Source organism: Typha latifolia, chromosome 10, assembly GCF_019914945.1.
Source record: "Typha latifolia isolate L0001 chromosome 10, TyphaL0001v2, whole genome shotgun sequence".
In the NCBI taxonomy this organism is placed as follows: domain Eukaryota; kingdom Viridiplantae; phylum Streptophyta; class Magnoliopsida; order Poales; family Typhaceae; genus Typha; species Typha latifolia.
Window position 1 is genome coordinate 6,761,679 of NC_133095.1, and position 144,179 is coordinate 6,905,857.

Below are 144,179 nucleotides of genomic sequence, written 5' to 3' on the forward strand. Positions count from 1 at the left end.
TCTCCAAGATAGAGCCAAATCCAAGTCTTATCCGTACTCACGAAAGTCCAATTCTATCAAACTTCGTTGGTGCGTTCAAACGCGGCCCGGTTGCGTTCGAACGCGGCCCGATTGCGTTCGAATGGCATGTCATGATCTCAGGTGCGTTCGAACGGGCCCGAGTGCGTTCGAACGCGACAACTTGAATTTTTCAAGTTGCGTTCGAACACGTTTGTGAACGCAGCTCTCGGTCTATGTGAATGCAGTACCCGCGTTCGAACGCGTTTGTGAACGTGGCTCTCTGTCTGTGTGAACGCAATACCCGCGTTCGAACGCGTTTGTGAATGCGGTGTGAACTCGACGGCTTTTCTCCAATAATCTTGCAATTTTTCAAACCATAGATATTCTAGACTTGTGTAAAGCTCATATACATGAAAAAATATACTTAGAATATTTTGTACATAATTGCTAACAAATAAACCTAACAATCTCCCCCTTTGGTAATTTGTGACAAAACACCTAGGTTACAAGATATTACACATACTTCAGATTGAGCAATCAACAAGACAAGAATATTTTGCACATCAATCCCTCCAAATAAACATATACCAATCTAAGATCAAGTGAAAATAACTTGAAATGAATAAACAGTCCAAACACAAGTTATCAATGGAGCATAAGTTCAAAAGTATTTAAACAGACAAAGTTCACAATTTCTCCAAGCAAAGTTATAAGCAAGATTAGAAAGACAAAAAGACTCGAATAAACTCCCCCTATTTCCATGCTCCCCTCACACCTAGACACCTAGACACTCTCCCTCTTTTTGCCACAAATGCCAAAAACTAGGAACTCGGAGGAAACTGACGATGAAGAATCGTTAACACAAAGTCAAGTACAGTCCCCTGACGAGCTTGCTCAGCTCGTAAATCATTCACTACTGAATGGAGATCTTGCACTTGAGCACTAAGCTGATCGAAACGGTCAGAGTACTGTGGTAACTCCCCCTCAGAGTGAGATGTGTCACCGTCAGAGCTATCATCAGAACTGTCGAGGTGCGATGAGCGACCAGCGACGGAAGAGGACGGCTTGAGAGGAGACAACTGGTCATGAGCTTGACTTCGCTTAAGTGTAATTCGATCCAACGGTTTGTGCGAAGTAAGGGAAGGTTCTGAAGCATCCACACCCACCCCACTCTGAGTGCACAAATTTGAAATAAAGATGCCAAATGGTAACCCCTCACGAGGTGCTTCTTTCTGGGCAGCTGTGAGAATAGAGTCATAGATTACCGCAGCCAAATCAACAGAGGCTCCAGTTAACATTGCATGAAGAAGGAATGCATGATCCAGACTAATACTGGAATGTCGAGTCTTGGGGGTGATGTTGTATAGACAAAACAGGTGAAGCATGCGAGCTACTGGTGTCAAATTCGCATGCGGTATCATGTTTCCCTTCCAACGTTCCCCTTTTATCAGTACAGTGCCAGCATATTCATCGACATCAGGAAGTGGAGCAGACGTGGGGTACTGGAACTCACCATCAGGAAGATGAAGTTCAGCGCGAATAACATCTGAGTCCAAGTATATAGACACCCCACGAACAGAGAACGAATAACAGCGTTCTAAAACTGTGGCATTAAAAAAAAATTCTCGAACAACTTCCACATAAGCAATCCCGCTCATCCGACACACCGATAACCATCCTGGCTCAGTAAATATATGTTCTATCCCCAAAGAAGAAAAATCAGAAATGACCACGGGTCGTTCACATATAACAGGACGGGTCCCAAAATTATGTTTGTATCGCCCGACAGCCGTTGAAGTAGAAAACTTTGGAGCCGAAGTAGATGAGGAAGGCGGCCTAGGTTTCTTAGAAATTGCAGCTTTTCTAGGCATTCTTGAGAAAGAAACAAGATGCAAGATTCAATACATGCCCAAAGCAACCAAAAAAATAGCAAGAAATCAAAAAAATTCAAGAAACCATGAAGGCCCTAAATGAAATCCATCTTTCACTTGAAAACTCTAAGATATCACGTTCAATCACACAAGAAACATCAAGATAGTAACTTTAACGTGATCAAAACTCGAAAACGCACGAAATCAATTAAGATCAAAAGACTTAATTGAATAAAAAAAATAGGAAAATTGATGGATGATCATACCTCGAAAAAGTGAATAAAAACTCAGAAATTCGGCCGAAAGACGCTAGATCCGGAGGAGAACTACCCTCTAAAATGGTTTGTAGTGAGAAATTTGATGAAAAATACAAAGATCTTGAAGATTTGAGAGGGAGAAAATGAAGGGTTTCTAGGGTTTGGAAGATGGAAGATGAAAACTCTTGGGTTCGGACGCAATATATAAAGAATCCTCGAGTGCGTTTGAACGCACCAGTCACCGCGTTCGAACTCAAAAATTTGCGTTCGAACGCCTTTTTTTTTTTAATATGACAAAAACTCTCAACAAATCTGAAACTAAAACTAAAAAAAATTTCAGAGTAAAGAAAACCTAAAAAGAAACAAAAAGAAATAATTAAAAATAAAACATGCAAACCAAAACACGCAAACCAAAACAAAAAGAAAATCAATCCAAAGCACAAATTCCTAAAGAAGTACGAAGATACTCAAATTTCTGTAAATCCAAAGGTTTTGTAAATAGATCACCCAATTGTTTCTCCGTCTTAACATGTTCCAGTGCTATTATTTTGTCTTCAACTAACTCGCGTATAAAATGATGTCGGATATCAATATGTTTTGTACGCGAGTGTTGAACAGGATTTTTTGATATATTAATAGCACTCATGTTGTCACAATAAAGCACCATAGTATCTTGTTCAATGCCGTAATCTTTGACCATCTATTTCATCCATAGTAACTGAGAACAACAACTTCCCGCTGCAATGTACTCGGCCTCTGTAGTAGATAAAGATATCGAGTTTTGTTTCTTACTGTGCCAAGCAACCAGATTGTTTCCAATATAAAAACATCCACCAGAGGTACTTTTTCTATCATCACATGAATCTGCCCAAACAGAATCCGTGTATCCAGATATGACAGCTCCCGAGTCATAAGTAAACATGATACCTAAGTCAACTGTGCCACCGACATATTTTATGATACGTTTCACAGCATACAAATGTGTCTCCTTAGGTTCAGACTGAAACCTAGCACACACACCGATGCTAAATGCAATGTCAGCTCTACTAGCAATTAAATACAAAAGACTACCAATCATGCTCCTATACAGTGCCTGATCAACAATTTTTCCTAAAATATCCTTACCTAGTTTGGTAGTTGTACTCATAGGATTTCTAGCATGTTTTGCATTTTCTAAACCGAATTTAGTCACAAGATCCTTAGCATACTTGGTTTGAGCGATAAATATCCCTCTTTCCAACTGAGTAATTTGAAGTCCCAAAAAGAACTTCAACTCACCCATCATGCTCATCTCAAAATGACTATGCATAAGATCTGCAAACTCATTAGCTAATGATCGACTCGTTGCCCCGAAGACAATGTCATCCACATAAATTTATCCACAACTAAACTCTTGTTTGACCGTCTAATGAACAATGTCTTGTCCACTCCCCCTCGAGTGAACCCCGCATCCACTAAAAAAGTGGTCAACTTCTCATACCAAGCTCTTGGAGCTTGTTTTAGCCCGTAGAGGGCCTTTTTTAGTTTAAACACACGAGAAGGAAATTTTAGATCTTCGAACCCTTTCGGTTGTTCTACATAAACATCTTCATTCAGAGTACCATTCAAGAAAGCACTTTTCACATCCATTTGAAACAATTTAAATTTTAAGTGACAAACAATAGCAAGCAGTATACGAATAGATTCTAATCTAGCAACATGAGCAAATGTCTCATCAAAATCTATACCCTCAACCTGAGTATATCCCTGTGCTACGAGTCTAGCTTTGTTTTGAACTATATTGCCATGTTCATCACTTTTATTCTTGTAAATCCATTTTGTTCCAATGACGTTCACATTCTTAGGTCTAGGAACTAAATACCAAACATCATTCCTAGAAAATTGTTCTAATTCATCATGCATAGCATTAATCCAAGAATCGTCTAACAATGCTTCCTTCACATTTTTAGGTTCAAAAGAAGATGTATAATAATAAATGATACCTCACTTTGGATTTGTCGTCTTGTCTTAATTGGTTCATTCACGTCTCCGATCACTTGTGATAGTGGATGATCTGATTTCACTCTAGCAGATGGTTCTGGTACGTTGCAGTCTTCTTTGTTCATTTCAACATTGTCCTCGTCCTGATTCTCAATTTCCAAATCAAGCTCATTTCCTATTTCTTCATCATATGTATCTGTAGAGACAGAAATAGAAGTAGCTTCAGTTAAATCAGTAGTGGATTCATCTATCATAATATTAGCAGATTCCATAACAGTAGAAGTGTCAAGATTAAATACTCTGTAGGCTCTGCTATTATTCAAATACCCTAAGAAGATGCCTTCGTTACTTCTAGTGTCAAATTTAGTCAAATATTCTCGATCACGCAAGATATAGCATTTACTACCAAAAACTCGAAAATATTTAACACTAGGTTTCTTACCTTTTCAGATTTCATATGCAGTCATTTTTGTACCTGGTTTTAGATAAACACGATTTATCACATGTACCGCTGTATTGACCGCCTCTGCCCAAAACCTTTGAGGAACATTTTTAGCGTGAAGCATAACCCTAGCCATTTTCTACATAACTCGGTTCTTTCTTTCCATAATCCCGTTCTATTGTGGAGTTATAGGAGCTGAAAATTCATGTTGAATACCAAGAGAATCACAAAATATGGAAAAATTTTCATTTTCAAATTCTCTACCATGATCAGAACGAATCCTAACTAGGGTAATAGATTTTTCATTATACAATTTTAAGCATAGTGATTTAAAAACTTCAAAGGTTTCAGACTTCTCACGTAGAAAGGCAACCCAAGTATATCTAGAGTAATCATCGACCATTAAGAATATATAACGTTTACCTCCAAGACTTTCCAATTTTGTTGGACCCATCAAATCCATGTGAACTAATTGGAGCACATGGTCGGTGGTAGTTGCATTTAACTGTTTGTGTGAAATCCTAGTTTGTTTTCCAATTTGACACGAACCGCACACTCTTTTTGACATTTCTTTCATCTTAGGTATTCCTCTTACCACTTCTTGTTTGGATAAAGTAAATAATTTCTTGTGATTCACATGTCCAAGACGTTGATGCCAAATATCTGCATGTCAAAAGAGGCACTATTACATTTCAGTTTATGTGACATTCCAACAACATAGCAATTATCAGATGTTCTAGATCCATAACATATAACATTACCACCATGATCTAGAATAGTATAATCATTTTTGGAGAATTTTACCTCATAATCTTCATCACAAAATTAGCTGATACTCAGAAGATTTGTTTCAAAGCCCTTAACATAAAGAACATTTTCAAGAATAGGAACCCCCGGAGAACTTACCTTTCCTTTACCTATTACCTTGGATGAATTACCATCTCCGAATGTCACAACTCCCCCTTCATGTTTTTCAAGATTAGAAAATAACGACTTGTCACCCGACATATGTCTTGAACAGCCACTGTCTAAATACCACAAATCAGAATTTAAAGCTTTCAAAGCTGTATGCACAACATAATATTTCAAATCACTTTTCTTGATCCATATGGCCTTTGTTTTTATCCCATAATTAAAAGCAGTTCTAGGTTTTTGCAAAGATTTGCAATGAGGTCGAATATGCCCTAGAATGCCGCAATGATAGCATGTCGGAACAAACCAGTTTCTACTCACCTTTTGTCGAGGAGTGTGACTAAAGTTTACTTTTGGTGCCATTGACGATTCACCAGTTTGTAGATTCACCTTCAATTTAGAAGCATTCATCTAGGATTGCTTTGTAAATGCAGTTGATGACTTCAGATATTCTTCCTTTTGTATACCTGCAAAAACGAAGACAGTTTTTTTATTATTTGAATTACTAGTGTACCCAACACCATACCTGTCTTTTCCAGAGATCTGAGCCTTTAGGATCTCGTCAAGTTTGTTCTTCCCTTTTAGAAATGTCACTTCCTTATTCAATCGCTCTAATTCAATTTCATCAGCTTTCATTTTATTTTTTGCATTGTCAAGTTGTTCAGAAAGGTCTTTGACACGTTCAAGTTCCAATTTGTACTTCTCCTCAAATTGAATTCTTTCAAGTTCGATTACCTTGAGTCGTTGATGTAGTCTAAGATTGTTTTTCTTGAGTTTAAATGACTCCAGGTACAGGTCATAATATGCCTTTTGTATTTCAGATTCATCTTCTTCAGCTGGTAACATATCCTGATCATCTGTACTATCAGTATCAACAACGGAATCAATATTGAGTAGAGAAGAGGCAAAAGCAACAAAGTTTTCTTCATCTTTTTCAAAATCATCATCAGATTCATCTAAGTCATCTCAAGTAACTTTCATAACTTTACCCTTCTTCTTAAGGCGATTAGGGCATTCTTGTGCTGTGTCCAAAACCAGAACATTCAAAACATCGAACTTTATTCTCAGAATTCTTATTTTTCTGTTTGACACCGTTGTTGCTCACACATGTGTTCGAACTCGCAGTATTCTTCTTTTTCATAAATGCTTTGCTTTTCTCAAGTTTTTCAGCATTCAACTTATTTGGCTTTCGAAAAAATTTATTAAACTTTTTGACGAACATGGCCAACATCTCAACATCTAAATCACCTTCATCATCAGACTCCTCTATACTTTGTTCAACTGTGGATAGGGCAATCCCTTTGGACTTCCTCTGTTTTGAAAGGCTGGACTCAAATGTTTATAGATTTCCTACCAATTATTCAACTTTTATAGAATCGATGTCCTTACTTTCCTCAATAGTTGTAACTTTCGCCTGAAACCTCTCTAGAAGAGACCTAAACGGACAATTCTGTTTTCAAAAATTTTCTCTCCTAGGTTGAAACTGGAGTTAACTATATCACTCAGCTTTGCATAAAACTCATCAAATGTCTCATTCTCCTCCATACGTAGAGTTTCAAACCTAGTAGTCAACCTCTAAAGTTTAGAAAGTTTTACAGCCATAGTTCCTTTGTGAGTAGTTTCTAAGATCGTCCAAGCTTCTTTTGCTATTTCACAAGTAGAAATTCTTCTAAATTCTTCCGAAGAAACACAACTAAAAATTGCATTTATTGCCTTGCTATTCCATCCAACTTTTTCATAGTCTGACATATCCCATGACTCTATTGGTTTATCAGCAAGTTTATCATCCACCATGTACATTGGTGGACTCCAACCGTTCACAACGGCAAACCATACTCGTTCATCTATAGACTTCAAGTAAGCTCTCATCCTAACTTTCCAATATCCATAATTTGATCCATCTAGGATAGGAGGTCTAATAGATGATGGTCCATCTCTATGAAAATCCATGTCTATCTGATCTCTCTCAAAGGTGAGAGAACCCGCTCTAATACCAATTAAAAAAACCCTAGACACAAGTATGTATCTAAATACTAGGCAATGATATCACTCGTTCGCTTAAGTAAAAGTCCGTAGAAATATTAGGAACGAAAGCAGAGATGAATGCCAAGATTTTAACGTGGAAAAATCCAAACGGGAAAAAACCACGTATCCAAACTCAGATCAAAACCAATCACTAGAATAGTAGCAGTTACAAGACTGACTCACAAAACAACCCGTCGATCCAAACGACTTTGTTTCTCTTAGTCTTGCTCGCTAGAACCCACGATTCACTACTTCTCGTGATTGAAGTCCAACCTCAGTAACCCTCGAGATTGATCTTTCGTCTAGATAGCCCTTAAGACGAAAGATTAAGTTTTGTAGATGAGAGGAATCTTGATAGTTAAAGAACCGATGTAGCCTCAGGAAGTCTCCTTCAATAATGCTTCTTCAACCCCACTCAAGATAGGGCATCACAATCCTTATATATGATCTCCAAGATAGAGCCAAATCCAAGTCTTATCCGTACTCACGAAAGTCCAATTCTATCAAACTTCGTTGGTGCGTTCGAACGTGGCTCGGGTGCATTCGAACGTGGCCCGGGTGCGTTCGAACGGCATGTCTTGATCTCTGGTGCATTCGAACGGGCCCGAGTGCATTCGAACGTGACAACTTAAAATTTTCAGGTTGCATTTGAACGCGTTTGTGAACGCAGCTCTCGGTCTGTGTGAACGCAGTACCTGCGTTCGAACACGTTTGTGAATGCGGCTCTCTGTCTGTGTGAACGCAGTACCCACGTTCGAACGCGTTTGTGAACGCGGCTCTCTATCTGTGTGAACGTAGTACCCGCGTTCAAACGCGTTTGTGAACGCGGTGTGAACTCGACGGCTTTTCTCCAATAATCTTGCAATTCTTCAACCCAAAGATATTCTAGACTTATGTAAAGCTCATATACATGAAAAAATACACTTAGAATATTTTGTACATAATTACCAACAAATAAAAACCTAATAATACACATGAGAAGAAAATTTACAATCTTCAAATCCCTTAGGTTGTTCAACATATACGTCTTTATTTAAAACACAATTCAGAAAAGCACTTTTAACATCCATATGGAATAATTTAAATTTTAAGTGACATGCAATAGCAAGTAGTATATGTATAGACTCTAGTGTAGCTACAAGTGCAAAAGTCTCATCAAAATCAATTCCCTCAACCTAAGTGTATCCCTGAGCCACTAGTCTATCTTTGTTTCTAACTATATTGCTAAGTTCATCTCTTTTGTTCTTATAGATTCATTTTGTTCCAATAATATTTACATTATTAGGTTCAGAAACTAAATATCAAATATCATTTCTACTAAACTGCTCTAGTTCCTCATGCATGGCATTTATCCAAAAATCATCTAAAAGAGATTCTTTCATATTTTTTGGTTCAAAAGAAGAAGTATCACACATAAAAGATACCTCGTTTTGGATTTGTCTTCTTATTTTCATTGGTTCAGTTACATCTCTGATTACTTGAGGCAGTGGATGGTTTAATTTGACTCTATCGGATGGTTCTAATCCTCCATCATCTCCTTTTTACCGTTTCCACTCTTTCTTCAATTACGTTCAAGGTGGTTGGAGTAATCTCAGTTTCTATGTCATTATCAACTGTACTTCTAGAGTTAATGTCTCTAACAACTCAACCCAAAAAAAAATAAAATAAAATAAAATAAAATTTTACATGGCACGACGTGATCGGCCACAGTGTGGCCGACCTCGTGCCATGTTACGTTGGCGCGTGCTGGTAGTGCGTTCTGGTGGGCCTGTCGCTGCCGCAGCCACAACGCCGACGCCCCACTGCCTCTCTCTCTACAAATCTCTCTCAGATGCCTCTCTCTATCATTCTCTCTCTCTCCCTCTCTCTCTCTTATGCCGCTGTCCTTGGAACCCACCGCTGCCACCTCTATCGAGCGCTGGTGAGCTCCTCTCCCTCTCTCTGTCTCTATCTCTGTCTCTCTGTCTCTCTTTCTCTCACTCTTGTTTTTCGTGCTGGGCTGAGCCCAACACTATGGCAGTGGATTTTATTTATTTATTTATTTATTTATAATCTATGTATTTATTTTTAGTTAATATAACTAGATTATTTAGACATTAATTGTCTTAATTAATATATACAAATATTCTTTAACATAATTTTTCTTAATAAAATAGTAAAATTAATGATTAATTATGTTATGAATTGTTACATATAAATATTGGTATTATTTAATATATATATATATATATATGTTATGTTAGATTAATAAATAGTTTTCTTAATTATAATCTTGAGATTTACAGATATATATATATACTAATATTCATAATATATACATTTTAAGTAATTTTTAACAATTTATTATATACTACTGTGTGTAGAATAAGATACTAGTCTTATTTATTAATTTATTAATTTATTTATTATTTTGTATAATTAAGTAAAGACTATAGAGTTCCTGATTAATCAAGATAGAGTAAGAATTATTAAAATTAATTATAAATAGATCTTGTTTATATTTCTATCTTATTTATAGTTATTTAGCCTTTTATTTTATTTTATAATTATATATTTAGAATATTTTAATAAAAAAGAAACATACCTCTTCTCCTTATATTATAACTAGTATCTTATGATAATTATAGTATTTGAATCATATCTATAACATAGATTTAGTTATGTAATCAAAAATAAAACAACTGATTCTAAACCTAATAAATCTTTATATTTTATTTGAATTAATTCTAATTGGATAAACGGCTAACATCATACTACTTAAATATTTTCAGATCTCGAACCCCTTATGTGAGACCCCGTGGACCTTATTAGCGATGAGTGACGGTTGACTGATGAAGGTGAGGGATACGTGTGTTGAGTCTTCTAATCTGAGGTTACTAGTCTTATCCCCTAGACGTCTTTCTCAAATTAGGATATATTATATAATTATGTATATGCATGTTTTGGCCTCCAACATGATTATATGATCTTATCTAGAGATGATTTAAGTCAAGCATATTTCATCATTCATGTGAGTAGACTAATCTTAGATATGAGTATGTTGATGATATATAGAGATGATTAGATATGACTATACTGTTATGATTTTATGCGAGATGATCTATAGCCTGAGTATGCATGTGATAGACTAGCATTAGTATGCATGTGATACGTATACCATTGAAGATTTCATCGCATCATATATTTCTTTTGTCTCCTCTTCCACCTAAATTTCTGATATATATTACTTGTTATAGTATTGGATAAAATGCATATGATCTGTCATTTAGAATGAAAGTATAAAATCTGATTGATAGGATAATTGATAGAAAGCGTGAGGATACTCGATGTAGTCGCGATCTTGTAGCCTTACATCCGAGGTCATTAGTCTGTGTGTGCGGCAAACATTCAGACACATATCATTTGCTAGGGCATAGTTAGAAGGGTGCTCGGTGTAATGCCCACGCGCCCACACGGCATGCGCGGCACACGCGACAGGTCGGGCGGGCCTTTTCACGCACAAATACGCTCCTATGCCCATATAATCATGACATCATCATACAAAACCTGCTAATATATCCATGCTTACATAATCCATCACCAAATAAATCATACTATTAATCGAATAAATTTGTTAACATATGAATATCCAAGTCCACAATAATATACATTAGACCACTACAAAATCTGACAGGGCCTACACAAACCATGATAAACCATCAATATATAGCTAAAATAACTGATATATGAGTACACTATAATCTGACATATATTATACAAATCTTCATTTGATACCATAAATTACAAATAAAACAAACAATAATACAACTCAATTTCTATACAAATTATTATCTATACCATCTCGCACCTATAGCTCACCTCATCATTCTTAAATATCTTCTTAGGATATCTCAAGTTGCTATCACGTACCACATATCTAAGAGGCTTAAAAAAGAAATAAAGAGAGTCGTGAGCAAAAGGCTATGTGAATAAACTTTACCCAGAATCAGTGATTTCAAATAGATAGTAAATCATGTACTAGATAATATGAATCATACAAGAGCATCATATCATGAATAAATATATAAATGTATCCTCAATAATATATAAATTAAATATAGATGTCATGTCATAACTGATCAAAGTATATAATTCTCGACAATGTATAAATAAACCTCCATATCATTCCATCATTATACCTTTTTCTCAAATATGACACATATGATGCATACCAATCATGACCATGCTATGATATCAAATGCAACAAGATATGATATATATTGACCACTCGATTAATCAGGTATATTAGATGATAATAAAATTGTATGCATTTTTTAACATCTCAATCATCAATGTCATCTCTGAATGTTATCATCATACTAGACCATTATGCATAGTTAACATTCGGTACCCTGTCTCATAATTCAACCCGAAGTCTCAGAGCATACCGTACCAACCATTAAGGGTATCTCAATCATATAATCATACCCTGCCAACCGTTAAGGATATTATCATCATCTAGACCCAAGTACCTAACTAGCTGATAGAAACCACGAGGATAACTTGCCACATATGCCCTAGCGAACGACATGTGTCCGAATGTCTACTACGCGCACAGACTACTGACCTCGGACGTAAGGTCATAGGATCGCGACTATGTCGTGCGATCAATCATCTCTAAGCACACCCTAACCCTTGCGCCCACTTGGGTATCCTAATGCTTTCTACCAACTATCCTATCAATCAGATTTCATGCTCTCCTTCTAAATAACAGATCATATGCATTTTATCCAATACTATAACAAGTCATACATATCATGAATTTAGGTAGAAGAGGAGTTAAAAGAAATGTATGATGCAATAAAATCTCTAATGGTACATGTATCACATGCATACTCATGCTAGTCTATTATATGTATACTCATGCTACAAATCATCTCGACATAAAGTCATAACAGTATAGTCATCTCTAATCATCTCTATATATCATCAACATACTCATATCCAAGATCAATCTACTAACATGAATGATAAAATATGCTCGACTGAAATTATCTTTAGATAAGATCATATAATCATGCTCAAGAACAAAACATGCATATACATAATTATATAATATATCCTAATTTGAGAAAAGCGTCTAGGGGATAAGACTACTCACCATCTGATCAGAATATACAAAACACGTATCACTCATGTCCGCCAACCGAGGGTCAACTCATTGCTAACCAGATCCATAGGGTCTCACATAAGAGGTTTGGGATCTAAAAATATTTAGGTAACATAAAATTAGCCGTTTATCTAATTAAAATATGTTCATATAAAATATGATGATTTATTAGGTTTTAGAACTTCTACTTATTTTTATAAATCTAAATATAGATAAGAGTAGTAGATTTATGCTTAATGCCAAGAGAGTCACAAAAGATAGAATAATTTTTGTTATCAAATTCTCTACCATGATTAGACTGAATTCTAAGAGTAGTAGATTTTTCATTTTGCAGTTTTAAGCATAGTAATTTAAAAACTTCAAAGGTTTCTGATTTTTCACGGCAACCCAAGAAAATCTAGAGTAATCATCTACCATTAAAAATATATACCATTTACCTCAAAGATTTTCAGTCTTTGTGGGTCCCATAAGATCCATATGAACTAGTTGTAATACTCGATCGGTAGTAGCAGCATTCAATTTCTTGTGTGAGATTTTTATTTGTTTCCCAATTTGATATTGACCCACACGTTTTTTTAAGTTCTCTTTCATCTTATGTATTCCCCTAATTGCCTTAAGTTTGGACAGATTGTATAATTCATTATGGTTCACATGCCCTAAACGTTGATGCCGAAGATCTGCAATATCCAAAGTAGCACTATTATATTTTAAATTACTTAAATTTCCAACCACATAACAATTATCTGATATTCTAAATCTGCAACATATTATATTACCTTCATGATATAGAATAGTACAATCATTTTTTTGAAAATTTTATCTTACAATTTTCATCACAGAACTAGTTGATATTTAGGAGATTAGCTTTTAAATCTTCAACATATAAAACATTGTCAAGAACAAGCACCCCTAGAGTCTTTACCTTTTCTTTACTGATTACTTTGGTTGATTTACTATCTCCAAAAGTCACAACTCCTTCATAATCTTCAAATTTAGTAAACATGAATTTATCACCAAACATATATCTTGAACAACCACTATCTAAATACCACATATTAGAGTTTATAGCATTTAAGGCTTTATGAACAACATAACATTTCAAATTATTTTTCTTAACCCAAGTAGACTTAGTTTTCATACCATAAATAAAAGCACGTCTAGGTTTCTTTAAAAATTTACAATTTGGTCTAATATGCCTTAGAATGCCACAATAACACATGGGTATGAAACCTTTTTTACTTACCTTTTCTTGAGGGTTGTGTCTCAAGTTTACCTTATTCACCTTTGAAGTCTCACCATGATATCGATTTAGATTTGACTTTGGAGCTTTCATCCAGGTTTGCTTTAAAGGTTTGGATGATAGTTTCACATTATCTCCCTTTTGAATACCTGTAGAAACAAAAACAGTCTTTTTATTACTTGAATTACTAGTGTATCTAAATTCATACCTATCTTTCTAAAAATTTGAGCTTTTAGAATCTCATTTAATTTGTTTTTCCCTTTTAGAAAGGTTACTTCCTTCAGCAACCTTTCTTGTTCAATTTCTAAAGTTTTTGCATTTTCCAATGCCTCGTTCAATTGCTATGTGAGAGTTTCAAAATGTTCAAGTTCCACTTGGTATTTTTCTTCAAATTTAATTCTTTCTGCTTCTATCACCTTAAGTCTTTGGAGTAGCTTTAGATTACTTTTCTTCAATTTGAATGACTCCAAATACAATTCATTGTATGTTTTTTATATCTCAGAATCTTCTTCTTCTAGAGGTAACACTTTCTGCTCATATGTACTATCAAAATCAACAATAGAGTTAGTACAAGAGTGAGGAGGCACTAAAGGCTACATAGTTCTCTTGTTCTTTTTCGGAATCATCATCCGAATTATTCGTGTCATCAAAAGCGACTTTCATAGCCTTACCTTTCCTCTTGAGCCGATTTGGATATTCCTGTGTAATATGACCAAAACTAGAACATTCATAGCATCATATTTTGCTTTCTTGAATTTTGTTTTTCTGTTTGGAGTTATTATTACCACTTCCCAAATTTGTAATCATAGAATTTTTCTTTTTCTCAAGGTTTTTATTTTTCTCAAACTTCTGACTATTGAACTTATTAGGCTTTTTAAAAGATTTAGTGAACTTTTTAACAAACATAGCCAGCATCTCAGGATCTAATTCACTCTCTTCATCCGACTCTTCTAAATCTTCTATAACAGTAGTTAAGTCATACATTTAGACTTTTTAGGTTTAAAAAGAGTGAATTCAAACATTGGAAGATTCCTAACCAATTGTTCAACCTTTATAGAATCAATGTCTTTACTTTTCTCAATGGCTGTGACTTTAGCTTGAAACCTTTAGGGAGAGACCTAAGAATTTTGCGAACAATTTTATGTTCATGAATTTTCTCTCCTAAGTTAAAACTAGAGTTGACTATGTCACTAAGTTTTGCATAGAAGTCATCAAAAGTTTCATTTTCCTCCAAGCGAAGAGTTTCAAAATTTGTCGTCAATCTTTGAAGTTTTGAGAGCTTAACAGCAATGGTTCCCTCATGTGTAGTCTTGAAGATCATCCAAGCATCTTTAGCAATTTCATATGTAGAAATTATTCGAAGTTCATCAAAAGAAATACAACTGAAAATAACATTTATTGCTTTGCTATTCCAGCCGACCTTTTCATAATCTGACTTATCCCAAGTCTTAGTGGGTTTTTTAACTAACCTATCATTCACCACGTGCATAGGAACACTCCAGCCGTCTAAAACACTAAGCCAAACACGCTCATCTATCAATTTCATGTAAGCTCTCATCCTAGCATCCTAGCTTTCCAATAAATATAGTTCACTCCATCAAGAATAGGTCTAATAGAAGATTGTCCATCTCTGTGGAAATCCATGCCTAGTGGATATTTTTCTAAAGTAAGAGAACATGCTCTGATACTAATTGAAAAATACTTAGATACACGTGTATATCTAAACCCTAGGCAATAATTCTAACTCTTTGCTTATGTATATATGTAGGATAAATATCAGAAAAGTAAAGCAATAATGAACACTAAGATTTTTACGTTGAAAAATCCAAACGGAAAAAAAACTATGGATCTAAACTAGGATTAAAACTAATTACTAATAACTGTAGCAATTTACAAGACTGACTTATAAAACAACCTGTCGATCCCCACAATTTTATTTTACTCAATCTTGATTGCTAGTGCTCGTGATTTACTGCTTCCCATAATTGATCTCTAATCTCAATAACCCTCGAGATTGATCTATCATCTAGAGGACCCTTAAGACGAAAGTCTTGATGCGTAAATGATGAGATGGACCTTATTGGTGAAGATCCGTATTTATCTCTAAGAACTTTCTTTTTAAATCAATCACCAACACTACTAGGGTTAGGGCATCCCTACCAATATATAGATTAATAAGATAAGGTCAAATTCAAGTCTAAACAGAACTCTCGTAACTCCAGAAATTGCATGTTAAGTAGGTGCATTCGAACACAGCCTGTGTGCATTTGAACGCAATCACTTAATTGCCCAGCGAGTTCGAACATGCAAATTCACCTCTCTATATGTGCAAATGCAGTTGTAAACTTTCCAAGCTTCGTTTGAACAACCAAAACACCTCCTCTATATATGCGAACGCGATTGCAAACTTTCGAGGGTGTGTTCGAACGTGGTGCGAACGTCTTGTGAACGCAATGAGTTATCTTCTCCAAATCTTGAAAATCTTTGGTCCTAATGTTACCAAAATTTGTAGATATGCTCATATATATGTAAAAAATTACTTAGAATATTTTATACATATTTGCCAACATTATAAACCTAACATAGTATATGACATAATTACTAACTAATCTACTTATCACTTTAAGTGACCCACTATCTCACGTGTATTGAACTTGATCGAGTTGAGTTAATTATAGTTTCCTAATCTATTGAGAATATTCCTATTTTGATAAAAGAAAATTTCTATATATTCGTGATAGGGCAGGATACATTAAGGATAAAGAGTTGTAATAATAAAAAAATCTAGCCCCTCTCTCACCTATAAATAGAGGGCTCATATCTAATCAATAGTACTTGCATCCAGTAATGTAGGTAAAAGGGAGGAAGCTTAGTAATTCCTAACGCGTGGAGATAAGAATTAGTGTGGATCAACATCCTATCTACTATATCAACACGTAAGTCTTGGATTCTGATTAAAGTATTTTATCTAACACATCAATGTAAACAAGCTCAGCAAGAGTAATATTTCTCACACCACCAATCCCAAGCAGAGGTAATACAGACAAAGCTTTCTCAAAACCATCATCTCATGATGGCAGTCAGAGTTTGATCACTTCCGCTCTTTCTTTCTCTGCCAAATACTCTTCTTATTCCATAATAAATTATACAAATTCGATTAACATCATCGACGTCATCTACTTTTTGATATAAATCAATGTAGAAATTTCAAATGTTAGCAATTATATCTTTTCACCAAAATCTTATATAATATATTTTGGCTTCTTATAGATATATCATAATTTTCGAAGGCCAGTAAAGCTTCACAAACCTCCCACGCTTTGGCTTCCAAAGTGCATATGAACTTGCACAAAATTTGTAAATGCAATAAGAGGGATCAATTAGGGTGCCAGGCAACAAAGCTCACGCCACCATAATAGAGTTTTTTGTTACTTCATTTTGGTATTCAAACCGGTTTTGGAAGTTTGAAACTCTTGAATTCAAATATAGAGTTTCAGTCAATTTAGTAAAAGTTACTAAACACTTTGTTACATTTTGTTTTATTTTCTTACACTTTTTAAATTATAATCTTTCAGTTCTGGATTTTCTTCAATTGCTGAAATTACAAATTTTATGTTTGTAAGCGCAATCTTTTTATAATGGCAAATTATGGATAAAATCATATATCATCAAGTTGTACAAATTATATTCAATTGTATAGTCAGTCAAGTCATGCAGTTTATGAAAAATAAGATAATACAAAGAAATTAAGGAAATTCACATAGAAATTAGACTTCAGCATTGCAATTTCAGGACCCATCTGGGCGAGGTCAATAGCATCCAGGCATTGAAATGCAATCATTTAAGAAGACTTAAATAGTATCCGGACAACATACGTAAATTTGAGAAGAAAAATTCTTATTCATGTTCAGACTTAGAATTTCTTTTGGTAGATTCTTCTACTAGTACAAAGTAAAGTCTTTCCCTACTTGTATTTAGATAAATTAATGGTAGAGGGTAGCATCCATTCAAGCGAGAACTTAATATAATTCTATTCTCATCTTAAAAGAGTTCTATAGGGTTTGGAGTTGGATTTCTATTTGTTGTGAAAAGAGCCACAGCATATGTTTAAGTGCTATTCTTCATCAGAAATTGATTATGGAGCACCAGAGGAGCTGAATAGAATCTATATCGACTAGCATCACTCACCGCCAAGGAGTTTGAATGTACTGCAGACTAGATAAATTTTGAGCAAGAGACAATGACTTCAACACTATAACTGATATAGATCGATCTAATTTTGATTTAATTTTTCTTTCAACAAACTGAGAGATTTTTTACGTTAAAAAAATCATGGTTGTGTATATTGACATGTTTATTGTTTTTATTCTTTCTTAGCTTTTCATTTTATACTCTTATATAATTTTCACTTTTCGACCAAAGTTTAGTTTTTCTTAATCAGTTTCTTTAAACATAGTTTGATATGGTTCTCCTAAATCAAATCATTTTAATTTTTAACTTGGGTTATTTACAATAAAAACCCACTTAGTTTTCAATTTGGTGAGCTAGGGTCTTTTTCGGTTTTCCTTGCAATTGAGGTTTTTTTTTTATTTTTCTTTCAATTTTACCCTTACTGTCATTTAGTGTATCATTAAATAGTGATGGGACACTACATAGAAAGATATGGCATCGTACTCATCTTCTCCTTTATCAATATCTTCTACTTCATATGCTGGTGTTAATTCTTCTTCTTCTTCTTTTGCTGCTGCTCCTTTTTCTATGTCCTTCTTTTTGTACTTAAACTATAAACTTCTAATTCAGCATAGTTTTAAAAAAATATTTAAAAGATAATAATTTAATGTCCAAATATTATGAAATTAATTGAATAAAATTGGTGACATCATGATCTACAACTTTTGTATTCAGAATTTCTTCAGATTATGAATCTATCTATGGTGAAATAAATAATTCCTAATTTAAATATAAAATTATGATTTACCGTTAGAATTTCATATTTAAATGCAGAATGTCATACTTAAACACGAATTTTAGTTCTGCACAATTTCGAAAAACTATTCAAAATATAATTATATAATATCCAATAATTATGAAACTAATTTTATAAAATTGGTGACATCATAATCTACAACTTTTGTATTAGGAGTTTCTTTAGATTATGAATCTATCTACATCGGAATGAATAATTCTTAGTTTAATTACGAAATTCTAGGTTTATGTGCAGAATTCTATATTTAAGTATAAAATTCTATGTTACAATTTATATAGAAACAAATGAAAATCATGTAGAGTCATGCTTTTTGTTATTTAACTAATCCTAATTATTTCACCACTATCTCAAAATAATCTTTTACTTTATTAATTAAAGAGCGATTATAGAGACTTGTATAGAAAAAAAAGAGTGATTAACGAATGAAAAAAGAAAAGCAATAACAGAAATGAAGAAGTAGACTAAGAAGAATAATATATATTAAAAATTTCGCATATATAATAACAACTTTTATTGATTTTTAACAACTTTCGTTGTTCTTACTATATATTACAGATTTTACATACTTTACAATTACAATTTACATAAAAATAAATAATAATACATGTCATGCTTTTGGTTATTTAACTAATCATAATTATCTTTTGCCCTTTCTGTTAGTTAAATAACAAAAAATATGACTCCATAATAGTGAAATATGTAATTTCTATAGTGTATAGAAAGTGTATAGAAAAAATAACAAAAGTTGTTATTATATTTGCAAAGTTGTTAATATATTTTCTTCTTTTTATTTTCTATTGTTGCTTCTTCTTCTTAATCTACTTCACTACTACAGTTGTTAAAAGACAACAAATGTGTATAAAAAAACAAAAGTTGTTATAAGACAATGAAATATAAATTCTCACCACTATCTCTAATTAATCTCTTACTTTATTAATTAAAGAGTAATTAGAGAGACGTGTATAGATAAAAAAAATTAAGGCATAAAAAAAGAAGAAAAACAGAGAAAGAAGAAGAAAAAGAAGCAATAGCAGAAAAGAAGTAGTTGAAGAAGAAAAAATATATATTAACGACTTTCATTAAATCTTAACAACTTTCATTATTTTTTTCTATACATTGCATAATTGAAATACTTCACCATCATCTCACAACTATCTCTGATTAATCTCTTACTGTATTAATTAAAGAGCGATTAGATAAACTTGTATAGAAAAAATAATAATTAAGAGATAAAAGAAGAAGAAGAAAAAATAATAATAGAAAAAAAGAAGTAGAAAAAAAATATTAACAACTTTCGCAAATATAAATAACAACTTTTATTAATGTTTAACAACTTTCATTATTTTTTCTATACATTGTAGAATTTACATATTTTACAATTACAATTTACATAAAAAAAAAATAATCATATAGAGTCATACTTTTGGTTATTTAACTAATCATAATTAAACTAAGAATTATTCATTTTGACCCAGATAGATTCATAATCTGAAGAAACTCTGAATAAAAAGATGTAGATCATGGTATCACTGATTTTATCCAATTAGTTTCATAATTTTTGGACATCAGATAATTATCTTTTGAATACTTTTCTAAAATTGTGCAGAATTAAAATTCTATGTTTAAGTACAAAATTCTGATTATAATTCATAATTTCATATTTAGACTAGGAATTATTTAGTTCGCCATAATATATATTCATAATCTGAAGAAACTATGAATACAAAAGTTGTAGATCATGATGTCATCGATTTTATCCAATTAATTTCATAATATTTGGACATCAAATAATTATCTTCTGAATATTTTTTTAAAACTGTGCTAAACTAATATTTTGTAGTTTAAATACGAAATTCTGCATTTAAGAATGAAATTGTGACTGTAATTCATAATTTCATATTTAAACTAGGAATTATTCGTTTCTCCATAGATAGATTCATAATCTATTTGAAACTCTAAATACAAAATTTGTAGATCATGATATCAACGATTTTATTCAATTGATTTCATAATATTCCAACGCCAAATAATTATCTTCTAAATTTGAAAATTGCACTAAATTAAAATTTTGTAGCTTATGTACGAAAAGAAGAAGACGAAGATAGTAAAAAGAACGGCAACAGTAAAAGAAGAAGAAAAAGAATTAATACCATTATATGAAGTAGAAGATGAAAAAGAAGAAAAGTACGGGGCCATTTCTCTCTCTCTTATAGTGTCCCGTCAATATTTAATGATGCAGTAAGAGTAAAGTTGAAAGAAAAATCGAAAAAAACTCTGGCTCACCAAATTGAAAACCAAGTGAGTTTTCTACGCAAATAACCTTTTAACTTTGAATTTGACTTAAGATTTTATTTTTCATATCTCTGTGATATTTCAATTGATATCAGAATATTTGAATTCACATTTCTTCAATGTTAATTAATTAGTATTTCTTAGGTTGAACATATACTGCCTGATGCTCAACTAGATAAATTCTCAGCTCTTACCAAATCATATGCTCTTATGCATCAACTAAAAAAGAATAGACCAATAAAGGAGGAAAAGAAAAGGAGTCTAGGAGAACTTTGAAATAAATGGATCAAGTGGTAGCTTCGGCTGCTGGAACTTGGGACCTTTCTCTTTCACTATTCATCCACACTCCATCCTTGTCGCAAGGTAAGGATGTTAGCTTTTCGCAATTGTGTACCTCTAAGTAAGTCAGATGTGGAAATATTGCTTGTATTTCCGGCCATCCAACTTCCAAATCACACAAGAACTTGAGACGCAGCACCTCCACATTCCATATCTGCGAGTGTAGTCCTCCATGTTTTCCAAGGCTAGTCAGCATTCCCCCCCTGATGTATAACTTCTTTAGTCTCCCTAGTTTAGCAGGGACCAGCCAATTTGGCACCATTTTACTCGGGAAGCATCGGAGGTCAAGCTTTTCGAGACTTGGGGGAAGGGAGAGGGACGTTATCGTCATCGATGCCATCCTGGTTAGCCTTGAAATTACTTTTTTAGATGGTAACATCGCCCATGTAATCGTCAGAGAGCGAAGGGCTCCACAATTTCCCAGCTCATTCAGCTCGTCTTCCGTCACCGTCACCTGGCTTCCAATACTTATGCTCAGTTTCCTCAGCTTCTCCAGTTTCGCTAACTCGGTAAGTCGGCATGCTTTCTTGCTTGTAGAATCGCCAATGACGAATCCTTTTAGCACTTGGAGTTCCAAGAGCGAGCCAATTCCCTTTGGCATGCCTTCTAGCAAGTAACACCCTGATACATCCAAGTGGGTCAACTTCTTAAATGAAGTGATTTTCTCCGTCAATCTCTCCAAATTGTGACATGCTCGGAGGTCCAAGATCCTGAGATTTGAGATCTCACCAATCGATGTAGGAAGCTTGGTAATTCTGGAAATTCCTTGAAAGCAGAGGTACCTTAAGTGCTTGAACATTTGCAGTCCTTCCAAGAATTGGGTGCTCTCGACTTCGATATGATGCTTCGCCGAGTTCTGCCACCGGCCTAGATGGAGCACATTGATCTTCCTCATTCCGGAGAACCAGCTCTTCTCGAATTTCAGGTACTGCTCATTAATATTGAAGAGCGTCAGCAAATCAGCAGGGTTGTTGCGGCCTTTCATTAGCCTTTCTTGCGAAGCCCCTTCTCTGGTGAGAGCTAAGCAAGCACGACGAGTTGCTGAGAAATCTGATGTCGGGTTGCCTTCTGCATCAAAATCGAAGAACTGCCCTCTCTTCGCTACGAAGATCACCATTCGTCGCGTCCAAGGATGCATTCTGTAGTAGTTGGTCGTAGGACGCCGCTTTTGGTAGATGGGTTCGATCAGGCCATTGGCGATCAGCCTATTAAAGCAAGTCTCTCCGGTCTCCTCCGCCGTTTGGCTTCTTGTCGGCGTTAGTAGGCCCTCGCCGATCCACCAGTAGATCAATGTCCTCTTATTGATGATTGAGTTTTCTGGGAAGATAGAAAAGCAAAGCAAGCATAGTTTCAACTGGAGATCAAGGTTCTCGTAGCTCACCTGGAGATTGGACATGCTCGAGCTCACCAAAATTTTCTTCTCGATCTCAAGCTTCCTCCACTCATCCGATGGCTGTAAAGCCACCGACGATGGAGGATTAGATAATGATGTTGGCATGACCGGTTCAATACGTGGCAGATTGAGTGGCAAAGTCATGCGATCTTTTAAGCTTGTAATCTCCTTGTCGATGGTTTGAAGTTGTAAATTGATAGTTTGAAGACTGCAGTTTTCCTCCAGGATGTCTTCCACGTTTCGAGCGAGAACGCCGAAATCATTGATCACACCCTTCTCCCATCTCGTTGCTCTTAGTAAGACGTCTTCAACAACCCGGACGTTTTTCTCAATTGCCTGAAACAATGGATTGATCTCACAGAAGGCAGCATCGTCCTTGAAATGGAGAGCCAGGTCCTTTGCTTTTGTTAACTGCTTCATGAATGGAGAAACAACGTCAGCTATGCCTTCCTCTACCATTCTCGTTGGTACGCTGACTCCGGTAACGAGATCGAGGATGCAATGATTTAGCTGGAGAATGGCTAGATTCCCAGTAGAATATGTAGGACAAGTTTTGGTGTTCTCTTTTAGCATGTTGCCTTTGTCGTGCTGGAAATCTCCTAGAAAGGCAGCCATTTGTTTTTAGCAAGACAGCTTTTGGAAGTTGATCACCGACAGTCATAATTTTGAGGACAAAATACACCATATCTTAAATGGCTTGTTCACTAACATAAAGGAAGTCACTTTCGGTTTACTTTTTTGGGCTCACTGATCACTCAGGGAGCGCGTAGTCTACATGGCGTAGAAGACTCCAAGTCGTCCAATTGATCTTTCGTCTTCCTATTGAAGCCGCTTTCTTCGTCGCGTTCACACTCTGACTCTGTTTCTCAGCAACTTTCCTCTTCTCTTCCTTCTCCTTTCGTCTTTTTCTCTTTCTTTTTTTCCCTCTTTTATGAAGCAATCAAACTAATTATGTGTTATTGCCATCCCAGTCAAATTTCGCAGAAGTTTCAAATGCCAAGAATCTGCATGCGACAAACTCCCTCTGTCCATCAATTCGACAAATGCTCCTTCGTCGTTCCTTCAATAAGATGATGACCAACCTGATTTAAGTTCTTATGCCATGTGTAGTGCTGCAGAAGAAAGACGCAACAAAAAGCGCAAAAGAGAAAAATGCAACTCTTTCCTTATAGAATAAGGAAAGTATGGAGTGATTGGGATATCCGAGCATTCATTTTGTGCAGCTTATTCCTGCAGATCATCCTCATCTTCTCCGGGAACCTTAGGAAGCGCAACACTTCTCGGTGGGTTAGCCTGACACTTTGGTCGGCCTACTTACTCGCCGACTGGGTCGCCACATTTGCCCTCGGCATCCTCTCAAATAACCAAGACAATACTTCCTCTGGTCCTCACAAAGAAAATGGCGATCTCCAAGCTTTTTGGGCACCGTTTCTTCTCTTACATCTCGGGGGCCCCGACACCATCACTGCCTTCTCTCTAGAGGACAATGAGCTATGGATGAGGCACCTACTTGGGCTAGTTTTTCAGGTTGCAGTTGCCTTCTATGTCTTTGTTGGATCTTTGCCCAACACTAAGCTCCTGGCCCCTGCACTTCTGATGTTTGTCGCTGGTATTACTAAGTATGCTGAAAAGTCTTGGGCTCTCATGTCTGCAAGCATGGACTTCTTGAGAAACTCCATGGTCACTCCTCCCGACCCTGGTCCCAACTATGCCAAATTCATGGAGGAGTATGCGTCAATGTCGACTGCAGGACTACAAGCAGAGATAGAAGTGGAGAAGGAGCCTGAATCCCAACCACGCTCTCTGGACACAGTCGTGGAGGATGTTAGTATGGTGACAGTCCTGACGAAATCTCATCAATTCTTTCAGACCTTCAAGCGCCTTATCGTGGACCTCATCCTTAGCTTCCACGACCGCAACGAGAGCCAGTCCTTCTTCCTGAAGTGCTCTGCTTTCCAAGCTTTCAAGGTTATCGAGATAGAACTTTCCTTTGTTTATGAAATGCTTTATACTAAATCTACCGCTATTCACACCACTCTAGGACCTTTTCTTCGCTGCATCACTTTCTCTTCTACCCTGTCTTCCCTCATTCTCTTCTGGATCACCAGGAAACATAGCTACGTGGAGCTCGATGTAGTCATTACGTATCTGTTGTTGGGAGGGGCTCTTTCTCTTGAGGCCTACTCTGTTGGTCTACTTGTCTTCTCTGACTGGGCCTTTCTCCGGCTTAAAGATCTCAAAAGATTCCGGCTATCGAACATGATATTCTCAATCATGTCTTTCTTCCATCCACAGAATAGACCAAGATGGTCTAATTCCATGGCACAATACAATTTGATAACCTTTTGCCTTGAAGATCAACCGTCTGCGTACAAAAGTTTCATGGACTTAATTTCCATGAAAGATCTCTGGGATAAATTTTGGCACACCAAGAGTTCTCCTGTCACTGATGAGCTGAAAGAGTTCATCTTTGAGGACCTCAAGGGCAAGTCTAGCAGTGCAGACGATTCCAAAGGTTATAAGCGTTTTAGCTCTTGCAGAGGGAAGTGGTCTCTTCAGAAGAAGGGATACCTTAAGGAACTTGGCTGGAGTGTCGAGGTGGAGTTTGACGAAAGCATTCTTCTCTGGCATATCGCATCCGATCTGTGTTACTACTATGATTGCACAAATCATCCAGAGAGCAACACTTTGGACCGCAGGATTAGCAAAGTAGTGTCAAATTACATGTTGTATCTTCTTGTAGTTCACCCATTTATGCTTACTGCTGGGATTGGACAGATTCGATACGGAGACACCTGCGCAGAGGCTAAGAACTTCTTTCAACGTGTGGAAACAAATCCAGATGAGACGCAGGCATGTGAGATGCTTCTCTGGGTTGAGACTAAAGTTCCACCAATTCAAGTTAAAGGGGATAGAAGCAAATCAGTGTTATTTGATGCATGCATACTTGCAAAAGATTTGCTAGAGTTAAAGGTAGAGAAGAGATGGAAGGTAATGAGTGCTGTTTGGGTAGAGATGTTATGTTATTCTGCAACTCATTGCAGAGGATACTACCATGCAAAACAACTCACTGCTGGAGGAGAGCTACTTACATTGGTATGGTTCCTGATGGCTCATCTTGGAATAGGGGAGCAATACAGGATAGAAGAAGGCCATGCTAGAGCTAAATTAATTGTAGAGAAGTAAATATGGAACCATTAATTAAATTAGTTTATATGCCACTTCACATGTTCTTATGCTGGATAAAGGGCTCATTTTAACGCTCTCTTCTTTGGAGAAGAAAGGGGTTTATTTATCTTGACATGCGAATCGACAAAAAATGTCATTCATCTCATTTAAGGGTTATAATGCAATCAATCTTCATTGCCTTCTTAAAGGTTTAGTTTATCTTTCTTTTTCCGATTCCGAGATTGTTACCGACTTCCTCAGGGCAGCAAATTTGCCTCAATTTGTTTATCTAGTTAGCATCAACAAATTAAGTCGAGATATTTTTATTTTTTATTTTTAAGTGTTGTCAAGGTTACTCTTAGTATAATCGGAATAATCGGACTCTATGCTAGTGTGATTTGATCCAAGAAAACATTATCGTCACGTGTATGAGTACATCTAAATTCAAAATAAGGACAATAATGGTAAGACGTAGTACTCATCCTTGGACTATTCAAAGCTAATATGACAAGGATAAACTAAATACTTATTGATTCTTATTGTCTTGTGGCTTTTAATTAAGCCTCTTATTGCTGCTTATAGAAATGCTTCAAGTGCATTTGCAGTGAACTAGTAACTAACTTTCTACTCAAATTCAAAAACGAATGGAAATTAACTTTTCTTTTTATCGAGCTCATCTTGCAACAACAAATGAGCTATATATACAGCTTCGAGAGTTTGTTACAACTAACTTGGATCTAATGTCTAAATAACTAAGCTTAATTAACTGAGTAAACTCACTTAATACATCTTAATACCTCCCTCAAGGTGGCTTGTAAATATCTTTAACAATCATCTTGGACAAGAAAGGAAAGAACATATTAGGGGGGAAGAGGTTTAGTAAAGATATCAGTAAGTTGATTTTGAGACCGAATTGGCAAGAGTTTTATAAATCTAGAAGAAACTTTGTCAGAAATAAAATGGCAATCAATCTCTATATGCTTTGTCGTCTCATGAAAGATGGGATTAGAAGCAATATGAATGGCAGCCTGATTATCACCAAATAAAAAAGTTAGGGAGGGCACTTCCACTTCAAAATCTTTAACAAACTGTTGAAGCCAAACATTTCACTAGCAATGGAAGAGAAAGCTCTATACTCAACTTCTATTGAAGAGCAAGATAACGTTGTTTGCTACTTAGCCTTCTAGGAAATTAAAGAATCTCCAATGAATATAACAAAACCGGTGACAAATCTTCAAGTATCAAGACATGAGCCCTAATTAGCATCATAAAATGCTCGAAGTTGTGATGATGAGGAAGATGAGAAGAAAAGCCCTTGACCAGGATTGTTCTTCAAGTATCGGAGGAGATGATGAACAACTTGAAGATGAGGTAATCTAGGCTAAAATAAGAATTGAGTCAACTTGTGAACAACAAAATTTATATTTGTTCTGGACAAGGTCAAATAGAGAAGACGACCAACTTGTCTTTTGTAGTGAGATATGTCAGTGAGTGGATCTCCATTAGTGGTGCTTAGCTGCATTTTAGAATCTATAGGAACAATAGTAGGTTTACAGGCTAAGGGGAGATCGTATCAATAGTATCGTCATCGATCACCTCATCAAATCCTGTAGTTGGCCCCATATCTAATCCAATCCTCTAAACTAATCGCTTATCAAGAAATGTGTATTAATTAGGATGTGTACACTGCTTCTTGATCAGTTTATTCACCCAAAAAGTCTTCGGTGCGGTGGTTCCCTAGTATGCGTGCAATGATATCTCCACATAGCCGTCCTCCCCTACATACTCTCCAAGGGCCTCGCCTTAAGCTCAACCCTTCTCTCCCCCTCAGAAACCTCAAATTTTGTGTCCTCAATGCCATCTATGAGCATAACGCTCCCTATCTGTTTGACGCATCAATTGTCAGGTGTGCATCATTCATCTTATCTGAAGGACAAGCCTTTCGTTCTTCATTCCTCCACTTAAGCTAGTGTGAAGGAACGGATAGTAGTTTGCATGCCTTCCTTCACAGAAGTATTGCTGCTAATAATGGATTGATACAAATGGAGCGCCATCTCTTGAAAGTGGATAGTTGCCATCTGAACCTTCATCTCCTTCGCTATCCCTTGGCAATCAAAATTTTTCCACTTGAAACAACCAGTCCATAGCATCGCCTCCCTCGAACTTTGGGAAGTCAAAATGCATAGTTCGACCTGGAATCCCATCATCAGCACTTGAAGCAACCCATTGTTTAGGTCTGAAACCTTTGTTGTTGTGGTTTAGACCTATGGTAGCCTCTCACACATTCAAACTTGTCTCCAAATGGATCAAGGTCCTCCAACAAATCATCATCACCCACAAACTGCTCCACTTGGGCTCGTCGATTGGGTTCCTCTACAATCGGCTCATGAGTAGACGTCGGCACATGTCAAAACTCAGTGGGAAGGGGCAGCAAGAGTTCTTCGTTGATATGGTGCTGAACCTAGATCAAAGGAGCCACAGTAGGTGGAGGAGCGGTCCATGGAGGGACCCTCGATTCCAGTCATCAGCGAGGTGTAGACGCAGCTAATCGGTTCAACATCATCGCCTTTAACTCGGTTTGCTCATTTTGTAGGTTGTCTATCCACTAAATCGTCATCTCGAGCATCACATTAGTGCGCCTTAGGGCCACTGCAAAGACACCTACGGTCGGTTCTACCTGGCTAAGGCTAATCGCGGCAACCCAAATTGCTTAGTGTTTATGGTTGGTTATAGCATGGCAGTTCCTCCTTCGGGGTAGGGTTATCTTTAGTTCTTCTCATTGAGGCCATGGACCTTGTATCCACCATTATTGGAGGTAAGAGGTTCAACCTTGGCTCGATACCAAATGGCACGATCTTTCCTCGAGTGACTAACCAGTTTTGGATACAAATTAGGGCAAAATTTTTTAGAGATATTTTGGATGATCTACATAATATATTGTAGCTCTAGAAAATAACTTTTCAACAAATCAAATATCTCGACATTTGGATGTCTAGATTGCGAGATACTATCAGATCACTAATTAGAGGTTGAGATGAACAGACCTATGAGATAATGTTTTGAACTGGTTTTGGGGATCCATGGATGGAGGCACAAACTCCTAAGTATGGGATGGTGGTGGTAGGCCAACGGTGATAGGGTGGCACTGGTAGGGTAGGTGGTGGTGGAATGATAGGGACGATGGTGGTGTAAGGCTGTAGGGGATAGTTTAGGGAAGAAAGGAGGATGAAGAAAGTGGACCATTCCTTAGGGTCAAGGAGGGGTGGTTGGATAAGGAGATAGGCAACTTGTCGGCCAAGGGTGGTGGTCGTCCAAGCTTGGTGATGGTCGAACAATAGAGGAGAAGGGAGAGAGTGAGGACAAGTGATGTGAACCGGGTTAGATTAGATCATATCAAGTGGACAAGTGATGCCATCTCCATTACCATCTTCCCCTAACCACCTCCTCCCATCATCGCCGCTGTAACCACCTTCTCTCATCTTTCCCCTCCTCTTCTTATTCTTCTTCATCATCTTCTTCCTCCTCTTATTCTTTTTCTTCTTCAACACCCTCCTCTTCTACCTATCCTTGCTTCGATGGAGGGTTCACCGGAGAAGATGGAGTGAGCCGAATATTTCGACCAACTCCAATTTGGGGATTAAAACCTCTAGTTTAGGCATGATGAGGTGGTAAAGCTGATGGGGAAAATAGGAGAGAGGAATAGAATGAAGAAACTAGGATAATTTATTTTATAAATTATTTAGTATATATAATAATAGAATATTTCTTTGTTTGTACCGTACAAATTAATATAGAGTGTTAAATGAGAACTATAGAAAAAAATGAGGGATCTGGTTTCAAAATTATCAAATATAGAGTGTGAGTCATAAAATAGGTAAAATATAAAGTATGATTTATAAAATGTAATGAACATTTAAAAATAAAATAATATTAATAATTTTCTTTAAATTACTAATTTATGGGCTTATGTGCTTGTAAGCGGTCTTACAAGTATATAAGTCCACTTGCGGGCCTACATGCATATATATAAACTCGCAAACGTTAGGGAATCATAAGATCGTCTCCTCCAAATTCATCTACTATGTGCTTAGCGTTTACTAGTCAAGCTAGCTAACAAAGTATATATATATATATACAAATGCATAGTGATATTGCTTTCAGGGAACATAGAGGGCTACGCCAAGGTTGCCCTTTCTCACCTTACTTATTCATCTTCGATTCAAATGTCCCCTCCTTTATGTTGGAAGATGGGATAACAAGCAAAACCTTGGCTGGCATAAGAATCTCCGGAGCAACTCCTCCTCTCACCCATTTGATGTTTGCTGATGATCTATTACTCTTTAGAAAAGCTAGTTCAAGTGAGGCCTCATATCTCAAAAGAATTATAAACAAATACTGCTCCTACTCAGGTCAAGCTTTAAATTTCAACAAATCTACTATCCTCTTCAGTGAAGGCATTGAAAGTACTAACTACAAGGAGGTTATGAAAAGACTGCAAGGCAGCTTGAGATAGGTGATTTATATCTGGGCAACCCGCTCATCAGCACCAGGTCAAGAGTTGCTATCCTAAATTTTATCAAGGAGAAGTTTCAGAGCAAGCTCTCGGGTTGGAAAGCTAGATGTCTATCTCATGCCGGAAGACTAGCTCTCATTAAATTAACTTTGAGTTTGATACCTATATATTTCATGGCCAAACCATCATCAAGCCGCTCACCTCTCTGGTGAGGAACTTCTGGTGGGGGTTCAAAGAGCCTAAGAGACATCTATCTAAGAAGTTGGGATGTCATTTGCAGGCCTACTAACAATGGTGGGCTTGGAATTAGATAGTTGGATTTGGTTAATCAAGTTCTGGTGCTCAAACTAGCATGGAGACTAATTCAGGACAAGAATAGCATCTGAGCTATAATTATAAAAGCAAGGTACTTCCCTCACAACAGCTTTTAGGATGCTACCCCTTACTAGGGAGCATCACAGACTTGGCGCTCTATTCTCTAGGTGCACAGCTCTCTCTGCTGAAACTCAAGATGGCTGGTTAGCGATAGGGCAGATATTCACAGCACAAATGACAGCTGGATCCCAATGCATGATCTATCAAACCTTACTCTACCTATGGGGATAACTCATGTTAAGGATCTCATCAAAGAAGACCAATGGGATGTCCGGCTAATTATTAGTATCTTCTCCAACGAAGTTGCAAATACCATCCTTAACACTTATGTAGGGATAGAGGTTCCACCCCGGCTAGATAGGCTAATTCGGATGTTGTCCATGAGGAGACTTCTCAACAAAGCCAGCATTCAAAATCATTTCTACCGACTGCTGGACTGCTTCAACTTCGAACCCTCCAGGCAAATTGCTCTAGAAACTTATATGGAAGAATAATCTGATCATCCAAAGGGTTAAAATCTTCTTATGGCGCTACATTGTAAGGGCTCTTCTAGTTAAAGAGATTCTCACTTGAAGGATTCTAGCTCTTAATGACAAGGTCTGTACGTTTTGCAAGAAAGAGTCTGAATCGATGGACCATCTATTCCTAAAGTGCAACTTTGCTAGGGCAGCGTCGTTCAAAGTGCTGGGTCTCCACCTCAGCCAAGCTTCTCAGACCCTGCATGGATGGATTATGGATTCAAGTGCCAACCTTTCCACGAAGAACATGGCGCTTCTTCTCACTACTCTTTGGGCCATTTGGAAAATCAAAACAATTTAATATTCAGGAACACCCTTGCCCTCTCGGAAGATGTACTCAACCTCTTACATCAGAAGATAATGCAAAGCTAAACTTTTTAGCTATGCGCTCTACTCTAGACCTGGTAGGTGCACTGATATGTGCAATAGTAGGAACCTTCTCTACTAGGTGGATGCGGCGTGGAAGGGTGACTCATGTGGTGGTCTCGGACTTCTACTCTGCTGCTACCCTAAGATTTTCTGCATGGCAAAATGTGTTTTCCTCCAGCATTGTAGTGGCAATTTGTATGGTGAAGCCATGGTAGTCTTAAAGGGGCTTAAAGAGTTCCTTAGAAGATGCCCTAATAGGACGGCTTGGTTATTCAACGACTCAAGCGTGATGGTCAAAGCAGTCAACAAGATCCAGCTCAAGGTTGATCGGACGATCTCCAATCTGATCTAGGATTGCATCAGCATCCTCTCAACTCACCCTAACTTTAGGGTTTCTCACTAGTAGGGTTAACAACTTTTCGGCGCACAACCTTGCAAATATAGCTTACCGTGATAGGCTTTGCAATGTATGGTTTGATTCGCCTCAAGATCATGATGTAACACCGAGCGATTAATGTATTCGGTCCATGGACCTTTTTCAAAAAAGGAAAAGAAAAGAAAAGCATATAAATTATTGAACAAGTTCACTTCGATTAGCTAAGCCAGGACTAGAAAGCAGATACACACCAATCTGTAATGAAAATTCATTTGGGAAATCGTAGGATGATCCATAAGAAATTCCTCGCTTAAGCTCGACGAGGTCAAGCTACTATCAAAGTTTTCTTATTTGCTAGCTCGAATCACCCGACGATGAGGAAGAAGCACATAAAATCTCCCCAATAGTCTTTGCAGCCAATGGCAGGCCACTACAGCAGTCCAATATTTCCATCTTCATGGCCCCCAGAGAAGGGTCATCAAACGTATGACCATTTCTCGAGGATGCATCCATGAATATTGCCCAACAACTTTCTCTATCTAGTGTAGGTTGTAGTTGGTACAAGTGTTCTCTTCCCACCATCTTCACCACTACCTCTTCCAATCTGCTTGTGACGATGACTCCTCCACCGCTCCCCTTTGGCAATCCAAAGGCGAGACGGTCAGAACACTCGTCATATCTTGGCAGCCCGAGGCCCAAATCCTCATACCATTCGTCGATGTTCCACAGATCGTCGAACACAATGAGGTATCTCTTACCTTTTAATTCTTGGTGGAGGATAAACATCAACTCCGTGAGGTCATCGCCGATCGTCTTAATCCTAGAAATTGATGAGATGACCTCCTCGTCAACCCCAAGGGACAATAGCATCCTCTCCACAATCTCTTTTCTTAGACCCTTCTCTTTGCTGCTGCTCGTCTGGGAGATGCACACCCAGAGCCTTGGACAAAAGTGTCTCCTCACAAACTGGCTATTAAAGATCAATTGTGCTAAGGCCGTTTTTCCAACTCCGCCCATCCCCACAATTCCAATGCCTTTGAACGATCCATTTGTGTTCTGCTCCAAGAGAATCCTCTCCATCTCCACCAAATGATCTCCAAAACCATGGACCTTGCATCCCTCCACTGCATGAGAAGTCCAACGATCGAACTCCGCTGCCTCCCATTTGCCAATGTCACGACGCAACGGACCGCTACAATTAACAGGATTTGGTTCCACTCTTGCATCAGTTATTTTTCGGATCTTTCGTTTGATAGTTAGTAATCTCTTCTTAGTTTTGAAAAGAAATAACTTATCAGGCAAAGAATTGCCATCTCTGTGCTTCTTGGACAGCAGTTGACACTCGAGCAGCATGTCGTTGAGATCGTAGAGAGATTCTCGGAGCAAGTCAGTGGTACCTAGAGATGTGGAGGAACTCACTTTCTTCTCCAGTTCATCCTTTATCTCTTGGAAATGGAGAGTAAAAGGAATTGCCTTGTTGTCCTCCTCTGCAAGAGCATCCACAAACTTCCCCATGAGGAACTGTACAATTTCCACAGCCATTTGTTTTCTCTTACCCTTTTTTTCTTCCTCCTGGGCCAGCTCTCTTCAAGTAAATCTGGAGAATAAGATGGCAAAGAGGGTTAGAGGGAGATAATAGAAGCCGATGAAGCAATCTGAGAAGAAGAGGAAAGCATACATGGGAAGGAGACACTCAAACACCAGAAGAGCCCAGGAAACAAACAGGAAGGAAAGAGACGACAACACGACGGAGAAAGCACACATGGGACGGTAGTCTCATATAGAAAATTCTGTCCACAGATGGCTCTGTTTGCAACAAACTTCAAAGGGATTTCAATTGATTTCATTTGTGGGCCCGGTGGATGAAAAAAGTCAGCCCAAGGACTAATTGAGGTGCTTGCTTGATTCGCAAGACTACATCCTGGGTTCGATGAATCCAGCGATTTATCTGCAATTCAATTATTCATCTACATCCTCGTGTATACCTTCGATTCTTAGAAGGTTCCTCATTTTAATTTTCCAATCTTTTTCCAGTGTTATTTCTGATTGGTACTCTTCAATTCTGGGAAGGCTCCTCATTGTTCCCACCACTGTTTCCTTTCCTCTTCTTATCTCTTTCGGATCCCTGAATACCCTCCGTCTTGTTCCTATTCCCGCAACTATTCCATTACAACTTACAACAACCTCCTTTTGCTTCCTTAGAATCTTGTCCTTCTTTTCCCTAATAACAGAGGGCGATGGACAACATCGAAGTAGGCCATGATCGGGACATGTTACCGGGAGAGAAACTCCAAGCCATCCAACAACTCCAGAGAGCACTGGTGAACCCAGAAGTTGGTACGGTGGTCATCTATGGCATTGGTGGCTCAGGCAAGACATGGACTGCGAAGAAGGCATACAATACAGCCATGACATCTCATTTATTTGATACATATATCTGGATCCCTCTATCTAGCAGTTGCAGTGTCAGACGTGCCATGGAGAAGATTTCGACACGCCTCTCGATTGCCGTCGGAGCTGACCTCAGCGAAGAAAGCATGAGAGCAAAGATCAGTGAAAGTCTGGAAGGGCGAAATTTCTTGTTGGTGCTTGATAATGCTTTGTTTAAAGAGGACGGCGTGTTGGACCGCATGGGAGTTCCGCGCCGTAATAGATTGAATGCTTCAAAGGTCGTTGCAACAACGAGAACTAGTAGATCATTGAATATAATGGAGCCGGATATGGTTATCACACCAACTAGTCTTGGACGGAAGGACTCATGGGACTTGTTCTGTGAGATGGCCGGGGAAAGCATCAGTTCCAAGGTTGGGCCGGCTTTGGTCGAAGGTTGCAACGGGATGCCATTGCCGATCATCTTGTTGGCGGGGGCCTTTCGGAACGTGCCATCTGGTCCAGCAATGACGAAGGCGCAGGAGAGCGCTATGATATCGATAGTAACTGCGGGTCCGTTTTATGGGATGTACCGGGCTGTGAGATTTGGTTACTCTATGCTCCCCAGTGACAGGGTAAGGGACTGTTTCTCCTTTTGCTTGCTCTTTCCTGAGGATATAGGAATCCCCAGTAACGATTTGATCCGCTACTGGATAATGGATGGCCTAATCGATGGAGACAATGATATGGAAAAGTCTAAGATGGGTCGGGACATCCTTGTTGTGCTCTTAGATCACGGTATGCTGTATTGGGAGGATGACGATCATGTCCGGGTGCATGATGTCGTCAGAGAGGTGGCATTAGACATGAGAATTGCCTGCAAATTGCCTATGTTTCAATCTTCTGCAAGAGATGATCTCCACGGGGAAGTGGCTTTGGAGCTGCATAACTTGTCGATTGCTGTAGGGGTGTCATGTAGCAGAAGATCGTTGATGGAGAGTACAATCAAGGAACTTTGTGGAAGTCCCAAATGCCTTTTTATATCGACCTTGCTTCTCAGGGGAAACCATTATCTGAAGGTAATCCAAGATAGTTACTTTCAGCACATGCAAATGCTCAGTGTGCTCGACCTCTCATTTACCCGAATCAGATTGCTGCCATCGTCAATCTCCAATTTGGTTCGTCTACGGTTGTTGATTCTCAAAGGTTGTGATTGCTTACAGGAGATCCGGCATATCAGGCCGCTAGTCAAGCTTGAGATCCTCGACGCCTCAGGCTCAGCTTCCCTTAAGAAGATAGAATCTGGATCATTCGACCTTCTGAAGATGCTTAAAACCCTCGACTTGTCTGGCACTTCCATTGAGTATTTACCATCTACCAGTGGACTTCGTGACTTGCGTCGCCTTTTACTAGACGGATGTCGATCCCTGAAGTCAGACTGGCGTCTACAAGTACCTCCCAAACTCAAGATTCTTGATCTATCCAATACGACTTTCGCCAACTTCGCCTATGGAATTAACACAGCGGGTGCTTTTCAGAATTTGCAATTAGGTAACAACGATGATGCAATTAATTGGGAGGCCATGCAATGGATACAGGTTGGATTGACCTGGGACCAACGGGCTTCATCTAGCTTCACATTTAACCGAGATGAGAATGATACAACAGCACGCATATCCGTGAGTAATGCCAGCTTTTTCAAATCCTTGAATAAAGATTCTCCACTGTGGAAAAATGGCCTTCAGAAGTTCCATTTTGTCATATGCCCCTTAGAGGAAGAAAGCATGGACCTCGATATTCTAGTGCACAGCATGCAATATGTGTTCAGAGATACATATTTGAAGACAAAGCATTTCTCTCACTCTACCAGTCATAGTCGCTTCTTGGAGATTCATAGTTCAGATAGTTATCCTGCCGGAGTTGAGGGAATCCTTGCTCGCGCTGAAGTCATATCTTTGAAGAACCTTGCGTTTCTAACCCAACTGTCAGATTTGAATCTCCAGGAGATGAGACCAATGAGGGAGTGCTGGATAGATAGATGTAACAGAATGGAGAATGTTTTCAGTGGGAACGAGATAGAGCTCATTGCTGCAATGGGTAGCTTGCAGAACCTATGGATCTCCAATCTAGAAAAATTGACGTCTTTCTGTGGTGGGGCGATGGAGAGACTGTCGAACCTGAGTTGCCTCAGACACTTGCATCTGGATTGCTGTCCAAACCTCACCTGCCTCTTTCCTGCAACTCTGCGCCTTCAAGAACTCGAAACGCTACAGATCAAGTTCTGTGATAATCTGCAGTGCGTGTTTGACAACTCGGTCTTGGGAGAAGATGCCCTACCAAGGTTACAGACGGTGCGCTTGTGGGAATTGCCGGAGCTGACTAGTGTTTGTGGAGGAGTGTTGCCATCTATCAAGAATCTCGAAGTGAAGAACTGCTTGAAACTGAAGAAAATTCCAGTGGGTGTAGATAACAAGAGCCCACTCGCCGTGATCAGAGGAGAAAGGGTATGGTGGAACAACGTTACCTGGGAAGATGAAAGGATCAAGTCTCTTTTAATCTTCAGGAATTGGGGGCGGCGCTTCTAACAGTATTCAATAGTGAAGAAGAATGGAGGGAGGACAGGGACCCATCTTTACCTGTGATACGTTTGTTTATTGTCTATATGTTTCTTTTCTTTTTGTCGTTGTCTTGACAAAATATTTATCTAATCAATTGTGTCTTTGATAATCAGTAGAAATCTTGTCTCAAGCTTAATTGGACTTTATTCGTCTCAGATGAAGTAAAGCTGGGATGAGATTAAGCTATTCTTTATGGAATATATGATTTTTGATTTAGAAAATCTTCCTCTTTTTAAGGAAATATGCCTCTTTAATATTTCTAACCGCAAATCATATCAAAAAACATTTTCCCTTTTGCATGCAAACCCAATTTAAATTTCTCCTTTCACAACTGCCTAATAATTTTCCAAAATTATAGGATTACCCTAAGCTTGAATATTTGAAAAAGAAAGGTCTTGAACTTGTTGATAAAAGAAAGATCATTACGTGCTCAAAAAACAAATAAGACAGAAGATAATTCTGAGAGCCAATTTCGAGATTTTTGCTTGAGGCTAAATAGTGATTTTTGAAGGCGACGAACTCTGGTCTCCCCATTTTTGTTTTGTTTTGTTTTATTTTTGTTCCAGTAAAAAGCCTATGGGCATTTCATTGATTGTCGTAAATAAGGCCTTCTAGTCCCTTAGATACTTTCTTAGATAAGCTTGCAGATAAATGGATGGATATCCGAGACTAGGGATTAGTCATATATTTATAGGGTAACGAGTAGGTATCATAGCTCATCAATAAACTGAGAAATAAAGCATTTATCTTATTAGATCTTTATCTAATATTATCTTTATATGATTAAATCAATCTCTTGGTTGTGATTAGCGTGGACCACTTAAAAAGATAAAGTCTAACAATCTTTCACTTAGTCTAACATAATCATAATACATCTCTTAATTACTTTGACTCAGAAAAGTGAGACAACCAACATTGAACCATGAAGGTTATTGTGTATAATAATACTTACACAATATCATTCTATAGTCACGATGTTAGTACTAACACGTTTACTTCTAGTTAAAATTCATATATTACTTATTCCTGCTCATTTAATTAATACAAGTGTTCTCCTGATGCATCAAATAGCCTTCCATATATAATAACTAAATATATCATGACAATTTATGATTCAGCCGTAGATGTACAAAACATGAAAACTTCTAACTCTCTTTAAACAAAGATGTAACTTTAATCCTAGTACTCTTAATTAATCTTTGCTTTCTTGATGGAGATATTATGTATCATAGATTTAATATCCATTTACCACATTTTTTTAATCACTCATCTTGCATCATAACCATATTGCAAGTTATAGAATTTGCTTTATAATCGACTTCTATTGATTAATCAATAGGTAGGGAAGCGGAAGCAATCCCTAACCCAACACAAGAACAAGTAGAATAGTAATGGACGGTATTAACCAAATATTAACAAGGTTAATAGTAACACCAATTTGGGAAAAACTCAATTACAATATTAGAAGTAGAGAGCAATAATCATCCAAGATAATCACAGGCAAGAATTTTAAATATGCAAACCACAAAGTAGAGAAAATAAGAGATAAGATTTACCTAGTTCGACGATGTGCCTACATCCACGGGCGATACAAATCTTCAATCCACTAGTAGAGATGTAAAATATAATTATTTTTAAGCCTCCAATCTCCTCCAAATATAATAGGTACATTCTCTTCCAAAAGCTCCTTGATTAGTATACCCTAAACCCATCTTAATGATATTTATAGGAGTGACTTAAGAAAGAAAAACTCCATGAGGTATTCGAACAGCTACCCAAATGCATTTGAATGCCCTTTTGCAAGTCTCTATAAATGCGATTGATTTCCAAGCATTCAAACGCCCCTATCGAACTCCATAGGAGCCAAAAAACCAACAATTCTCCACCTTTGTGAAAATTCCAAAACTTCAACAAAAAATTTATTTTTACTACTACAAAGAGATTGAAGAAACTCCAAATAAATGCATCGCCTGCAAATTTGCATTCTAAAATGCCAAATCCAAGCAATCAATCAAATGTGATACTAATCAAGTCCAAACATTTTGGAATTTGACCTTTATCACCATTTTTGTCAACATATCTACACTCCTAATCTTACAAAGAGAAATATTATATTCCTCTAAAATTTGACTTAGAAAGTGAAATTGGACGTCGATATAGTTCATCCTAGCATGATGAGCTTAGTTTTTTACCAAACAAATTGCACTTTGACTATCACAATACACCTCTATCTAATCCTAGTAAACACCCAAATCATCAGTCAAACCAATAAACCAAATAGCTTCCTTTATAGGCTCTGTCACTGCCATATATTTTGCATCTGTAGTTGATAGAGCATCAGTTAATTGTAAGGTAGATTTTTCAGCATTTTACCTGGAAATACATCATATTATCGATCTAAAGTTTTAGGACTGTCCTTAAACTCCACCATACTGATCGTTATATTATTAATGTGAGCATACTATATAACAACAAAGACCAAAACTTTATATTCAGCTTATCCTTAAAATTTTATTTTTAATCTTATGTAAGTAATTAAGTTTCTCATAAAATCTCTTTCGATAGTAAGAGTAATATCAAATTGTAGATTTTTCTACTAAGATCTTCTGATATAATATATTTCTTAATGATAAACATAACCTTATAATTTACATTAGATCATTCTAAATTATCTATTAGTATTTTACATACACATGTATTGTTATTTACTAAATATCTCTACACTCATATGTATAGAGACAATATGTACTACATTTTCAATGTTCTCTTTTCGATCTTACTCTACATATTAATATTTATCATAATAATTAATAATCTTTCAAGATATAAAGATTCTAGTTAGTCCCACTATTTTGCACTGCAGATAAAAGATATAACTTATGAAATAGAGATGTGGTGCACTAAAGATCAAACAAGTTGAAACACTGATATAAACCAAATTTAATTATTCAATATTCTCTATAAAAACTTGCTCTCAAAAGTTGTATATGATTTAAAGATATGAATTTTCACATTCTTACACTATAATTTGCAAAGTGTATAAACCATATAATATAAAACTTCCCTACACAATTTGGCCTTATGCGCTTTAGTTGAGACTAAAAAGACTTTTGTGTCTATATAAAACATAAAAATAAATTATCATACTAGAGTTAAATTTCTTCTCCTTTCCTTTTGTATTGAGATGAGAACACGCGTATATATTTTAATTATCTCATCATAATAATAAGATAATTAGTCATAAGAGAATCAACTTTACTAATCTCTTTAATTTAATTTCACTCTCTTTTGAGATAAACTATTCATCCTCATTTATACCGACAGTCATAAAATACAGGTTATACCGACAAACAATAAGTTCACAAATTATACTTATTGACTTTTGAAAGAAAAATATAAGTGTCTATGGAGTATAGACAATCAACAACCATCCAAATGTGGTCATACCAAAATAAAGTTGTTATTAGATATTCTAAAATCTTTAATATAAAAATAAAACATCTAACACATTCAAAATTTGAGGTATCGATATTGTATTTCACCTTCATCATGGTTTGACCTGAAAAAGGAAAATAAAATTCATAGATTAAGTAAAAAAAATTGTACAATAAACCTACAGTTAATGTATAAAATTTTATAAGTAAAAAGGCCAGGCTATCATTATCTTTGCAATGGCATCTCCAATTGATCTAATATTGATATAGCATCTTACTAAGAGCTAATTTGGTGCGACAACTACTTCAATATAAACTTCCCAAAATTATTGTTCTAGTCTCTCCCCTCTGACTAATGTTGAGGGACTACTCCATATGTTATTGGTCGAATAAGGTCTTCTAATTGATATTAAAACAACTTCTTCACCGCCCTATATATTATTTATATTATTATTACAATAAAGGTATAAATAAAATTAAGAACTTAAACACTAATATTTATAGATTTACCATGTTTGATGCTTCGCGATCTTTTCTGCTTTCTTAACTAGAAGCACCTATCAAAATTTAAAATTTACATAATTTGAACAACAATTTGTTGCTATACGAAGAAAATAAAAATAAAAAGGTATCAACACATAAATATATGATAAAACATATGTCAATTAGACAAACAATAAGCAATAAGTTATTGAAAGATATCTAAATCTATAAAATATATATTTAAAATAAAAAAAAGAGTAATAACTCATTAATCTTACCACGTGATATGAAGAATTAGTATAGCTTGACTTCAATGATGCAGTTCTTCTGTGCCCGTTGCATTATACATAGCATTTAACTCATGAAAAGCCTGCCATTATGGAAATATCTAATAAGAGTCATTTTAAAAGAAATATAAATTATAAAAAAAATAATAGTATAATATATGTTCACCATTAGGTGCATTCCTCTGCTCTTCATTCATAATTATTTATAGTTCTTTTGAATTCACTTGCATTATTCTGACTGCACGCTATTCTTGCAGGTAGTGCATGCCACAGTCATAAAGCAAATCGAGATGTCAAAAACATACCACATTAGCATTGACTAATAATTTTGCGTTCTAATATATGTTTGACTTTTCTGAATATGTTAACACTTGCATCCAAAGAATCAAATCTGGAAGTACTTTTTTTCTTTGATGGTTACTACCAACACATGGACATTTAAGTGAATTAAATCACCATAACCTGTTCATGTTAAAAGTCTTTAGCTGATTAGTTTCATCTGTTTTTGTGACTTGTGCTCTCAATGATGTTGAAATTCTTCCATCTATGTGTTATATTCTAGATGACTAATGAATCTTATTCTTAATAACTTTCCATATAATTATAAAAGACTGTATGCTATGTTTTGCACAAATTGGTCACTAACTAGCTTTCTTCTGTTTATTTGTTGCAGAGAAGGAAGTTATTTTCATAGTTATGGAGAATGAGAAGTTGTACATGAATGAGATGCAAAGGGTTATGTTACGGTCCGCGTAGGTCAAGCCAGAGCAAGAAACATGGGAATGTCGGTTTCAAACTGAGAAGACCCGGAATTGCAAATGTTTGCACCTCGTTGCATATAGCACCCTTCATGTTAAGCTAAAGATTTTGCAAGAAAATACATGTTTATACCATCCAGACTTGGGTTCGGTCCAAGCCCAGGCTATTGAGGACCTTATAGATTTCCTCCTTAGTAGGAGCAGCGACAAGAGAGCTGTGATCTTGACAACAGATCCTAGGGACCAAACAGAATTAGGGCCGAAGTGCTTTAGAAGGGAGGGAGGGAGGGTTACAGCTAGTGAAGGTGTGTTTGAAGTAATCAAAACTCCATCCTAATCTTAGGAAGGTCTTGAGTCCATTCGGCTAAGAATGGGACTAGAGATTTGAAATCTCATCCTCAACAGCCTTGTGCTTAACACGGGGATTCCCTACCTACAGGTAAGACTACTTCTCCATGCGAAAATGCTTTCACCTACTCCACTAGTAGCATTGGTGTTTGAGCAAGATGGGGGTCGTGATCACAAGAAATAGTCGGGAGATGAAGCACTTTCACCTTGGGGAAATAGTTGCACCAAGTGGAGCTGGCTAGGCCCTTATTGAGGCTATCTTGAATAAGGTGCTTGGGCGAGCACTGGTTGGACCAAGTATACACGGGCCCAACAAATCCATGGTCGATTAGGCTCATAGAGTTGATCCACACTATATGCGGTTCAAATGGGATTGCAGATCTTCATAAAATCTATTACTCCTGAAATTTATTTGGAGATCTTTTTGTCTTATTTCTAAGAGATACTTTCTTTATCTCTAATAAAATCTATGGAGAATCTTCGAAGAGATATTTATCTTATCTCTAAGATATTTCATAACTTTTTAAAAAAATATTTATATTTTATCTCTAAGAGGTATATAAAGAGGTTTAAATATAACCTTAGAAAGTCAGCTATCATTATCTTGAGATTATCCTTTGGAGGTTATTGGAGATCATTTCTCATATTGAATCGCTCTCAACTCAACACATATTTATTAGATCTAGAGAACTACATTTCGAGAGTTACTGAGATGAAAGAATCAACCTCAAGGGTCATTAAGATTTGAAAACCTATCATGAAAAACAGTATATCACGGGGTCTAGTAAGAAGGTTGTAATACATATTGAGTCATGATCGGTGAGTCATTTGTAAGCCTTTTTGTTAACTATTATAGATTTTAATAATTAATTTTGATCCGAGTTTGGATTTGTAAGTTTTTTACCCAGTTTGAAAAAGTTTTGCTTAAAAATTTATGCTTGAGTTTGTTTTTTTTTTCATATTTTTATTGAAGCATGTGATAAATCTCATCTCATATAGCATTTATTACATTTTTCACAGTGGAAGTAGGATTTTTGATGTGGATAAAGAAAGACTCAATCATGACATTACGATCAAGTAGATGTGTAAATGATTTACTCCGAGGTTGATGTCGAACCATATCACATCGAATAAGAATGACACATTGATTTACCCTTTAGACCCTAACCCTTAATGGTGGCCTAAATGTAGCTTTGAAAGGAGAGAAAGAACTAGGATAGAGAGATGATCAATATATCTAGTATATAATAGAGATAAATGTTTTATCCTTATAAGATAAGGATCCATAAGAGATGACCCTTTAGGGGCATCCTAATTTGATAAGAATTAGACTACCCTAATCTGCTTAAAATAATAGCTTCGCCTTCGTTCCCATCTCTACCAAGCCCAATCACTTCAATGTCCACTCCACTACTTCCAATGACGCCTCCTCCCACGTCCACAAGGACCTCATCCACGGCTTCCCTCAGAAGACAGTGTGGTCTTTCTTTATTGAGTTATCGAGTCGAGCTTGATAAAACTTTATTGAGCCTAAGACGAGCATACAAGAGCCAATCTTATCAAGCTCATTTCAAGCTCGAGCTAAAATTGACTTTAGAAAAAATCCTCATCAAGTTGAGCCAAGATGAGTAGCTCACTTGAGTCGCTCATTTACCACAAATATGAGCTAGGAGTGTTAAGATCTAGTGTAAATAATCCAAAATCACCGTTCTAGACTTGTAAGCTTAAGCTTTTAAAATAATATTGTTGAGATAACAACTAACAACTGGTTAACTCAAATTATCCACCTCATTTTTTTAATGCATAGAGATGAAATTGAGGTGATAAATAAAAGTCGCACATCAAATATTATGCAAGACATTAATCCTCAATCATATCGCTAATTACCTTTAGCTTTTGTACATCAAATAACTCGTCAAACACTCGAAATCCGAGCTCTACCTGGTAACTCAACAATTCGTGCATCATTCAACCATCATATTTATATATAATTTAATATTTGAAACCATGACGAGCATAGAAAGTACGTAATTCTAGCCTCTTAAACCTTGAATAATTGATTTGATACTTGCGAATTACTGTACTAAATTGTAAGAACAATGTATTACTAAAATATAGTTTACCTCTTATATTTTGTTCAAATCCAAAGTCTCTTGAATTTTTATTTGTGTCATGACCCCCATAACCTCCTTGCAATTGTAATCTATGTGCAATCATTATTTTTTTTCCATCTAAAACTAATGGTGAAAATAGTTGAAAACTGTCAAACTTTTGATCAGTTTATCTGTTATATATAAATATATTTTTTTGTTGAAATATTTGCAAAGATTAAAACTAAAATAAGAAAGATCGAGATGAAGAAATGCTAGAGAAAGAAGGATTTTCACAAAATAATATTTTTCTAATTAGTTGTTGTAAAATAAAAAGGTTACTTTTGGCTTTTTATATTAAATTTAAAGTACTTCCAACTATTTTCGTTCTCCACAGCTCGTCTGTAGGGCTGATGGCCACGACCTTCTCAATGCTAGTGTCAGAAAGGTAAAAAGTAATTCTTATGTATGTAAATTCCACTGAAACTTGAAGTTGTCCCAACGGGATTTTTGTTTTCTTTCCTAAAGTTATGTATTATTGCATTGTGGTTGATGTCAAAAATTGACTAACCCTATAATTCGGTACGATAATTTAGTTTTCAAATAGATTTGAGTTTAGTTTAATTAAGTTCGGATCATAAATAAATCAATTCGTCTAACTTGATCATTAAATAAGTCGTGTTCATATTTATTATCTCAACCCAATTAATCTATTTATGACCTAACTAATCTGTTTATAATCTTACTATCATGTTTATAATCCGATTAACTTGTTTATAACATGAAAAACCTATTATAACATAAATAAACTTGTTTACAACTTGAATAAATCTGTTTATAACACGAATAATTTATAAAATATTAAATATTTTGTGCCACCTGATGACCTATTTATAACCTATGTAATCAATTTAATAAATATGTTGTGTTAGTCTTTAAAATTTCTAACTTGTTTAATAAATGAGCCATATTCGAATTTGCATTATCATAACTCGATCATAATCCAACACGACTTGATCTCAACTAGCAATGAGGTGACTACCACCCCTAGTTGATGTTCTTGAAAATATGTGTTTCATTATCAGAAACTTCTATATACCTTACCATTCAGTTAAGGAAGCAAAAAATTAGTAATAATAGGAGTAAAAGATTAAACTAATTTTTATGTAATTTTCTCAAGATAAATATAGGATCATACATAAATTAATAGTCATAAGATTAAATAACAACTAATTGCAATAATTAAAAAAAAAGGCTTCAATCCACATAAAAATTTCACCTATGAGTAAATAGTTAAATGATTGCTGATCCAGCCGATAGATTTTATCAAACCAACTACGTACGTACCTTCCTCATGGACCCGTTTAAGAAATAAAATTTAAATTTAGTATTTAGATCCCACTCAATTGGATTGGATTGAAGGGAGAAAGAACACTTGCATCGATCAAGTGAGTTATTAGAGATGCACACTGATTGAAAATAAGTAAATGAGTAAAAAAATAGGAAACAAATTAATTACAGTGGGCTCAGAAGAGATAGAGGTTGGTCCCTAGCTTCGCCATTGGAGGGATGTACCCTAAATTTTGGTTAAACCACATATGGGTGCAAATTGTATTTTCTGAAGCTAATTTTAAACAATAATTTAAAGGTACGTTTCATTTTTTTGAACAATAATCCAAAGGTGTGTATAACAAAACTAAAGGATATGATAAAGTAGAGAATAGAGAAGCAGATATCTAGCTAGGTCAAAGACAATGTCAAATTAATTTAAACATAATAAAACCAAGATCAAAACAGAAGATTTATGGACTGGACTACGTACCTCTCCACTAGCTCATGAAACTCCATGCCGGTGCCCTTGACCCGTGTAGAGTAATCGCGTGATAAACTACTTTAATACATCTTAGTCAACTTCAATATTGCATCGCCGCACTTAGCTACTTCGTTCCCAGACATTCCACATCGGCGTTGTTCCGAGCTGTTGGTCTCACATCATCCAGATCTTTAATAAGAGATTGGATGTGTTCATTGATCTTTTCTAAATATTTCATTCGTAGAAGGTAGTTTGGTACAGTTTGGAGTGCATTATTTATGCAGTAGACAATGTAAGAATTGATGTTATTAGCAAAAGAAGATTCGGTTCGAATGGGATCAGACCATTCGAATGGGTTTTCCCACAAAGTCTGCTTTTTCATAAATGTTGGAAATCCGTTCGAACAAAATCAGAACATTCGAATAGGTTTTCTCACGAAGTTTGCTTTTTCATAACGGTTGAAAATTCGTTCGAACAGTTTTTTGGAATACTGTTCCATTCAAATATGATATTTACGGCAAGAGGGAAAAAAGACGTTCGAACGAGATTTTTCAAGAAAGCCCACTATATCAAACGTGGAAAATACATTCAAATGAGTTTCTCCATAAAGCGCATTGTATCCAGCGTAGGACTGGCGTTCGAGCAAGAATTTTTCAAGAGCAACTGGCTATCCAATGTGGAAAAGGCGTTCGAACGAGGTTTTCTAGAGAATTCACTATATCCAACATGAGAAAGGCATTCAAACGGATGGCTGAGGATTTCAAATGTTGGAAACCTGTTCGAATGAATTTTTGGAACGCGATGATGGAACTTCAACCTGTTCGAACAGTCTAGATCTAGTTCAAACCGATTTATTAAATCTGCTCTCATTGGACCAAATTAGGTTATTTTGGAGGTTGTCTTGCTAGGATATAAAATGGCAACTTGAAAAGGGGTAGACACCTTTGGAAGCTATATTGAGCTACACTAAAGAGAAGGAAGAAATGCTATTTGAGATGGTTAAAGCTTGAAGAAATTGGATTCATCTATTGATTGTTTAATCCAAGATTGAAAAAAATACTTAAGATTGCCTCAAGGGTCACCGAGGCAGAGCTATAATCTTATGGGTCAACAAGATTGGGAACCAAGCACAAAAGACAATGTATTGAAGGGTAGTTAAGCAAAATATTATAGCGACGATTGTAGGTAATAATAATAATCGATTTGTAGGTATTTTATAATAGCTAAATTCATAGTATTTAGTTTTACCTCATAGAAAAGGTACATGAGATAAAAAAAATTTCACATTAAATTTGTGTTGTTTGTAAGTGTCTCATTCTTGTCTTTTAATTCTCAAAGGGTCTTGTTTGTAGTATTTTTCGTCTACATCAACACTAGTGTTTTTATTTTATTTTGATTGATAAGGTCACTTAGGTTTAGTATGTTCACAAATAGATGTCTATATCTACTTTCCATTGTTTTAAACCCATAGATATATATAATTAAATAAGGATGTATATCAATATATCTAGTATCAAAATATTTTAGGTTATTTGCACTAAAAATCCACTTGATTTTCTATTTGGCGAAACATGGTCATTTTTTGTTTTCCTTGCACTTGAGGCTTTTTTCTTACTTTTCTTTCAACTTTGCCATTTCTGTCATTTAGTGCCTTATTAAATGTTAAGGGGACACTATAAGAGAGAGAGAGAAATAACTCATACTCATTTTCTTTATCTTCTTCATCTTTTACTTCATGCTCGTAATTATTATTATTATTATTATTATTATTATTATTATTATTATTATTATTATTATTATTATTATTATTATTATTATTATCCTGCTCCTTTTTTTTATCTCTTAATCCTATTTTTATACAAATCTCTAATCGCTCTCTAATCTCTAATATTTTTCTTATACAAGTCTCTAATCACTCTTTCTATTTCACCACTAAAATTGTTAAAAGACAATAAAATATGTATGACAAAAAAAAATGAAAGTTGTTAAAAGACAACGAAATATAAATTCTCACCACTATCTCTAATTAATCTAATTAGCTATCTTTCTAGATTTTTTTCTCAATCATGTTATAAACATAATTTAGGATAACACATAATTAAATTAGGTAGTTGAATTTATTAATTATTTCAAATTATCGTTGACATTTGCAAATATGTATAATTCTGATTTTACCATAAATGATCTTTTTTTAATTAATACAAAATAATATATTAATAGGGAAGAATAAATGCAAAACCTAGTCACCTATCTAGACCTAGAAAATCAAACTTAATTTATGCAAGAAGGTAGTTAGTTTTATAGTTCATCATTTTTATGTTTTATTTTATTTTATAAATTATTAGACTCAATTCAGGAGGATCTCGAAATTCAGGAGGAGCCGACTGTTTAGGAGAGTGAGACAAATTCCAGAGATATTTCAGGCGAGTTAGATCCTATATTAGTCTACAAATAATATTATTGTTATAATTACATATGTCATTTCTTATTTGCATTAATTACTATTTTCATTTAAGTATGATAGACCCCATGCCTAGTTATGATACATGTTACTTTGACGATCATGATATAATAAATAATAGAAGTCATGGCACCACATACACGTATCATTGTTAGTCTAGTCCCAACTAGGCAGTGCCCCTCTCACCCACTCAATCCGGGGTTAAGGGTAGAGTGTATTATATAGTATTATATTAGCGGTCTACACCAGAGATCATTAGCTGGTGAAGCATTCAGGTGATTACACTGTCCTATTTGGAGACTAACCTAGGATGATATTAGTAAGATGATTGAGAGGTAGAGTTATAGTTCTAGCGGTACCCGAGGACGTAGGGGCGTCGATTGAGCTGTGAGCTCTTTCCCGCTGTATGCGATGATTCTTCTCTGTGCGATGATTTACTAGAGCGGTGAAGATGTTGGTGATGATGGGCCTATGACTGAGGCCCTTAGTCTCATGGCCACAGACAACTAAGCCTCCCTTGTTACTATATTACTTTGTGAAATATGACAATATTGACACAGTTGCTGTATGGATTTTGATATATTGAGTTATGATGATGAAAGTTTATTAAAAATTGTATTATACACATTTACTTGATATGTTGATAATTATGGCTACGCATTTCTATTTATCATGCAATACAATATTTATAGATTATTATTGGATTTTACTTGCTGGGCTCTGTGCTCACTGCCATTTTGGTAGAAATATTTCAAAGTTAATTATAGAGGATGCAGATATCGAGGATTAGTAGATTCATTTTCCTATTAGCATTGTTTATTATGTTATTCATAGTTGGACTTTAGCCCCTGCGAGGGGTTTTATGCTTTAAATTTGTGTATGGACTTGTATTCCTAGAGGTATATTGAGGGCTGTGATAATTATAACTTTGGATTATTTACTTGGATTATTATGGTATTTATAGATTTAGCTCAAATACTTTGTGAGATTATTACACTAACATGTCATGTGAGAATCACATGGATCTCTCCACGTAAGGAACACGTGATTTTTGGAAATGGGTGTTTCAAAAGATTTCAAATGGGTGGAAGAGGAAGAGGAAAAAAGAATAAAAGATGAAAAAATAGGAAGGAAAGTAGAAGGGTAGTTATGTACTAATATAAAATATTTTTATATTCTAAGGGTATATTTGTCACAAATTCTACACATGAACCACATATGACTATTTTTCAATTAAAAAATTGGACGTCGATATTAATGGAGAGGCAACATTGCAATGTCGAATTATTTTAGGGGGTGGGGGGTCAAGAGGGGGAGGGGGTTACGAAATCTAAGTCGAGGAAATTTATATTTTCCTTTTAACTAATTTGTGGTTTACACTCTATCTTTTTAATATTTACAAATTCAACACTATGTTTTAGTGACTATATGGAGAAAATACCTTGAGTTAGATTTATACTAAAATCATTTGAAAAAATGGCATATAAAAATATTGTGTCAACTTTAAATAATTTAAAAAAAATACACTTAGTTCCCATCTTCTCTCTTCAAGCAAAACTTTATTGCTAAGGTTTAGTTTAGTTTAATTAATGTATTTCTGCACATATTTACTAAAATATAGGGCTTGACTTATAAATAGTTAAAATATAGAATGTAAATTATAAATTTATTAAAAAGAAAGATGTTAAATGCAAATTTCCCTAATAGATATTGTTTACTCTTTGAGTCTTGAATGATAAGGCATTCTGGTTTAGTGCGTTCATGAATGTTTCATGAATGTCTACATCAAAACTAGTGTTTTTTTTTTAATTTTGATTGATAAGGTTGCACAGATTTAGTACGTTAATAAATGGATGTCTACATCAACACTAGTATTTTTATTTTATCTTGATTGATAAAATGCGTTTGGGTCTAATGTGTTCATAAATAAATGTCTACATCGATAATAATGTTTTTATTTTATGTTCATCGACACGTTCACAAATAGATGTCTATATCCACTTACCATTATTAGAGAAATTTACATATAAAACCCTATCTTTTGAATAAAATTATAGTTTACACCTTATATTTTTACTATTTACAAATCGAGCCGTATAATTTAGCGAATATGTGCAGAAAACACCCTACGTTAAATTTAAAATAATACCATGAGAATATTCTATCAATTAGAGTTATATTATTTCTAAATGACTAAAATGCTCTTAATATAGATTGGGTTTAGTTGAGTTAGATTTAGTTGAGTTAGATTTCTTTGGATTGAGTAGAGTTAATATAGATTGGATAAGTATGACTTAACTAATGATATTTTTGTAATTTTCTTAGTATAATTAACTTAATCAAAAAGTTTGATTAAGTTTAACTAACATATTTAATATAAAGTGTTTTCTATCTATATTAAATTAAATTATAGCACTCGATTTATAAATACTGAAAATATAAAATGTAAACCGTAATTTTATTAAAATGGAAGGTGTCATATATAAATTGTCATATTTATTAATTGTAGGAGGTCGGTGGCCCTTTCCATCTAATAACTGTCCTTTGCATCTTAGTAGCTGTAAATAATTATTTTTCCCAAATTATGGTTGGGAGCAAGAAAATAAAATCTACAAACTTTGTATATATACTTGAAAATTTTATATTTAACACCCGACCTTTTAACTAATTTATAGTTTACCTTGCTTTTTTCCTATTTACTAATTTTGCATTATATTTTAGTAATTATGTGTAAAAGATATCCTATATTAAATTAATATTAATACCATTTGAACAGAAGTCTCTCTTCCCCTCTCTTAAGGCAAAATGTGATTGCTGATAGTATTCTTGTAGTCTTTTTAGTAGAGTTAACTTAACTTAAGTATTTAATTAAGTTTAATTAATGAATTTAATAATAGAATATTTTTTGTATATATTTATTAAAATATAGAGCTAAATATATAAATAGTTAAAATATAGAAAGTAAACTATAGATATTGTCCGCTATTTGAGTCTGAAAATGTTCATGCTTATGAAAAATTGACAACTCTTGTGAGGTATTGTTCTATCTCCTTAGAGCAATATTTGCTAGAGATTTCTTTCTATCTTCTCCAATCACATCTCTTTGATTTTGTTTTCATTTCTTTCTTTCTTCATTTGGTCTTTTTCCTTTTATATAGAGTACTCTTCCACCTTTTCTTCTGCCATGATATATTTAATTATCATACCGTCGTTCTTATATTATTATTAATTTTCATCATACAATTTTACTTTCTTGTACAAAACTTCGGAGATATTTGCTTCCCCTTCTATCTGCAAAGCCCCAATGACGGATGTCATTGCTTGCCAAGGAAGTAGTCTATATAACTTTTATAAACTTACACTGTTTATGATGAGGTGTAATATCTATTAGCTTTTTCGTGAACTTTAGATCATTGTGTATGAAATATTGTTGTGTAATAGTTGCTTCTGTTCACTTGGTTGCATGATCTTATTCTTGATGTTATAACATTATTAGATGGGCATATATAGACAAACTTGATATATAGTTATTTGTGTTATGCTGTTCGATGAAATCTGGAAATAGAAGAAGGAAAGAAGATGGGCAATATATTCGGGACTAAATTATTCGGTTTCAAACAATGATGAATGAACATCAAAAGTTATATCTTTTGTTTGTTTTGGGGATGTTCTAGAAAATGGAAATGTCTATTAATTTGCTTTCTCCAAATTTGAGAGTGCATTTAGTTTTTCCTACATGATTGAATGCCTATATGATAGCCGTTAAAAAGCACGATATGCATTAGGGATTTTTTGCATAATTGCATTGAATATCTTTAAAAAATATATAATTGTCACTATATTTTTTAAAATTTTATAATTGGCAAATACGCTGTTAAGCTCTTTAAAAAAATATCATTTTTCTCACCCAAATCTAATTAATTAATATTAAAACTGAAATAGATTAAGAAAAGGGTATTCTAATTTCTAAATACTTAAAAATGTATTTTGTTAACTTTGATAGATTATTTGGTTGAAAACTAAACTAAAATAGCAATTCTTAAAAGTCAACATAGGAAAGAATGAGCTGAGAGTACATGCGAAAGACAATAACACGTAAAGATAAAGGGCTAAAGTTGCTTTAGCCTATACCGGCTCATTACTATCTCGAACTTGGATCAGACTAAGTCCAAACTCGGCTCGGGCTGAGCTTAGCCCGATTAAAATCGAGTGGGTTCGAGCCTAATAATCACCTCTATCAATATACAGAGTAGCTAAAAGAGAAGTCTAGGGATGGAGTCCATACGCTATGCGTTATTTTTCTTTTTTTGATAATTCATAAGCTCGAATGCTAAATATAGGCTAGACAAATGACTAACTCTCTCTAAATACAGAAGTACTTAGGCCCTATTGAGGTTTTAACTACCTAGTTAAGCTTCAAACTATATAACATGTGGTTTGTATCTTCTGATCATATGTAAGTAGTTTTACCTCGTAGACGCCTTTCTCAAATTAGGATCTATTATATAATTATATATATGTATGTTTTAGCCTTCAGCATGATTGTATGACCTTATCTAGAGATGATTTTAGTCGAGCATATTTTATTATGCATTTAATTAGACTGATTTGGGATATGAGTATGCTGATGACATATAGAGATGATTGAAGTGAGTATGCATGTGATAGACTAGAGAGATCTACATGTGTTAGATATATGGTTGGAGACTGCATTGCATTATTTTTCTCTTGATTTTATTGCTATCTAAATTCCTCATATGCATGACTTGTTATAGTACTAGATATATGCACGTGATCTATCATATAGAAGGAAATGCAAAAATCTCATTGATAGAAAAGTTAATAGAAAAAAGCATGAGGGTACCCGAGTAGGTGCTAGGGTTAAGGGTGCCTGGAAAAATAACATAAAGGAATGTTTCAGAGAGAAAACTCAAAATAATTAATTAATTACATATCTAATTTATCGGGAGAGGAAGGCAGCTTCGACACTTCGATCCACAGGGTCGGCAGCTCTCCGACGTGGCGGAAAGGAGATGGGGGGAAGGAAAAAGGAGGAATGGGGCGCACGTGCCCTTAAGTTAGTGCACGTGCCGAGCACATGCACGCCAATTCTTTTTTTCTTTCTCTAGATGTTACAGTATGGCAGGGTATGATTATGACTGAGATACCATTAACGTATGGTAGGATATGCTTGGAGCCTATGGACAGGATGTTGAGATCGAGAACTTGGTGTTGACTATACATAGTGGTCTAGTATGATGATGCCATTCAGAGATGATATTGATGATTGAGATGTTGAGAAATGTATATAATTTCATTATCATTTGATATACCTGATTAATCGAGTGGTCAATATGCATCATATGTGGTTGCATTTAATATTATAGCACGGGGTCGGTATACATCATATGTGTCATATTTGATAGAGGTATAATGATGGTATGACATAGAGATTTATTTATACATTGTCGAGAATTATATACTTTGATCAGTTATGACATAATATTTACATTTCATTTATATATTATTGAGGATATATTCATATACTCATTCATAACATAATTCTCCTATGTGATTCATATTATTCAGTACATGATTTACTCTCTATTTGGCATTACTAATTCGGGGTAAGGTCTATTCATTGAGCTTTTTACTCATGACTCCCTTTATTTTTTCTTTTCTAACCCTTTCAAATATGTGATACGTGATAGCGACTTGAAATATCCTGAGAAGATATTTTACAATGATGAGGTGAGCTATAGGAGCGAGACGGCATAGATGATAATTTGTATAGAAATTGAGTTATATCGTGGTTTGTTATATTTGTACTTTATTATATTAGATGATAATTTATATAATATATGTCAGATTATAGTGTACTTATGTATCAGTTGTTTTAGTTGCATCTTGATGGTTTGTCATGGCCTGTTATGGGCTTTACCGATTATGTAGTGGTCTAGTGTATATTATTATGGACTTGGATGTTCATATGCTAACAGATTTATTTGGTTAATAATATGATTTATTTGGTGATGAATTATATGAGCATGGATATGCTAGTAGGTTTTATTTGATAATGTTATGATTATTTGGGCGCAGGAGTGTATCTGTGCGTAACGGGCTCCACCCGACCTGTCGCGTGCGCCTCATGTACTGTGTGGGTGCATGGGCGTACACGTGCTCGTGCCGAGTGGGAGTATTACACTAGTAGTGTATGCGTTTGTGTATAATGAATTCTCAAGGGAATACCCTTGAGGACTGACTGTAGACATAATTAGTCCACTATAAATCTCTTTGACTTATGTCGTCTCTTATTTTCTTGCTTATCGTCTCTCTTTAGTTTCTTTTTTGAGTTTAGATAGGTTTCATAAGCAATTATCTCATACACTTGCATAGTTGGTTTTTTTATCTTAATTTTAGATGTCAAGCCATAATCAAGTACTTCCGATAAAGAAAATAATAATAAGCTTGCAAATATTTACCTCCGGTCAAAATAATGAGGCATGTAAATGCATTAGCCAACATTTCTTATATGATGAAATGCTTTTGAAGAATTACATGATGAATTTCTAACTTAGAAATAAAAAATAAAAATAAAAATAAAAATATTGTTTCATCTTTGTCTCACAAAAATGAGGTTTTGAAAAAAAAAGTCGAAGAATTATCTTCAAAAATAAAAATTTCTCCATTAAATGATTTCAAGCTTGAAAATAACGTTTTGAAAAGAAAATTCTACATTTTTCAAGTTTGTGCAAGAAATTTTTTTTGAATACTTTATTTAAAAAATAAAAATATTTTATTTTATTAAAATTGGCATTGGTTATGATCGTACTCTAAAATAAAAAAAATTATAAAAACTTCTTTGTTAAGGCAACATCTTCAAATTGTCCTCATTCTACTTATTATTATTATATGAAGAATGGTTACATGTCTTATTCATGTTTTACTAGAAGTAAAACTTATACTGGAACCAAATTTTTTTTGAGTCATATAGTATTAGAGCTAACCTATTTAGACCCAAGAGAATATGAGTATCAAATTTCAATAAGTAATTTTTTCTTTTGATAGATATATTTAAAATTCAATGGCTTCGACGATGGTTCTTAAATAATAAATAATGTATGCTTAAGCTATGTAACTGGACATAAATTAAAGTCCACAATATTAGCAGCCAAAGATAGTGGACATATCATATTTGGAATCGGAACTACAAAGCAGAGCTACTAGATTAGCCTCGGCATAATGTTACAGTAACTTTTGATTTTATTGTATTAACCTTAGCATAACGTTACAGTAAAATCAACATGCTTCTCATGAATATAAATAAACATTTGATTTTATTGCATGCTTCTCATGAATATATAAATGCCACAAAAGAAAAGGAAAAAAAAGGAAGCTTCCAAAGAACCCGATTCCGATCTTTATGTAAGTTTGCTTCGATATTCTTACGTTATTAGTTATAGGAAAATAGAAAAGCATTACTGCTCCACCAGAGAAAGAGAAGCTCAAACGACAATTTCCATCTGAATAGAACTCTTAAGAGGCACATACTCTCCAAGATATCCGCCCAAGTGATCATGAAGTGCCGTCTTGTCGATCTTCTGGTGGTGGAAACTCTTGCAAACATAGTAGAACACACTCTGAAACAGTAATCCAACAAGATTCACAGCGACGAGCATCGCAACCAGGGCCACACCGATAACCACCTTGCCGACTGGCCCGACCCAAATGCTGCCCTCCTCATACGGTGCCATTACGACTGTGGTGCGAAAGAGGTCTCCTATCAGCCACCAGATGCCGGAGTAGGCAATAACCACGGTGATTGCTATGTGGGTCCGGCGCCGAAGCAGCCCGCGACTCTTCGCCATTGCGGCGAGGCCACAAAAGGGCTCCATAACGGAGATGACGCTGGCGAGGTGCCAGAGCGCGGAGATATACATATGAGCGGCGAGGAACGCTAGGGTAACGACCGAGAAGAGGAAAACGGAAGCGGCGGAGTCCGGGAACGAGGTGCTGATAATGATGGCGAAGATGCAGACGCTGTAGACGGCGTTGTAGACGAACATGACGAGGTAGACCCAGAGGAAGGTGTGGAAGAGGCGGGCGAAGACGGTGGGGATGGCGGAGATGGTGGAGGAGAAAGAGACGTGCTTGGCAGCGTAGAGGGAGGCGGCGGTGAAGACGACGGCGGCGGTGGAGAGGAGGGAGAAGGTGAAGAGAAAGAGGAGGTAGACGAACTGGTAGAGGAAGAGGAGGGACCAGTCAGAGGCGTAGGAGGAGGCGGAGGAGGACTGGGAGGCGGAACAGAGGTGGTTGATGAGGGGGTGGGTGAAGAGGGAGTGGGCGAGGATGGCGAAGGATAGAGGAAAGATGAAGGCGAGGGTGATGAGGGCAAAGGTGCGAGGGGAGGAGCGGGGGATGGAGATGGACTTGCGCAGGATGTCGACTAGAGAGAGGTTCTCCAGCTCTTCTTCTTGTTGAAGATCCATCGATGAAATCGATGACCGGTAGGAGGGGCGGGGCCGGAATTAGGGTTCTGGTGGTATATCAGTCGGTAGGATCGTTTTGCCTGGTCTTGCTTGGTTGCTGCTCTCTGTGTTTGTATATATATTTGTGAAGTTTTTTTTTTTGTTCAATATTCGATTAGGCCTCGCAGTGAGAATACTAGTCCGACTAGAAATTCTAATTCATATCGTATATGAAAAGGACTTTCCTAATGTGACTCGCAAGCCTTTCACAAAATGATTACATACCTTATATTATTACTACTAATAATAGAACTCTTCGATCCCACTCCTATAAAAGCCTACGAAGAAAGACCAAGAGGATAGATCTACCAATGTTTTGCAACTATAATTTATTATAATTGAAATTAATTGTTTAAGTTTAACATATGAGCGTTTCTTTCATGCACTAGGAGTGAGTAACTTGATTGGAGATCCAATGGTTAAAATTTATGAGGGTATAATGGGAATGTAAAAAAACTAAAAAGGATGACCGGTTCAATAGATATTTATTTTTAAAATAAAATTTTAATGAACATTGTTTCCTCTTTGCTACATTTGCTTCCCTTTTCGCTCTCTCTCTCTTTCGGCTTTCGAAACCCTCTCTTCCCATGCCATTTTTTTTCGATCTCAACCGAAGTCACGCTGTCGATGCCTCATCGAAGAGGATCCCACAATATTCTAGTAAGGCTAATTTTTTTTTGTGCTTTTAGACTTATAAAAATTATCGACGAGTATTTGAGATCAGAACTTTTGTTTCTGTTTTAGCCATCATCTCGTTAGCTTTCACACCATGAATCTGATAAGGAGAGATAGTTGTTTAGAGCATGATTCGGGAGTTGAACTTCATAATAATATCAAAGTAGATGGAGAATCAAAAAAGAAATTGCTCTATCAAATAAAGTTCTTGATCCTTTGGTTGTGCCATGTAAAGATGCACCTAAAAATAGAATAAAATCTTTTAATGGGATTCAAAGATATAAATGTGGATTTTGTAATAAAGTCGGACATTCAAGACGTACATGTCCCGCCATAGAAAAAGATACAGATAGAGTTTGAGCAGTCTTCTTTTATTCCAAAAAATGAGGTGATATTTATGTTACATTTTTTTCAATTGATAATAATATTTATTGATGAAATTGGTATATGTGAAATTTATGATTTCAGGGATTTAAAGCTACAAAATCTCTTGGTTGATAAAGAGAATGGTATGTTGAAAAGCAGATCTAAGGCTAGGAAGAGCCTTCACTATACCTCTCAATAGCTATACTCACGAGGTCTTTGGTTGTTATCTTTTCTATATATTTCTCGTTAACCATCTTCAACGTAAGCATTTACTTTATTTTATATGCACAAGGATTATGTCCCTATATGTATGGAGGTCAGTAAACATTCACATTTTATTACTCAACTAATTTCTTTTAGGACCATTTTCTTTTCTTACATATGATAACATCAGTTCTCTTTTCTATGCACTTCTACAATGTTAATAGTGCTTGAATGCTGGCGCCCCTGAAGTGCGAAATGCCTCGTTTTCTACTTGGCAGCTATAGCTAAGGTAATTTCTTATAAAAGCCTTTCTTTTGATCATCTTCTATTATCACGAGATTGTTGTTCTATGAACAAGCCGGACTTTGTTACCTTGTCTTTTCTTTTCTCCTCTGGATAATTGGTATGTGAGCTTTGGGAAGATCTTTAGAGAAGCTTGACGAGATGAGGAAGAAGAAACTCTCAGATATGATTGGATCTGCTGATGATGCTGCTGTCTCCATTTCAGTATCAGGTTTTGGAAGTGATTGCCCTTCTATCATTTTTTATTATTGTTTTAAATATGAGAATATGCTATTGTGCACTGACAATTTTCAGTGTCCCATTCTTTGTAAAGCCAAATGATATGTATCTTCTCTAAATTGTTTGTGAGGTTTTTAGTATGTGGGTTCATCCGCTTAGGTATCATGATTTCCTCAATATTTTGATCTTTGTCCACTATTTAAGGCATAGATCTTTACTAATTCTATATCGTAGTTTCATCTTGTAATTCTCATGGCCACCTTTTATAATGGGATCTACTATTCTTGCAATCATTCTTCTGATGAAGCACATGGTAATAACTTATACATTCCTATCGATCTTTTGGAGAAGCTCTATGCAGGTACAAAGAAGAATAAATTATCCAAACTTTTTTTTATATTGGAAGGAAGTTCGAAGAACCTGAGATTCCTTAAAGCATCAAGACCTCTGGCAGCAGTTATGCTGGGAACAGCCTTTGTGAAAATATTCCGTCCATCTTCAATATCTCTGGTGAGTTTGTATTCCCTTGAACCATTTAAATCTGAAAGTAGAAGCAGTACTTCATGTTGCTGTGGTTATAATCACTTGTTCTCTTTTTTAGCTTTTCCATATAAAAGCTAAATTGGTGATTCAAGGGAAAACATACCAGGGGCTACCAATATATTTGTATGAATAAGGTAACAAAATTTTCTTTAATGATAATGATCCTTATGAAAAATAGTTAAATAGTAATGCTAGCACATATCCCATTACAAATGCTAGCACATATCCCTGGTTAAATTATAGTAAGCTCAATGAAGATTAATTCAGTCAATCTTACCTTATCAAAGCTAGGGTTAACACTCATAAATGTATTTTTGCAGTTATTTGGTCTTGGAATAGCGAATATATGTGGTTCTTTCTTCTCTGCATACCCTGCAACAGGTAAACTATTAGTGTGTTCTCTTTTGAATCTTGAATTTAAATACTATAGTTTGTGAAATTAATTCTCTGTTTCAAATTCCAACAAGCTTGTGTCACCGTTCAAGCAGTTTGTGTTGTCAGGAATCTCATAATGCAAATATTCAACGGAACGAGACAAGAGGACAAGAAAGAAGCTCTTTGATCCGCACCGCACGAGGCCTGAGCAATCTGCCACAGATTAATTTCACACCATCAAAATACTGTTTTTCTTTTGGAAGAATCAAAACATTGGAAGTTGCTTGTCCTCTCTCTCTCTCTCTCTCTCTCTCTCTCTCTCTCTCTCTCTCTCTCTCTCTCTCTCTCTCTCTCTCTCTCTCTCTCTCTCTCTCTCTCTCTCTCTCTCTCTCTCTCTCTCTCTCTCTCTCTCTCTCTCTCTCTCTCTCTCTCTCTCGACATCTTTTGTCTTTTCGTTCTTCAAACCACCTCATTCTCGTCTTCCGTATACTTCTTATGTTTGAAATAGAATTACAGAATAAGATCTACATGAAAAAAAAAATTGTACACAGTTAAACATGATCATCGGGTGAGCCAAACTAGATTCGGGTTGGGCTTTCGGGCTAACCGCGCTTAAGTATTTTTGTTCATAGCCCGACCTATCAATCACTCAGGCCGGGCCAGGCTGAGTTCGGGCCGCACTTTTTGGGCCAACTAGGCTTAAGTATTTGTTCATGGCCCGACCCACCAATCACTCGGGCCGGGCTGGCCCGACCTACCAATCATTTGGCCCAACCCACATTTTAGCTATTTTTATAATTTTTTATTATTATTTTATTTTTTAAAAAATATTTATTTTCTTCTATTTAAAAAATAATAATAAATTAAAAAATATAAATGTGTGCTTAAAAAAATATAAAATGGTACAGTACTAAAATTTTAGTTGGTTTTTACTGTAGTAGAACGGGTAAAAACTGTAGCAGAACGTGCGGGCCTAGTTGCGGGCCAAACAGGCAGGCTTCCGGGCCGGGTCGGGCGGGCAAAGAGTTGGCTGTCAAAAAAAAAATTTTGTTTTTCTTTAAGAAAAATGTTAGTTTATCATCTGGGTTTTAATTTTAGTCGATGCAGTAGATTAATAGCATTACTAATGCAGAAAATTAATCAGCATCATTTATTGCACAATTTATTATACAACATCTATATGACTGAAATATTTCACAATGGCTATGTTCAAGGATGATCAAGGAGAAAAAGGTTCTCTTGTTAAAATTAGAAACTCATCAAACTAGTTGTATTTTAAGCTTTGAAGTGCTTATATAATAAAACAATATACTCAAAGACTTGCACAACTAAGTGAGGACAATGCGATAAATAACCACTCACACAAAAAAAAAAGTTAGCTGCTGTAACAGTAATTAGAGTATCTTATATGTTCTAAATACCAATACTGTATTTAAGAATTTAAATTTAATCAAAAGATGTTAAGTATACTATATATGAAAACTATCAAAGCAAAAATAATAACTGAAGTAATGCCAAATTTCCTCTTAAATATTTCTTTTTTTGGGATTTGTACAATGCAAACTATCAAGCAAATACTTAAGGGTAAAATCAACCCAATTAAGAGTTTGATACATGAAATATCTTGCAAAAGGTTTAAAAAATAGGATTGCACCTTATTTTTTGCATTTGGTGCCAATATTGTACCAATCATTATTTACATAAATCGATGAATAAAATGTTCATCAGCAACATTATTTTCTTCAATACATTTAGTCAAGTGACTAAGAGTCACATTTCCTTTAGCTAGGTCCATATAAAGTAGGGGTGGCAATTGGGTCGGGTTAAGCGGGTTCGTGTCGAGTTAGATTCTGATCGAGTCAACTTTACCCTAATATGAACACGACCCGATTAATAAATGGGTTGCATTTATTAGACACAAACACAATTCGATTATTAAATGGGTAACACGACACGACCCGTCTAACCCGTTTAATAAACGAGTCGTGTTAACATGACATGGTAACACGACCCGTCTAACCCGTTTAATAAACAGGTCATATTAACATGACCCGATAACATGACCCGTCTAACCTGATTACCAACTCAATTACCCTGTATAAAATTTAAAATTTATTAATTTATTCTATATAAATATTGTGTTAAACAAACAAATTAACCTATTATCATCTCAAAACTCATTCAAACATAAAGCTGTAGTAATTAAAGCAATTGATGTTCAGCAATCATTTCCTTCTTTCGTCCCCAATAACAATTTCTTCGGCAATTAAAGCTGCAGTAGGCTTTGGTGCACTAGAAGCACTAAAGGCTTTGGTGCACTAGAAGCACTAAAGGTTCCAGCTAATATGGAGTTCGATGTATGTTCCAAGACCCTCCTGCGTTTTGAGTTCTTTCTATTATATCGAAATGCAAGGTTTCTGCTTCCAACTTGTAATGTATTGTTGGCTTCAATACCTTGATCAAGAATGTACAATAACATCTCCAAGCCTCCAACATGTTTAGCTATTTTAGAGGAAATATTGTCAACCTTGATCAAGAATGTCTCCCTACCAAAAATAAAATGATGAGATTTAGAAAGCAGAACATAAAAATGTTAGAACCAGATGTTATTGTACATGCTGCATAGCCTGCATAGCGTAGTACAATAGCAAAGTAATAACAACGAACAAATCGTAAATACATGTTAAAGCAATATGGCAGCCCACAGTAATACCTAACCAAGTGAGGAACTATTAGGAATGCATGAACAAATGTTGCTACCTCGCTGTAGTAATCTCAAGCCAAAATGTCAAATTGTTAAGCACAAAGGAGGAGACACATCTGGAAAACACGAATCAACACATCTCAACTAAATCGCCGACGTAGCAAGCGCCACCAACGACGATCAAGTTCGACTGTTGGTTGCGGTGAAGGACAGCAGCGGGGGTGAAGGCGGCAGGCAGCGGCGGTAAAGGTTAAGGCAAATGGGGAAGAGATCCGACGAGGGTGAGGAGGTTGGAGAGATTCGGAGAGAGAGGAGGTGAGAGGCACCCGGACGGAGGCGGAGACTGAGGTGGGAGTCGGGAGGCATCGCGGATGGAGGCAGTTGGAGAGATTCAAACAGAGAGGAGGCGCGGAGGCACTACGGACGGACGCCGACAAATTCTTGAGGTAGACGGCAGGTGGAGATTAAGCGGGAGGCACCACGGCAAGCGGTAGACAGCGGCCGAAGAGATTGGAGAGAGAGAGGAGGCGCGCTAAAATCTTTTTGCGGTGAGATGAGGTGGCTGCTCGCTACGACTGTGATGGAGAGTGGAGAGAGTGGGTGAACGATTTATGTTTTAGAGTTTAGTTAGCGTATATATATATATATATAACCCACCTATGGATACCCTCATGATGTGTAAAGTTTTGAGTTTTTTATTTTTTATTTTTGATTAATATGGATCGATCCATGGTCTAATTTAATATTTTTATTTAGGTAAGATCTGTCTTATATGAAAATTTTAAGTATTATGAGTAAATATCTTTTTCATCTACTTCGCTTTATCTGCATTAACATATGAATATACATAATTAAATAATAATAAAATTAATTGTAATATTCAGATAGTACTATTAATATGTGGATATAAATTTAAATATCATGATACAATAAAACAAATTATATATATATCCTTCAAAAATCTATTATTTACTTATATATATTTCTCAAAACATATGCTATTTGTATAGGTACCCTATCGTTACTTTTTAAGTTAAATCTTAATAATTTAATAAAATAAGTAAACTATCCTTAACTAAGACAAAATTTATAAAACTATAATAATGATAGTTTTATTATAAAACTATAATAAAACTCTAAAGGGATATATTTTAAAAGGTACATATGCAAAACTCATGTGCCTTGAAGTTATACATATAAATATAAAATTTGGAGAGGTATATAAGAAAAAATGTATCTAGTATGTATTCAGAAACCCATAAAAAATCTTTACAAATTAAATTTAATAATGTTTGATATGCTTCTACCACTACACGTGACTAGGGCTGTTAAAATAATTAAGTTGGCTCGAGCTTGGCTCAAGAAAACTCGATCAAGCTCATTCTGAAAATGAGCTGCGCTGACTTAATCTTCAAAATAGGCTGGAAAATATTCCAGCCAAGCTTGGTTATAAGCGGGCTCTATTAAGTAGGCTAGAATAAGTATTATGTTTATTATATATATACTATATGAGTAATACTTCCTATATTATATTATACTTCCATTATATTCTAAATTTTGCTTGAAATTAGTTTCAAATTGGCTTTGAATTAAAATAAATTTGATTCAAGCTGGACCATAAATCTAAACTTGAAATTATTTTTAATTCAAGCTTAATCAAAGATATGATCGAGCAAGCTCGGATCGGTTACACTCATAGATGGGACCATAACTCAACTATACAAAACGACTATTAATCTAATTCAACCTCTATAAATTTGAGTTTGACTTTAATAAAGATAAATTCGTTTATCTATGCATACTACAAATCAGTATTAAACTTAATTTAAACTTGAATCGGCATTAATATCCCTTGGAGAAAACCACCATTAAAATTTAAACAATTTAACCCTAAAAAAGATAAGAATATCATTATTTTAATTTTCAAATATTTCTCTTAATTAGTAGTACTTTTATTTTTTTATATTAAATAACTTAATCTAAAAAGTAACTATGAGGGTCTTTATATAAATATATATTTGAGGGATATACATATAATTATACTAGTTTTGATAGTTTTTTCTTTTTATAATATTTAGAAATATATATTATTAAATATTTTTTAAAAATCAGCAATTCTATCGAATGATTGAGTGACCCAATCTATGATAGGGTCAACGTCTAGTCCAAACCTAATAACTACGGCAATATTAGCTTCAATCTAGTATACGACTATATATGTGTGTATGTTTGTGCAGATCTATAAAGTAATAGATATCTAAGGCATGAAATTTAAATCCAGATGAAATTTAATCACATTTGAAACAACCTTGATACAAATTCAAGGTTGAATTGAATCAAAATTTTACTATAGACTAATATTTTGGCGGAAGCATTGTTTGATCTTAGGTAGGATTTTGATAAATAAAAAAAAAAAATTCCACAGACCCGTAAACAATTGAAAATCTTTTAATACTCATTTCATTAGTTTTTAGTTAATTCTTCCTTTTCTTGTTCTAAAATTGCCTCATGAAGAGGAATGTCAATAATATATGTACTAATATAAGTAGAGAAGCCTTTATGTTTTTTTTTTTTTGTGCCTTTACCATTAATGTCATCAACAGGGTCAAAGTTAGAGAGAATGTATAGGAAAATAGAAAATAGTTAAGGTATAACTAAAATTGTCCCTATATAAAATATAGTAAATATATTTCTAAATGGATAACGAATTATATTTGGTCAGATTGAATATTAAAGTTCTCGAGCAACTACATATAATATAGTGTCACATGCCTACAGATAGTAACTATATTAGACTGGATCAAATTTAATCCCATTTAAAATAACCTCAGTACAAATTTAAGGTTGACTTGAATAAAAGTTATACTATAGAACAATATTTCCGCGGAAGCATTGTTAGAACTTAGATAGAATTTTGATAAATAAATTAAACGAATAATTACACTTAGATCTTCTGACCTATCATTCATTTTTATATATTTTGCTAAAGTTTTTTTTTTAACACATAGACCCTATAAAGTATTGAAAATCTCTTAATACTTATTTCATTAGTTTTCCATTAGTTCTTTACTTTTCTCGTTCAGAAGTTGTGTGCTATGATCTTTATACACTTATTTTGTAATGGAAGAAAAAACAGACGAATGTAAATACTAATATAAGTATAGGCATTTATGGTTTCTTTTGCCTTTACCATTAATGCCATCAGGATCAAAGTTGAAAGAATGTATATGAAAATAGAAAATATTTGAGGTTCCTAATTCACATTTTTGTTGAATTTTCTTTTTGGTAATTCCTTATGTCCCTATATAAAATATAGTAAATAGATTCCTAAATGAATAACGAATTATATTTACCAAAATATATATTGAATTTAACATTAAATATGTGGGAAATAGAGTAGTTAATAATCTACTTGGTAACGTGATTTACAATAGTAATGGATTTTGGCTGATATCGGCATTGCCATGTGAAAGTCGATGCTCTACCATAAAGAAAAGTTCATTTGAGATACTTGGAGCTCTATTTGTTGCATCTCACTCAAAAAGATGATTTTACTTCATTTGCTGAGAACTGTTTAAATTAAGATGCTGATCCGATCATTCAAAGTTAAATAGAAATTCTGTAGCTCGTACTATTTAACAAAGATATTTACAACAACAAAGTAGTTGTCTGATATGACGAAGCCAAACTTTACAGTGGGTAGTCTCTCACAGATTCACCACAAATTAAGACAGCTTCATGACTCCCTAAATTTGGTCAGATTGAATGTTAAAGTTTTTGAACAGCTGCATATAATATACAGTGTCACAAGCTTGCAGATAGTAACTATATCAGATTGGAAATTCTTATGAACAAGGAAACAATAAATAGAGCATTCTTACCTTCTTTTAAGTCTCTAAACCCCAACCAATGGCTCAGCTTTGTCATAGAAACTGTCCTTTAGCGATATCACAATACTTTGGAACCCACATCCTCCATCATCATCTAGACCGATCACATGATTTCGACCTAATAAAGCTAGCAACCTTTGAAACATTCTGATTATCCAGAGCCGCATCAATTTCATCCAATATGAAGAATGGAGATGGCCTGTAATTGAATTTTTTTTGCAGAAAATAAGGTGGAGAACACTTAACACATCTATTAAGATAGCTTTTCAAGAGGTAAAGATAAAGCTTTCAAAGCTTAAACTCCTATTAAGTAAGCAAATAAGTGATCCAAATAAATCAAACAAGCCTAGAAAATTGACAGACTCAACTGAAAGCTCTTTTTATGGAAAGAGACTAATTGTCCTATTAAATCTGAACATAATGGATTATAGTACATCCCATTGCAAGTGAAAGTTGTATTACACTTTTACTGGTGACGTAAATAGCACTTATTAATCAGTATGTAGGCGTCAAGCTTGGCACCATACACATTTCAGTAGAGTTATGAATTTCCAAGAAACGCCTCCGCCCGGCACGGGCACGTGCACGCCTACGCGCCCACACGGCACGCGCGGCGCACGTGACACGACGGGCAGGGCCCATAACGCACAAATACACTTCTGCGCATATACAATCATGATATCATCAAATGCCACCTACTAACATATTCATGCTCACATAATCCAACACTAACTAAATCATACTATCAACTAAATAACATGTTAACATAGTGATTAGACCTTATCCTGAAACAGTGAAACCAAACAAAAAGTAAATCATGTATTGAATAATATGAATTAGAAAGAGTATCACGTCATGAATTAGTGTATGAATGTAACCTCAGTAATATATAATTGAAATGTAGATAACATGTCATAACTGATAAAAATATATAATCCTAAACAATAAGTAAACAAATCTTTATGCCATAGTATCATCATAACTATCTCTCTAATATGACACATGATGCATGCCAATCATGACCATATTATGATATCAAATGCAACCATATATGATGTATATTAATCACTTGATAATCAGGTAATTAGATGAGAATAAAATTATATGCAGTTCTCAACATCTCAGTCATCAATATCATCTCTATATGTCATCATCATGCTAGACCACTGTGCATAGTCAACACCCGGTACCCAGTCTCAACATCATGTCCCAAGGTTTAGAGCATACTCTGCCACCCACAAAAGTATCTCAAATATAACCATACCTCGCCACCCGCTAGGGTATCAACATCCATCTAGACCGGGCACCTTTCTTAGCTGATAGAAACCTTGTGAGGTAACTCACCACATATGCCATAGCGAACGACATCTGTCCGAATATCTACTGCGCACACAGACTAATGACCTCGGACGTAAGACCAATAGGATCGCGACTATGTCGAGCGATCAATCATCCACCAAGCGCGTCCTAACCCTCGCGCTCACTCGAGTTTCCTCACGCTTTCTATCAACTATCATATCAATCACATTTCATATTTTCCTTCTACATGATAGATCATATGCATATATCTAGTACGATAATAAGTCAATGCATAACAAGAATTTAGGTGGAATAGGAATCAAGAAAAAATGATACAATATAGTCTCCAACTATGTAGTCAACACATGCATATTTATGCTAATCTATTACATGCATACTCATTATAGAGATCATCCCGACATAAAATTATAACAGTATAGTCATCTCCAATCATCTCTATATATCACCAATGTACTCATATCCCAAATCAGTTTAATCAAATGCATGATAAAATATGTTCGACTGAAATCATCTTTAAATAAAATCATATAATCATGCTGGAGGCCAAAACATGCATATACATAATTATATAATATATCATAATATGAGAGAGGTGTCTAAGGCATAAGACTACTCACAGTCTAATCAGAAGACACGAACCATGCGTCTCTCACGTCCGTCAGTCAACCATCAACTCATCGTAAGGGTCCACGGGGTCTCACATAAGGGGGGGTTCGGGTCTGAAAATATTTAAGTACCACGAAGTTATTTATTTATCTAATTATAATTAATTTAAGTAAAATATAACTATTTATTAGGTTAGAATCACTTCTCTTTTATTTTTGATTACATAACCATGTCTATATTATAGATACGATTCAAATACTAGAATTATATTATTATCATAAAATGCTAGTTAAGGAGAAATATTTGTTTCTTTTTATTTATAATATTCTAAATATATAATTATAAAGTAAAAGCTAAATAATTATAAATGAGATATAAGTATAGATAAGATCTATTTATAATAAATTTATAATTCTTAGTCTATTTTGATTAATTAGAAGTTATATAGTATTTATTTAATTATGCAAAATAATTAATTAATTAATAAGACTAGTATCTTATTCTACACACGATAGTATAAGATTACTTAAAATGCATATATTATGAATATCAGTACATAAATCTAATAATTATAATTTACAACACTATCTATTAATCTAATAGAAATATAAATACATAATTAAATAAAAATAAATATTATCTATATTTATGCATAATAGTTTATAACCTAGTTAATCATTAATTATACTAATTATAACTAATAATCATCATGTTGAAGAATATATATTATTATTAAAATAATTAATGTCTAAATAATTTATCTGCATTAATTAAGAAAGTAATACCTAATTAATAAATAAATAAATATAAAATAAAGTAGATAATAAAAATAATGTCACCAGTGAGTGAGAAGGAGCTAAGAGAGAAGAAGAATAGAAGAAGGAAGAAAGAAAAAGAAAAAAGAGAAAGAAGAAAGAAGGAAGAAAAAGAAGAGGAGAGGAAGAAAAAGAAGAGGAGAGGAAGAAAGGAAGGGAGGAGGAGGACTTGGTGCCAGCGAGAAGGGCACCGGCCACTGGTGGCCAGGCGGCTCGGCCCTGGCGAGCCCGAGCCCAAGAGTGCAAGCGAGTGGGAAAGAGAGAGAGAGAGAGGAAGGAGGAGGCTCACCGCGTCAGTGGAGGCAGCGGTAGCTACAGGCTAATGTCGGCAGGAGGAGGGAGAGAGAGAGAGAGATCGAAAAGAGAGAAAGAGATATTTAGAGGGAGAGAGAGAGAGGCGGTGGGGGGTTGGCGGCGGTTGTGGCGGCGCTGGAGCCCGCTGCGGCCAGCTGGTCACAGCCGTATGGCTGCGGCGATGCAAGGGGGTGTGTGGCACCCCCCAGGCAACTCCCCTTTTGCATGGGCACGAGGCTGGCCACACTGTGGCCGGTCATGTCGTGCCTATAATAATTTTTTTTAGTTCTAGGTTGTAACACAATAGCAGCAAGTCGCAGTCTTCTTTTTGCTGACCAACAATTGACAAAGAAAGTTGAATAGCAGATTTAGATAAAGAATATAAACCTGTGAATGGAGAAGAGCAATGCAAGTGCTGCAATAGTCTTCTCCCTGCTAGATAATTGTTCCATATCTCTAAAGCATTTTGTAGGAGGCATTCCTGTGTATTTGATGACGTACAAGAATGGCTCATCCTCATTTTCTAGATTCAAATATGCTATTCCCCCAAGTGGATGTGTGTCTCTTTGTTAATTGCTTATAAAATTTTGTCAATTCTTTTTGAGATATGGCCAAATGCCTCCATGAATTGCTCATATCTGAATAACCAAGAACAGCTTAAATGTAGACTACTACATAGTTATCAAGAAGTAAAATATCAATCCGCATAGCTAAAGAAACTTCAGCTTTGGAGATTAACCTACTATCCTTTGAAATAAAGACGTCATTATGCCAAATCTCTGGATATCCAAGTCAACAATGATCATCAAGCAAACAACGTAAATTTCACATAAGTGAGCTTGCGAGCAATTACCATTTAAGATAAAATGCTGCTCTGAGTACTTTCTACATCACAGCTCTAAAATGAAAATCATATTTTAATCGACTAAGTAAATTAACTGAGCATACACTGTGGCAAACTTTGAAGAATTTTCTTACAAAATTCTATTAGTACGAGTGCATTACCTCTTCTGCTTGATAGAATTATATTTGTCAGATATCTCTTTCTCTTCCTTCCTCATTGCTTCAAATTTCTCAATAACTTCCTTTTCCTTCTCTTAAATGCCTCATACTAGCCTTGAGCCTTCAGCTTTGGAGCTTCCCTTTCAATCTCAGTGATTATAGTGTCCATTTTTTGTTCCAAATCTGCCTCAAGCTTCTCATGCTCAAGAGGGTCTCATATCATGCAGATAAGTTCTGCTCAGCTTTCTCTATTTTTCACTCCAACAAAGGGTAAGGGCAGTGAGGGCAATGGCAGCGAGGGGCAAGCTCCACGACAACGAGTGATCAAAGCCAAGGATCGAGATCCAAGGGAGGAGAAAAGGAGAAACCGATAAGAGTTCGGAGGTCGGTGAAGGAGGGGAAAAGTAAAGTAAAGCGAGAAGAGATGGAGATGGATGACCATTTCTATATCGCCCATAATTCTTTCTTGAACCCCTAGAAACAGAGAAGATCAAGAACGAGAGATCAGATCGTGATACCTAGATCAACTTCCTAGCCGGAGCCAAGATTGAGATTGTCGATCTGGTGATGAAAGCCATGGATCGAGATCGATGGGAGGAGAAAAGGAGAAAGTGAGAATAGATCGAAGGTCGGTGATGGAGGGGAAGAGTAAAGGGAGATGGAGATGTGCTAAAGGGACTAATATGCCATTTTTCACGGGTTGGAACTGGTACCGGAAAACCAGTATCGGATGAGTAAAACCGGTAAAATCGGCTGTTAACACCATCAGCTCATACTTATAATTTGTTCTCGGGCATTGAAGTATTTACCTTAAATATAGGAAAGATTTCCACAAATCGACATAGATCAAGCTTAAAATGAAAATAATTTTGAGCCTAATTATAAAATCAAGTTAAAATTGAAATGATATTGGTTCAAGCCAATTTTGAGCCAATTTTGAGCTTGAGTCAAGTTCGAACTTAAACGAGCCATTCAATAGGCAATTTCAAGCTTGAATTAGTTCAAGCCTAAGTCAAGCCCAATCAAGTTTTAATTGAATCGTGCTTGAAATAAGACCTAATTTAATAATGAAAGTATAAGAAATAATATAATAATATTATGAGCTTTAGATCTTGATTTAAAAATTCATATCCATCATATATATTATATATTATTATTTTTAAGTCTTATTAAGTTGAGCTTGATTGAACTAGTTCATAATCAAGCTAGGTTTGAAATTAATTTTGAACCTGTTCTGCAGATCAAATTTAACTCTATCTCACTTTTGAGCCAAACTTAATCGAACCTCATCAAGCAGAACTCGAGCCGAGCTCAAGCCAGCTAGATTTTCTTTTGACAGCCTCATTCATGCATGGAAGAAAGGAGTTAAATGGAACTTTATGGAAATTTCGATGAGTCCTAGAACTAATTTTTCGTATAGTAGATAAAAGGGATGAGTAAATGACGTTTTAACTAATTCTTATACCTTGTCCAATGACATTGATATCACATTTATTCCCACAAATTGTTGTAGACTAGAAATTGTCCAAGCACCTCATTGATTGCAAATGCAATTGATGTAATAACTTTAATTGGTATATCTACCTTCAAAATCACGAGTGTTCTATGTGAAACAACCCACATAACTCTTACATGACCTATTAGTAGTGTTCTCACAAAGTATTCAAGAAAGATTTAAAAATATCATAAATAATCCAAGCAAAATAATCTAAAATATAAAGCACCAGAAGCCTCAATAAGCTCCAGAGATACATGTCCATATATAAAACTCAAAACATAGAATCCCTCGCAGGGGTAAATCCAACTAGGAAAGTAGAAGAAATAAACTCTAGTGGTGGCATAGATTAGCTATTCCTTGATATCCACATCCTCCCTCGCTGACTCTTAAATATTTCTATCAAAAGGTAGTGAGCACACAACCCAAAAAGTATAATTCAATAATATTCTATAAGCAATATAAATGCATAATGAATATTCTAGCGCATACTCGTAATTATCAACATAATAGAATAAACATGTCGAAAATAAATTGTAATGAACTTTTACATAATCATAGGATACAAAATACATAATAGTGTCATAACTAACATCAACTTATCATTTCATCAAGACAAGCTCACATAAGAGTCATAGATAATTTATATCTTAAGATACTCATACAAGCCATAATCTACATAGCAAACATATAAACGAGGAGAAATAGTCATCTAGCTATAATATCACTCATACATGCTTGGCGACACTGCATGTGACTAGTTATTTACGGCTATCAAACTAAGGACCTCAGTCATAAGCCCATATCCCTTTTTCATCATCATCACCACTCTAGTAACTCATCGAACATAGTAGAATTATTACTTGCAATAGAATCATCACACAACAGAATCATCGCATACAGCAAAAAAAGAGCACATAGCTTAATGGACGGCCTAATCTTATATCATCAGGTATCACTATAGCTATAACTCTACCTCACAAATATTTTTCTACTATCATCATAGTTTAGTCTCTAAATAAGGCAATGTGATCACCTAAATGCTACAAGCTAACGACCTCTGGTGTAGACCACTAATAAGATAAGTGCTATATAATACACTTCATTCTTAACCCCGGGGTGAGTGAGTAGAGTGCACTATCCAATCAGGACTTGACTAATAATGATATGTGCAAGTGATGCAATGTCTTCAATCATACAATTTATGTCATAGTCATCAAGTTTTATACATATATCACAAATGGATGCAGAAGAGTATGTCATGCAAAAGATAAGTAATAATTAATAATGAAACATATATCATAGATGCACGTACAAATAATATATTATAATAAGGATATGGAAATCATATTATTAAACATTTACACTACCCATAGATTAATATAAGATATAACTCGCTTGAAATATATCTGAAATACGATTAGCTCTCCTCAACTATCATGCTCCTCCTGCGTTTCGAGATTGTCCTCACATGATAATGAGTCTAATAAATTATGAACATAAGACAATACCTAAGAAATACGAACTTATAGAACTAGCTATCTTATTACGTAAATTACGTTTGACTTGGTTATTACATTTATTTTTCTATTTTTATAATATTATTTTATATTAATTAAATTGGGTCATCGAAGGTAGAATTTAAATTATACTTAGTTATAATTGTCAAAGGCATTAATACCAAAATTATAAGGATTAAATGAATGATTAATTCGAGATAGATAAGGATGGTTGGTTTAGTTAAGTTGTTTAGGGCTATTTTGATTTAATCTCTATAAATAGTGCCTTATAGCTTGTATATTAGGTATGCAAATATTAATGAAGGATTAATTGGCTTTTGCCATTGTCTAACTTCCCTCTCAACTTGGTCGCAGGCCTCAATCTCCCTCCTCCCACTTTACCAACCAATGATACCTCTCCTACCAGAACGGTATTGTCTTACTTCTAATCTCCCTCGTCTGTTGATCCCCCTAGTCCCATAAGGCAGGCCTACTTCTCCTATTTCTTCTCTTCCACAGTATTAATCTACCTACTCATCCACCATCCACACCATCTCCACTTCTAAACCACAATCATCACCACACCCACCACTAACACCACTATCGAATTTCTGTATAGATTAGACCCCGATCTCATCATTATCTGATAAGGGTATGAATATTAAAGTTGAAGATATAGAAATTATAAAACTATTCCAACCAGTTTCGTGATTTTCTGGCATCCAAAAAATATTTATCGAATATTCTCCCTCAACTATACAGAACTGTTCGTGATTCAGATCATTTTCATCTCCCTCTCTTTCTCTCTCTCTCCCTCTCTCAAACACCCTTTCTCTCTCTCTACCTACTGCCGTCGCCACCTCCACTAACACTGGGGAGTTTCCCTCATTCTCATTCTCTCTTTCTCTCTTTATCTCTATCTCTCTCTACCTCTCTCTCTATCTCTCTTTCTCTTTTTGTCGGCTTTCCCTCGGACCGCCAGAGGATTGAGCCGTCGGCGAGAGGCTGGCCGCTGAATGGCCACCAGCGGCCGCACCCCTCCCCATGGCCCAACCTTCTTCTTCTTTCTTCTTCTCCTTCTTCTTATTCTTCTCTTTCTTCTTCCTCTCCTCCTCCTTCTTCCCTTCTCTCCCTGGCTGCACCCTACAAGGGGTGCTGGGCTCGGTCCAGCGCCCTTGCAGCGCCAGGCACTGGGCTCGACCTAGCGCCTTGCTGTGCATGGTGCTGGGCTGAGCCCAACACTATATATAATTATATATATATATATATATATATATGCACAATTAATTTAGCTTAGTTAATTTAATGTATTTAGGTTATAACAATTAAATATAATTATATCATAGTTAGTAAATAATTCTAATTATATCATGTTTAGCAAAACACCTACAATATAAATTACTATTATTATCCTAGGTAGGTAATAGTAATTATTAGGGTTATGTACGTATATTCTTACGTAATTATTTGTAGTAACTTAATTCTTATTTTCTTAATTATCCAGGAGAATAATAGGTAGATAATTATGTTTTAAATACACTATTAGATAATATAATTATGGTTAATAAATAGCAAAACAATTATATAAATGAAGAGTACATAATTACAACAAGAAACTATCTTTTTGTCGAGTTAATTTTAATTAATAGAAAGACTGACATATTTGTTATAAATAATTTCAGCTCCCGACCCCCCTGTTTAAGACCCCGTAGACTTAACTATCGAGGTTTGATCGTTGTTTGGTATTTGTAGTGGTGGTGAGTAGTCCTATCCCCTAGACGACTTTTCTCAAATTAGGTTATATTGTATATTATGTACATGCACGTTTTGGCCTCCAGCATGACTATATGACTTTACCTAGAGATGATTACAGTCGAGCATATTTTTATCATGCATAGAATTAGGTTGATCTTGGATATGAGTATGATGATGATAAATAGAGATGATTAGAGATGATTATACTATTATAACTTTACGTCGGAGTGATTTCTGGTATGAGTGTGCATGTGATAGACTAGCAAGAGTATGCATGTGTTAGATACATGGTTGGTGTCTACATTGTATTATTTTTTTCTTGAATCCTATTCCACCTAAATTACTGTTATGCATTGACTTGTTATCGTACTGGATATATGCATATGATCTGTCATTTAGAAGGAAAACATGAAATATGATTGATAGGATAGTTGACAGAAAGCGTGGGGATACCCGAATAGGCGCGAGGGTTATGGGTGCCTGGAGTGATGATTATCGTCGCTGATATGCGATATCTCGCTAATTATGTATATACCTCTGTTGTGTATATGTAGTTGTGAAAAGCTCTTGATGATGTGTTGTGGCCTGTGTGGGGCCCAAGTAGGGTTATCTCTATGCTGTTGACAGTTAGACTTGAGCTATTCTTAGTTTAGATATTGTGGATAAAATTATGATGTTGCTACAGGTTTATTTGATTGTTAGTAACCAACCAAATGGTCAGGTGCTACGCACGTGCCGTATGGGCTCATGCGATGCACGTGTTTAGGGTTTGGATGTTACATTTTAAAGTTGTATTAGAGCTTAGGTTTGTTAAGTATCCGGCATATCATCAAGACCTTTTGTACATTGTCACCTTGAGTCTAGGAAAATGCTGCGGTCTTAGGGTTACGCAAGAGATAAATTTTACAATTTTACTTGATCACTAATCAGTTGATGAATTTGATCATTTCTACAGAAAGATGCCACCCCGTCGCAGAGGTTCATAGTCTAGGGTGACCTCCACAGCTGAGGCCCCTACTGAGACCCCATGAGTTCCTCCATCTCTGGAGGAGCGTGATCCTATTTCGCGCCTCCTAGACAGTCAAGAAAGACTTATTGAGGAAATCCTTCGAGGTAGAGGAGCTAGCATATCAACAAAGAGTTCTAAGCCGCCTCCTACAACGGGCATCACCTTGAATAAGTTTATGCAGTTGAACCCCCCGATTTATAGTGGAGGTGTTGATCCACTGGAGGCCAGTGGATGGTTATCGGATATAGAGAAAATATTGGATACTCTAGGATGTAATGATCAGCAGAAGGTAGCCTTTGCTGCCTTTATGCTTAGAGGTGAGGCGGAACAATGGTGGAAAGCCACAGAGAGACTGATAAAATCAAGGATAGGTGATGCAGTCATAACTTGGGAGTTATTTCTTGATGCTTTTGATCAAAAGCATTTTCCGGCCTGGAGGAAAGAAAAGATGGAAGAAGAATTTCTGCATTTACGTCAGGGTCCTATGACGGTGGTAGAATATGAGGCCAAATTTAATGCTTTAGCCCGTTTTGTGCCGCATCAAGTTCCAAATGAAGCAGCTAGAGCTCGACGTTTCAAACATGGGCTAAATTATGCTATACGTCAGAGCTTGGAGGCAGCAGGCCTCATTCCTTATGCTGATATAATAGAGAGGGCTATGGCCCTTGAAGGGGTGATTCAGGAAAAGAGGGCTATGGATGCTCGGAGATCTAGGACACAGTCTGGGCGAGGCGGTAGTTCTAGAGCTCTTTCTGCTAGCCAAAGCTTACCGTCTTCGCAATCACAGCGTCGCCCTTCCTATCATCCTTATCGAGGGAGTTACAGTGCTGGTTCATCTATTAATCGATCTGATTCACGAGGATCTAGGGGACTCAGCCAAGCAGTATCATAGATTAGTGTGATTGGGCCATCATCCGGTGGTAGAGGAGGTGGGATGGCTAGGGGATCATTAGGGCATAATCGGCCTTGTTATGGATGTGGCAAACCTTTCTTATGCTTCGGGTGTGGACAGCCTGGTCATATCCGTCGTGAATGTCCGCACCCTGCCACCGCCCCAACTTCTGCTGCTGTAGCATCTTCTAGAATTGCACCTCTTGGGGTTTCTACTATGGTTGGCCGAGGTAGAGGAGTTGTTGGAGCAGGTTCCTCTCAGCTTGGGCGAAAGTCTAGAGGTGGCCGGATCTTCGCTATGACGGAGCACGACGCTTTGGCATCTAATGATGTGGCCACTGGTACTCTGAATTTATTTTCACATACAGCAAGAGTTTTATTTGATCCGGATGCCACACATTCCTTTATTTCAAATTCTTTTGCTTGCCATGCCGATATACTAATGGAACCTTTAGAGGATATTCTGTTGATTGCCACACCAGTAGGAGAGACAGTTGTTATTGATTCTGCTTATAAATCCTGCACAGTTAGCTTTGGGGATAGGGAGTTCAAAGTAGATCTTTTGCTAGTAGAGCTGACAGATTTTGATGTTATCTTGGGGATGGATTGGTTAGCTGCATATCATGCCAACATTGATTGTTATAGAAAGGAAATTATGATGAACTTAGCTGATGGGGCAGAATATAGAATTAAGGGCAATAAATCTAGCAACCGTATGGAGATAATCTCCGTATTTGAAGCTTACAGATTATTAAAGAAAGGATGCACATGTGTCTTAGCTAGCCTGTCAGGGGATACTGATAAAAAGATCAAATTAGAAGATGTCCGAGTTGTTAGAGAGTTTCCTAATATTTTTCCAGATGATCTCCCCGGATAGGGAAGTAAACTTTTCAATTGATTTAGCTCTTGATACTTCACCTATTTCTAAAGCTCCCTATAGAATGGCACCAATAGAATTGAAAGAACTTAAGGTACAGTTAGAAGAACTACTACAGAAAGGCTTTATAAGACCTAGTGTCTCACCTTGGGGTGCACCTGTTCTGTTTGTTAAGAAAAAGGATGGAACACTTAGGTTGTGTATAGACTATAGACAACTGAACCAAGTGACAATAAAGAATAAATATCCTCTACCTCACATTGATGGTTTGTTTGATCAGTTAAGGGGAGCTAGAGTATTCTCTAAAATAGACTTGAGGACTGGTTACCATCAGCTAAAAGTACGTGAGGAGGATATTTCTAAAACTGCCTTTCGTACTAGATATGGACATTATGAGTTTTTAGTCATGCCATTTGGATTGACCAATGCTCCAGCTGTCTTCATGGATCTAATGAATAGAGTTTTCCAACCTTATTTGGGTCAGTTTGTAATAGTTTTCATTGATGATATACCAATATATTCAGCTAGTGAGGAAGAACATGAATATCACTTGAGGTTAATTCTCCAGATCTTGAGAGAAAAGAAGTTATTTGCCAAAATTTCAAAATGTGAGTTCTGGCTAGATCAGGTGGTCTTCCTAGGACATGTAGTATCACAGGAAGGGATCAGCGTGGATCAGTCCAAAATAGATGTTGTATTGAAATGGAGTCAACCATCTAATATCACGGAAGTACGTAGTTTTCTGGGTCTGGCTGGATATTATAGGAGGTTTGTAGAAGGATATGCAAAGATAGCTATGCCCCTTACCAGGTTGACTCGGAAGAATCAAAGGTTTGAGTGGAATGAAGAGTGTGAAAATAGTTTTCAAGAATTAAAAAGAAGATTGACTTGTGCACCAATTCTGATTATTCCTTCCAGTGGAATAGGATTTCAAGTATATTGTAATGCCTCATGTAAAGGATTAAGTTGTGTTTTAATGCAGAATGGTAATGTAGTGGCTTATGTATCTAGGCAGTTAAAAGATTATGAACAGAATTATCCTACTCATGATTTGGAGTTGGCTGTTGTAGTGTTTGCTTTAAAGATTTGGCGACACTATCAATATTGGGAAAAATGTGAAATTTTAACAGATCATAAAAGTCTTAAATATTTGTTTACTCAGAAAGAACTTAATTTGCGACAAAGGAGATGGTTGGTATTAGTGAAGGATTATGATTGTACCATAAATTATCATCCAGGTAAAGCAAATGTTGTTGCAGATGCCTTAAGTAGGAAGTCAGCTGGGAGTCTAGCATTTTTAATTACCCAACAAACTATGATACTTAACGATCTGCAAAGGTTAGAAGTTCCAATTGTGGCCAAGGGTGGTGGAGTTGGCTTACTTGGACAATTTACTATCAAACCTACATTGATAGATAGAATTAGTGCATCTTAGAAGACTGATATTAAGGCTATGCAAATTATGAAAGAAGTACAGAATTCCAGTAAACCAGATTTTTCTATAGACTCTATCGGGATACTGCGTTTTAGAGGCAGATTATATGTTCCTAATTGTGAAGGACTTAGAAATAAAATTTTAAATGAAGCTCATACTTCTGCTTATGCTATGCACCCTGGGGGAACAAAAATATATCATGAGTTGAAGAAGAAATTCTGGTGGGAAGGAATGAAAAGAAATATTGGAGAATTTGTGGCTAAGTGTTTGACTTGTCAGCAAGTCAAGATTGAACATCGAGGTCCGGGAAGCGCATTACAACCTTTGCAGATTCCTGAATGGAAATAGGAACATATGAATATGGATTTTGTGACAGGATTACCAAAGACACAGAAAGGGAAGAATGCAATTTGGGTGGTTATTGATAGACTAACCAAATCAACACACTTTTTACTAGTTAGTACTACTGATTCGATGGAAAAGTTAGCTATCTTGTTTAGAGATGAAATTTTTGCTCACCATAGAATTCCTGTTAGTATCACTTCAGATAGAGATCCTCGTTTTGTGTCCAGATTTTGGAAGCAGTTTCATCAGTCTTTTGGAACAAAACTGCAGTTTAGTACAGCTTATCATCCTCAGACAGATGGTCAATCTGAGCGTACTATTCAATCATTAGAGGATATGTTGAGAGCATGTGTAATTGATTTTGGATTGGGCTGGGACAAATATTTACCCTTGATAGAGTTTGCTTATAATAACAGCTATCATACTAGTATTGGTATGCCTTTGTATGAAGCATTATATGGCAGGAAATGCAGATCACTAATCGATTGGGAAGAAGTTGGAGAAAAGAAGGTTGAAAACTCAATACTAGTGCAAGCTACAGTTGAGAAGATAAAGACAATTAGAGAACATATGAAGGTGGCACAAAGTAGAAAGAAAAGTTATGCTGATAATAGGAGACGTGATTTGGAGTTTCAAGTTGGGGACAAAGTATTCCTAAGAGTTTCACCTTGGAAGGGTGTGTTTTGCTTTGGAAAGAAAGGAAAGTTAAGTCCTAGGTATATAGGACCTTATGAGATTCTTGGACGAGTGGGGCATGTAGCTTATAGAGTAGCTTTACCCCCTGACTTAGCACAAATTCATAATGTGTTTCATGTGTCAGTACTAAGGAAATATATATCAGATCCTTCGCATGTGATTCATTATGAACCAGTCCAACTGCAGCAAAATTTATCATATGAAGAGCAGCCTATGAAAGTCCTTCCTAGAAGAGATAAATTACTAAGAACAAAAATTATACCATTAGTAAAAATCCTGCGGAGAAACCATGCAGTAGAAGAGGCTTCTTGGGAACGTGAAGATGAGATACGATCCAAATATCCAGAATTGTTTAGATGTATAAAAATTTCGAGGTCAAAATTTTTATAAGGGGGGAAGGAAAATATAATAACCTAAGCCCAAGTTTATATAAAAAAAAAAACTGCACTGCATGGCACGACAGCTTGTGCCATGCAGTGGCAGCGGAGATGGGCGCCACGCACCCCAAGCGCCGGCCCAGCCAACCTCGCCGAGCCAGCTGGCACGGTGGGCCCTGCCGCCGCCGTAGCCCCCTCCCCACCGTCTCTCTCTCTCTCTCTTTCTCTCTCTCTCGGATTCATTTTCATCTCCCTCTCTTCTCTCTCTCTCTCTCTCTCTCTCTCTCTCTCTCTCTCAAACACCCATTCTCTCTCTCTACCCGCTGCCGCCGCCACCTCCACTAACGCCGGTGAGCTTCCCTCCTTCTCTTTCTCTCTTTCTCTCTTTATCTCTCTCTCTCTCTCTCCACATCTCTCTCTCTCTCTTTCTCTCTTTGTCGGCTTTCTCTCGGACCGCCAGAGGATTGAGCCGTCGGCGAGAGGCCGGCCACTGAGTGGCCACCAGTGGCCACACCCCTCCCCCATGGCCCAACCTTCTTCTTCTTCTTCTTCTCTTTCTTCTTCCTCTCCTCCTCCTTCTTCCCTTCTCTCCCTGGCTGCACCCTACAAGGGGTGCTGGGCTCGGCCCAGCGCCCTTGCAATGCCAGGCACTGGGCTCGGCCTAGCGCCTTGCTGTGCATGGTGCTGGGCTGAGCCCAGCACTATATATAATTATATTTATATATATATATGCACAATTAATTTATCTTAGTTAATTTAATGTATTTAGGTTATACAAATTATATATAATTATATCATAGTTAGTAAATAATTCTAGTTATATCATGTTTAGCAAAACACCTGCAATATAAATTACTATTATTATCCTATGTAGGTAATAGTAATTATTAGGGTTATGTACGTATATTCTTACTTAATTATTTGTAGTAACTTAATTCTTATTTTCTTACTTATCAAGGAGAATAATAGGTAGATAATTATGTTTTAAATACACTATTAGATAATATAATTATGGTTAATAAATAGCAAAATAATTATATAAATGAAGAGTACATAATTACAACAAGAAACTATCTCTTTATCGAATTAATTTCAATTAATAGAAAGACTGACATATTTGCTATAAATAATTTTAGCTCCCGACCCCCCTGTTCAAGACCCCATGGACTTAACTATCGATGTTTGATCATTATCATAGCAGCGTGAACAAGTGGTTGTTTGGTATTTGTAGTGGTGGTGAGTAGTCTTATCCCCTAGATGTCTTTTCTCAAATTAAGTTATATTATATATTACGTACATGCATGTTTTGGCCTCGAGCATGATTATATGACTTTACCTAGAGATGATTACAGTCAAGCATATTTTTATCATGCATAGAATTAGGTTGATCTTGGATATGAGTATGATGATGATAAAGAGAGATGATTAGAGATGATTATACTATTATGACTTTATGTCGGAGTGATTTCTAGTATGAGTGTACATGTGATAGACTAGCAGGAGTATGCATGTGTTAGATACATGGTTGGAGTCTACATTGTATCATTTTTCTCTTGATTCCTATTCCACCTAAATTCCTGTTATGCATTGACTTGTTATCGTACTTGATATATGCATATGATCTGTCATTTAGAAGGAAAACATGAAATGTGATTGATAGGATAGTTGACAGAAAGCGTGGGGATACCCGAATAGGCGCGAGGGTTATGGGTGCCTGGAGTGATGATTATGGTCGCTGATATGCGATATCTCGTGGCCCATGTCCGAGGTCAGTTGAGTCTGTGCGCACAGACAATCGGACACATGCCGTTCGCTAGAGCATATGTGACGATTTATCCTCACGAGGTTTCTATCAACTATGTGGGGTGCTCGGTCTGGATGGATGTTGATACCCTTAGCGAATGGCAGGGTATGGTTATATTTGAGATACTCCTTTCTGATGGCAGAGTATGCTCGGAACCTTCGGGCATGATGTTGAGACCGGGTACCGGGTGTTAACTGTGCACAATGGTCTAGTATGATGATATTATACCGAGATGTCGATGATGATTGTGATGTTAAGAAATGCATATGATTTCATTATTATCTAACATATCTGATTATTGAGTGGTCAATATACATCATATATGATTGCATTTGATATCATAGCATTGTCATGGTCGGCATGCATCATATATCATATTTGAGAGAGAGTTATGATGATCATATGACGTGGTGATCTATTTATTCATGTTCGAGGATTATGTATATTTTATCAGTTATGACATGACATGTTATCTATATTTCATTTATATACTATTGAGGACACATTCATTTACTCATTCATGACATGATACTCTTTCTGATTCATATTATTCAGTACTTGATTTACTCTCTGTTTGGCATTACTGATTCGGAGTAAGGTCTATTCACTGAGCCTTTAGCTCATGACTCTCTTTGTTTTCTCCTTTCCCAAAAACCCAAGTGAACGAGAGGAGTAGGATTCTCCCTTAGAGGTCTTGCCGGTGAGTGAGGAGTAGAGTGTGGTTAGTGTTATATGTCAGATTTGTTATCCTATCTAATGTATCAGTAGACCTCCTCCAAAGTGTATCTGTATCCTTGTCTTATATTTTAACATGTGACTTTGTACTTGTATAATTATGTATATACCTCTGTTGTGTATATGTAGTTGTGAAAAACTCTTGATGATGCATTGTGGCCTGTGTGGGGCCCAAGTAGGGTTATCTCTATGCTATTGACAGTTAGACTTGAGTTATTCTTGGTTTAGATATTGTGGATAAAATTATGATGTTGCTACAGGTTTATTTGATTGTTAGTAACCAACCAAATGGTTAGGTGCTACGCACGTGCCGTATGGGCTCGTGCCATGCACGTGTTTAGGGTTTGGGTGTTACAGTATCAATTGGTATTAGAGCCCGACAAACCTTGGACAGCCTAGGGGCCATATCAATTGGTTTCATAGCTTGAGTACGCCTTGGTCAGATCATTTCAATTGGTATCAGAGCTTGAATACCTAAGCCAGTTTGTATCAATTTGGTATTAGAGCAACCTTTCCTTGGACTACCATGACCTTGACAGGCCTTACCAAAATCCCTTCTACAGCAATGGAAGCCATGATGCAACAATTAATTCATATGACACAAAGAAATGCTGAGATAGCACAAAGACACATGGGGCAGGCATGAGTGATGGCACAAAAATAGGTGGAGATGATGTAAAGATTAGTAGATCAACTCGACAACCCAAGTGCACCGCAATTGGTTTCTTCACCACTGGCTCATACTGTTCTAGCATCACCTGGCTTTGTTCCACCAGGTCCTTCTGAGCTCCATCAAGCTCCCTTTTTATCCAAACCCCTACGGTGCATGACAACCACCATAGTTTTACCTAAACCAATTTTGACGAAACTAAATATTGGGTGAATCAAGGGCAATGTGGAGAAGATGATTTGATTGAGGATATCGAGGTTGAACCACACCAAGATCACATGGAACGAAGGAGGATGAACCACATGGAGCATCGACCTTATCTCGATGCGGTCAAACCTAGGCTTGGGTTCAAACCAAAACCAGTTCGGAATTTCATCCAGCAGGTCGGTCCATACCGATCCGTTGATATGATAATATAATATCTCCCGATCTAGCTATCGAAACATAGAGATATTAGATTCGATGGAAATCTCTTTTCATGAACTACAACATATCCAAATTTCACATCATTACAATGGATAGATTGCCTAAAATATCTCTCGCAATTTCTGATAAACACCACCATGAATATGAAGTTCAAGAGTGATGAAAAGTTTGGAAACCACTATAGACACCTTGAGGACAAGTTGATTGGAAGCGTGGTAGATTGATACAAACCGGGTCTGGTTGTATCACATTATAAGAATATTGGGCTCAATGGGTTGAGTCTATTCATCTTATTTGCTCTTATAGTTTAGTTAGAGTCTTAGTATGTTAGAATTTTAAAGGGGATCTTCTATAATTTCACACGTAAAGGGTTATTTCTTGTCCAGTCCGTTATTAATTTGGAACCATGTACATCTAAAGCACCACGTGGAAATGCTCTTTAATGGAACTTTAGCTTAAGCTGGTCATGACCAAGAAACCACTGGTTTCACTTGGTGGGCCGGGAAAGCTAGACGTATAAATTTATCCGTTTGATGATTCCATCCTACATGATTGAGTTGCAAAAAGTTCTAGATAAGTATCCTACATCTGAACTGAATTTTTTCTGGTTAAAGAATCTCTTTCTAGTTGCTCTTGAACAGTTAGGAGAAGTAACCATCTCTTGTAAAATATGAGCAACATCAAATCCCTCGAGAGCCCAAACTTCCATTTTCTCCTACTCGTTGTCCCCCTTGCTTAGCCCTTTCTCTAAGAGGTTGTTGTGTAACAAGTGCATAATGTCTACTAGAACAGCCATGGATTTTATCATCAACAAATTCCCATCCAAAAGAGAAATAGTTCTGTCATTTCTACGAATAGAATATTTTGATTATGTTGACTGGATAACTAACCAATTTAATTTGTAGGTTGTGGAATAGATCAAAATCTCATTATAAGGGCGTGGAAACACAAACACTAGGAACTCTTGAATGGAAATTCAAAATAAATGTGATACGATTCGGACTTCACCGATGTCGTCTCAAGCATGGATTTACTTTAGGGTGTCTTAGTTTCTTATTTTAATGTTTAATTCCAAAGAAAATAAGTTTTATGTAAGTCGCGTTCGAATGTGGGTGGAGTGCGTTTGAACGCGGTTGTAAACGCCTACATCACGTCTAGAGAGTGTGAATTGTGGGTTCAAACGCCACGTTCGAACGTGCTGTGAATGTCTGCATTGCGTTCGCAAATCCAGAGAAGTGGGAAACAGGTGCGTTCGGTCGCGTGTTCGAATGCCTACATCGCGTTCGCAAATCCAAAGAAGAGCGAACTAGGTGCGTTCGAACGTGAACGGGCGCGTTCGAACGCGGTCGGCAAAAATGTACTATATAGGGTTAATTTTGAATTATTTGGTTAGCCTCTGAAGGATGTAGATGACAACCATAGAGTCATTATTGAATAATTGAGTTTTGCCTTGCCTCCTTCATCTTCTTCGCTCTCGTTCTCTCAATCGACCGGCCAATCACCCTAGTCCCTTAGGGGTGGCCCTCTCCTCCCCCTTCTTCCAATCTACCCAACACTTGCCCTAACCCTTCCATCAACCATAACCCTTCTACCACCACTTTTCAGCGATGCAACCCCATTAACGTCAGTCGACCTCCAACCACCATCATCCTAGGATCTCGTGCCTTCATCCACGGATCCTGATTAGACCCCTGATGTTCATCCACTAATCGGATTATATCTCGAGATCCCCACATCCGATTCACCTAAAACTTGATTTGTTTGATAGCTTTTTTCTGGGGCTACAATATATCCAAATTTCACGTCAATCCAGCAGCGGCATCTTTCGGGATCTATTTATAAAGTTCCGTACCAGATCCAATCCAGATCTGAGAATTGGAAGAGATTGAACCTTAGCCAAAATGGGAGATCGCATCAAAATGTAGCTCCAGTGAGATGGGTTCTTGTACCAAAAGGTCAGCTACGAAACAATTCTTTAAGATCTGAGTTTATTGCAAGAAGCAGTCTGCGCAACCGTAGGAAAATATTCATCAAATATTTTTCTATAGTCAAAAAATTACGAAACAAATTGGATTATATTCATAACTTCCCGATCTACAACTTTTGTATTGATTCCCTTAGCAGATTCAAACTAAAACTATGATAAAAATATAGAATAACGTGGGTACTAATGATGCTAACAGGTGGAGTGGATGTTAGGGTTATGGATGGGTATGGAGGTGAAGGTAGATTGTGGATGTGATTTAGGGATATAGACGAAGGGAACGAAGTGGTCGAGATCCCAAAGAAGAGGGGTGGCTCGATAGTCGAGGGAGATTAGAAGTTAGGAGAAACCTTGCCAATGGTAGAGGTGAAAGGATGGTGAAGAGGGAGGAGGGAGATTAGGGTAGACAGATGATAGAGAGGCAAGAAATTAATATTTTAATAGCATTATGAATTTGGCTGCCATCCACATATATATAGAGGCTAGCTAACAAGTCCTAAAACAATATCTAATGCTAATTCTAGAAGATTCCCTCTGATCATATTTGAATGCGCCTGATCGCGTTCGAACGCACAAAAGACGTTCTCTATATATGCGAACGCGATGCAGGCGTTCGAACGCGGGCATTCCAACTCACCCGACCGCATTTGAACGCACAATATGCATTCTCTGTATTTGCGAACTTGACGCAGGTGTTTGTAAGGGTTTTCGAACGTGACTTACAAGAATTTTATTTTAATGAAAAAAAAAAACTAATATAGTAAGAAAATATCCTAATGTCGTAATAGAATTTATTTATTATTTTTGGACGTATGGCTAGTCTCTAAATGTGTAGAATATCAACCACTTTAGAATTATTGAACATTTGGGATTTATTTGCATCTAGGCTTGAGCCAAACTTCACCCTCCTCTATTCCCCTTGGTACCACTACGAGATTCAACCAATGATCGAGGTTAACCCTCCATCGCTTCTCCCTCCTTAGTCCGATAGCCCGTTCCTCTTGGAAGCCCTCTTCTCACCCCTCGACTTGCTCTAGGTACTAACCCCTCTACCATAGCCACTTTCCACTTCTATAACTCTACTCCTAACCATATCACCAGTTTCTATCATTCACATTCGTCCTACCAACCCTAACCTTTAGTTAGTATTTCTACCATATCTTTTGATCTACCAGTCTAAATCGATGAGATCTTAATTGCATTGGCTTTCTGACTTCCATAAGAATAATATATTTACATTTTAGGTCATTTTAACGGTCAAATCAATCCCTATTGTCTTTGAAATTTCTATATTAAATTTTGTCTAGAGCTACAACTTAGATCGTTATCATCTTCCTCAAGGGCGATTGTAATAATTTATATTTGCCGATACAAAATTCAGAAAGATATAAGCACAAATAATGAAATTTCAAAGGGTATAAACACAAAAAGTATTAAGTTCTACTGTGTCATAAGATGTTATTCTGTTTCTTGGTACCTAAGGGAACCCGCTTGCAAAAGAGCAGAGAGAGCAGAAAAATATGCATTGATAAGAAGTGGGATTCCATATATAATAATTGTCTAGGTACATGCACATCATACATGTCGTTCTCCTCTTAGTGCGAGATCCACAAATATTATTATCTAGGTACATACACATCATGCATGTTGTTCTCCTCCTAGTGTGAGATCCAAGGCATTTTGTTGATCTTAAGCAGGAACAACTCTCTTGTCCTTCACAAAGTAACTAGCTGATTGCCATTAAAGATGTAAACAATGGGGAAAATAAGATAATTCGTTTTAGTGTTGGTTTTTTGTCATTGCTATCAGGTGCTTATAAATAGAGCTTTCTTTACCCAATCTCCTAACCATCCATCCACCACTCTCTCCCTCTCTTCAGAAAACTGGTATATCTCCCCATTATCTCTTTTAATATTGTTATTTGCAATTGGAATTCAGGTACCATAGAATGATACATGATCCTTGATTTTATTTGGTTATTAAGATTATACTAGTGCATATTTTTTCGAATAGGATGAAACTTATATCTCTTCATTTATTCCACTATAGTGATTGAAGGATGAGGAAATGTATTCTGTCTGTAATTGTTATCCTCCTTGTTACACTATCTCATGGTCATGCAATTGAGCCAATATCTATGGACCAAGGTAAATTCAACTGAAGTTTGTGAGTGTTGGTTCTTCTTATTGTACACTTACTAATTAGAGGTTCAGTTAAAGAAACAATATGGACATGGTGGAGTACTTCAACATTTTTCTTGATGCGATGAAGCTTAAAAATTATTCTGAAACTCTAAATTATTGGCTAATTTCACTCTTTTCTTTCACGCAACTATATACAAGCAGGAAATAAGCTCGCCTTCATACAAGACCAGCCTTCTGAAGCCTCAATAACTGAAGAAGCATTAGCAGACCCTTCACATGAAGAAAGTCTTTATGATGATACAGACTTAAACATTGACGAATCTATCCGCTCAATCAACAATATGCAGGTTTTGTTAAACGAGTTTTCTCCCGAGGTACGCAGAATAACATGAGCAGTCCTGCAATATTATGAGTAAAGATTTAAATTGTCTTATTATGAAGTTTCTTGTCTGTAGCATGCATTAAATAGTTGAAAGTTCTACATTTCTTTTTGATTTTATTAAGTGTCTACTAAGCAGTATCATTCTTATTTATTAGCAGATAGAAGACAAAGCCTGCTTAAATTGTCGCGAAGCAGTGAAGGATATAATAAGTGAAGTCAGGACACCTAAAATGAGGGTAATACTATGATCTACATTATATCTCCTTTGCTTCGCCTTATATTCTAACTCCACTTCCAAACAGATGAAAATATTGAAGATTATTCTTCCATACTGCGAAGAACTAGATGACTATGAAGATCAAGTAAGAACCTTTGTCTTCTTAAATAGTCATTAAAGCTTGGTCATCACTAGATTTAAACCAATATAAGAATTCCTTTTTTCCTTAATTTGGCAGTGCAAGAAAAGGGTCCGCAGATTTATTGCTCCACTCCTATCAAATCTTGACAAGCTGAAAACTAATGACATATGCCGTCTTGCCGGACTATGCGACGAAGGAATATCATATTGAGTGCCCTTACTATAAGTCCAGGAGATAGTTGTTTATTAGTATATATGCTCAGAATAATCACTCAAGGGAACGATATATATGTAGGGTTTTTAAGATCATGGTAATTATGTATTATCATAACTAGTGTTGTTGTTAAGAAATCATAGAGAAAAGCAGCTCTTGTTGAAAACTAGCTAGCTTTGCTAGTCACATTTGATAAAGATACTGAATCTTGTACTATATAAAGATTTGTATGTTGAATAATTGAGGATGCATTGGATGCTATGCAGGTTTATCTAAGTTTTGGATCAACAGACAACTGAAATGAGCAAACAGGGACAGCACTGCAACTTATAACAACAGTACAAAAAGAAGAACAATAATTATAACTAACTTGACATAGACATCTGTGTTGGAGAATTTGTGATGTAGAACGGAATTAAATTAGAAATTTCGATTAATTAGGCAAGATGTTTGTAGTTTTATTTTAAGATAGTAGTTTTTCCACTAAGATACTGATAAACTCTTAAAAATTTTAGAATATTATGTCTTCACTTAATAGTTTCCAAAGACTGTACTTCTAATGAACTTAGGGACCGATCACTAATCTAAAGATCAACATGAAAAATTAAAATCAATGATCTTGTATGAAAGAATGCTCTCTCCCTCTTTATTTAAAGAATAAAAAATAAACATATTTTCTTAATAGAACACATTCCATTTGAAATGACACTTTTTGGATCAGCTCTAATCCACTAGAGCTGTTTTTCTAACGAAGAAAAACTGTTTTACAAAGGGAATTCCAGGACTTCCAACATTAGTTAAAATTTGCTCTAAAGAAAAATTTGTTTGTATAATGCCCCCGCTTGGCACAGGCACGTGCACGCCCACTCGCCCACACGGCACGCGCGGCGCACGTGACAGGACGGGCGGGGCCCGTCATGCACAGATACACTCTTGTACACATACAATCATGACATCATTAAATATTACCTACTAACATATCGATACTCACATAATCCAACACCAAATAAATCATACTATCAACCAAATAAATCTATTAGCATATGAATATCCAAGTCCACAATAAAATACACTAGACCTCTACAGAATCTAGTAGGACCCACACAGGCCACAACAAACCATCAATATACAACTAAACAACTGATACACGAGTACAAGATAATTTGACATGTATTATGTAAATTACCGTCTGATACAATAAAGTGTAAATATTAAATAATAGTACAACTCAATATCTCGTTAAACTATCTTATATATCATCTTACGTCTATAGCTCACCTCATCCTCGCTCTAAAATATCTCCTCAAGATATCTCAAATTGCTATCACGTACCACATATGTGAGGGGGTCAGAAAAGAAATAAAGAGAAAATGCTCAGTATATAAACCTTACCCCGAATCAGTGAAGCCAAACAAAGAGTAAATCATGTATTGGATAATATAAATTAGAAAGAGCATCATGTCAAGTGTATGAATGTAACCTCAATAATTTATAATTAAAATGTAGATAACATGTCATAACTAATAAAAATATATAATCCTCGACAATAAGTAAACAAATCTCCATACCATAGTATCATCTTAACTCTCTCTCAAATATGACACATGATGCATGCCGACCATGACCATGCTATGATATCAAATGCAACCATATGTGAGGTATATTGAGCACTTGATAATTAGGTAATCAGATGAGAATAAAATCATATTTATTTCTCCATATCTTAGTCATCAATATCATCTATATATGTCATCATCATACTAGACCACTGTGCACAGTCAACACCCACTACCCGATCTCAACATCATGTCCGAAGGCTCAGAAATACTCCGCCACCCGCAAGAGTATCTCAAATATAACCATACCCCGCCACTCGCTAGGGTATCAACATCCATCTAGACCAGGCACCTTTCCTAGCTGATAGAATTCTCGTGAGAATAGCTCGCCACATATGCCCTAGCGAACGACATGTGTCTGAATGTCTGCTGCGCACGTAGACTAACGACCTCGGACGTAAGGCTAACAGGATTGCGTCCTAACCCTCGTGCCCACTCGGGTATCCTCACACTTTCTATCAACTAATCTATTAATCACATTTCATGCTTTCCTTCTAAATGACAGATTATATGCATATATCTAGTACGATAATAAGTCACTACATAACAGGAATTTAGGTGGAATATAAATCAAGAGAAAAATAATGCAATGTAGTCTCCAACTATGTAGTCAACACATGCATACTCATGCTAATCTATTACATGCATACTCATGTTATAGATCAACTAGACATAACCTTATTCTAATTATATGTTAGGCATATAAAAATTAATCTCTTTAAGCATAAAAGAATCAGATATATAATAATATAATTAAAATATATGTACATAAAATAACTAACTATAATTCAATTATTTGGCAATTACTACTTTTACTTAACTAGTTACTAATCATATATATAATAATCATTATTCATAAATATAAAAATAATTATCTCAGCTCAGCATTTTATTGCATAGAAAGTAATATATAATAATAATAATAAGGTGCTAGAAACACTTTGTATATTCAAATATATTAAATATATGCATGTATAAGCATACATAAACATTAATAGAAACTTATATAATTTAATTATTTTTAATAAAACTAACTATATAAAATATAAGATTATTATCAATATGATTACATGTAATAATCTAATAAACAATGGCTAAACTATATATAATCATATGCAAGTATTTATAACTATAATTAATCAATTATTATACTAACAATACTTAGCTAATACTTATACTAGTGAGTGTAAATTATCAAAATAATCTACCATCTAGATAAACTGATTTACCTAAATTTTAGAAACTAAATCATATAATTAATGTAAACAAATTAAAAGGGAGCAATTCCTTGTCACAGTGCTGGGCTCAGCACTGTTGCAGACTGGGGAACAACTGAGGAAGAAGAAAGAAGAAGACGAAAGAAAGAAAAGAAGAAGAAGAAGAAGAAGAAGAGGAGGATAAGAGAAGAGAAGAAGGAGAAGGGAGGAGGGAGCGGACTCGGGTTGGCGGGGAGGGGCTTGGCCACTGCTGGCTAGCCAGTGGCTGACCTCTCGTCGACGGCTCGACTCTGACGAGCCTGAGCTCAATGCAAGAAAGAGAGAGGGAGAGAGAGAGGAAGAAAAGGAAAGAGAGGGGGCGTGAGAGATCTTACCGCCAGCGGCGACTCTAGGGGAGGTGGCGGCCGGCCGGTGTCGGCAATGTGGAGAGAAAGGAGTGCGAGAGAGAGTAGGGAGAGAGTAGAGTGGGAGGGTGACAAAGAGAGAGCGAGAGATTTAAAGAGAGAGAGAAGGTGGTGGAGGAGGTAAGGCGGCAGCTGCGGCGGCGCCGGGCTCGCCGCAGTCAGCTGGTCGCAGCCGGTTGGCTGCGACAGCGGGGCGGGCGCATGGCGCTTCACCACACAAGCTGTCTCATGCCGCTAGCCGCATGGGCACGAGGTCGGCCACACTACGGCCGGCCACATCATGCCCTTTCTCTTATTAAGGTTGGGTTGTTACAGTTTGAACAGATCTATCCCATTCGAAAAGATTTCTAACAGAATTAATGCAGCACAATATTTTAAATAAAAATAGCTTCTTTTAATACATGTTTTGTTTTATATTATTTAAGAAAATACCCCATAATCTGTATATATTATGCATTAAGCACAAATTTATGTAATGGCATATTCTTAGACACAAAACACTTTAAAATATGATGTACAATTTTGATATGAACTGGATCAGATTATATCACATCAAGGGGACATTGGGATTAATGGGTTGAGTCTATTTATTTTATCTTCTTTTATAGTCTAGTTAGAGTCTTAGCATGTTAGAAGTTTTTAGTTAGTTAAATTCAACTTTGCCTAGTTTCGGAAAACTATTCGTAGGATATTTAGAAAACGTTCAAATAATACGAAACCACTTGGATAGATTAGGAATGTCCTTATCTAGAACTTTTGTATTTGAAATTTTCTCAGATTCAGACTCTATCTGCAGCAGAACGAAGAAATACTTTACTTTGAGATAAATAAGAAAGACCGGTTTAATTAAGTTTATTTAGGAATCTTATATTTTATTATCTATAAATAGGGTCTTATGGCTTGCATCTGAGGTATGCTTGGAATAAAAGATTAATTGGCTTTTGCCCTTGCATCCCTAGTATCTCCCCTCTCAACTTGGCCATTGGCCCCAACGCCACCTCTCCTATCGAAATGGTATTGTCTTGCTTCTAATCTCCCTAGTCTACCGATCCCCCTAGTCCCATAGAGCTAGTCTACTTCTCCCCCTTCTTCATATCTGAACTATCAATCTATGTATTCATCACCACCCTCATCCACCCTCCACGCCATCTCCATCAACATCTACAAGCCGATCCACACCCGCCACCAACACCACCGTCGACTTTCCATCCAGATTAGACCTAGATCTCATCTTATCTAATAAGGGTCTGAATATAAAAGTTGAAGATATAGAAGTTACGAAACTATTTCATCGGTTTCGTAATTTTCTGAAATTTAGAGAATATTTGGCGAATATTCTCCTCAACATTACAAAACTATTTGTAATTTGGATCGACCCCAAGTTTATTATAAATATTAGGTTAAGGCATGTGATTTATGAAAGAATGCTCATGGGAAGAAGACCGAAGAACAAAAGCAAATTCAAGTCGAAATAGTATGTTTTAATTTCTACAAGCTGGATGCGCACCCAGACATGAGATTTATATATGAATCTGTATGTAATTTAGAGCTGTGTGCACTCAGGCATGAGATTTATATACGAATCTGTATATAATTTAGAGCTGTGTGCACCAATAAATTATATGTGCATTTTGATAGTTTCATCAAAAATAGAAAGTCTAAAACTATTTTAAACCTAGTATTTTCTTTTAAAATTCTTTTAATATATATGAATTACAGAAGTTTCTCCACAATTATTTAAAGAATGCAGAGGCAGAGCAAGACATCTATCTATCCAAAGATCCCTCACCTAAAGAAGCTTCAATCTTCTATCATTGTATGAGGAATAATTTGAGTCTGAGAGCTAGCCAAACACTGTCTACAACTTATAGCACTTCGGAGGAGCTAAACTAGAGGTTAGAAGGAGGATCAATCTAGAAAGAACTTAAGGAGTTTCAAGTTTATTATCTACGTATTCCTAGTTCTCACACAGATCATACTTTCTACCAAAGTGTGAGGAAAGGTACTACATATGTCTGTGTGCTAGGCCACATCAAAGTTTGATCACCGAACACTGAAGAAGCTATACCGAGTTGTCTATATCAACATCTACATCGATAGGAGGAATTCTAGAGTTTGATCCCCATCAAATTTAGGATAATCAATGAGGAGCCATCTATTTCACCAAGTAGTTCATCAACGAGAAAAATTCGAGCAAGAGAAGGACTTCAATATGAGACACCGTCCGGAGCATGATGAGAGTGATTGTAATGAATCTTGTATCTATGTTTGAGTGTAAAATAGATTGATGTAAGAGGTTGATCAAATCCATAGTTTTTTCCTCTCTTTGGTGAGAGAGATTTTTTTATGTTAAAAGAATTGTGTCATGCTCTTTGCAATGTTTACTTTTTTTAATATGTTCTCGACTTTACTTTTCCTACTCTATTTGTTTTTCAATTTCCCACTTGAATTTGGTTTATTCACATAGTTAGAGTAGTATTTACTTTTCCTAGTCCTAGAAGGATTCCAATATCCTAATCCAACTAGGATTTGAGTTTTCATTTAAACTTAGTAGGACCACTTTCCTAAAACAATTCAGATTTAGTCTTCGACTTTTACTTTTGAATTTTGAGTTTGATTTTTGACTTGGAATTTTACTTTCCATATATCTAAACCTAGTCTAACATATTGTAACTCAATGGGTGCCCATTGATTATTGATACCGAAAAACTACAATGACTAACATATTGCAGCTATATGGATGCTCATTAACCTACAAGACTTCATCATCTTAAATACTTAAAATTGTTAGATTTTATCTCTTTAAATGGTCTAAGATAATCACAATGATTGATCTAATCCTACCTCACCCTTTTGAACTTACCTTAGTATGCTTGAACAATGATCTTCTAGGTCAGCTTGGTCAGCATGGCTTAAAATCCTCATACTCCGTCGAGCAGAATCGCAAACAAAGGGTGTCAGCGAACTTATTCCATGAGTCGAATGGTTTTGCGCTTTGTGTGGCTTGGTACCATCTTATGACGATTCCTTCCAAGTGGAAGCATGCCAAGAAGACCTTTTGATCCTTCGCTATCTCTTAATATGAAAAAAAATTGCTTGACATGGTAGATCCAATCAAGTGGATCTCCATCGTCGAACTAGGGAAATAAAGTTGCACTTTTCGACCTTGAATCCCTCGCTTCTCGCTAATCCTCCCTTATTGGCTCTACTCAGACTTGTTGAGAATAGCCATATCCCTTGGATAAGATTGTCGAGGTGCTTGATCTTTGTAATAGATTTCTGAGGAGCCAAATCATCGAAGTCCTTCTACTGCTTGAAATCATCCGCCAGTGGCTCTGGTGGAGGTCGGTGTGGATCAGTGTCCATCTCGAGATGCCTTGCTGTTGAAGTGGGCAGCAATGGCTTCCTTGGTGGTGGTGTCCACTTTAATGATCCTCCATCACATGGTGGTGTAGGTGGTGGTTTGGGCAATTAAGGGTGGCCAACGATAATGGTGGGGTGGTGGTGGCCGACGAAAATGGTGTGCTGGTTAAATATGAGAAAGTAAGAAGGGGGATGAGAAGGTCGACCCCAAGGGACTAGGGAGATCAACAAAAGAGGAGGAAGGAGGCTAGCCGACTAGGGAAGGGGGGTGGCAGCTAAGGTTTGAGGAAGTAGGGCTCAAGAGAGAGAGAGAGGATCCAAATGTCAATTCTTCATTAATCTAAACCTGGTTGCTTTTCATATATTTATAGGAGGCTAACTAACTTGACTAGATCCACTAATAAAATGACTCAACTAATTAATAAGCTGAAATAAGAAATGGCCTAGACTAAGATAGTTAACTCGACCTAGGGAGCCCAATGTCCCTATCAGACGATCTAATTTGACCTGAATCACATCATCTGGAGGACCATATCTTTGCGTCCTCTATGAATTCCTTCTTGTATGATTCTAAAGCGGACCACATGTCTTCCTAGGATAGGTGACCAATGCTTTGGAGGCTACTGATTGCTACTAAGTTAAAAATATATCTCTTGAAAACTATATGGGGCCAGTTGCCCACTAATGCAAGGCTACATATACTATCCCTTATCCCTAATGTAATCTTCCCTATGTGTGAAAATGAGGATGAGTCTTCAATAATATCTCTTCTTGGGTGTCAAAGGGCTAGGAGGTATTGGGACATGATGAAATAGTATATACATATCAACTTTCAATTCAGGTTGAACTGGCCTGAGGGTTGCTAGATAAAGAAAGGAGAAGGATAGCGAAAGGAAATTGCTGCCACTATCAAATGTTGTATTGCCTATGGCATGTGGATGCTCTAGAAAGCTAGAAACCAAAAGACATTTCAACAAAAAGCTCTCATGATGCAACAAACTCTGTTTCAGGCCATGTGGTTGAAAGTTTGAATGCAAATAAAGTTTTAATTAGTAAAGCTAAGCCTCTTTGATCCCAGGCCACATGGAAGCCCCTTGTTGGGATCACCAAAATCAATATTGATAGGGTCTTTGTTTTCATTGTGACGAGTGCTTCACACCGGGTCACCGATGTGCAAAAACAGCAAGAAATGTGATGTTGATAGATGGCCTAGAGGATGTTGAGGAGGACCATGACACAGAGTAGTTGAGTGCTGAAGATGCTCATGATGTGAGTGGCGAGGAGTACGTGGAGGATAGGTGATTGAAGTGGTGTAGTTTTAAGGATAAATAACAATTGATGAATATAAAATTATTGAGTAAAAGAGAGGAGACGTAAGTAAGTACTGGTAAAATAGTATTGAAATAAGTAATTATTTACTTACTATATTAGTATAAGAAAACTTACACTAGAATAAAAAATTTCTTATTCTACAAGTAAAGGAGGCCTTAGTTTTTATATATTCAATACCACCAATAGATGTTTGGAGTCATCACTACAAACAAGTGCTGATTAAAGAGTGTTAGATTTGCATGTTTTCCGGGAGCCAGCTACAGCAGCTTTCTTCATCTATTTGCAGAAACAATATATCATATTAAATCAACAATAGTAGGAAATATTCAATAATTTTCTTTTCAAACTATAGTAACAACATATCTACCACCCATCCCTTACATAAAAGTTAAAAACTTTGTTTTGACATCCACTCAATTTAAGTGGTTGAAAAACATTGTTTTCACATCGCCGGCAAACCGTTAGATGACCATAGTGTTGTGCAAATACTCAAATGGGTGAGGGAAGCGGAAGCAAAACCCTACACCCTCAAACAAATCCAAATAGAATAGCAATAATTTGGGGCAAACCAAATATTACTATTCTATTTGAATTTGTTTGAGGGTGTAGGGTTTTGCTTCTGCTTCCCTCACCCATTTAAGTATTTGCACAACAGATTGGTATTAGAGCCATTGGTTTCAAACCTAGGCTATTGAATTTGGGAATAGTAAGGAATTGAAGAAATTTTGGCAAAATGGGGGAATCATCCAAATCGGGCAAACTTATCTCAAATGCAAAGTTTGAAGTTGAGAAGTTTGATGGCACCAACAATTTTGGAATGTGGCAAATGTGGCTGATCTTGAAGATGAGTTTGATGATTTGGATCTGGATATTGCACTTAGCAGTTCATCTGTACCATGTCATACAGATGAGTGGATTTTGGATTCGGGTGGCACTTATCATATGTGTCCTCATCGAGATTGGTTTTGCACTTTTGAAGAACTAAGCAATGGCATGGTTTTTATAGGTAATGATAATACCTATAAAATTGAAGGAATTGGCATAGTTCGTTTGCAGTTGCATGATGGATTAGTGAGAGAGTTGACGGGGGTACGATATGTCCCTCAATTGAGGAAGAATCTCATCTCATTGAGTGAATTGGAATTGAAAGACTTCACAATCAGAATGAAAGATGGAACTTTGAAAATTGCATTGGGAATTCGAGTTGTGATGAAAGGCCTTCAAAAAATGAATTTGTATTTTTTGCAGGGTAGGATTGTGATAGGCAGACATGGTCATGAATCACAAAGCCCAAATTTGAAGAACGAGGTCTCCAAGAGAATTGTAACTTTTGGAGAGTCTTCTATTTTGAATCAGAAGAATTTGCATAATGGCATAAGCAAAGACTTTTCACAGCAGGTGGAGAATGAAATCCTTGGTGCTCCGCCAAAGTCTACCAATTTGGATGTAGAAGACTCAAGTTTTCATAAGGTGGAAACCTCAACTCAGAAAATTTTGCAGAAAGGAAAATCAATTGCAGTTAGTAGATCGAGAAGAAAGACCCAGCAGTTTGCATGGTGTACTAACAGAATGGCATATGCACTTTTGGTTGTTCATAACAATTGTAACGCCCTCGCCCGACACGGGCACGTGCACGCCCATGCGCCCACACGGCACGCACGGCACACGCGACAGGTCGGGCGGGGCCCATCACGCACAGATACTCTCCTGTGCATATATAATTATGACATCATCAAATAAAACATACTAACCTATCCATGATCATATAATCCATCACCAAATAAATCATACTCTTAACCAAATAAACTTGTTAACATATAAATATCAAAGTCCACAATAATATACACTAGACCACTACATAATCTGGCAGGACCCACACAGGCCACAACAAACCATCAAGATACAACTAAAATAACTAATACAAGAGTACACTATGATTCGACCTGTATTATACAAATCATCGTCTAATACAAAAAAGTACAAATATCAGATACTGGTACAACTCAATTTCTATATAAATTATCATCTATACCATCTCGCATCTATAGCTTACCTTATTATTGCTCTAAAATATCTTCTCAAGTCACTATCACGTACCACATATCTGAGGGGATTAGAAAAGAAATAAAAAGTAAGTCATGTACTGGATAGACCTTACCCCGAATCAGTGATGCCAAACAAAGTGTAAGTCATGTACTGGATAATATGAATCAGAAAGAATATCATGTCATGAATGAGTATATGAATGTATCCTCAATAATACATAAATGAAAAGTAGATAATATGTCATACTGATAAAAGTATACAATCCTCGACAATGAACAAACAAATCTCCATGTCATATGATCATCATAACTCTCTATCAAATATGACACATGATGCATGCCGACCATGGCCATACTATGATATCAAATACAACCATATATGATATATATTGACCACTCAATAATCAGGTATGTCAGATAATAATGAAATCATATGCGTTTCTCAACATCACGATCATCACCGACATCTCGGTATAATATCATCATATTAGACCACTATGTACAATCAATACCTGGTACCCGGTCTCAACATCATGTCCAAAGGCTCAGAGCATACTCCGCCACCTGCAAGAGTATCTCTAATATAACCATACCCCGCCACCTGCTAGGGTATCAACATCCATCCGGACCGGGCACCCATATAGTTGATAGAAACCTCGTGAGGATAACTCGCCACATATGCCCTAGCGAACGGCATGTGTCCGAATGTCTGCTCGCACACAGACTAACGACCTCAGACGTAAGGCCAACAGGATCGCGACTATGTCGAGCGATCAATCATCTCCAAGCACGCCCTAACCCTCGCGCCCACTCGGGTATCCTCACGCTTTCTATCAACTATCCTATCAATCATATTTCATGCTTTCCTTCTAAATAACAGATCATATGCATATATCCAGTACGATAACAAGTCAATGCATAACAGGAATTTAGGTGGAATAGGCATCAAGAGAAAAATGATGCAATGTAGTCTCCAACTATATAGTCAGCACATGCATACTCATGCTAATCTATTATATGCATACCCATGCTATAGATCAATTGGACATAACCTCACCACAGTATAATCATATCTCATCATCTCTATTTATCATCATCATACTCATATCCAAGATCAGCCTAATTATATGCATGATAAAAATATGCTCGACTGTAATCATCTCTAGATAAAGTTATATAATCATGCTGGAGGCCAAAATATGCATGTACATAATATATAATATAACCTAATTTGAGAAAGGGATCTAGGGGATAAAACTACTCACCATCTGATCAAAAGCTACAAACCACGCATCTCTCATGTCTGTCAGGTAACCAAGTGACACTCATCGCTAGCAAGGTCTACGGGATCTCAAATAAGGGGGTTCGGAATCTTAAATATTTAAGTAGTATGATGTTAGCCGTTTATCTAATTAGAATTAATTCAGTTAAAATATAAATGTTTATTAGATTAAGAATCACTTTTCTTTATTTTTGATTACATAACTAGGTTTATAATGTAGATACGATTCAAATATTATAATTCTTTATTATTATAAAATGTTAGTTATAATATAAGGAGAAGAGGCCTGTTTCCTTTTATATAAGAGTATTTCTAAATATATAATTATAAAATAAAATAAAAGGCTAAATAAGTATAGAGGTGGTCTAATTTTAATTAATTTTATAATTCATACACTATCTTGATTAATTAGGGACAACGCAGTCTTTACTCAATAAAATAATAAATAAATAACTAAATAAACTTAGTATTTTATTTGTTGCAGAATAATCATAAAATTAATAGAAATACTTAAAATATATATGATGAGGGTATTAGAATATAAATCTAATAATTATAATTTACAAATCTATCTATTAATCTAATAATATGTAAATAAATAAATAAATATAAGTATTACCTATATTTATACCTAATTAATTATTAATTATAAAAAATATCATTAATAAAATTATATTGAAGGATATATCATATTATTAAAATAGTTAATGTCTAAATAATCTATTTGCATTAATTAAGAAGAAAAATACCTAAATGAATAACATAAATAAACTAATTAATTAATAAATTAATTACATCTGCCATCAGTGCTGGGCCGAGCCCAACACTGTGCAGAAGGAAAGAGAAGGAGCTGAGGAAGAAGGAGAAAAAGAAAGAAAGAAAGAAAGAAAGAAAGAAAGAAGAAGAAGAAGAAGAAGAGAAGAGGAAGAGAAGAAAGAGAGGAGGTGAGGTAGGAGGTTGCGGACCTGGGCTGAGGGCACCGGCCGCTGCTGGCCAGCCAGCGGCCGGCCTCTCGCCGGCGACTCGGCTCTGACGATCCCAACCTCGGGCAAGAGAGAGAGAGAGAGAGAGAGAGAGAGAGAGAGAGAGAGAGATTTAAACAGAGAGAGAGAGAAGGCGGTAGAGGAGGAGTAGTGGCGGCGTCGGGGCCCACCGCGGCTGTAGGCGCGTGGCGCTCCACCAAGTTGCATGAGCAGCTGGCATGGGCACGAGGCCGGCCATAGTGTGGTCGGTCGCGTCGTGCCCATGAATTTTTTTATTTTTTTATTTTTGTTTTTTGGGATTGGGTTGTTACAACAATAGTGCAGTTGTGACTGGGGTCAAGGTCCGACATTGTTGGACTTGACCAAGTATTTGCATGTTTGATACTTGGCATTGACATAGTGCACTCACTCACGTTGCATTGGTGGAGACAGTTGTTTGGCATCTTTGAAGTCTCATCATATTTGTTTGTATTTGGGTTTTGGAGTGGTGCACTCATTTTGCAACGGTGAAGACCATTTGGAGTTTATTTTTGATTTGTTTGTAGAAATTGTTTGGATTTGGCGTCTTTTGATGCAAATTTGCAGGCGGTGTAATTTTGGGATTTGCAATTACTTTGCAGTGGTGGAGAGTGATTTGGTGAAGTTGTGAATTTGTCGCCAAGGTGGAGAATTGTTAAAAATTGGCTCAAATTTAGTTTCAGCAAAAATTCAGCAAGTATTAGCATTTCTGTGCCGCGCGTTCGAACGGGCCCTGGGGGCGTTCGAACGCGGGCTCCAGACATAGAGTAGTCTGTGATGCAGGCGTTCAAATGGCCCTAGCCGCGTTCGAAAGCGAGCCAACCCGAGAGCAACTATTTCTGTAGGCGTTCGAACGCTAGTCTGCATTTGCACTGGGCGTGTTCGAACGCGTCCAGTGGGCATTCGAATGCCTCTTTGGTTCTGCTGCTTTGATATAGGCACGTTCAAACGCGCCCCCGAGGGCATTCGAACGTGACGCGGAAAAACCCAGTATGAATCGGCTCTATAAATAAAAATGTTGGGTTTTAAGGTTTGGTATGGGCATTTTGCAAGAGAAAAAAGCTTGTAGGGGAGAGCCACCATTATTTAGAGATAGAGTTGTAATCTCTTTGTATTTGAAGATTTGCATAGTGGATTAAAGATTGCACCGCCCGTGGATGTAGGCACATCACCGAACCACGTAAATCGTATCTCTTCCTCTTTTTTCTTTATAGTTTGTATTGATTTGGTGTTTATATTTGTGATTACCTGGGGTATTTGAAGTTCTCTACAACTAGCATCTTGCATTTGGAGTTCTCACATTGATATTAATATTAGCTTTGCTAATATTTGGTTTGCCCCAAATTATTGCTATTTTATTTAGATTTGTTTGAGGGTGTAGGGTTTTGCTTCCGCTTCCCTCACCCATTTGAGTAACACAACACACAATCACCTACTCAATTTACCTGCGGATCCAATACACTTTGAGACACAGTTATATAAGACACTATAAGATAAATGATTATTGTAAAATGCATGCTAATGCACCATTTTGAAACACATGTCATGAAACAGCTCCACAGGGATTTTAATAACTTTCATGTTCCTGAATCTTGTAACTTTATGGTTTTTTCTTATTTATTTTCACACGTACACTCTTCTAAAATTTTTTATCTATGTATATGATATTTCCATGTATATTTCTTAAAAAATTGAGTTTTCCATGTATAATTTTGAAATCTTTTTTCCGTACTCCTCAAAGCAAGTTTATTAATATTTTTTAACTGTGTCATAAGATGTTATTCTGTTTCTCGGTACCTAAGGTGACCCACTTGCAAAGAGAAGTGAGAGCAGAAAAAATATGGATTGATAAGAAGTGGGATTCCATATATAATTATTGTCTGGGTACATACACATCATGCATGTTGTTCTCCTCCTGGTGTGAGAATCCAAGGCATTTTGTGCATGTGTAGACTACAATGCATCTCTTCATCATCAATTTTGTGGGCATTTTGTTGCTTTTAAGCAGGAACAACTCTCTTGTCCTTCACAAAGCATCCAGCTGAACTGCCATTAAATAAGGAAACAATGGGAAAAATAAGATGATCCGTTTTAGTGTTAGTTTTTGGCCACTGCTATCAGATGATTATAAATAGAGCTTCCTTTACCTGATCTGCTAAGCATCCATTCACCAATCTCTCCCTCTCTTCAGAAAACTGGTAAATCCCCCCATTATCTCTATTAATATTGTTACTTGCAATTGGATTTCAGGTACTGGAGAATGATTTATATCGACATGATCCTTGATTTTATTTGGTTATTAATAGGGTGAAACTTATATCTCTTTCATTTATTCCACTATAGTGATTGAAGGATGGGGAAAGGTATTCTGTCTGTTATTGTTCTCCTCCTGGTTACACTAGCTCATGGGCATGCGATTGAGCCAATATCTATGGACCATGGTAAATTCCAGTGAATTTTACGAGGGTCGGTTCTTCTTGTTGTATACTTACTAATTAGAGGTTCAATTAAAGAAAATTTGGACATAGTGGTACACTACAACATTTTTGTTGATGCGGCAAAACTTATAGATTATTCCAAAACTCTAAATTATGGACTGTTATGATGGATATTCAATCTTGATTCAAGCAATAGGACAAAAGTAGACGTTTCAGATCATCAGATTCTCATCTTAATTAAATTGCATGCATTATATTGGCACTTTACCAAAACATAACTTCAGCGCCTTGCATATATATATATTGAATAAAAATATATATGTAGTACATTTTCAGTTCTGAAAAATTTCAGAGCAGGTTCCTCTTATATGAGTAACTTTAGTCCCTTTCCCATTTCTAGTTCTAAAAAAGATGATGCCATGGATGGCATCTGTTTTCATTTTTCTTTGCGCAACTATTTACTTGCAGGAAACAAGCTGTCCTTCATACGAGACCAGCCTTCAGAGGCCTCAATAACTGAAAATGCACTGGTACACCCTTCAGATGAAGAAAGTCTTTATGATGACACAGAGTTAAACATTGACGAATCTATCCTTTCAAGTAACAGTAGGCAGATGTTGTTAAATGAGCTTTCTCCCGAGGTGTGCAAAATAACATGACCACTGCTGTAATATTACAAGTAGAGATTTAACTTCTTTTTCTTGATATCTAGACTTCAATATGATGAAGTTTCTTATCTGTAACATGTGCCTTGAAAGTTCTACATGTCTTTTTGATTTTATTAAGTGAGTACTAAGCTGTATCATTCTTCTTTATTGGCAGGTAGAAGAGAGAGCCTGCTTAGATTGCCTCGAAGCAGTGAAGGATATCATAAGTGAAGTCAGGACACCTAAAATGAGAGTAAGTAAAATATGTCTTATATTCTTTCTCCTTTGCTTCCTCTTATATTCTAACTCCACTTCCAAACAGATGAAAATATTGAAGATTATTCTTCCATACTGCGAAGATATAGATGACAATGAAGATCAGGTAAGAATGTTGTCTTCTTAAAAATTCATTCAGAGCTTGGTCATCACTAGATTTAAACCATTACAAGAATTCCTTTTACCTTGATTTGGCAGTGCAAGAAGAAGGTCCACAGATTTATTGCTCCACTCCTATCAAATCTAGACAAGCTGAAAGCTAATGACATATGCCGTCTCGCGGGTCTATGCGATGAAGGAATATCATTTTGAGTGCCCTTACTATAAGTCCAGGAGATTGTTATTTATTAGGATGTTCAGAATAACCATTCAAGGGAATGATATGTAGTCATTTGAACATCACAGTAACTATGTATTATCAAACTAGTGTTTGAGTGAAAAAAATAAAAAAAGCCATAGATAAAAGCATCCATTGTTGAAGACTAGCTAGCTTTGCTAGTCACATTTTATAAAGATATTGAATCTTGTAGGCTATTACATGTATTATTCTTCCATTTTCTCCTCAATTCTTCAATCGCTATCTAGAGCTAGAATGTCACACATCATACATGAAGATTTGTATGCTGAGTAGTTGAAGATGCACCGGATGCTATGCAAGTTTATCTCAGTTTTACATCAGCAGGCAACTAAAATGAGCAAACAGGGACAGCACTGCAACTTCCTACAGATAACAACAGTACAAAGCAGAACAATAATTATAACTAACTTGTCATAGACATCTGCATATTTTTTGCAATACCGGGAAATTACAATGACTAACATGTAACTCTTTGGATGCTCATTGAGCTACAAGATTTCTTTATCATAAATCCTTAAAAGAAAACAAAGAAAGAAAAAGGTCTGCAGCTTTCTTCGAGTATTACTACTCTTCTCGACGGTCAATTTGACTGTTCTTCTGTAGTTTATTGTTAAAGAATTTTATAGGAAAGTAGATTTGGGCTTTTTTTTTACAATGTTTAATTTTCTGACTTCAAAGCCGTTTTCAAACTTTTTTGTTTTGTATCTTAAATCATCTCAGAAGGCATCTCATGCAGGGAAGACAGCAAGTAAAGATCATGGGTACTCTATCGAGTTGTACTTGTTGAATATAATTTATGGGATTTAGCCAATTCTCCTCGACATTTGGGTGGTGTTTGCTTTGGTTCAAGAATTTTCCTTAAATTTGGTCAGGAAACACTAACAATACTTACTAATTAAATGAGTAGTTTATCTCTGACTATATCTAGAAAGGTAAAAGAAGAGAGAGAAAAATAAAACGGTTATAAGTTTGAATATTCTTAAATTATAATTTTATCTTTTTAAATGACTTACATTTATCTTTTACAAATTTTAATAATATTTTGCTAAAAATATCCTATTTCAAAAGAAAATTATATTTTTTACTTTTTTATATTACATCAAAAGTAATAGTAGTCTCCTATTTTAAATCATCTCTCACATATCATTAATTTTTCTTAAAATAAATACTTTTCCCTTTCTTATGTCATGTCAAAGACAATATCGACACTCATATTCTAGTTTACTCGATGTTGTTAATCCTGCAGCTACCTTGCTAAGATATCACAGACTTTTTAAAAAAATAAAAATTTAGTGAGCTATTGCGGACTTCAAGATCACTTGTTGGCTTACAAGTCAGCAAGCCAGCAACCACCTTACTAAGCTATTGCAGATTTATTTCAAATAAAATGAAAGCCTATTGTAAATTTCAAGGCCTTTCGTTTGCTTACAAGCTTGCAGCCATCTTACTAAGCTATTGCAGATTTCTTATAAAAAAGCAAAAGCTTATTAACCTATGTGGACTTCAAGGCCTCTCATGTTACGGTTTGTCTACAGTCGTATCGCAAAGCCAGCCAATAACCGCCGTGATGAAGGTCGAAGGTGGTGAAGAACGGTAGAGAGAGCGAAGATGAGCGACGATGGTAGTAATAAAAGAAGATTAATTTATTTTTTGCTCCTATATTACTCTTATTACTACTCCTATACTACTCTTACTCTGACTGTCTAAGATAGTCTAAAACTAAAATATAATTCTCAATGCTTGCATGATTGATCAAGAGAGACCAACTCCTCATATATATATAGGTTAGACAATGAGTCCTACTAGGACTAGCCCTAAAGGCTTACACAATTCAAACTATGATTTATTTTAAAGGCTTATTTGACTTAATTTGGACTTCCCTTAAGGCTTACCTAACTTAAATATGACTTGCTTTAAATACATACATAACTTAATTAAAACTTGTCTTAAAAGTTTACATATTTTAAATAAGACTTGTCTTAAAGACTTACATAAGAGATAGACATAAATAAGGATAAACATAACTAAAAGATAAATAAAAAATAATTAAAAAATAAATAGACTCGATCCATTAAGCCCAATGTCCTCATGAGGTGATTTGAATAGACCTAAATCACATCACTCCATGCTTTCGACCGCCTCATCCTCAAGATGTCCATGGTAGTTTCCAAATCTTCTATCGCTCTCAAACTGCATGTCCTCGATCTGTATGCGAGTCCCTTTTGCCACATAGATAGAGCCATATGGTGGATTCTACTCAAGGGCCCACTAGTTCGAGTCATAGTTTGCCCTTGCCACGGGTCACTTAGGACAAATCCTAGCCATTAGTGGTTTGAGCTAGGGTACGTCTTAGTGCAAGCAGTTTAGGCTAGGGTCTAGCTTGCTCTAGTTTGGGCCAAACCCTAACTGTAGGTGGCTCTGTCCAAGCCCTATGCAGATATGGTTTAAGTTAAGTCCTAGGCCATCAGATTAGACCAAGCCCTAGCCGTCAGATGTGTGAGGGTTTTGGCTAGTGGGGCACTATCTTGTGGGTCGCCCCTTGGTGGGCTCAACCATTAGGGTGCACAATCAAGGGGTGGGTCTATTCAAAACCCTAGCGCCTCCTCCTCCTAGATCGGTTCAGTGAGCATTGGTTTGGTCAATATGGCATGCATAGGCGGCCATCCGGTCGCATGTCACTTCGATTGATTTTCAAGTATTTGCACTCCACGGATCTTACAAAGATTCGTCGTCATCTCCACTATGGATGCCTCGATTGCTAACAAGATTTGTAGCATCTTTGCATGAGTAGTTAGTAGGTGGGGTTAGTGGTTTCGATGCTAAGGTGATGATGATCTTGGGTGTAGCATCTCTTGCTGAGCAGTCCGTAGAGGTGGGGTTAGCAGTTTCTATATTAAGGTGATGATCTTGGGTGCCGTGCTGATCATCGTCGACGAATCCCTAGCCTTGGAAATCTCCCTAGCCAATCGAGTAGCCATCCTTCATATAATTGTCATCTAGTCTGAGGATAACAATCGCTCTAATACTAAATTGTTACGGTCGGACTATAGTCGAACAACAACAAGGGGGTCTAGGTGTCAGATAAAGGTGGCCAATGATAGTGATAAAGATGAAAGGTGGTGGAGCACTATAGAGAAAGAAAAGATGGGTGATGATGGTGGTGATGAAGATGAAAGGTGGTGGAGCACTACGGAGAAAGAAAAGATGGGTGATGATGGTGGTGATGAAGGGAGATTAATTTACTTCTCTTAGATTAATCTTCTATTGCTCTCAAATTGCATGTCCTCGATCTACGTGTGAGTCCCTTCTACCACATAGATAGAGCCATATGGTGGATTCTACTCTAGGGCCCACTAGTTCGAGTCATAGTTTGCCCTAGCCACGGGTCACTTAGGCCAAATCCCACCCATTAGTGGTTCGAGCTAGGGTATGTCTTAGTGCAAGTAGTTTAAGCTAGGGTCTAGCTTGCTCTGGTTTGGGCCAAACCCTAGTTGTAGGTGGCTCTGTCCAAGCCCTACACACATATGGTTTAAGCTAAGCCCTAGGTGCCATCAGATTAGACCAAGCCCTAGCCGTCAGACGTGCGAGGGTTTTGGCTAGTGGGGCACTTTCTTGTGGGTCGCCCCTTGGTGGGGTCAACCATTGGGGTGCACACTCAAGGGGTGGGTCTATTCAAAACCCTAGCATCTCCTTATCCTAGATCAGTTCAGTGAGCATTGGTTCGGTCGATATGGCATGCATAGGCGGCCATTCGGCCGCATGTCACTTCGATTGATTTTCAAGTGTTTGCACTCCACAAATCTTACGAAGATCGATCATCATCTCCGCTATGGATGCCTGGATTGATAACAAGACTTGTAGCATCTTTGCTTGAGTAGTCAGTAGGTGGGGTTAGCGATTTCGATGCTAAGGTGATGATCTTCGGTGTAGCATCTCCTACTGAGTAGTCGGTAGAGGCGGGGTTAGCAGTTTTGACAGTAAGATGTGATACCATTTGAACTTCACCGATGTCATCTTGAGCAAAGATACACCATATGGGTATCTTATTATTTTAGTATTTTATTCAGAGAAAAATAAGATTTTTGTATTTTGCATTCAAACACAGGTGGGTGCGTTCGAACACGCTTGTGAACGCCTGCATCAGGTTCACAAAAATAGAGAACGTGAAATGTGCGTTCGAACGCGATCGGGCGCATTCGAACGCCGCATTCAACTGCCTGCATTAGGTTCACATCGACGAGAACGCCTTTTGTGCGTTCGAACGCGTTTGACTCTATTCGAACACGGTTGGCAAAAATCCACTATTTCTAGGGTTAATAATTATTATTTTGAAATCATTTGGTTAACCTCTTAAGGTGTGGATGGCAACCAAAAAGTGATTATGGAATGAATTGAGTTTTTGCCCTAATCTTCTTCTTCTCCTTTTCTCTCGTTCCCTTATTCCTTGGCTCCACTGCTTCTAGCCTCCCTCGACCGGTCACTCACCCTAGTCCCTTAGGGGTGGCCCACTCCTCCCCTTTCTTCAAATCTCTCTACCCTTGCCCTAACCCTTTTAATCATCCATAATCCTTCCACCACCACCTTATTTACCAGTGCCACCCCCATTATCGCCGGCCTACCACCTCCATAATCTACCTAGGATGTCGTGCCTCCATCCACGGATCCATATAATGGACTCCCTGACATTTTCCTACTTATGTGATGATATCTCCCGATCCTGCCATCCGATTTTCTTGAAATTAGATTCGTTGGAAAGCTCTTTTCTAGGGCGACGATATATCAAAATTTTATGTTGATCCGATGGATATTACTTCAGAAATCCTCTTCTAACATTCTGTGCAAGATCTTGTCTAGATCTGAAAAATGGGATAGATCAAACCTTAGCCCAAGGGGAGATCGTATCAAGCTGATGATCTTGGGTGCTGTGTCATCGTTAGCGGATCCCTAGCCATGGAAATCTCCCTAGCCAATCGAGCAACCATCCTTTATATAATTGTCATCTAGTCTGAGGATAACAATCACTCTAATACTAAATTGTTATGGTCGGACTACAATTGAACAATAGCAAGGGGTCTAGGTGTCGAATAAAGGTTGTCAATGATAGTGATGAAGATGAAAGGTGGTGGAGCACTATGGAGAGAGAAAAAATGGGTGATGATGATGGTGATGAAGGGAGATTAATTTACTTCTCCTCTTAGATTATACTTATGACTACTCCTACGCGATAAGATAACCTAAAGCTAAAATATAATTTTCAGTACTTGGATGATTAATCAAAGAAGGCAGGCCTTTCTTATATATAGAAGTTGGATACAATGAACCCTATTAGGACTAACCCTAAAAGTTTACAGAACTTGAACTAGGATTTGTCTTAAAGGTTTTGATACACTTAGATAGGATCTTTTCTTATTGCATTAGGTGTTTATTTTTATTAAAATAAAATTTCTATAGGTCGCGCTCGAACACAGGAGGGGTCGTGTTTGAACGCAAGTGGGATCACGTTCAAACGCCCTTGCGAATGCCTACATTAGGTTCGCAAATACAAAGAACGCATGTGGTGCATTCAAATGCGATCGGGCGAGTTCGAATGCCCGCGTTCGAACGCCTGCATCGCGTTCGCACTTATAGAGAACATGTTTTGGTGCGTTCGAACATGATCGGGCGCGTTCGAATGTGATCGATGGGAATCCTCTAGAATTAGGGTTTCATATTATTTTAGGACTTGTTGGCTAGCCTTTATATATATGTGGATGGAAGCCAAATTTATTATGCTATTGTATTATTGATTTCTTATCTCTTATCTTCTCTAAAGAATATTTTTCCATGGTCGCGCAGACTGATTCCTATAATACATCTAGATCTTGAAGGAATTGTTGTGTAGCTTATCTTTGGTTTCAGATCTTATTAATTGGTATCAGAGCCTATCAATTTGGTATCAGAGCTTAAAAAAGTGGTATTAGAAATTATCAATTGGTATTAGAGCAGGCGAACCTCAAACCTTTATTAATAGTTGAAACAAGGAAGATGACATCAACAAAGAGACCTATGGAGAGAGCATACTGACAAGGGAGGACTCAATCCATGATGACGACCTTAACTGTGAAATCAATTCCTTTGGAGCGACCACGGTAGGACCGAGTCAACCAACGTCCATGAGTGCGAATATGGATGAAATTAGGGGCATGTTTCATACATTAATGCATAGAGTTGACTCAATTCAAAAGGATCACAATGATTTCAAGGAATATGTCAAGAATAGATTTGATTCGTTATCTCCTCGACGACGATCAAAGTTCCAAGAAGGACCAGTGGTGGAACCCCATCAAACTGATACCCCACAGGTCCAGGTGTGTCATGCGAGTGTCAATGATCCCCTTTTACCTATGCCTACACATCATTCCCTACCTCCGTTGCAAAACACAAGACCGGTAGTGGTGGAACCCGAGAGGTGTGCGACACTGGCAGGCTTCGTCGATGAGGAGGATTGACACTTTGAGGACGAGGTTGATCCCTATGGAGATGGTGATGGGCGTGTTCGAGGATTTAGAGAAGGTGATCAACTTGCGCAAAGGTTTACACCGAAACCAAGGATCTTTCGCGAATCCGACAATGCTATTCGGGGGAGAACTGCTCGCTTGGACTTTCCAAAGTTCAAAGACGTTGATCCAATGGATTGGGTGTTTCAAGTTGAACAATATTTTGATTGTCAAGGTACAACAGAAGATGCAAAAGTCCAGATAGTAAGCTTTCACCTCCAAGGAACAGCATTGCATTGGTATAGATCAATTTTTCATGGTGGTGGATTTACTGGATGGGCTGATTTTTGTAGGAGGATTACATGCCGATTTGAGACTGCGACATATGAAGATTTTGCTTCCACATTAAGAAAGATGGTTCAAAGAATGACCGTATTGGAGTACCAAGCTGAGTTTGAGAGAGTTAGTAGTTGTTCTGAGCCACCGTGGCCCGAATGGACATTGATGAGTGTATTTATTTCAGGGCTACGGGATGAGATACAAGCGGATGTTCATGCTCTATGTCCTACTACTATTGAAGAGGCCTTTGAGAAAGCTGTGAGGATGGAAAAAAATTATAGGGCTCTAAAGATGGCAACGAAAACAAATTGGGGCAATTGAGATGGGTAGTTTGCACCTAGAACGCCGGTTGAAAATTTTGCAGTTATAAAAACAGCGGCTACGAGTACCACGACCACCTTTGAGACCTTCTTCCGATGTAGAGGAGCGAAGAGCGAAGGGACTTTGCTTTCGATGTGATGAGCGTTTCACCCCCGGTCATCGGTGTTCTAAACCGATCGGGAGTGTGATGCTTATTGACGGTCTTGAGGAGGATGATGAGGTTGTTGATGATGGAGAGTGTCCAGAGGAGGTCCATGATGTTAGGTTTTTAATTATTGGCAATTGTGTACAAAATATTCTAAGTGTATTTTTATATGTATATGAGCTTTATACAAGTCTAGAATATCTCTAGTTTGAAGAATTGCAAGAATTGAGTTCACACCGCGTTCACAAACGCGTTCGAACGCGGTGCATTCACAAACGCGTTCAAATGCGAGTACTTGCATTCACACAGACCGAGAGCTGCGTTCACAAACGCATTCAAACACGGGTACTTGCGTTCACACAGACCGAGAGCTACATTCACAAACGCGTTCGAACGTGGGTACTTGCATTCACACAGACCGAGAGCTGCGTTCACAAACGCGTTCGAACGCGGGTACTTGTGTTCACACAGACCGAGAGTTGCGTTCATAAACGCATTCGAACGCGGGTACTACGTTCACACATACCGAGAGCTGCATTCACAAACGCGTTCGAACGCAACCTGAAGAATTCAAGTTGTCACGTTCGAACGCACTCGGGCTTGTTCGAACGCACCTGAGATCAAGTCAAGTCAATCAAATGCACCTAGGCCGCGTTCGAACGCACCAACGAAGTTTGAAAATATTGGATTCTCGTGAGTTCGGATAAGACTTGGATTTGGCTCTATCTTGGAGATCATATATAAGGATTGTGATGCCCTATCTCTAAGGTGGTTGAAGAAGCATTATTGAAGGAGACTTCTTGGGGCTACATCGATTCTTCAACTATCAATGTTCCACTCATCTACTGAGGTTGGACTTCAATCACGATAAGCAATGAATCGTGGGTTCTAGCGAGCAAGACTGAGAGGAACAAAGTTGTTTGGATCGACGGGTTGTTTTGTGAGTCAGTCTTGTAACTGCTACTATCATAGTGATTGGTTTTGATCCGAGTTTGGATCTGTGATTTTTTCCCGTTTGAGTTTTTCCACGTTAAAATCTTGGCGTTCATCTCTGCTTTCGTTCTTAATATTTCTTCGGACTTTTACTTAAGCGAACGAGTGATATCATTGCCTAGTATTTAGATACATACCTATGTCTAGGGTTTTTCACATGAGAAGACCGTTGAGAAGGACGTGGAAGAAGATATCCAATCTGAAATATCGATGTATGCATATTCGGGTACTTCTAGGCTGAGGGCGTTACGAGTAGATGGACTCGTTAGAAAGCATTGTTTGCATATCCTCATTGATTCAGGGAGTACACACAACTTTCTAGACGAGAGGTTAGTGAAGAGATTAGGTTTTGATACCGAACCGACCATGGGATTTAACGCTGCTATTAGAGACAGCACGTAGCTTAGGGCGGAGAGCTTGTGTTGTCGGGTCAGTATACGAGTGCAAGGACACGATATCATTATGGACTTGTATCTGTTGGTGCTGCGAGGAGCAGACATTGTCCTCGGTGCTTAGTGGTTACAGAGTTTGGGACTCGTCACATTTGATTTCCGGAGCATCTGGATGAAATATATACAAGGAAATAAAGATGTGCTGTTTGATGGTGTTCGGTCTTCGCCGATTCCTATGATGCAGCCTATGACGGGGTTGCCTTGTGCGTATGATTTGGCCTATCTTCTTTAGTTAGGGCCAGTAGGAGATGAGTCTCAAATGAGTTCAGGTACTACCATTGAATTTTCTAATTTATTAGATAACTTTTCTGGGCTGTTTGAGGAACTACAAGAATTGCCACCGAGGAGAGTGGTGGACCCTTGCATAGAGATTGTACCCGGGGCTGCACCGACGAATGTGAGGCCATATCAATATCCACATGTGCAAAAAGATGTTATCTCAAAGATGGTTGCCGAGATGTTAGAGCAAGGCCTTATTCAACCAAGTCATAGCTCATACTCATCTCCCATGCTATTGGTGCAAAAAAGGATGAGACATGACATTTTTGTGTCAACTATCGGGCACTAAATGCTATTACTGTCAAGGACCAGTATCCTATTTCAGTTATCTAGGAGGTGCTGGACGAGCTTGCAGGGGCGACTATATTTAGTAAGCTTGACTTGAGGGCCGGGTATCATCAAATTAGAGTTCACCCGACGGATGTGCACAAAACTGCATTTCGGACTCCGGATGGGCATTATGATTTTTGGGTAATGCCTTTTAGTCTCACTAATGCTCCAACTACCTTTCAAGGCCTTATGAATGATATATTTCAGCGTCTCTTGCAAGGGTATGTCTTGATATTTTTTGATGACATTTTGGTGTATAGTAGGACTGAATTGGAGCATTGGCGACATTTGGAGGATGTGCTGAATTTGTTGAATCAAAACCTATTGAAGATCAAGAAGTCCAAGTGTCTATGGGGAGTACTACAAGAGAAATATTTAGGCCACATCATTTCAGCAAATGATGTAGCGGCGGATCCTCAAAAGGTTGCATGTATGACCGCTTGGCTTATTCCTACTACTACCATCGGATTGAGAGAATTTTTGGGGCTGACTAGATATTATCGACGCTTCATTGCCGGATATGGCAAGATCGCTGCTCCTGTCACTTCTTTGTTGAAGAAGGACTCTTTTAGATGGACGGATGAAGCCACTTCAACCTTTGAAAAATTGAAAACAACAATGACGATGACACCCGCTCTAGCGCTACCGGACTTCACCAAAGATTCATTGTGGAATGTGATGCATCAGGTGTTGGCATATGAGTTATACTTATGCAAGGAGGACGTCCCATAGCCTTTCTTAGTAAGGCTTTGTCACAAAAATCTTAGCAATTATTGACTTATGAGAGAGAGATGTTGGCAATTCTACATACGGTGATAAAGTAGAGGCCTTATATGGTCGGTAGACGATTCATTATCCGAGCTAATCAAATGAGCCTTCCATACTTTATGGGACAGACAACACGTACACACTCCTGCACAGCAGCGATGGGTCACAAATTTGCTGGGGTATGATTATGAAATTCAATACAAGAAGGGAATAGAAAATCGAGCAACGGATGCACTATCGCGCCAACCCGATACCACCGAGCTTGCAGCCTATTTATCTCCTACCTTTCCCATCCTTGATGAGATGAGGTATGCATGTACATCTGATCCAGATATTTTAAGATTGTTGCAGGAGGTGATGTATGATCCGGAGCGCCATCTAGATTTGGAAAATCGAGGCGGGTTGCTGCTGGACCGTAGATGCATTCGAGTGACCGCAGATGCATTCCACTATACTCCAGAGGCTGGTCATGAGGGTGTCTTGAGGACATATAGGAAGATATCTCATAGTTGCACGTGGCCAGGATTGAGATGGGATGTGAGGAGTTTTGTTTATGCTTGCGAAGTCTCTCAAAGGGCTGAGGCAATCATATTGAAACCGACCGGATCATTACAGCCTTTACCTATGCCGTACCGTGTTTGAGAAGACATTTCTATGGATTTCATAGAGGGTCTTTCGCTGGTACGTGGTTATTATGTTATCTTTGTGGTGGTTGATAGATTGAGCAAGTATGTGCACTTTTCAGTATTGTCACATCCATTTTCAGCCAAGTCGGTGGCTGAAATTTTGGTTAGAGATGTTGCTCGGTTATATGGCATGCCATGCACGATTGTCTCGGATCATGATCGTGTATTTATGAGTGACTTTTGGACTGAGCTTTTCAGATTGCAAGGGACTCGATTGAACTTCAGTTCGACCTACCATCCGTAGACGGACGGCCAAACTAAGGTAGTCAATCGAGGCAGCAGTACTTGAGGTGCTTTGTTGGAGAGATGTCAAGTCGATGGTTGGAGTTCTTACCGTGGGCGGAGTGGTCTTATAACACCTCCTACCATAGCTGCATTGGCATGACTCCTTTTGAGGTGGCGTATGGATGCACGGTTTTGACGTTATGCGCTTATGATCTAGTGGCATCTGCAGATCGTACGGAGGTGGACTTAGTTTGATGGATAGAGACGCCACATTGAGGAGATTACGTGCTCATCTTAAACTTGCTCAAAACCTCATGAAGCAAGTTTATGATCATAGCCATAGGGAGTAGGAGTTTGACATCAATAGTTGGGTGTTTATGAGGGTGCAGCCGTATCGATAGGTGACCTTATGTCCGATGCATAACCAAAAGTTAGCACATCGCTACTTTGGTCCATTTCGGGTGTGGGAGTGTATTGGTCCGGTTGCATATCATTTGGAGCTACCGTAGGGGTCGAGAGTGCATCCTATTTTTCATGTTTCATTGTTGAGAGAGCGCATTGGAGATAATGAGATTGTTGGATCGGGTCTACCGGAGCCATTGGAGGAGATAGAGGTCGTAAAGCTAGTACGAGTACTTTCTAGACATCGACGATGACATGGTACTAGATTAGAGATGGAGATTCTAGTTGAGTGGCTTGGCAAGTCATCCGATGAGGCGACATGGGAGTTAGAGACTAATATCTTGGAGCATTTCCCTGACTTTTTACCTTGAGGCAAGGTGGGGGAAGCGTGGTGGGCTGATATACTTAGATAGGATCTTTTCTTATTGCATTAGGTGTTTATTTTTATTAAAATAAAATTCCTATAGGTCGCGTTCAAACACCCTTGCGAACGCCTGCATCAGGTTCGCAATTATAGAGAACGCATATGGTGCATTCAAACGCGGTTGGGCGAGTTCGAACGCCCGCGTTTGAACGCCGGCATCTCATTCGCACTTACAGAGAATGTGTTTTGGTGCATTCGAACGCGATCGGGCGTGTTCGAAAGCGATCGACGGGAATCCTCTAGAATTAGGGTTTCATATTGTTTTAGGACTTGTTGGCTAGCCTGTATATATATGTCGATTGCAGCCAAATTCACTATTCTATTAGATTATTAATTTCTTGCCTCTTATCTTCTCTCTAGACTTCTCCCTCCTCCCTCTTCACCAACCTTCCACCTCTATCGTTGGCAAGGCTTCTCTTAATTTCTAATCTCCCTCGACTATCGAGCCACCCCTTTTCTTTGGGATCTTGACCACTTCGTTCACTTCGTCTATATCTCTTAATCACATCCACCATCCACCTTCCTCTCCATACCCATCCATAACACTAACATCCACTCCACCCATCACCAACACCATCACCCAAGTTATTCCGTGTTTTCATCCCTGCTACAGTTCGAATCTCAAAGGGCATAGATATAAAAGTTGTAGATCAGGAAGTTATAGATCTAACCCAATTGGTTTTGTAATTTGCTAACTAATAGAGAATATTTAACGAATATTTTCTCACGGTCGCGCAGACTGATTCTTATAATACATCTAGACCTTGAAGGAATCATTGCATAGGTTATCTTTGGTTCTAGATCTTATCAATTGGTATAAGAGCTTATCAATTTGGTATCAGAGCTTAACAAAGTGGTATCAGAGCTTATCAGGTTTATATGACTTAACTAGAATTTGCCTTAAAGGCTTAATAACTTAACTTATACTTGTCTTAAAAGACTTACATAACTTAACTAAGACTTGCCTTAAAGGCCTACATAAAGAATAGATATAAATAAGGATAAAGATGATTAAAAGATAAATATGAATTAATTAAAAAATAAATAGACTTGATCCACCGACAATGTTCCCATGAGGAGATCCAATCAGACCCGGATCATGACATCTCATTGGTTTGCAAGCTTGCAACAACCTTATGAGACTATTGAAAACTTCTTTTAAAAAAATTTTTATTGAAGGTCAAATTTAATAATAATATTTTAACACTAATAGCCTCTAACTATTGAGGATATTACAGTCAATTTATGACATCCTTAATTTCTATTTAAAACTAATATTTTTTTTACTTTTTTATATCACATCAAAGGTAATAATGATACTATAATTCTGGTTCACAACCGATCACCTGATTTTCTTTAACTAATTTAAGGTATCTAAAATAAGGTTATACACTCGCCTCCAAATATATGTATCTCTCACATAGGTAGAACCCATGTGGTTTAACATATCCTGTTAGTCAATATTTCTACACATTATACAAGATAATAGAAACCCAAAATATAATAAGCCACAACAAGTTTTGAGATACATATCCATATATAGTAGATACAAGTGCTCACTACAAAGGCTACCATCTACATAACTTATTTTACAAGAATGAAATAAATGAACGAATTATAAATAATCACCTCTAGCTCCTCCAAAAATTCAGGATCATCTATTGACCTTAAAATATTTTCACCAAAAGTTTAAGCATAAAGCCTAGCAAGTATACACCTCTACAATTTAAAAGTATTGTAAAGAAGGATGCAACATGATATACAAATGCCAACTATGATCACAATAATGCATCTATCCAACATGCTCATCACATCCATAATTATAGTGTAGATGAATTGATAATAGAAAAATATGATATGCATAATCCCAAACCATCAAATTCTCTATCTCAATTTTATGGTCCAACTGGGCTCAAGCCGGAGCAAGTAGCGGTTTACAATCAGGACCTTGTAGTTTAATTTTATTAGATTTTAGTTGCACCTATACAAAAATCATATCACCAACTTCAAAGTCATGCTCTCGATGCCCTCAGTCATAGATTTGTTTTATCTAGTTCTAGGCAATCCCCATGTGCATCTTAACCTCTTTAATATGTCATCACAATCCATAAGAGTTAAATTAGCCTTTGTTCGATCAAAATAGGCCAGCGGGTCAAAAGTACACAAAATTGGTGTCGCGCGCAAGTAAATTGTCTCAAACAGAGTCATCTTGATGCTACTATGGTATGAAGCATTGCAGGATCAATCTGCCTATGATAGGTATCCAACTAGTGCCTAGAACGGTCTCCAACAAAGCACCAATAGTATTGCTTAATCCCTTGGTTCACGACCTCCGTTTGGCCCTCGGTTTGTAAATGATATGCCGAGCTTAAGTCCAAATGAGTTCCTTGCAACTTGAAATATTCAGTCCAAAAGTCACTTATAAAAATTTGATTTCGATATGAAATAATCGAACATCGCATGCCATGGAGTTTGGCAACATTTTGCACAAAATGTTCAGCCATCGTCTTCGCTCAGAAAGGATGCACTAGGGCTAAAAAATGAGCATATTTGCTTAGTCGGTCTACTACAATGAATATCATTGAATACCCTCGGATTAGTGGTAATCCCTCAATAAAGTCTATGGATATGTCATCCCACACATGGTCTAGTGGATAAGAGTTGTAGAAGTCTAGCCGTCTTCATCATCTCTATCTTAGCCTATTTGCACATTTTGCATGCTCTCACGTGTGCTCTAACGTATTTCTTCAATCTAGGCCAAGTACAACTTTGGGAGATCCTCTTTTAGGTACTCAAGACACCCTCATGTCCTTCCTTAGAGTGTAGTAAAAGTGCTCCAACAATTTGGTCTACAATGTCTCATCCTCAGGCACTCGAATGCACATGTGGTCAAGTGAAAGCAAATCTCGGTCTTCCAATTCAGGGTAACTCTCTAGATCAGCTCTAATTTCCTACAACAACCCTCTCACATGTGGCTCAATCATACCTACTCTCCTTATGTCGTCAAGGAAGGGAAAAGATGGAGTGGAATAGGCCACAAGTTCATCTTCATTCGGTTGACGAGATAAAGTATCTACTGCTTAATTCTCCATTCCCTTCTTGTATTGTAGCTCATAATCATATCTTAGAAATTTTGTGACCCATCGCTGCTGCACCGGTGTATTGATACATTGTACCATTAAGTAGGGAAGACTCCTCTGGTCGGTATGAATGATGAAGCGACATTCGATTAGATATAGTCTCCACTTTGTCGCTGCGTGTAGAATTGCTAATATCTCTCACTCGTATGTCGAGAGTTGGTGCGATTTTTCAAATAATGCTTTGCTCAAATAGGCTATAGGTATGACCTCTTACATGAGAAGAGAACCTATTCCTGCTCTCTGTTATGACCTGATCTCAATTACCGATTCAAGTTCATGTGCAGGAAAGCAGTCTACACAATCGAAGGAGAATATTCTCCAGATATTCTCCCATAGCCAAAAAATTACAAAACTAGATAGGTTCATTCCATAACTTCCAGATATATGTTTTTGAACTCTTGCCAGAACTCTTCCATAACTATAGATCTCGGTATGTCATGCAATTGGGCTACTTCTTTAACAAAAATTTTTGTTACTTTCTTTGCAATGTACGGGTGTATGGGTGGACTAAAGTTGAAAAGTGTGCACTCTTTGTCAACTAGTCAACCACTACCATTATCACTAAAATATCCTCTGACCTAGGTTAGTCCTTCGATGAAGTCTATCACCACATCTTCCCAAATCTGGTCCAGGATGGGCAGCGGTTGTAGCAGCCCCGCCGGTAGTGCATTAGCGACCTTGTCCTCGATTCTCTTCTTGTACACCAATTCATAGTCGTAGCCCAATAACTTTGTCACCCACTGCTGCTATGCCGGAGTGTGAATCCGTTGCCTAGGGAAATATGGAAGACTTTGTTGGTTGGTATGCACCACGAATAACCGTCCAATGAGATATGGTCTCCATTTGGTGACGGTGTGGATAATGGTAAGCATCTCTTGCTTGTAGGTTGACATCATCTGGTTCTTCATCGATAATGCCTTGCTTATGTATGCTTCGCCGATCAGTAGGACAACCAGATTGAAAAAGCGAGTTCAAGCGGTCGCTTAGGTAATTGACTAAGCTTGGTGCTCCATTTTCCCATTGAGGCCGAACCACATTCAGAGTTCAGACTTGGGCTGTGTAAAAGGCCTTTATTTACTGGGCGGGCTACTCTTCTTTGAGTCTCCCTTCTTGCATGAGGACAGCCTCAATTCCAGCCCTGGATGCATCGCATTCCACCACAAAAGGCTTAGTGAAATATGGTAGCGCCAAGAACGGTGCCGTTGTCATTGCTATCTTCAATTCTTCACATGTCCTTATTATTGCCTCGATCCACTTGAAATCCCCCTTCTTTAGTAGTGATGTCAAGGGGGCGATGATCTTGCCATAGTTTGCAACAAATCGATAGTAATAACCCATTAATCTAAAGAAGCCCTGCAATTCCTTTAATGTCTTCTGAATCTACCATTGCACCATGTTCTGCACCTTGGAGGGATTAGCATCCACTCCCACTACTGATATGATGTGGTTGAGATACTTCACTATCGGCTGGCCCCATAGATACTTGGACTCCTTCACCTTCAGCCCATTGTCTTTCAAAATCTGCAACACGTCACGAAAATAGACGAGATGCTCCTTCCATGATCAGTTGTACACAAGGATGTTGTCGAATAAGACAAATACATACCGCCTCAATAACATCCTAAAGACATCGTTCATCAACCCTTGGAAGGTGGAGGGGGCATTAGTAAATCCAAAGGACATGACCTTGACCTCATAATGCCCATCATATGTGTGGAATGCAGTCTTGTGCACATCGTCGGGTCTCATTCTGATTTGGTGGAAGCCGACACACAAATCTAGGAGTTCTTCAATGACAGGAATGTGATACCTATCCTTCATTGTGATAGCGTTGAGTGCACAGTAGTCCATGCAAAATTGCCATGTGTCATCCTTCTTCCTCACTAGGAGCACCAACGATGAATACGAGCTCCGGCTCGGTTGGATGATTCCGCTATTCAACATCTCTTTGGCAAGCTTTGCGATCTCATCATTTTGCACAAATGGATACTGGTAGGGTCATAGCTGGCTCAGCTCTTGGAGTGATCTCAATACGATGGTCTTGTGGTCGAGCTAGCAACATGCTGCTTGGTTCTTCAAACACCTCGCTGAACTCCTTCAACAAGTTGGTCGGGTCAGCGGGTACTCCTTCCTCCATTTTGTGGTCCACTTGACTCTGGATTAAATGCATCAGTTGAAGCTGGGTTCCAAGTCGTAGTCGAATTCTATCTACCAGCACTCACTTGCCACTCCGCATGAAGTCCATCCACAACTCTTAAAAGTCGAAGGTCATCGGACCCAAACTTTGCAACCATTGGGTCCCAACACAATGTCAACCCCTCGTAAGGCCAAGAGGTGAAGATCCAAAGTAAAGAAATTGCCTTGAATATTCAAAAGAACCCGTCGGCATATGTCGTTTGTTTGGAGCGTTATGTTGTCTCCAAGTGCTACATCAAACCTAGAGGTAGCCTCTATAGCCATACCTATCCTCTTCACCACATGCTTGTCCATGAAGTTGTGTGCGCTCCCAGTGTAATGAGGATCCACACGGTTTGGTTCTTCCCGGTGCCATCAACCCGAAGCATCCTTGGCACATTAGTAAATCGACTAGAGATTATCCGCAACAAGGGAGTGAAGGTTTCAATTAGGGTGAATGATGGTAGATAGGGGGGTGGAAGGAGGGATGATGGCGGTGGTGATGGTGAGGAAGATGATGGACAGCGATGGCGAAGATGAAGGGAGATTAATTTACTTATATTTCTAGATTATCTTACTCTTACTCCTAATATAAACTCAAGGCTAGAATAATTTCTCAATGCTTAGGATGATTAACAAAGAAGCCCAACCCCTCTATATATAGAGGTATACAATGAGTCCCACTAGGACTAGCCCTATAGGCTGACATGACTCGAATTAGGACTTGCCTTAAAGACTTAAATGACTTAATTGGACTTACCTTAAATATTTACTTGAGTTAAGTAGACTTGCCTTAAGGGCTTTCATGACTTATCTGGACTTACATTAATGGCTCACATGACTAAACTAGACTTGCCTAAACGGCTTACATCATAAAATAATTAAAGGATAAATAGACTCAATCAATCGAGCCCAATGTCCCCCTATGAATCGATCCGATCAGACCCGGATCACATCACTTCACCACGCTTCCGACCACCTTATCCTCAAGGGGAGAAGTCTGGGAAGCGCTGCATCAACTCGAACTCAGACTCCCAAGTTAGATCTTCCATTGGTTTGTTGGACCACTCCACTTGTACTTATGTGATCAATCTTTCGTCTACCCGAATCCTTCTCTTGGCTACAACCCGAAATGGCACGGGCTCTTAGTCATGTGTGGTTGGATCAGGTATGTTGGTCGCAATAGCTACCTCGGCTGCAACTCGAGCTCATAAAGCTGAAACATGGAACACTGGGTGTACCCGCGAGTTATTTGGAAGATCAAGTCGGTAGGCCACCTCGCCTACTCGTTCACCTAGTGTTCCATGTTTCAGCTTGGTACAGATGTAGGGCTGAGCCTTCAAGATGAAAACTTGCAAGCAAGACTTTTTGATCCTCTAGTGTCCTCTAAAAGTTAAAAAATTGTTCGGCATGATATAGCTAATCAATGGATCTCCTTTGTTGAATATTGAAAAATCTAGCCGCATAGTTTGCCCTTGGATCCCATGGTTGCCATTCGGATCGTATCCTCATCCAGGTCTGACCTAAGGTGGTCATCGCCCCATTCTATGGTGATTTCTCTGCCTTTCTGTGTCAGCTCAACGTGGTTCAAAGTTCAACTCCTTAGGCCAATAGCTCTTCTTCGTCAAACTTCTCAAAATCAACTCGATTCTTATGCCCGCCATTGACCGGTTTTTGGAAACCAATGTTTGTTGCTCTAGCCATATCTGGATGGGACAGCAAGGGTTCCATATTCTAGCTTGGAGGTATTTGAGAGCCTTAAGGAGCTGGTGATGAAGAAATCGGTTGTGGTGGACTTGGGTTGGCAAGTTGGCGAGTTGTTCTACTATCAATCATCTCCATCTATTTTTGTGCCGACTCTTGTGCCCTTATGTTCACCATTGATGTAACTCCTAGGTCATCTGAGGTTTGCCTGGTTCTAACACCATTTGATATGAACTTGCTGATACACCTTGTTAGAGTTTTTTTTTATTACATTAGTTATTTATTTTTCTTAAGATAAATTTTCTATAAGTCACGTTCGAAGGCGGAAGGGTCGCGATCGAACGCCTGCATTAGGTTCGCAAAAACAGAGAACGCCTTTTGTGCGTTCGAACGCGATCGAGCGCGTTTGAACACGATTGGCGGGAGTCCACTAGAATTAAGGTTAATAAGTATTAGTCTGGCTTGTTGGCTAGCCTCTATAAATGTGTGGATGGCAGCGAAAATTATTGTGCTATTAGAATATTAGTTTCTTACCTCTCTATCTTCTCTTTACCATAATCTCCCTCCTCCCTCTTCACCAACATACCACCTCTACCATTGGCAAGGTCTCTCCTAACTTCTAATCTCCCTCATCTATTGAGTCCTCCCTCTTCCTTGGGATCTCGACCACTTCTTTCCCTTAGTCTTTATCCCTTAAACAACATCAACCATCCACTCGCATCTCCATTATCATCCATAACCCTAACATCCACTCCGCCCATCACCACCACCATCTTCCGCACTATATCATTTTTTCGTCTAGTTGTTGTTCGAATCTATGAAGGGCATAAATATAAAAATCATAGATTAGGGAGTTACATATTGATTCCACTTCATTTCATAATTTTCTAACTATGAGAGAATATTTGATAAATATTTTCCCTCAATTGCGCATACTACTTTCTACAATAAATCCAAATTTTGAAGGAATCGTTTCGTAGCCTATCTTTGGTATCAGAGCTAGGTTACCCTTAGACCTCCATTAATGGTGGAAACAAGGAAGATGGCATTAATAAGAAGATCAATGGAGAACACACCGACAAGTGAAGACTCAATTCACAATAACCCTAATTATGAGGCTGATTCCTTTGGGGCGACCACGACAGAACCGAGTCAACCAACATCCATGGGTGTGAACATGGGCTTGGCGGATGAATTTAGAGGCATGTTCCAAACATTGCTGCATAGGGTTAACATAATGCAGAATGATCATAATGTTGTAAAGGAATATGTCATGAACCGGTTGGCTTCTTCATCTCCTTGATGAAGAACAATGCCTTAAGAAGGACCAGCGATGGGACCACACTAAACCGATACCCCACAGGTCCAGGTGCGACATGTTAATGTCAATGATCCTCTTTTACCTATACCTACATCTCATCCCCCACCTCTGATACACAACCCAAGACCGGCGGTGGTGGAACCCGAGAGACGTGCGGCACAGATGCGTTTCATCGATGAAGAGGATTGGAACCTAGAGGATGATATTGAATGGTGATGGACGTGCTTGAGGATTTAGAGAAGGAGATCAACAAGTACAAAGGTTCAGATCTGAACCAACGATCTTTCGCGAACCCGACAATGTTATCTGAGGGAGAACCGCACGCTTGAAATTATCAAAATTCTAAGGCGATGATTCGACGGATTGGGTATTTCAAGTGGAACAATACTTTGATTGTCAAGAGACAACGGAGGACGCAAAGGTCCAAATGGCAAGCTTTCACCTCTAAGGAACGGCATTGCATTGATATCGATCGGTTATTCGTGGTGGAGGATTTATCGGTTGGGTTGACTTTTGCAAGAGGATTACACGCAAATTTGGGACAGCGGTATATGAAGATTTTGCTGCCACATTAAGCAAGATGGTTCAGAGGACGACCATATTGGAGTACCAAGCAGAATTTGAATGAGTTAGTAGTCGTTGTGAGCCACCTTGGCCCGAATCGACATTGATGAGCACATTCATTTCAAGGCTGCGGGATGCGATACTAGCGGATGTTCGTGCTCTTTGTCCTACCACTCTTGAGGAGGCCTTTGGGAAGGCCATGAAGATGGAGCAAAAGCATAAGGCTCTCAAGGTGGCAACGAAAACAAGTTGGGGCAACCGAGATGGGCAGTTTGCACCTAGAATGCCGGCTAGAAATTCTGTTGGTTCAAAGATAGTGGCTGTTAGTACTAAACCACGACCACCTTTGAGACCTTCTTCCGATGTTAGAGGAGGCACAAGACCCCCCCGAAGTAGCGAAGAGCGAAGGGCCTTTTCTTTTGATGTGATGAACATTTCACCCCAGGTCATTGGTGTTCCAAACCGATCGGGAGTGTGATGCTCATCGACAGTCTCGAGTAGGACAATAAGGTTGTTGATGATGGAGAGTGTTCAGAGGAGGTCCATGAGGAGGCCGTGGAGGAGGGCGCGAAGGAAGATATCCAAGCGAAAATATCGATGCATGCATATTTAGGTACTTCCGCGCCGAGGATATTACAAGTAGATTGGACCCGTTAGAAAGCATGGTGTGCATATCCTCATCGATTTTGGGAGTATACACAATTTTCTAGACGAGAGGTTAGTGAGGAAGTTGGGCTTGGATGCTGAACCAACTGCAAGGTTTGACGTTGCTATTGGAGATGGCACGAAGCTTAGGGCAGAGAGCTTGCATCTCCGGGTTGGTATACGGGTGCAAGTACACTATAACGCCCCCGCCCGACACGGGCATGTGCACGCCCACGCACCCACACGGCACGTGTGGCGCACGCGACAGGACGGGCGGGGCCCGTCATGCACAGATACGCTCCTGTGCACATATAATCATGACATCATCAAATAATACATACTAACATATTCACACTCACATAATTTAACACCAAATAAATCATATTATCAACCCAATAAATTTATTAGCATATCAATATCCAAGTCTATAATAATATATACTAGACCACTACCTAATCTGGCAGGACCCACACAGGCCATAACAAACTATCAAGATATAACTAAACAACTAATACAAGGGTGCACTATAATATGACATGTACTATACAAATCGTCGTCTGATACAATAAAGTACAAATATAACAAACAACGATACAACTCAATATCTGGTTAAACTACCTTCTATATCACTTCACGTCTATAACTCACCTCATCTTTGCTCTAAAACATCTCATCGGGATATCTCCAGTCGGTATCATGTACCACAATATCTGTGGGGGTTGGAAAATAAATAAAGAGAGTCATGAGCAAAAGGCTCAATGAATAGACCTTACCCTAAATAAGTGATGCCAAATAGAGAGTAAATCATGTACTGGATAATATAAATCAAAAAGAGCATCATGTCATGAATGAGTATATGAATGTATCCTCAATAATATAAAAACAAAAAGTAGATAACATGTCATAACTGATAGAAGTATATAATCCTCGATAATGAGTAAACAGATCTCCATGTCATACTATCATCATAACTCTCTCTCAAATATGATGAATGCCGATCATGACCATGCTATGATATTAAATGTGGTACGATCTCCTCTTTTTGCTAAGGTTTGATCTCTTCCAATTCTCAGATCTGGACTAATTCTGGCACAAAAATTTGTAAATAGATCCCGAAAAATATCGTCGTCGGATTGATGTGAAATTTGGAAATGTTGTAGCCCTGAAAAGTTCTTTTCAACAAATTAAGTTTCAGGTGGATCGGATGTGGGAATCTTCAGATATCATCCAATTAGTGGACGAACATCACGGGGTTTGATCAAGATCTGTGGATAGAGGCATGAGATCCTAGATGATGGTGGTTGGTGGTGGACCGGCGTTAATGAGGTGGCACCGGTGAAAAGTGGTGGTGGAAGGGTTATGGTTAATGGAAGGGTTAGGGCAAGTGTTGGATAGATTGGAAGAAGGGGGAAGAGAGAGCCACCCCTAAGAGACTAGGGTGATTGGCTCGTCGAGAGAGGTTAGAAGCGGCGTCGCCGGGGATTGAGAGAACGAGAGCGAAGAAGACGAAGGAGGCAAGGCAAAACTCAATTCTTCAATAATGACTCTGGTTGCCATCCACATCCTTTAGAGGCTAACCAAACAATTCAAAATTAACCCTAAACAGTACATTATTGCCGACCGCATTCAAACGTGTCCGCTCGCGTTTATACCTAGTTTGCTCTTCTCTAGATTTGCAAACGCGATGTAGGCGTTCGAACGCGCGACTGAACGCACATGTTTCCCACTTCTTTGGATTTGCAAACGCTATACAGGCATTCACAGCGCGTTCAAACGCGGCATTCAAACGAATAATTCACACTCTCTGGACGTGATGCAGGCGTTCCCCATCGCGTTCACAACCGCGTTCAAACGCACTCCACCCGCTTTCGAACGCGACACATGGAAAACTTATTTCTTTAAGAAATAAACACTAAAACAAGAATAAAAGACACCCTAAAGTGTATCCATGCTCGAGAGGTTCTCGGTGAAGTCCGAATCGTATTAAAATGCAACCAAACATGATGTATATTGATCACTCGATAATCAGGTAATCAAATGATAATAAAGTCATATGCATTTCTCAAAATCTCAGTCATCAATGTTAGCTCTATATGTCATCATCATGCTAGACCACTATGCACAGTCAGCACCTAGTACCCGATCTCAACACCTATACCCTACCATCCTCTAAGGGTATCAACATCCATCCAGACCGGGCACCCTTCTAGCTGATAGAAATCTCATGAGGATAGCTCGCCACATATGCCTTGGTGAACAGCATGTGTCAATCATCCACCAAGCGTGTCCTAACCCTAACGCCCACTCGGATATCCTCACGATTTCTATCAACTATCCTATCAATCACATTTCATGCTTTCATTCTAAATGAAGATCATATGCATATATCCAGTACGATAACGAATCAATGCATAACAGGAATTTAGGTGGAACAGGAATCAAGAGAAAAATGATGCAATGTAGTCTCCAATTATGTATCTAACACATGTATACACCTGCTAATCTATCACATGAACACTCATGCTAGAGATCATCTCGATATAAAACCATAACAGTATAATCATCTGTAATTGTCACGCCCCGATCTGGGAACATGATGGCCGTGAATTTCTATGAAAAAACTTGGAGAAAACACGAAAGCCCAAATAGTACTCAAATCCTAAAATAGATTGACACAACGAAAACGGTACTTAGTCTTCAGAGTCCTCACTAAGCGGCTTCTTAAATTCCTGCAAAATAATAAGTCCTCATGAGCTAGATGCCCAGCAAGTAACCCACTCTACTAATAATATGTCGAATGACAAAGGTCAACATGTGAGACATATAGTAGCAGGAAAAAGATCATAATAATAATATATAAGTCGTCTTGAAAAACAAATAATTTTCTTGTCTCTTATATTGAATTTCAAAATCCATATATACTAAATTAGAATCATAAATTATTCATATTAACTCATTTTGAATAAATCAATATAAAACAATCTCCGCTAAAAGTGTATTTTCATTGAAATCAAATCATAAATCATTCATATTAACACAATCCTAATAAATTAGCATAAAACGAATCTCCACTAAAGTGTATTATCATGGAAATCGAATTATAAATCACTTATAATATCTCGATTTAAATAAAAATATAAAACAAATCAATCTCTACTGAAAATGTACTATCATGGAAATCGAATTATAAATCATTCGTAATATCTCAATTTGAATAAATTAATATAAAAGTAATCGATCTCTACCAAAAGTGTACTATCATGGAAACCCGCCAAAACTGATAAAATATCATATTATCTCATTAATGGGTACTCTGACCCGTAGGCACATCGCACTACCTAGTCACCATTGGGATGGCACCCGGGACTTTTCTAGATAATCGATCCGTCTAGGGTCACAATAGGTACTCTATAGTGCCCTATTGGCTTTTCCACTAGCCATTGAGTAAGATTAGAGTCACCGGGACGAAAATCTAGAAATCTTTTCCCTAATCCCGCCAGAGTCACTTGGTACCATGTCGCAACGTTACATTCCAAGAATCTTTTCCCTGGACTTATCTTCTTGAAAACAAATTGGGTTCCAGATCTCACTTTTATCAGTATTCAACTATACTGATTCATTCTGAATCTCAAGTATCAAATTCCTCAATCACCAAAATTCTCAATTCTTCAAATACAATATATACACGAATAATCCATAAATTCAAATACTACTATTTTCTCTAATATATATATAATATAAATCATTCTTAATAGGTCAGAAAACATGAATAAATAATAATCTAATATTTAATTGCAAAATTTCACGTCTCAGACATAATATTTTATTTTTGATCATATTCTAAAAATAAAGATCTCTTATATTTTATTTATAGAAAATAAAATATATTAGCATAAAGATCTCTATTATTTTCTAAAAATAAAATATAATAATAAATATTTTTTTATAAATCCGAAATTCCTTTAAATTGAAGTGATTCTAATTTATATCTTATTTTCTAGAAATAAAATAATATTAATTATTTTCAGGAAAACCCAACACACGTATGAGAAAACCCAATACATGTATCCCTCACGTCTATCAATCAACCGTCACACATTACTAACAAGGTCCACAGAGTCTCAAATAAGGAGGTTCGGAGTATGAAAATATTCAAGTAATATTAGTTCAAGCAGAATATAAAGTTTTATTAGGTCTAAAATCAATTTTTTTATTTTGTACATAACTAGATTCACATTATAGGTTCGATTCAAATACTATAACATACTATTATCATAAAATGCTACTCATAACATAAGAAGAAAGGTTTATTTCTTTTTATTTAAAATATTATAAATATATAATTATAAAATAAAAGATAAATAATTATAAATATATCTTGATTAATCTATATAGTATTTACTTAATTATGAAAAATAATAAATAAATACATAAATTAATTAATAAGACTAGTATCTTATTCTACACACGATAGTATATAATAAATTGCTAAAATTACTTAAAATGCATATATTATCAATATTAGTACATAAATCTAATAATTATAATTTACAACACTATCTATTAATCTAATAAAAATATAAATACATAATTAAATAAATATAAGTATTACCTATATTTATGCATAACAGTTTATAACCTAGTTAATCATTAATTATACTAATTATAATTAATAATCATCATGTTGAAGAATATACATTATTATTAAAATAATTAATGTCTAAATAAGCTATCTACATTAATTAAGAAAGCAATACCTGACTAAATAATTAAACAGAATTAAAAAAATAAATAAACGATGCCACCAATGCTCTACTACAGTGCTGGGCTGAGCCCAGCACTATGCAGAAAGAGGACGAGGAGAGCTGAGGGAAAAGTAAGGAGAAAGGAAGAAGAAATAAGAAATAAGAAATAAGAAGAAAGAAGAAGAAGAAGAGAAGAGGAAGACAAGAAAGAGAAAAGGTGAGGGAGGGCACGAACCGCTGGTGGCCATCCAGCGGCCAGCCTCTTGCTGATAGCTCAGTTCCGGTGGGCTCGAGCTCGAGGCAAGAAATAGAGAAAGAGAGAGACAGAGATAGAGAGAGAGAGAAAAGGAGGAGGAAGAAGGAGGAAGCTCACCTGCGGTAGCACGATGATAGTGGCGGCGGGTCGGTAGTGGGAGAGAGAAAGAGAAAGAGAGAGAGAGAGAGAGTTTGAGGGAAGGAGGAGAGAGAGAGACTGAAAGAGAGAGAGAGAGAGAGGCGGTGGGGGTTGGTGGTGGCTGCGGCGGTGCTGGGGCCCGCTGCAGCTAGCTAGCCGCAGCCAGTTGGCTGCGACAACGCTAGGGGGTGCGTGGCACCCCCAAGCTGCACCCTATTGCATGGGAATGAGGCTGGCCACATCGTGCCCATAACACAGATTGATTTTCATTTTTTTAGGATAGGTTGTTACATACACGACATCATTATGGAATTGTATCCGTTGGCATTGCGAGGAGCAGACATTGTCCTTGGCACTTAGTGGTTACAAAGCTTGGTGTTAGGTTTTATTTGTTGGCAATTGTGTACAAAATATTCTAAGTGTATTTTCTCATGTATATGAGCTTTACACAAGTCTAGAATATCTCTGGTTTGAAGAATTGCAAAATTATTGGAGAAAAGCCGTTGAGTTCACACCGCGTTCACTAACGCGTTCGAACACGAAATCTGCATTCACACAAACAGAGAGCCGCATTCACAAACTCGTTCGAACACGGAATCTGCGTTCACAGAAGATAGAGAGCCGCGTTCACAAACGCATTCGAACGCGGGTACTGCGTTCACACAAACAGGGAGCCGCTTTCACAAATGCGTTTGAACGCGGGTACTACGTTCACACAAACCGAGAGCTGTGTTCACAAACGCGTTCGAACGCAACCTGAAGAATTCAAGTTGTCGCGTTCGAACGCACTCGGGCCCGTTCGAACGCACCTGAGATCAAGTCATGCCGTTCGAACGCACCCAGGCCGCGTTCGAACGCACCAATGAAGTTTAATAAAATTGGACTTTCGTGAGTACGGATAAGACTTGGATTTAGCTCTATCTTGGAGATCATATATAAGGATTGTGATGCCCTATCTCTAGGTGCTTGAAGAAGCATTATTGAAGGAGACTTCTTGAGGCTACATTGGTTCTTCAACTAACAAGGTTCCACTCATCATTAATAAGTTAATCTTTAATCTTAAAGGTTATCTAGACGAAATATCAATCCCGAGGGTTACTGAGGTTGGACTTCAATCACGAAAAGTAGTGAATCGTGGGTTCTAAAGAGAAAGACTGAGAAGAACAAAGTCGTTTGGATCGACGAGTTGTTTTGTGAGTCAGTCTTGTAACTGCTACTATTCTAGTGATTGGTTTTGATCCGAGTTTGGATCCGTGGTTTTTTCCCATTTGGGTTTTTCCACGTTAAATTCTTGGCGTTCATCTCTGCTTTCGTTCCTAATATTTATACGGATTTTTAGTTAAGCGAACGAGTGATATCATTGCCTAGTATTTAGATACATACTTGTGTCTAGGGGTTTTTCAATTGGTATCAGAGCAGGTTCTCACCCTTTGAGAGAGATCAGATAGGCATGGATTTTCATAGAGATGGACCATCATCTATTAGACCTCCTATCCTAGATGGATCAAATTATGGACATTGAAAAGCTAGGATGAGAACTTACTTGAAGTCTATAGATGAACGAGTTTCGGGGTGTTTTCTCCGGGGCTTGATATTAGAGTTGGACTTCGTAGAGCCGGTGCTGCTGCTGTCTGCGCGTAGGGCCGTCCCCCACTCCCATCCCGGGGCGCTAAGGGCTTTTGTTATCTTTCCTTAGTAGTCTCCTCTCTCGGGTAGAGCTAATTAGGTTAATAAGTAAGGAGTTCCTTTTCATATATAGGAATGTAAATGGACCCTAAAATAGAAATGGAGTCGCCACCTATAAAATCACTGAAAATGAAAATTTATATATAATTACAGTGGCTATCTTCCTTCAAGTGACTCAGCAGAATATAGAGGTACTTATGGCAGAACGGGCCGATCTGGTCTTTCACAATAAAGTGATAAATGGAACTGCTATGAAACGAATCCAACCTGATACTCGTCAAGCTACTGTGCCTAATTTTGAGCTTTTTGGTCATAGGTTGCTAGTTTTTGGAGCTCACTTTGCAGGTCAGAACTATCGTCTCTTGAGGAGGATCCTCCCTTCCCCACTTTCATCATGCACAAGGCTGCTACATAGGTCTCTTCCTCCTTCTTGAGACCCCTGGTAAGCTGGATGGAGGGCCGAGATCATCTTTTTCTTCTTTCCTTCTACGCTCACCGCCGGAACCATACATGGACGCCCCTCGTCCATGATTGTCAACACTCAAAGGAATGGCATGGGAATTGCCTTCGATGCCGTTTTGAACTCCATGCCAAGAATGAATTGGAAGTCATCGTTAGGCACAACTGATAGGCTTGTAGTACCTGTCCATCCGAGCGAGAAGCTTGCTAACAAAAAAAGATGTCGCGGTCAAGACGAGCTTCAAAACTACAGGGCCGTTGTGAACGGTAGGAGTCCACCAATGTACATAGTGGATGATAAACTTGTTGATAAACCGATAGAGTCATAGGATAGGTCAGACTATGAAAAAGTTGGATGGAATAGCAAGACAATAAATGCAATTTTTAGTTGTGTTTCCTCAGAAGAATTTAGAAGAATTTTGACTTGTGAGGTAGCAAAAGATGCTTGGACAATCTTAGAAACTACTCACGAAAGAACTATGCCTGTAAAACTTTTTAAACTTCAGAGGTTGACTACTAGTTTTGAAACTCTACGTATGGAGGAGAATGAGACATTTGATGAGTTCTATGTAAAGCTGAGTGGTATAGTCAATTCCAGTTTCAACCTAGGAGAGAAAATTCCTGAAAATAGAATTGTCCGTAAGATCCTTAAGTCTCTTCCAGAAAGGTTTCAGGTGAAAGTTACAGCTATTGAGGAAAGTAAGGACATTGATTCTATGAAAGTTGAACAATTGGTAGGAAATCTACAAATATTTGAGTCCAATCTTTCAAAACCGAGGAAGTCCAAAGGGATTGCTCTATCCACAATTGAAGAAATTATAGAGGAGTCTGATGATGAAGGTGATTTAGATGTTGAGATGTTGGCCATGTTCGTCAAAAAGTTTAATAAATTCTTTCGGAAGCCAAACAAGTTGAATGCTGAAAAACTTGAGAAAAGCAAAGCCTTTGTGAAAAAGAAGAATATTGCGAGTTCGAATATAGGTGTGAGCAACAACAGTGTCAAATAGAAAAATAAGAAGAATTCTGAGAATAAAGTTCGATGTTTTGAATGTTCTGGTTTTGGACACATAGCACAAAAATGCCGTAATCGCCTTAAGAAGAAGGGTAAAGCTATGAAAGTTACTTGGGATGACTCAGATGAATCTGATGATGATTCTAGAAAAGACAAAGAAAACTTTAATGCTTTTGCCTTTTCTCTACTTAATATCGATTATGTTGTTGATACTAATAGTACAGATGATCGGGATATGTTACCAGCTGAGGAAGATTAATCTGAAATTCAAAAGGCATATAATGACCTGTACCTGGAGTTGTTTAAACTCAAGAAAAGCAATCTTAGACTACTTCAACGACTCAAGGTAATCGAACTAGAAAGAATTCAATTTGAGGAGAAGTACAAATTGGAACTTGAACGTGTCAAAGACCTTTCTGAACAACTTGACAATGTAAAAAATAAAATAAAGGCTGATGAAATTGATCTAGAGCGACTGAATAAGGAAGTGACATTTCTAAAAGGAAAGAACAAACTTGACGAGACTCTAAAGGCTCAGATCTCTAGAAAAGACAGGTATGGTGTTGGATACACTAGTAATTCAAATAATAATAAAACTGTCTTCGTTTCTGCAGGTATACAAAAGGAAGAATATCTGAAGTCATCAACCGTATTTACAAAGCAATCCTGGATGAATGCTTCTAAACTGAAGGTGAATCTACAAACTGGTGAATCGTCAACGGCACCAAAGGTAAACTTTAGTCACATTCCTCGACAAAAGGTGAGTAGAAAAGGGTTTGTTCCGACATGCTATCATTGCGGCATTCTAGGGCATATTCGACCTCATTACAAATTTTTGCAAAAACCTAGAACTGCTTTCATTTATGGGATGAAAACAAAGGCCATATGGGTCAAGAAAAGTGATTTGAAATGTTATGTTGTTCATACAGCCTTGAAAGCTTTAAATTCTTATTTGTGGTATTTAAACAGTGGCTGTTCAAGACATATGTCGGGTGACAAGTCGTTATTTTCTAATCTTGAAAAACATGAAGGGGGAGTTGTGACATTCACATATGGTAATTCATCCAAGGTAATAGGTAAAGGAAAGGTAAGTTCTCCGGGAGTTCCTATTCTTGAAAATGTTCTGTATATTAAGGGCTGGAAAGCAAATCTTCTGAGTATCAATCAATTTTGTGATGAAGATTATGAGGTAAAATTCTCCAAAAATTATTGTACTATTCTAGATCATGGTGGTAATGTTATACATTATGGATCTAGAACATTTGATAATTGCTATGTTGTTGGAACGTCACATAAACTAAAATGTAACAGTGCCTCTTTCGACATTGCAGATCTATGGCATCAACGTTTTGGACATGTGAATCACACGGAATTATTTACTCTATCTAAATAAGAAGTGGTAAGAGGAATACCTAAGATGAAAGAAATGTCAAAAAGCGTGTGCGGTTCGTGTCAAATTGGAAAACAAATTCGAATCTCACACAAGAAGGTAAATGCAGCAACCACCGACCGTGTGCTTCAATTAGTTCACATAGACTTGATGGGTCCAACAAAAATGGAAAGTCTTGGAGGTAAATGCTATATATTCTTAATGGTCGATGATTACTCCAGATGTACTTGGGTTGCCTTTCTACGTGAGAAGTTTGAAACCTTTGAAGTTTTTAAATCACTATGCTTAAAATTGCAGAATGAAAAATCTACAACCCTAGTTAGGATTCGTTCTAATCATGGTAGAGAATTTGAAAATGAAAATTTTTCTATATTTTGCGATTCTCTTGGTATTCAACATGAGTTTTCAGCTCTTATAACTCCACAATAGAATGGGATTGTTGAAAGAAAGAACCGAGTTATACAGGAAATGGCTAGGGTTATGCTTTACGCTAAAAAGGTTACTCAAAGGTTTTGGGCGGAGGCAGTCAATACAGCGGTACATGTGATAAATCGTGTTTATCTAAGACCAGATACAAAAATGACTGCTTATAAAATCTGGAAAGGTAAGAAACCTAGTGTTAAATATTTTTGAGTTTTTGGTAGTAAATGTTATATCTTACGTGATCAAGAATATTTGACTATATTTGACACTAGAAGTAGCGAAGGCATCTTCTTGGGGTATTCGAATAATAGTAGAGCATACAGAGTATTTAATCTTGGCACTTCTACTGTTATGGAATCTGCTAATGTTATGATAGATGAATCCACGACTAGAGTGAAATCAGATCATCCACTGTCACAAGTGATCGGAGACGTAAATGAACCAATTAAGACAAGACGACAAATCCAAAGTGAGGTATCATTTACTTGTTATACATCTTCTTTTGAACCTAAAAATGTGAAGGAAGCATTGTTAGATGATTCTTGGGTTAATGTTATGCATGAGGAATTAGAGCAATTTTCTAGGAATGATGTTTGGTATTTAGTTCCTAGACCTAAGAATGTGAATGTCATTGGAACAAAATGGATTTACAAGAATAAAAGTGATGAACATGGCAATATAGTTCGAAATAAAACTAGACTCGTAGCACAGGGATATACTCAGGTTGAGGGTATAGATTTTGATGAGAATCTATTCGTATACTGCTTGCTATTGCTTGTTACTTAAAATTTAAATTGTTTCAAATGGATGTGAAAAATGCTTTCTTGAATGGTACTCTAAATGAAGATGTTTATGTGGAACAACCGAAAGGGTTCGAAGATCAAAAATTTCCTTCTCATGTGTTTAAACTGAAAAAGGCCCTCTAGGGGCTAAATCAAGCTCCAAGAGCTTGGTATGAGAAGTTGACCACTTTTTTAGTGGATGCGGGGTTCACTCGAGGGGGAGTGGACAAGATATTGTTCATTAGACGGTCAAACAAGAGTTTAGTTGTGGCACAAATATATGTGGATGACATTGTCTTCGGGGGAACGAGTCGATCATTAGCTAAGGAGTTTGCAGATCTTATGCATAGTCATTTTGAGATGAGCATGATGGGTGAGTTGAAGTTCTTTTTGGGACTTCAAATTACTCAGTTGGAAAGAGGGATATTTAAGGATCTTATGGCTAAATTCGGTTTAGAAAATGCAAAACATGCTAGAACTCCTATGAGTACAACTACCAAACTAGGTAAGGATATTTTAGGAAAAAGTGTCGATCAGACACTGTATAGAAGCATGATTGGTAGTTTTTTGTACTTAACTGCTAGTAGACCAGACATTGCATTTAGTGTCAGTGTGTGTGCTAGGTTTTAGTCTGAACCTAAGGAGACACATTTGTTTGCTATGAAACGTATCATAAAATATGTCGGTGGCACAGTTGACTTAGGTATCTGGTTTATGTATGTCTCGGGAGCTATCATATCTGGATACACGGATTCTGATTGGGCAGGTTCATGTGATGATAGAAAAAGTACCTAAGGTGGATGTTTTTATATTAGAAACAATCTGGTTGCTTGGCACAGTAAGAAACAAAACTCGATATCTTTATCTACTGTAGAAGCCGAGTACATTACAGCGGGAAGTTGTTGTTTTCAGTTACTATGGATGAAACAGATCGTCAAAGATTACGGCATTAAACAAGATACTATGGTGCTTTATTGTGACAACATGAGTGCTATTAATATTTCAAAAAATCCTGTTCAACACTCGCATACAAAGCATATTGATATGCGACATCATTTTATACGCAAGTTAGTTGAAGACAAAACAATAGCACTAGAACATATTGAGACGGAGAAACAGTTGGGTGATCTATTTACAAAACCTTTGGATTTATAGAGATTTGAGTATCTTCGTACTTCTTTAGGAATTTGTGCTTTCGCACTAGAACATATTGATTTTTTTTTATTATTTCTTTTCGTTTCTTTTTAGGTTTTCTTTGGTTTTAGTTTCAGATTTGTCAAGAGTTTGTCATAAAAAAAAATTTGATGCAGTCCTAGATTCAATAATATACTCTTGACATATAAATATGATTTTTCTCTTGATTATGAGTTATGATAGTCAATTCTGTCATCTTGCAATATATTATATCATTTCTGATTTGTTCACTCTCTCGACTTCTATGATAATTAAACTAAATCTAATGCACTCAATGCACTCATAACGTGTGTATATTCTTGAGTGAGCATGACATCATGAAATTTTTTTAAATAGCTCACTATTGACGTTGATTTGCACAGTTTGACCTCATGCTTAGTCATCACAAATGTGTTCAAAAAAGATCAATGAAAAGGGCTACAATGAGTTTGTGTAAAATCCATCTTGTTTAGAGTCCAGTTTGACTCAGTACATTGCTTGCAAATTAAATAAAATTTGTTAAGATTTGTAAATATCTTATTGTATATTGTTTGATATGTACTACAAGAAAAGGGCTACCTACTCATGTGTGAAAGCCATCATTGGACCTATATGGTTTATGTATTAAAAAAAAATAATATAGGAAAAATTCATGTTCGGTTATGGAGAATAAGTCGAAAAGTGCAAATTTAAATACTAAGTCGGTTTGACTACTGTGTTGTATCATTGTTTAAATAGGAAAGTTTATTTAAGAAGAATGTTTCATGTTATCTATGCTCATCTTGCATATGTATATTGTTATGATCAATCAAGATTAATTTAATTTTGAGTGATGCATTAGAATTGATTATAATATGCTTTTGATGATTTGATTGATCTGTGTATGACTTATTTCATTCGATTGTCATATTCTATGTCTTGAATCTATTTAAAATTTTTAGAGGTGCATCTCCAAAAAGATTTTTTTGATTTTTTCTTAGATTTTTTACTTAAAAACAAGGGGGGGAGGGCGTTCGAACGCAAATTTTTGAGTTCGAATGCGGTGACTGGCGCGTTCGAACGCGCAGACTGGTGCGTTTGAACGCACTCGATGATTCTTTATATATTGCGTCTGAACCCAAGGGTTTTCATCTTCCATCTTCCAAACCCTAGAAACCCTTCATTTTCTCCTTCTCAAATCTTCAAGATCTTGGTATTTTTCATCAAACTTCTCACTACAAACCCTTTTAAAGGGTCGTTCTCCTCCGGATCTAGCATCTTTCGGCCGAATTTCTTAGTTTTTCTACACTTTTGCGAGGTATGATCATCCATCGATTTTCCTTTTTTTTATTCAATTAAGTCTATTGATCTTGATTGATTTCGTGCATTTTCGAGTTTTGATCACGTTAAAGTTACTATCTTGAAGTTTCTTGTGTGATTGAACGTGATATCTTAGCGTTTTCAAGTGGATGATGGATTTCATTTAGGGCCTTCATGGTTTCTTGGATTTTTTTATTTTTTATTTCTTGCTATCTTTTTGTTTGCCTTGGGGAGTTACCACAGTACACTCTAAGAGGGAGTTACCACAGTACTCTGACCGTTTCGATCAGCTTAGTACTCAAGTTCAGGATCTCCATTCGGTAGTGAATGATTTACGAGCTGAGCAAGCTCGTCAGGAGACTGTACTTGACTCTGTGTTGATGATTCTTCAGCGTCAGTTTCCTCCGAGTTCCTAGTCTTTGGCATTTGTGTCAAAAAGGGGGACAATGTCTAGGTTTCTAGGTGTGTAGGGGGAGCGTGGTAATAGGGGGAGTTTATTAGAGTCTTTTTGTCTTTCTAATCTTGCTTATAACTTTGCTTGGAGGAATTGTGATCTTTGTCTATTTAAATACTTTTGAACTTATGCTCCATTGATAACTTGTGTTTGGATTGTTTATTCATTTAAAGTTATTTTCACTTGATCTTGGATTGGTATATGTTTATTTGCAGGGATTGATGTGCAAAATATTCTAGTCTTGTTGATTGCTCAATTTGAAGTCTTTGTAATATCTTGTAACCTAGGTGTTTTGTCACAAATTGCCAAAGGGGGAGATTGTTAGGTTTTTTTATTTGTTGGCAATTGTGTACAAAATATTCTAAGTGTATTTTTGCATGTATATGAGCTTTACACAAGTCTAGAATATCTCTGGTTTGAAGAATTGCATGATTATTGGAGAAAAGTCGTTGAGTTCACACCGCGTTCACAAATGCGTTCGAACGCGGAATCTACGTTCACACAGACAGAGAGCCGCGTTCACAAACGCGTTCGAACGTGGAATCTGCGTTCACACAGACAGAGAGTCGCGTTCACAAACGCGTTCGAACGCGGGTACTGTGTTCACACAGACAGAGAGCCGCATTCACAAACGCGTTCGAACGCGGGTACTACGTTCACACAAACTGAGAGCTGCGTTTACAAAGGCGTTCGAACGCAACCTGAAGAATTCAAGTTGTCGAGTTCGAACGCACTCGGCCCCGTTCAAACGCATCTGAGATCAAGTCATGCCGTTCGAACACACCCGGGCCGCGTTCGAATGCACTAATGAAGTTTGATAAAATTGGACTTTCATGAGTACGGATAAAACTTGGATTTGGCTCTATCTTGGAGATCATATATAAGGATTGTGATGCCCTATCTCTAGGGTGGTTGAAGAAGCATTATTGAAGGAGACTTCTTGAGGCTACATCGGTTCTTCAACTAACAAGGTTCCATTCATCATTAAAAAGTTAATCTTTCATCTTAAAGGTTATCTAGACGAAAGATCAATCTCGAGGGTTACTGTGGTTGGACTTCATTCATGAGAAGCAGTGAATCGTGGGTTCTAGCGAGCAAGACTGAGAAGAACAAAGTCGTTTGGATTGACGAGTTGTTTTGTGAGTCAGTCTTGTAACTGCTACTATTCTAGTGATTGGTTTTGATCCGAGTTTGGATCCGTGATTTTTTCCACATTAAAATCTTGGTGTTCATCTCTGCTTTCGTTCCTAATATTTATACGGACTTTTACTTAAGCGAATGAGTGATATCATTGCCTAGTATTTAGATACATACTTGTGTCTAGGGGTTTTTCACTTGGGACTTTTGCTAGACTATTTGTGGAACCAATAGAGTTGCCACCAAGAAGAACAGTGGACCATTACATAGAGATTGTACCCGGGGCTACACCGGCAAATGTGAGACCATATTGGTATCAATATAAGCAAAAGGAAGTTATCTCCAAGATGGTAGCTGAGATGTTGGAGCAAGGCCGCATACAACTAAGCCATAGCTCTTACTCATCGCCCGTGCTATTGGTGGAAAAGATGGACGAGACATGGCATTTTTGTGTCAACTACTAGGCACTAAACGCTATCACCGTCAAGGACCGGTGTCCCATTCCGGTCATAGAGGCGTTGCTGGACGAGCTTATAGGGGCGACCATAAGTGGAGTATTTAGGCCACATCGCCTCTACGGAAGGAGTAGCGGCGGATCCTCAAAATGTAGCATGCATGACCGCTTGGCCAATCCCTAGTACCACTAGAGGATTGCAAGGATTCTTGGGGCTGGCCGAATATTATCGCCGCTTTATCGGCAGGTATGGCAAGATCGCTGGTCCTCTCACTTCTTTGCTGAGGAATGACTCTTTTAGATGGACAGATGAAGCCACTACAACTTTTGAAAAACTAAAAACAACAATGACAATGGCGCCCGTTCTAGCTCTACCGGACTTTACCAAAGAGTTCATTGTGAAATGTGATACGTTGGGAGTTGGCATAGGAGCTGTACTAATGCAAGGAGGTCGTCCCATTGCCTATCTTAGCAAGGTTTTATAACAAAAATCTCAGCAATTATTGACTTATAAGAGAGAGATGTTGGCAATTCTGCATGCGGTGACAAAATTGAGGCCTTATTTGATCGGTAGACGATTCATTATTCGAACCGATCAAAGGAGCCTTCCATACTTTATGGGACAGTGTATACACACTCTGGCATAGCAAAAATGGGTCACAAAATTATTGGGGTATGATTATGAAATTCAATACAAGTAGAGAACGGAAAATAGAGCGGTAGATTCACTATAGCGCCAACCCGATACCGCCAAGCTTGCAGCCTATTCTTCTCCTACCTTTCCCTTCCTGCATGAACTAAGGTATGCATGTACATCTGATCCAGATATTTTGAGATTGTTGCAGGAGGTGATGGATGATCCGAAGCACCATCCAGAGTTGGAAAATCGAGGCGGTTTGCTGCTGGATTGTAGATGCATTCGGGTGCCCGCAAATGATGGATTGCGACAAAAATTGTTAGAGCACTTCTACCAAACTCCAGAGGCTGGTCATGAGAGTGTCTTGAGGACTTATAGGAGGATATCACAAAGTTGCACGTGGCTAGGATTGATAATGCATATTGTGCATTCCAACGCGGTCGGGCAAATTTGAACGCCCGCGTTCGAACGTTTGCATCGCATTCGCACATACAGAGAACATCTTTTGTGCATTCAAACACAATCAAGCACGTTCAAATGCGATTGGCAATTATCAACTTATGAGAGAGAGATGTTGGCAATTCTGCATGCGGTGACAAAGTGGAGGCATTACTTGATCGGTAGACAATTCATTATCCAAACCGATCAAATGAGCCTACCGATCAAATGAGCCTTCTATACTTTATGGGACAGCGCATACACACTCCGACACAGCAGCGATGGGTCACAAAATTGCTGGGATATGATTATGAAATCCAATACAAGAAGGGAACGGAAAATAGCGCGATAAATGCACTATCAAGCCAACCCGATACCGCCGAGCTTGCAGCCTATTCATCTCCTACCTTTCTCTTCCTTGACGAGCTGAGGTATGCATGTACATCTGATCCAAATAGTTTGAGATTGTTGCAAGAGGTGATGGATGATCCGGAGCGCCATCTAGAGTTGGAAAATCGAG

At 37.2% G+C, this 144,179-nt stretch overlaps 7 protein-coding genes and 1 long non-coding RNA gene across 12 annotated transcripts; 4 read left to right on the top strand and 4 right to left on the bottom strand.

Annotated features, from left to right (window-relative positions):
• Positions 1-21,240: 21,240 nt before the first annotated feature.
• On the bottom strand, positions 21,241-23,517 carry LOC140796236 (disease resistance RPP13-like protein 4). The gene has a single exon (XM_073149172.1). The coding sequence runs from the start codon at positions 23,500-23,502 to the stop codon at positions 21,442-21,444; it is 2,061 nt and encodes a 686-aa protein (XP_073005273.1). The 5' UTR covers positions 23,503-23,517; the 3' UTR covers positions 21,241-21,441.
• Positions 23,518-23,831: 314 nt separating this feature from the next.
• Positions 23,832-26,263, top strand: LOC140796237 (uncharacterized). The gene has a single exon (XM_073149173.1). The coding sequence runs from the start codon at positions 24,040-24,042 to the stop codon at positions 26,071-26,073; it is 2,034 nt and encodes a 677-aa protein (XP_073005274.1). The 5' UTR covers positions 23,832-24,039; the 3' UTR covers positions 26,074-26,263.
• A 6,138-nt stretch (positions 26,264-32,401) lies between these two features.
• LOC140796832 (probable disease resistance protein At5g45440) lies at positions 32,402-33,748 on the bottom strand. Its single transcript, XM_073149971.1, has one exon. The coding sequence runs from the start codon at positions 33,746-33,748 to the stop codon at positions 32,561-32,563; it is 1,188 nt and encodes a 395-aa protein (XP_073006072.1). The 3' UTR covers positions 32,402-32,560.
• A 695-nt stretch (positions 33,749-34,443) lies between these two features.
• LOC140796831 (disease resistance protein At4g27190-like) lies at positions 34,444-37,415 on the top strand. The gene is made up of 2 exons (XM_073149970.1): positions 34,444-35,655; positions 35,800-37,415. The coding sequence occupies exons 1-2, from the start codon at positions 34,444-34,446 to the stop codon at positions 37,159-37,161; spliced, it is 2,574 nt and encodes an 857-aa protein (XP_073006071.1). The 3' UTR covers positions 37,162-37,415.
• An 18,958-nt stretch (positions 37,416-56,373) lies between these two features.
• Positions 56,374-57,357, bottom strand: LOC140796490 (uncharacterized). Its single transcript, XM_073149535.1, has one exon. The coding sequence runs from the start codon at positions 57,355-57,357 to the stop codon at positions 56,374-56,376; it is 984 nt and encodes a 327-aa protein (XP_073005636.1).
• Positions 57,358-66,391: 9,034 nt separating this feature from the next.
• LOC140796069 (uncharacterized) lies at positions 66,392-71,497 on the bottom strand. The gene is made up of 3 exons (XR_012110400.1): positions 70,716-71,497; positions 66,667-66,874; positions 66,392-66,570 (listed from the first exon to the last, which is right to left on the bottom strand). It is a non-coding gene; the product is annotated as an uncharacterized lncRNA (long non-coding RNA).
• A 16,771-nt stretch (positions 71,498-88,268) lies between these two features.
• LOC140795932 (uncharacterized) lies at positions 88,269-90,084 on the top strand. 4 transcript variants are annotated; one of them, XM_073148756.1, is made up of 6 exons: positions 88,269-88,596; positions 88,760-88,857; positions 89,056-89,228; positions 89,395-89,472; positions 89,539-89,598; positions 89,692-90,084. In XM_073148756.1, exons 2-6 carry the CDS (start codon positions 88,770-88,772, stop codon positions 89,803-89,805), a joined length of 513 nt encoding a protein of 170 aa, XP_073004857.1. In that variant the 5' UTR covers positions 88,269-88,596; positions 88,760-88,769; the 3' UTR covers positions 89,806-90,084. The 4 variants fall into 4 exon arrangements, with proteins under 4 accessions (XP_073004857.1, XP_073004854.1, XP_073004856.1 ...); XM_073148753.1 differs by having other exon boundaries at positions 88,457-88,596; positions 89,392-89,472; XM_073148755.1 differs by having other exon boundaries at positions 88,519-88,648; positions 89,392-89,472.
• A 13,924-nt stretch (positions 90,085-104,008) lies between these two features.
• On the top strand, positions 104,009-105,972 carry LOC140796990 (uncharacterized). 2 transcript variants are annotated; one of them, XM_073150226.1, is made up of 6 exons: positions 104,009-104,266; positions 104,412-104,509; positions 104,975-105,147; positions 105,329-105,406; positions 105,476-105,535; positions 105,628-105,972. In XM_073150226.1, the coding sequence occupies exons 2-6, from the start codon at positions 104,422-104,424 to the stop codon at positions 105,739-105,741; spliced, it is 513 nt and encodes a 170-aa protein (XP_073006327.1). In that variant the 5' UTR covers positions 104,009-104,266; positions 104,412-104,421; the 3' UTR covers positions 105,742-105,972. The 2 variants fall into 2 exon arrangements, with proteins under 2 accessions (XP_073006327.1, XP_073006328.1); XM_073150227.1 differs by having other exon boundaries at positions 104,189-104,318.
• Positions 105,973-144,179: the final 38,207 nt, after the last annotated feature.

Excerpts from the sequence above, each read along its gene's own strand:
- LOC140796831 (XM_073149970.1), top strand. The coding sequence starts at position 34,444 with ATGGACAACATCGAAGTAGGCCATGATCGGGACATGTTACCGGGAGAG. Across the intron at positions 35,656-35,799 it reads GGGGAAACCATTATCTGAAG|GAGATCCGGCATATCAGGCC; the intron begins GTAATCCAAGAT and ends GATTGCTTACAG.
- LOC140795932 (XM_073148753.1), top strand. The coding sequence starts at position 88,770 with ATGAGGAAATGTATTCTGTCTGTAATTGTTATCCTCCTTGTTACACTA. Across the intron at positions 88,858-89,055 it reads GCCAATATCTATGGACCAAG|GAAATAAGCTCGCCTTCATA; the intron begins GTAAATTCAACT and ends ATATACAAGCAG. Across the intron at positions 89,473-89,538 it reads TCAGGACACCTAAAATGAGG|ATGAAAATATTGAAGATTAT; the intron begins GTAATACTATGA and ends ACTTCCAAACAG.
- LOC140796237 (XM_073149173.1), top strand. The coding sequence starts at position 24,040 with ATGCAACTCTTTCCTTATAGAATAAGGAAAGTATGGAGTGATTGGGAT.
- LOC140796490 (XM_073149535.1), bottom strand. The coding sequence starts at position 57,357 with ATGGATCTTCAACAAGAAGAAGAGCTGGAGAACCTCTCTCTAGTCGAC.
- LOC140796990 (XM_073150226.1), top strand. The coding sequence starts at position 104,422 with ATGGGGAAAGGTATTCTGTCTGTTATTGTTCTCCTCCTGGTTACACTA. Across the intron at positions 104,510-104,974 it reads GCCAATATCTATGGACCATG|GAAACAAGCTGTCCTTCATA; the intron begins GTAAATTCCAGT and ends ATTTACTTGCAG. Across the intron at positions 105,148-105,328 it reads TAAATGAGCTTTCTCCCGAG|GTAGAAGAGAGAGCCTGCTT; the intron begins GTGTGCAAAATA and ends CTTTATTGGCAG.
- LOC140796832 (XM_073149971.1), bottom strand. The coding sequence starts at position 33,748 with ATGGCTGTGGAAATTGTACAGTTCCTCATGGGGAAGTTTGTGGATGCT.
- LOC140796236 (XM_073149172.1), bottom strand. The coding sequence starts at position 23,502 with ATGGCTGCCTTTCTAGGAGATTTCCAGCACGACAAAGGCAACATGCTA.